At 42.7% G+C, this 144,179-nt stretch overlaps 2 protein-coding genes across 4 annotated transcripts; one reads left to right on the plus strand and one right to left on the minus strand.

Moving 5' to 3' along the window:
• Positions 1–10,444: 10,444 nt before the first annotated feature.
• On the minus strand, positions 10,445–110,655 carry yjefn3 (YjeF N-terminal domain containing 3). Its single transcript, XM_069927914.1, has 6 exons — positions 110,591–110,655; positions 39,294–39,402; positions 21,323–21,433; positions 16,622–16,735; positions 14,026–14,173; positions 10,445–10,843 (listed from the first exon to the last, which is right to left on the minus strand). The coding sequence occupies exons 1-6, from the start codon at positions 110,653–110,655 to the stop codon at positions 10,644–10,646; spliced, it is 747 nt and encodes a 248-aa protein (XP_069784015.1). The 3' UTR covers positions 10,445–10,643.
• Positions 110,656–123,848: 13,193 nt separating this feature from the next.
• LOC138758646 (zinc finger protein 414-like) lies at positions 123,849–139,756 on the plus strand. Of its 3 annotated transcripts, XM_069927911.1 has the most exons (5): positions 123,849–124,026; positions 127,464–127,624; positions 134,410–134,515; positions 137,552–138,093; positions 138,553–139,756. In XM_069927911.1, the coding sequence occupies exons 2-5, from the start codon at positions 127,567–127,569 to the stop codon at positions 138,774–138,776; spliced, it is 930 nt and encodes a 309-aa protein (XP_069784012.1). In that variant the 5' UTR covers positions 123,849–124,026; positions 127,464–127,566; the 3' UTR covers positions 138,777–139,756. The 3 variants fall into 3 exon arrangements, with proteins under 3 accessions (XP_069784012.1, XP_069784014.1, XP_069784013.1); XM_069927913.1 differs by lacking the exon at positions 127,464–127,624; XM_069927912.1 differs by lacking the exons at positions 123,849–124,026; positions 127,464–127,624 and adding an exon at positions 133,869–134,256.
• The last annotated feature ends 4,423 nt before the right edge of the window (positions 139,757–144,179 follow it).

A 144,179-nucleotide genomic window follows, 5' to 3' on the forward strand; every position in this document is an offset into this window, starting at 1 on the left:
ACAGCTACATTCAACCCAGACCCAACCACCACCACTTCCAACCCATATCCAAACAGAGTGGAGAGATTAATGAAGGAGAGGTCTGGAGGAGCACATTTCCACAAATGAAGATGTATCCCTGTAGTGTAGAATTAAAATTGCTATCCTGCATCAAGTTGGAGCAGCTAATATGATTTGTCCAATCAATACAATAATTAAAATTGTCCAATGAATAAAGAAATTGCTCTTTATTTGATAATAAAGCCCTCATTATTTGATAATCCTACAGTAGATGTATCTTTAAGACCTGGTACACTGCAGGTCTGCACCTGCTCCATTTCTTACATTCAGTGGTTTTGGAGGGTTTCTCATCTCAAACCAGGGGAAAAAAACATTTTCTTTGAATTGTAAAACGTGGAATTTATCCCGTGACCTGTCACCTCTGTGTAGCTCCCTCATGGAGGAAATATCACATTTCTCTTCATTGATTTAGAACATTGTGCATCCTGCGATAGTTTAATAATGAACAAAGATGAAACTGAAATCTTAAGTCGTGCATTTAAAAAAAGTGTTGGAATTATTTCTTTAATGCATTCTACATTTTTCCAATTTAAATGCCACCAAAATTTGATTTTTTTTTGCAAAAGGGCAGAAAGATGCAGATAGTTACAGTATTGTGGGACAACTTGTGAACATTTTCTTTGAAGAGAGGCCAGACTTGATTGAAAGATTTCGAGCTCCATAATAAGGTTAACCGAAGTAGCACATATTTACTGCAGTGTAACCTTAGTGAGAAGCAATTAATTTCTTTCCACAGTTTACAATACAAATGGAGAGTATAACAATTCAGGCTAAAACAAGTGTGTTATGCCCAAAAATGGGAAACTATAAGGGGATGAGGGAAGACTTGGCTAGGGTAGACTGGGAACACAGGCTATATAGAGGGACAGTTGAGGAACAGTGGAGGACTTTCAAAGAGATTTTTTATGGTGCTCAACCAAAGTATATTCCAGTTAAAAGCAAGTACAGTAAGGATGTGGGCAGCCAGCTTTGGATAACTAAGGAACTCAAGGAAAGCATCAAACTAAAAGCTCGTGCATTCAAAGTTGCCAAGAGCAACGGGAAACCAGAAGATTGGGAAGCCTTTAAGAAGCAACAAAGAACCACGGAGCAAGCAATAAAGGAAGGGAAGGTAGACTTTGAGAAAAGAAGGACATAGAATATAAAAACGGACAATAAAAGTTTTTATAATTATATAAAGCACAAAAGAGTGGCTGAAGAGAAGGTTAGACCCTTGAAAGGGAGAATTGATATTGGATAATGAGGAAATGGCCAGGGCTTTGAATGACTATTTATGGTGAAGAACATGTCGAACATGCCAAAGACAGATGTTATGAATGGGATAGGAGATGAAGACCTGGATGTATTAGCTATCACTAAAGAGGTCATATTCATAAAACTTGAGGGACTAAAGATTAATAAGTCCCCTGGTCCTGTTAGAAGGCATCCCAGGATACTGAAAGAAATGGCAGAAGTTATAGTTAAGGTTTTGGTGATAATTTTCCAAAATTCTCTTGGTAGGTTCCAGTGGACTGGAAGGTGACGAAAGTTTTACCACTCTTCAAAAGAGAATGTAGGTTGAGAAAATGGTTGAAGCCATCAGTAGAGAAGAAATAGCAAGGCATCTGGAGTGAAGTGGACCCATCAGGCAGAGGCAGCATGGATTCAGCAAAAGCAGGTCCTGTGTGACAAATTTATTGGAGTTCTTTGAGACTGTAATGAGTGGGGTAGATAGAGGGAGCAGATGGGCATTGTTTACCTGGTGCTGCATAAAAGACTTGTATAGAAGATAAAGATGCATGGAATTGGTAATGCATGAATATGGATGGAGTATTGGTTAACTAATATAAAGCAGAGAGTTAGGGTGCAGGGGTATTTTTCTGGTTGGCAATTGGTTCTGCAGGGGTCAGTGTTAGCCCCACAACTGTTCACAGTACAAATAAATGATTTGGAAGAGGGGACAGAGTGTAGTGTGTCTAAATTTGCTGATGACACTAAATTGAGTGGGAAATCAAATTGTGCAGAGGATACAGAGAGTCTACAGAGAGATTTAGATAGATTAAGTGAGCGGGCAAGGGTCTGGCAGATGGAGTTCAATGTCGGAAAATGTGAGGTTAGTCACTTTGGAAGGAAGAATGGAAGATCAGAATATTACTTAAATGGAAAGCAAATGCAACATACTGCTGTGCAGAAGGCTTTGGAGTACTTGTACATGAGTCGCAAAAGATTGTTTTGCAGGTGTGGCAGGCTATCAAGAAGGCAAATGGAATGTTGACCTTCATTGCTAGAGGGATTAAATATGAGAGCAGGGGGGGTTATGCTGAATCTGTATGAAGTATGGGTGAGACCGCATCTGGAGTCCTGCGTACCTTTCTCGTTTCCTTACTTGAGAAAGGATGTACTGGCTTTGGAGGAAGTGCAGAGGAGGCTCACAAGCTTGATTCCAGGGATGAACCCTATCAAAATTAGGATTTATTGTCATGAACAAGTCATGAAATTTGGTGTTTTGCAGCAGCGGCATAGAGCAAACATCCATATTATAACCATCTTACAACATTACTATAAAAAAGTGAAAATAATAGAGCACGAAAAGTATGACAGTGTCTGGTTTATTGATTATTCATGAATCTGATGGCTGTCCTTGTGCCGCTGAGTGCTCGTCTTTAGGCTCCTGTACCTTTTTCCCAATGGCAACAGAGTGAGGAGGGAATAGCCTGGGTGGTGGGGGTCTTTGAGGATAGAGGGTGCTTTATTAAGATACTGCCTCATGTAGATGTCCTCGATTGACTGAAGTCTGGTGATGTCACAGGCCAAGTAAACAACCCTCTGGAGTTTTATCTTGTCCTGAGACTTGGTGCCTCCATACCAGACAGTGATGCAACCAGACAGAATAATCTCCGCGGTATACCTATAGACATTTACAAGAGTTTTCGGTGACATACCGAATCTCCTCAAACACTTCACGAAGTATAGCTACGAGCGAGCCTTCTTTGTGATTGCATCAACTTGGAGGCTCCAGGACAGATCTCCAGAGATGTTGTCACCCAGGAATTTAACGTTCTTGACCCTCCACTACTGAGGGTTGTGTTTCCCTGACTTCCTCCTGAAGTCCACAATTATCTCCTTGGTTTTGCTAACATTGAGTACAAGGTTGTTGGTGTGACACTACTCAAAGAGCTGATCTACCTCCCTCCTGTACCCTTCCTCATTGCTGTTTGTGATTCTGCCGACAACTGTGGGGTCATTGGCAAACTTGTAGGTAGCACTGGAATTGTGCCTGGGCACACAGTTATGGGTCTATAATGTGTAGGCAAAGCATCCTTGGGGTGCACCTGTGCTCATAATCAGTGAATGGGAGATATTGTTTCCAATTTGTATTGACTGTGGTCTTCTGATGAGAAAGCCAAGGATCCAGTTGCAGAGGGGGGTACAGAGGACCAGAGTTTGTAGCTTCTTGACCAGCACTGAGGGAATCATGGTACTGAAGGCCGAGCTGTAGTCGATGAAGAGCAGCCGTAAGTATGAATTGCTGTTTTTTGAGGTGATCCAGAGTTGAGTGGAGAGCCAGCGATATTGCATCTGCTGTGGAGCAAATGTGATAGGCGAATTGCAGTGGGTCCAGTCCTTTGCTTAGGTATGTGTTAATTCTGGCCATGACCGGGCTCTCAAAGTATTTCATCACAGTAGAAGTTAGTGCTACTGGCCGATAGTCGTTGAGGCAGCCCATGCTACTCTTCATGGGCACCAGGATGATGATACCCTTTTGAAGTAGGTGGGAACATCTGACTGCAGCAATGAGAGATTGAAAATGTCATGAACATTTAGGCTACTTGGTTGGCACAATTACCCTGCCAGGTACGCCGTCAGGGCCTGACGCCTTGCGAGGGTTCACCCTCTTGAATGATATTCTGATGTCATCCTCAGAGACAGATATCACAGGGTCCTTTGGCAGGGATTCTAGTAGACACTGGTTCTTCTTCACAAAGTCATAGGCGTTGTTCAGCTCATTGGGTAATGAGGATTTATGAGGAGAGATTGAGTCGTCTGGGACTGTTCTCACTAGAATTTAGGTATGAGAGGGGATCTTATAGAAACATAAAATTATGAAAGGCATAGATAAGATTGAGGTAGGTAAGTTTTTTGCATTGGTAGAGGAGACCAGAACTAAGGGACATATCTTCAAGATTCAGGGTAGTAAATTTAGGACAGAGATGAGGAGGAACTGCTTTTCCCAGAGGGTGATGAATCTATGGAGTTCGCTGACTATTGAAGCAATCGAGGGATCCTCAGTAAATATATTTAAGACAAGATTGGATAGATTTCTACATAGTAAGGGAATTAAGGGATATGAGGAAAAGGCAGGTAGGTGGAGATGAGCCTATCATCAGATCAGCCATGATCAGATGGCCTGCTCCTATTTCTTGTGTCCTTATGGCTCTTCTTATCTTTCTTACAGAATTATAGGCCATTCAGTATTTTGCCTATGCTAGACCTAAAATAATCCAATCAATCCCTTTCCCCTATTTATATTGCTCTAATCTGCTATCTGTGGGATGTTCAACCTGATTCTCCCTCTAAACCATGGATTAGAGGGAGGACTTCCTGGGCCCTTGAGTAGATAAGACTTCACTATGAGTGACCACCTCTTCCATCAGGGTGTATTTTTCCAGGCCACAATCCTGGCAGTGGCTAGATGTCATGGTCACCTCCTCCTCTCAAGAGCGCTGACACCTTTCACATGGGATTAATTTCAGCTGGTGGACACACAGGAATAAGACCACAATTACTCCTTTTAATGCTTAAATCTTTTCTCAAGCTATGTGCTGTTAAATCCCATGAGAAGAACTAGAAATTTAACTGAATACCATTAATCATCATCTCCTGTTTTCAAAATGTGAGCGAAAGCAGGAAATCCCGAAAAGGTGAGTAGAACGTGGTACAGTTTGGATTCCGATTACACACCATGTAGTGGTGTGTGGTTTAAACTGCCAAATGTCTTGATCCATCCCCTTTTGGTTGGAAGATTCTCATGTCAAATATCATGCCAAATCCTAAGAGCACTGCAAGGCTACTACAGATCTGTCTGTACCACATTTTTTTAATTGCAACACTATCAGCCAACCATACATATTTATTATTTATTTTCTCTATCTTTTTTCCTCTTTGTGGAAACTTAATTATTCTTAATTCATTAATGTGTGTGTTTTTTATAACTGTGAAGACTTTCATTGCATCTGTACATAGTATTACAACAAACTTTCACTCACGCATTCGTTGAATATCAAGAGGGCCGAAAGTTTACCTGATAGTTGAGTCCAACTGACTGGCTGCTTTTATAGAAAATCATCATCAATAGTTAACCAATAGAAAAGGAGTAAGTTAACCATGATAGGGAAATCCTGGAGGGGGAAATGGGGAGGATTGGATGTAATGAGTCAACTGAGGTTTTCAAGAGTGGAATTCAAGGATACTTGAAGTTATAAAGCACGTATTGGAAATTTGGAATCAGAACAGAAAAAGAATTGAAATAGACACATCAGATTACATATTGAGAAGGACAGAGTTAAGGTTACAGCACCGTTATGAATAAGGCTGATTGAATCGTTAAGCCATCAGTCAGCCGTCATCCGATGGGTTGATGAAACAGGTTTAAAGGGATGAATAGCCTTTTGTATCATCCCACTGAGAACACAACATTACCAAACTGGGTAGGGTGACTCCGGAATGAGCAGCAACAATCTAATCATCCAACCTTTTGACCCCAGTGACCAATCAACAAACAAGGGGAACATACACTGAAGGACATTTGATTCGCCAAACATCCTCCAGATTGTGATAACCAATGAGAAGTTTCCGAAATGCAGTCATTGCCAATATCTAACATGAATACTCTTCCCCTGAACCACTCGTCAGTAACTGAGAAGAAACGTGGCAAAATAACCAGAGACTCAATGAGAAAAAAGTACATTTACTTGATGAATGTTTAGGGAATGCACTGCCAGGAAGAGGGGCTGGAAACAGAAACAAAGATCTTCTCCACTGGACCATTCTGTGATTTTGAAAGAAATGCAGACTTCTTTCCTTTTTCAGCACCTTGTTGGTCGTTGTTTATTTAATTTTTTTAGACATTAATGGGCCCTATCAGCCCATGAGCCCAAGCCACCCAATTGACCTACATCCCCAGTATGTTTTGAACAGTGAAAGGAAGCCAGAGCATCTGGAGGAAATCAATGCAGACATGGAGAGAACTCCTTACAGACAATGCCGGATTCAAACCCAGTTCATTGCCAGTGTTACATCATTGTGCTAACCATGTCACTCTCAGCACTAATTGTCCTGCCGTTTAAGTCCATTTCTTCTGGCCTTTGGATTGGTTTATATTTTGAGGCCAATTGGCAAACCCTAGGGATATGGTCGAGAGGGGATACTGGATGTGCCTAAGTTCATTGATGTTAGAAACAAAGTCACCATGGCAGAGGCTTGATGTAGTGGAGGAGAGAGAAGGCAAAACCATTCCTACATCTGTTACCAAGGAGATGACTAAAACCATGAACTTGACTTCCATTTATTACAACTTTCAAACTGAATTAACAGCAATCCAAGATCTGGCAAAGTAACAACATTAAAATTTACTTTCCTTTTCCACAATAGTTCATCTGGTCAAAGCTGGGCAGATTTTACAGGAAGTCCTTACAGTTTAAGAGAAAGGCAGATCATGAACGATAGTGAGAGTGGCGAGGCCAATAACAGCAGAGAGACACCAAGCTACAGTATAGCACTGAATCAATGTATTTGTTGCCTTTAACTGTGACAGGTTGAATTTTTAAATTTATATTTAATTTAATATAAAAAATTAATTTAAACATACAGCACAGTAACAGGTCCTTCCATGAGCTGGTGTCGCCCATTTACACCCAATTGACCTACAACCCCTGTAGGTTTTTAACGGTGGGAGGACACCAGAGCCCCCAGGGAAAGTCCACACAGACATGGGGAGAACGTACAAACTCCTTACATACAGCACGGGATTCAACCCAAGTCCTGAATGCTGGTGTTGTAACAGTATTGGGCTACCCTAACTGTGCATTAAATGTTTCTCACTGATAACAGTAATTAGTGAATATTTATGCCTCAGCAGATTGATAGAAATATGAAGGTCAGTTATATTGGGAACATTTTATATACTTAACAATTCAATGGTAGAGCTTATCCATGTTTTCAGTAATGTAACAGTAAATGCTGACAAATTGCACCTGGTAAAGGATTCCTGAAAACAGCTCTTTTGACGCTGTTTCTTCCATCATTCCCAAGGCAGCCACAGCAAAGGTTAGGTACAAAATAAATCTGCTTTCGATGCTGTTCCTTCAAGCATCACCAGAGTTGGGACAGCCCAGGCTAGATATGGAACAAACCTTGATCTCCATCGTCACACTCTCCCATTCGGATATCAAGAAAAGCTGTCTCTACGCTCTCATGTCAAGCATTTCTTTTATTTTAAATTTTTTTATTTTTCACACTATGAACCATATTGACCAAAATACACACAAACATTTCCCTCTTGAATATACACCGATGTCAAGTATTTCTTTATGCAAAGTACTTTGGGCTGTGTGCTATAAGTTGAGATCCTGCTGAGTACAGACCTGCTCTGATGCAAATTGCAAAGGCAAACCGTGTCTCACCTACTCTAACTGTAAACACAGAGAGGTTGAATTTTGCGCCCATGATTGCGAATGCTGCACAAACTCAACCCCAGCTTCAAACACACCGCCAGTAGTGCCAACACAGCAAATATTCATAGTCATTATATGTCAATCTATCTATATATATTTATATATTTGCAATATATTTAAAATCTTACAGCACATCCTATCTTCTGCAGTGTGAAATCCAGAGCCCACATTTATAAGAGAGAAATCCTGTATTAGCTTGTCAGATTGTAATCACAGCACTAACACCGGCAGAATGGGTAATTACAGTGTGACATCTTTTACCTACACAGTTGCTTTTTAAGACATGAAACTCAGAATTTTATAATGGAAAAATCTAAAATTGAAGTCAGAATAAATGTGTTTAACTGAGGGGGATATAATTACACTGGTCTGTTCCCAATCTAACTATTCCTTCCTCTATGACCACTTCACCTGATGTCTTAATTCTTTGTAAACAAAGTTATGGAATCTCTACTGATGATCTATTAAACTTCCACATGCACACATTTTTAGCATAATTAATTTGCAAAATAGACAGCAGATGCCTTAAGCAAAGAAGATCTGAAATAGGTACAGAAAATGCTGGAGATACGTTTCAATCAGACAGGGTCAAAAGGAAAATTTAGAAGTTGATAATGCAGGGGCCAAACTTTTCTGGAATAATAGACTACACTGGACAACAAATATTTTTCAATAGGTTTGATTCCTAAAAAAAATTGGGGATTATGATAGACAATTTCATTCTAAACACAAAGATAATTTCAGATTTGCTGTATCACATAGGAAGTTGGAGAAACATTAAATTAACTTTTATTGATGATGATGTTGACACATTGTGTTAGTTCAACTGACCTAAGAATGTTTCGCCACTGATTTTTGTTTGTACTCAGCATCTGATGCCTCTCGTGACAATGTCCAACAGTAGTTGACCAGCACTGATGGATTCCAGTTGCCCCGATGCCACTTTTCCATGGTCATAATGTCCTGGTGAAACCTTTCACCATGTTTGAAACTGACTGCGCCAAGATTAACAGGGAAGAAGTCCAAATGCAAATGCAGAAAACAAATTTTCATGGTTTTTCAAGCTTGAAGTAGACTTAAAATATGACAGGAAATCACAAAAAAGGGGTATAGCTAAAAAATGGTACATGATAGGAAAATTCTCGTGATGTGATTTTCGCGATCAGCAGTCCAAAATCCATAAAATACACCCAAAAGTGTTCAGGAAGCAAAATCTTTGCTGTCCAGTGCATCTATGTTTTGTTTAGATTCTGGCAGGTCCCTGACTGAAGATCTCAGAATGAACAGAGGCAGAAATAAAAGCAAAGGTTGACCTTAAGACAGCTCTGCCATCCTTTTACCCATTGGTCATTTAGCCTATCCAAGACATGAATTATTATTACCTTCATCCCTATAACAAGACAGGAATGAAGCTGATCTTTTATAAACACATTTTTAGTAGTTTATTCCAAACTAGAGGAAGGAAGCAGAAAATAACATGAAGCTCAGACTTTACATGAAATGTATTAGCTTGACAGCTGTCCCATGTTCTGAGCTAACTGTGCAAGCTGTTGCCATCAGTACTTTACTCCCCCAGTGGTAATGTGATGTTTCCTTGAGACTTAAGACAAAAATAACATTTTCCAAACCTATTCCCTCCAGCTCCAGAGGACCACACTCCATCTAATGGTTTCTCCAACTAATATTGCCCAAGCCTTGAGTGATATTGACGACAGAATTTGAGTACTGAAGGTGTTCGGGAAGCAGGGTTGCCTTCATTTATCCAGCTTTTCTTATTTTCCTGTTCCTGCTGACGTTGCTGTCGAATTATCGTTGACCTCAACTATTCCCCTTAATTCTGTTTCCATCAGACCAGGCATTCACCAAAATCCTTGATGAAAAATGATTCTGGTATGTAAGATCACTTTAAAACAGACATTGGGTGATTTCGATCACACTGCAATCAAAATTCTTTTCTTTCATTACCTGAACCTTTTTGTCACCTCTCTCAAGTCACAATTTATGTGAGAAGTTCGTAAACCCAAGTGATCCTTTCTCTTTTAGATCTTTCCTGTGAGTCAACAGAAACTGGGTTTTTGATCAACTGTGGAGGGGAAGTTCGTAAACCCAAGTGATCCTTTCTCTTTTAGATCTTTCCTGTGAGTCAACAGAAACTGGGTTTTTGATCAACTGTGGAGGGAGGTTTTGTTAAGACTAATGCTATACCGTATGGGGTTGGATTGTGATGGCTGAAATGGAGTGGGTTGTTGAGATAGGTGGGAGTTTACAGATTTGTTAGAGCTCAGGAACGTGACTCCACCCCCCACTATTGTTACACTGAGTAATTTGCTTAATGTTACCAGGGTCTGTGGTTAACATAGCACTGACACTAAAATAGAAACATTCCTGATATCCAAAGTGTCATTCCCACTTCTATCTCCAGAACTGAACACCAGGGAATTGGCCAGGATTATATAAAGGTCACAGATATGTCCTGGTCCCCTCCAATATAATTATTGGTAATGACTGTGTGCACATTTAAAAAGATCACAAAGGGAATCACTGATCTCCAGTCTGGCCAAAGGATGAAATTACATAAAGATCATTCTCTGCAACAAAAGAGCTTTGATAAAAGCTGAAAACAAATCAGTACAATTCGCAACACACAAACTAAACAAATTTGAACTGTGACAATCATCTATAACAATGCCCAAATCACTCCCCAAGGAGATGCATTTTCTGGGGATCTTTCTAAGGAACTGGGTAAGCTGGTTGTATGATTTCTGGAGAGTGCATCTCTCATTGAAGGAGTGGACATCACGCTTACCCAGGGAGCTTCTAGTTATGCTCAGTCCTCTCCTGGTTTGATTCCATAATTTTAGTATAAGCTTTTTAAAGTTGTACTATGCAGTCAGTTCCTGGGTAGTCTGGGAGGTTGAGGTCATATTTCTTCTGTAGGTCATAGGGCAGGTAGCGGCCAGCTAGAAAATGGTACTTTCCAGAAAAATGGGTGGCACATTTCTTCGGTGCAGCTAGGGAAATTAAGACCTCAGGATTGATGCCATCACCTTTCCCCTTTTCTGCGTCCCAGCCTGTGCAAACACAAGAAACATCATGCTGAAAGCATGTAACAAGACTAGTTAGGACACAGCGGAGTGCTGTGCACAGTTCTGGTTACTGCACTACTGGAATAATGTCAGGGCAAGGACAGGGTGCAGAGGAGAATTTTAAGGTTGTTGCCAGGCCTGTAGAATTTTATTTATGAGGAGAAATTTGGCCGGGCTAGAGTTGTTTTCTTTGGAATGGAGAAGACCAAAGGGATAAAACAATGAGAAACCTAGACATAATGAGTCATTCAACCCTTCGTGCTTCCAACGCCAGATAAGGATCCCACGAGAGAGAACCACAGCTGGTCTCTCATATCAGGTCACACTTCTTCTCTTTCTCTATTGTATTTCCTCCAATGTCCTATGCTAGATTCCTTCAACACTACCCATCCATTGGCTACACACACAGCTGTTCTGGGCAGCTGTGTGTGGTATTCGTCATACCAGGACAAGCTGTCCATCACCATCAAAGATTTTGCATTTATCCTTCACTGCCCCTCCACTGGAGATTTTTCTTCGCCTGAAAAATTCTGAAGATTTTCCACAGGTGTTTGTTTTGGAAGCACTCCAGTTGATGCTATGTATTTTGCTGTGAAGCATGAAGCCACACAGATGATTTTGCTGTTGAGGATATTTGTCTTTGTTGTATCTGAAATCCAGGTGTTCTCCAGCATTGTAAAGGGCAGCTTTCATTACCAGGTTCTTGAGTTGACTTCTTTCTCGATGCTTTTTTATTTCCCAGTGTGAACTCCCTTCTCCTGAACACCTGGTTGTCCCTGGTGACAAGTTGGGGTTAACTATGATATACCTGAAGAGTCTATCCCCTCCCAGCAGAGAGGACAATGACTACGGAGCAAGATAAGTCTTGAAAAGATAAAAAGGAAATGAAAAAAAAACTTTCAGAGGATGGGGGAGAATTGTTCTGAAAATGTGATAGAGGCACAAACCCCCAACACGCTTAAATTGTTCCTGGATGAGAATCTAATATGCCATAACCTACACGGTGATTAATCGAGTGCTGGAAAGTGGAATCAGTCTCATTAGTTCAGATTTGGCTGGAAGACCTCTTCCAATGCCTCAAATTTCTATCACGCTATGATTTTTTTAAGCCAGGCCAGATCTGATTAAAAATATGAGTCCTCTGGTACCAGTTCTGATCAACAAAATCAGAGGGCTTAATTGCAGAGGTTCATTGCTCCTATCAGTTTAATCACTAGTTCTAAATCCTGGGACTCTGAACAGAACATGTCGTAAGAGCACTTTCACCAGAAGCGCTGCTGTGGTCCAAGGAGGCATCTTACCACAACTTTCTCAAAGCTGGGTAATAAATGTCAGTCATGTCCAAATTCTTGGAGAACCATTGTGAATAGCCACACCACTGAGTTAGCCAATGCATGAGTGGTAGCTAAGGGCTTAATCTAGAGTTCAATATATTAACAAGAAGCATTTTTTTTATTTAGACATACAGCACAATAACAGGCCCTTTCATCCCACAAGTCCGTGCTGCCCAGTTTACACCCAATTGACCTACCACCCCTGGTAAGTTTCAAATGGTGGGAGGAAACCGGAGCACTTGGGGGGTAGGACCCTCACAGACACAGGGAGAACGTATAAATTCCTTACAGACAGCATGGGATTCGAACCCTGATCCCAATTGTTGGCGCTGTAAAGGTGTTGTCCTAACTGCTAAGCCAAACATGCCACCCACAATAAGCACAATAAAATTTACACAATAAAAGCATCCAATAGGAATAATTTTTAAAAATGACAGCACTGCCGGGGCTGCTGTAGTGGTGCAGACCCTGGAGAGTAGGGAGCAGTCACAGTGCTCCCCCATGGGGTCCAAATGCCCAGTCCGACTGCCTTCAGCTCCATGCAGGCTTTACATGGCCCGTTAAAGGAACCAACAGTGATTTATTTTAAAATCCCACGACTGCTGGGTCTGGGCCCAAGATGGTGGTGCCTATGATTGGCAGTGGCCACGAGGGGTCGCAGACTCCGTTCGGGGAAGTGGAGGACTGACACAGTTCACCAGAAATCGGGGAGACCACCCCCTCCCCCCCACTCCCTGTTTGACAAGGAGAAACAGAGGAGATGACCCACAGGCCGCTGGAGACTGGCTGAAGGGGTACCAGGTATCAGAACCAAGATGCAAAAACTGAGAATGAATCTTTATCTGCCTTACGGAAGACTAAAGGAAATTTTGTGTAATAACACATTTTCTGTTTTAATACATGATAATAAAATAACCTTGAATTTTAGGATGTCAGATACTGGGCCACAAAAGTGGTGGCTGTATGTTTGGTCATTAAAAATAGGTTTTAAGCACCAATTTAAAAGCAGAAAGAGGTGAAGATGTTAAAGGGGGAATACCATATCTTAGGGACTCAGTAATCACCAACAGCTGGAATAGTCAAGAGGCCAGAATTAGATAGCTTTAAGACAGGAGAAGATTTCAGTGAAAGGGAGTGGTAGGGCCATGGAGGAATTTTAAAACAAGGACAAATTTTATAATGTGTTACTTAATTGGAACAAGCTAAAACAAGAAGGGATGTTACCGATCAGAATTTCAGCACATTCTCCCAATAATGGCGACAGCATGCCTCCAGCGATAATGAATGGACGATAATTATGATGGGGGGGTAGTGTCCATGAAGTCAGCCCCATTTCCTACTTCTTTGGGGAGGGGGGGCCGCTACAGAGATGATTTATGTTAGTGGTCCTGCCGAGGAGGGACTCCAGTCACGTGCAGTAGATTTTTAATAACTGGGTTGTTTACCCTTGTAGCACGGAGGGTTATGAGGAGATTTTTTTTACTGAGGGTTTCAAATTAAGAAACAATTAATAGAGAAAATAAGTAGAAGTTGCTCTTTATGGGAGGTTGTATAGTGAAAGAGAAAACACAGATTTAATATGATTGGGGGGAAAAAACTGGATTGGAAAATGGAAAGAGGGTGACTGAAAAGAAAGCGGGTTCAGTGGTCATTCCCAAAAGAGAACTGGACAATTCACAGGGGGAAATTGCCCAGAAATTGGGGAGAAGATCAGAAGATGGTTGGGAGATTCCACCTGCAATTCCCCTCACAAAAGTTGACAGAGGTAGGATGATTTAGGTTGGTCAAGTCCACAATACTACTTTGGAAAGCAGTTGTCTGGTTTTTTTTTACCTGAAGGGACATCAATGCTGATAACAGGTATTTTCACATGTTTCATTGTAGTCAGGATGTTGCAATACAGCTCCTTCAGGCCCACTTCATCTGAGAGCCCAAGCACAGCATCTATAATCAGATTATAGGCATCATTTATCAATTGCACCTGTGGAGGAAGGAAGACAGGAATGAGCACACTTGACAAAGAGTGAAACAAACCAGATTCAGCCCACATCAACTCACCACATACTACATTTCTTATATCCTAACCATCTGCATCTCAGAATAGTATAGAGAGTTTTGCCCTGTGTCTCACCTCCTTTATCCCTGTTGTGGAATTGTTTGATGGTTTCAGTGTTAGGGAGATTTATTCTCTATCTACCCTGTGCATTCTGTGCCCTGGAGGCATTTGATGGGACAATATCAAGGGAACTTTCATGAAGAATGAAGTGAATTTTCTCTACTGCCTGTAACGATCTTCATAAAATGTCAAAAACTTTGATTAACTCACTCCATTTCCTTTACATTCAAAGGATCAGAGACTCAGTTGAGAAATTTCTTCTTGTGATTGATTTTTTGTCATCCAGGTATCATCAGAATTTATTGTCATGCACAAGTCACGTAATTCGGTGTTTTGTGTAATTTGTCATTCGGTGTTATTGTCATGCACAAGTCACGTAATTCGGTGTTTTGCGTAATTCGTAATTCAGTGTTATTGTCATGCACAAGTCACGTAATTCGGTGTTTTGCGTAATTCATCATTCGGTATTATTGTCATGCACAAGTCACGTAATTCGGTGTTTTGCGTAATTTGTCATTCGGTGTTATTGTCATGCACAAGTCACGTAATTCGGTGTTATTGTGTAATTCGTAATTCGGAGTTATTGTCATGCACAAGTCACGTAATTTGGTGTTTTGCGTAATTCATCATTCGGTATTATTGTCATGCACAAGTCACGTAATTCGGTGTTTTGCGTAATTTGTCATTCGGTGTTATTGTCATGCACAAGTCACGTAATTCGGTGTTTTGCGTAATTCGTAATTCAGTGTTATTGTCATGCACAAGTCACGTAATTCGGTGTTTTGCGTAATTCGTAATTCGGTGTTATTGTCATGCACAAGTCACGTAATTTGGTGTTTTGCGTAATTCATCATTCGGTATTATTGTCATGCACAAGTCACGTAATTCGGTGTTTTGCGTAATTTGTCATTCGGTGTTATTGTCATGCACAAGTCACGTAATTCGGTGTTATTGTGTAATTCGTAATTCGGAGTTATTGTCATGCACAAGTCACGTAATTTGGTGTTTTGCGTAATTCATCATTCGGTATTATTGTCATGCACAAGTCACGTAATTCGGTGTTTTGCGTAATTCGTCATTCGGTGTTATTGTCATGCACAAGTCACGTAATTCGGTGTTTTGCGTAATTTGTAATTCCGTGTTATCGTCATGCACAAGTCACGTAATTCTGTGTTTTGTGTAATTCGTAATTCAGTGTTATTGTCATGCACAAGACACGTAATTCGGTGTTTTGTGGCAAGTCAAAGTACAAGCATTCATAATAAAACATCAATATAAAAAAAAGTGAACACAAAAAGTAAGGCAGTATATTTTATTAATTGATTATTCAGGAATCTGATGGCAGCGGGTAAGAAGCTGTCCTTGTACCGCTGAGTGGACATTTTTAGGTTCCTGTACTTTTTTTCCTGATTGTAGCAGTGAAGAAGGTATGACCTGGGGAGTGGGTCCTTGTGGATAGAGGCTCCTTTTATAAGCACTTCATGTGGATGTCCTCGATGGAGTGGAGTCTGGTGCCTATGATGTTGCAGGCCAAGTTAACAACCCTCTGGAGTCTATTCTTGTCCTGAAATTTGGCACCTCCATACCAGGCAGTGATGCAACCAGCCAAATGCTCCACAGTCCACCTGTAACTTACCAAATCTCCTCAAGCACCTCATGAATAAGGCCTGCCTTCTTCGTGGTTGCATCAACATGGAGACTTCAGGACAGATCCTTGGAGATATTGACACCCAGGAATTTGAAGTTCTTGATCCTCTCAACTACTTAGCCCTCGATGAGGACTGGATCATATTTCCCTGACTCCCTTCTGAAGTCCACAATCATCTCCCTGGTTTTGTTAATGTTGAGCGCAAGATTGTTGTTGTGACACCATATTCTGATGAATCTACGCTATTCTCTCTCCAGGCTCAGGCATTTATTACCCAGATCTGGTACAATTTGGGCTGCGATGTTAAAAATGGTGTGGAACATTATTGAGCATTATTGAGTTCACCACTCAGATTGTGTTGTCCCTTTGATTATTTTCTGTACCTCTAAGATATACCACTTAATATCGACTAAGCATAGTCGGAGGATAAATGGATATGTGCCCATTTATGGGTATATAATGAAAACAAAACAGATGCAAATTTTAGGCCAAAATGGTGAACAAAACCATAAGAACAGAAGAAAACAATAGCAGGAGTGGGTCACTCCACCCTCAGGCCAGTCCCACCACACAATGGACAAACTGCCCATCTCATCCATCTAGCTGAGCTGCCCAGCCATGCTGTAAAAGCTACTTGAGGAAGCTATAGCCTCCAAATTTATCACCTCAGTCGGAATGTAGGAGAGAAATGGAATATCCAGCTTCTCGCACTGAACCGTGAAGTCCAAGAAGAGGGATCTGCAGGAACGCTTGGGATAATAGATGGTCGGTTCATATCCCTGTCAGGAAAACAAAGCGTGAATCATCAATGTTTCATTTTTATGTCATCAAATATCCACCAGTCTCTATATTTAAAAATTGTCCAACCTACTGCACCCTCTCCTATCCATAGAGCCTTGACCATTTCTCCCCACACCTCCCTGCTAACTCTGTAACCCTCCCCATCCCTTCAAATACCTAATTCTCAGCTCTGCTTAAGATCAGTTCTACATGTCCCAAATTTTAATCACTCCACCACACTCGTGCCCTCAGCTACCTAGACTTGCCCTCTGGAGTTTCAACTTTATCTTCCTGTAAGATCCTCTTAAAACCTTCCTGATCCTGCTTCAGCTTACCTGCCTGAGGAAGTAGTTCCATGTCAAATTTTGTCCAAAGCTTCTGCATGCATGGCACATTCTCATTTGTCGTATTCCTTTTGACACAGCCCATTCAGCCTGTTGAATGGGTATGTTGCCTCTCAGAACAATATCATCAATCCCATTTCTCCACTTAACTCCTTGAAATATTTTCTTTCACCTGCCATGATTTCCTGCAATCCACCTTGAGATGTGGCAGGAAAATGGGGCATCAATGTTAAATTGGACCTTTGATTGTTTGAAAGCAATGACAAATACACCTGGATAAACAAGCTTTTAATCACTTTGCAAAGCGTGAGAACTCATTTACAACAAGAGGCATTGCCACAAGCTGCTTGTCTTTCTATTAAGAGAGCCTGCCTCATGGCTAACAACTCAGTTTTTGCCTTCTGATGCCTAGGTCTCTGGAACATTTGACAGATCACTCCATACAAATACATATTCCTTAGATTTCTCAAGGGATTCTTTAATCGGGGTCATGTCCCTTAACCAATGGTTAATAGTCTTTTACTAGCTTCCAAATAAGCTGATAACAAAAGAATGGAACGCCGACATCTTCTGCCTTCCGATTAGTATTTTAAAATTTACATTCTCACCTGTAAGAAAGCCATCTGGTCATATAGAGAACATTGACATTTCACTTTGGTAGTGCTCAAGGTTGGGGTTGAGCAGTGAGGCAGCAGAACTAACTGCGATAGCAGTTGGGATGTTAAAGTTCCCCAAGATCTCTCTTATGGCCACTTGTCTCTGCCATCGACATAACGAGGTGGATAGCCTCCTCTACCATTAACTTCAAGTCTTGCATTACTGTGGTTTGTATGTGAAGGGGAACTGGATAGAAATCTTTGGAGGGTAGTCCACTAGGTGCCGTGGAGGTTCATGCCCTGCAGTTTATCCGGTTCTGGGATACAAATCAGACCATGCCATAGGTATGTGCCTTTGTAGGCAACACTTGTTCTTCATGATCATCTGGACCTGCCTCAATAACCTAAAGATATTGACTCTGTTGATCCTGGAGTTTTTGTCTCTTTCATAGAATTAAGTGGCTGGGTGTAGACAAAGTGTTTAAGTCACCATGATAATTTGTTGTTAAAACACACACAAATGCTGGAGGGACTCAGTCAGTCTCGCAGCATCAATAGGAGGTAAAGATATATTACTGACGTTTAGGGCCCAAGGCCTTCTAGGTTGTTTTTGTGAGCTTGTGGGACCAGTGATTATTTTTTTGTATGATTGAATCTTAATATTGCCACATTCCTAATATTAAAATTGTCTCACAGATGAGGCTACAGGACAACTACCAGTCTGCTGGGACAGTGGGTGAGTACCCCATCGATGCACTGATTTGGTGAGGGGTGGGTTGGGGTGGGGGAAGAGGACGACAACTTCCCTTTGAGGTATCCTTCGTGTGCAGAGAACAAGTTAATATGGATTTGTATCCATGCCAACCGCTGGGAGATTGTTTCCATCCCTGCTGGTGCAATCAGCAACATCAGGAACTGTGGCCTCTTTTCAGAAATAAGATGAAGGTGGAATTATCCAGTTTATTAGTTGTGTTTCTTCATGAGGAATGTTAAACAGTCTCAGGTGGGTTTCATAATCCGGAGTCTGTCCAGGGTCAACATCTGCTGTTCTGTATTAAGTATAGCTAGTGTCTCTGAACCCTTCTCAACACAGAGCTGATAGACATACAATAATTTATTTATAACTTCACCACAAGAAGTCTCCATATGAGAGCCATTGGTACAGAATTGTCACTGAATAATGTCAGATTTTTTTTAAAAAACAGGTGAGCAAACATTGAGAAAGATTTCAGATGTCTTTCAAAAGTCCTTCCTATCATGTAGACTGACAAATGTTAATCTTTAATTTTGGTGTGACAGGATACTGCGATGATGTTAAAAATACAAACTGCTTGGCATTTCTTTGGAATCATAGACACACAGGGCAAAATGAGCCCTACCATGTCCATGCTGAACTTTTCACTCAATCACACTCATCTCATTTAGCCTGGTTGTAATGGGAAGGTATTTTCTATTGAGGGATTAAGAACCCATTGGCTTGCTCAGGCAGAATAACTGGCTGTCTATAGGGGATATTGTCAGTTTAATATGCGTTAGGTGTGGTAACATGAGGCAATTAAGAAGCCCAGCATCAGTCTGGGGCCATTGAAATGGTGTGTATCCTGGTCGCCCAATGCTCAAGCTCTCTCTGTGCTTGCTATCACCAACCATGCCCCAAAGCTGCAACAGAAGCACATGCTTTTAATTCAAACCATCCGTTTAGTATCTACATTTCTATTTCCTGCCACTTGACCTAGAATCATTATCATCATCTCTGTTCTGTAGCTTTCTTAGTTTCTGCTTGCTTGAGCATTGTGGGTAGAAAGAGAGCAGGCTGGTTTGCTTGGCCCTGGGCTCAGTGGCCAGGCACCCCACTTTCCCATGGAAGGGACAGCATGCTCTCTGTCCTCAGGGGTCCCAGTGCTGCACTTTAGATGAGGGGTTCATCTACTTTCACATCCGCCTAGGGGAAACCAGTGTTCAAACCCACCTGAAACGTTCACAGGCAGTGAACTGTGATGCCTTTCAGGGCACTTATATTTGTAGCCAAAGCGACAAATTCCAAGGAGCAGCCCATGACGTAACCTTCCTCTGAACTCGAGTGGAGGCGGTGCATCAGGAATGCTTCCATAACTTTGGGTTCAGTCTGCGTCAGCTGTAGCTCAGTGAGATTCGAAGTTTGCGGTCTCAAGATCTGCGTAGTGTGGACTGACACTCCCGCACTGAGTGCTCCACCACCTGCATGCTGATCCTTGTGTGAGAAGTTAAAATGAGGTGCCTTGGGAGATGTAAACAATCCCATGACATTGATCGAAGAGGAGCAGGAGAAGTTTCTGCAATGACTCTACTGATGCCGATCCCACAACATCAGTAAAGAACAGATGATCAACTGTATATACTCATGTTATTATCAAAACCATGTAGTAGCTGGACCCCCTTTTTTTGGCCCAAAAATCAGGTGTTTTTGTATGACCTGTGTAAAAGTCAATCCACTATTTTTGGCCACGACCGCCTGCCCATCCGAGCTCCTGACACCACGACAGAGGGCCCTCGCCCCTCCCACATGGTCACAGGAACTCCCGTCACCCCTGGTCATCTGCCCATCCGACCTCCCAACTGCAGATCTTCACCCCGCCTACCCACCTACTGGAGCTCCCAATGCCCCAGCAGTGGATCCTCACCCCAGCTGCCTGCCCGTTCCAAACTCCCAAAGCCTCAGCCACCTGCCCAACCGAGCTCCTAATGCCACGACTGTGGACCTACCACTCTGACCGATTAATTGAGTATATTACAGGAGATATTATTGCATGGCTAATTGTGGGAACTTGCTATGTTCAAATAAGAGGTATCTAAATCTTGAGGGGCACGGATGAGCTGAATAGTCACAGTCCTTTTCTCAGGAGAAGAGAGTCTAAAACTAGAGGACATAGGTTTAAGGTGAGAGGGGAAAGATTTTAAAGGCACATGAGGGGCAATGTTTCCACACAGAGGATGGCGGGGTTGAGTACAATTAAATGTTTAAAAGACAGTTGGACAGGCACATGGATAGGAAGGGGATGGCTAGATATAGGCAATGGGCAGGCAAATAGCACAAGCTCAGATGAGCAACTTGGTTCGCGTACAAGTTGGGCTTGTATAGTTCTGTGACCAGAAAGCCACATTTTCTTCCATACGTTGGTATTGGTAGTTTATCGAGTGAAATGTTCTGAGAAAAAGATTTTGAACCTGAAGTGTCTTCTCAGGAAGAGTTCAAATTATTTCAAAATGTGTTCTATTTTCATATTGATCTCAACCCCTCAGAAATTTAGAGGGGTGGGAAGTGATGACCAAACCAGCTCAACACAACAATGGTGGAGAATATACCCTTCTTTATCCTTTGCACCCTCCTTTCTCTCCATCATCCATCCTGCTCCTATTCCATCAGATCTCTGACCCCACTCCAAGCTCCATCGCCTACTCTGCCCCACTCCTATCATCCTACTTCTTATTTCCCTCCTTCTCCCATCCTGTTCATCATTTCTCCAGTGCAGTTCTACTCCTCCACCCATCCTGGTTCCCACCTCCCCAGTGCCCAATCTGCTTCCTTACCATTTCCACTTTCCCTCCATCCCCATTTAGTTCCCTCTTAACTTGTTCCCCATTCCCCTACTCCCAGCCTGGTACTTACAAACGTGCGGAGGTGCCTGGCACATACCAGGCCGATGGCCCCATTCTGCTCCTGGCCACAGATCACAAGCATTGTCGGCTGCTTCCTATGGAGCGACCCCAGTGGATATGCCTGAGTGGGGAAAGAGATGGAATATCAGTGGATTCTAAATCATAACATCAGCAATAATGTCCTCATTGGAATCTCTACTGGAGGTCTCAACACCTGAAGAGGCTTGAATTGCTATGATACCTTTCTCAATCTCAGGAATTTCTCCACCCACCATCCCCCAGAAAAAAAACCTCACAGCCAATGAAGACCTCTAAACTGTAGCCAGTCACTAATGTAGTTTAGGAACTGTGGCAGCCATTTTATGCACATAATCGGTTTTGGTGGTGAAGGTTGAGCACTCAGCATTGGCTCCCTCTGAGCCCTGGTCTGTCTGGTCATTAGAAGAGGTCCACGGTGCCATATTGAAGAGCCTGCCTGTGGTAGAATTTCTCCAGTACACTCAGTGACCTTAGCTTTGCAATGCAGTCACATGAAAACACTTGGTTGAGTTCCAGGAGGACTGGACACCATCAGAATGAGAGCAAGAACAAACGGAGGTAAGGTAACTCTGGGCAGGAATATTTCCTAAAGTAGGGAGAAGAATGTCTTCCAAATCATACCTGAAACTGTCAACTTACAAAGAAATCTCGCAGTTTAAAGCAAGTGGTAATATTTTTTTACCTTTTTAAATATGTAAAACTTTAAGACAGTTCATGAAGAAGTATTTACCATTTATAGTTGAGTGACTGGAGGGAAATACAGAACAGGTGCACAGGAATAGGATCTATCTATCAAGCTTCAGAGTGGAGGGCTGACAGATTCTCTCCTCTCCAAGCAACCAGAGTCCCAGCTGTTCTGATGTCCAAGTTGTCAAACTTCACTGACAATGACAGAATATTTGGCTCTTAACAACTCTAAACCTACCTACTTCTGCCATAGAAGATACAAGAACAAATCTAGGTTGAAGACAGGATTCTTGGATCTTAGTGGAAATACAGGAAAGAACAGCTGAGCAATGAAATCATGAATGCTGACTGAATGGACAAAAATGTTCAAAGCATGAAGATAGGGAAAGGATTGCCTGGTAGTTGAGCTGTTGAGATTAGAAGCAGAGGCCATCCAACATGATCATCTCCACTTTCCCACCAGATGCCCATTTCCCTTCATGCCCAATATCTGAGTTTGCAGTGGAGATTTCCAGAAATTCACATTCTGAGTGAAGATTCTACTGTTTAAGGGCTGTCTTCAGATTAAAACCCCATGATTTGCAATATACACCCCAAATAAGGGGATTTTAACATTTATCCACATTGACCACCGCCAGTGGGCTGATATCGCCTCCAACCGTGCATCTTGGCACCTCACAGTTCGGCGGGCAGCAACCTCCTTTGAAGAAGACCACAGAGCCCACCTCACTGACAAAAGACAAAGGAGGAAAAACCCAACACCCAACCCCAACCAACCAATTTTCCCTTGCAACCGCTGCAACCGTGCCTGCCTGTCCCGCATCAGATTTGTCAGTCACCAACGAGCCTGCAGCAGACGTGGACAAACCCCTCCATAAATCTTCGTCCGCGAAGCCAAACCAAAGAAGAAGAAAGAAGAACTGATATGTATGTATGCATTTATTTATTTTTAAATTTATATGTACAGTATGGTAACAGGCCCTTTCAGTCTACAAGCCCGTGTTGCCCAATTACACCCAATTGACCTACAACCCCCAGTACCTAGTTGAGGGGTGGAAGGAAACCAAAGCACCCGGAGGAAACCCACACAGACACGGGGAGAACGCACAAATTCCTTACAGAGAGCGCCAGATTCAAACCCCGATCCTGGTCACTGGTGCTGCCACAGCATTGTGCTAACCGTGCCGCCTGTAATATCTCATCACATTTTTCTTAATTCCAACTGGGAGTGTTTGCCTTGCCTGTTCATTCTTTCCTGATGCAATTGCATTGTCTCTATGACAGTCATATTCCTGTTCAGGTAGCAACTCTTTCCCAAATTTTTCCCTGTGTTAGGGGGGGGGGGGGGGGTGGATGGCTGATGTCTGAGTGCAGACCCTCTGGCGTTGGTGCTGTAGTCATCATTCTCCATCGCCAATATTTCCACAGCTTATCAACGGACATGGACTTAAAACACCTTTTTATTCAGGAGCCTACCTGCTCTTTGCTCATATCTTGAAAAAGTCAGGTTACCCTTGACTTTCTACAGATGCTGCGTGACCTGCAGTTCTTTCCATGTACAATAGTTGGCTGAGGAATGTCATGCCTTCCTGCCACTACACATTCTGAGTTGAAGTCATGAGGTATCCCGTAGTCAGAGTTGATTTTTCTCTACCCCAGGCTTAACTTCCTCACTAAAATATGGACTTGCGACTAAGGTCTAAATTGGGATGGCAGAGCCACTAAATATTAAAGCTTTAAAGAAAAGGTTCATACTAGTGGGAGGTCTAAGTTTAATGCCCATAAAGTCTGGTGAATGAATTCCAAGGGCAGACTTCAGAGAACTAAAAGCTCATTATTCTCGCTGTATGCTTCCTAAATTTATATCATGAAGGTCACTGTAAGGCAACAACAAAACAATTAAGAGGAAAAAATATAATTTAGAGCCACAGTTGTTAAATATATTCCCAGACAAATAAAATCTCCAGAAATTGATCAAAACTCTTGTTTCATCTGGATCTAGTTCCTCCTGCTTCGTCTTACCGTTGAACTGTTGGAAATGTTTATCTGAGGACCATTTCCATTTTGCAGGCATTAACTGACACACAGGTTTACTATTATTTTGGGTTGCAATGGGATAAGGACTCCTTTCTGGGCAGGTCTTTACTTATGACAGTCACTGTGCTGTGCAATCTTAATAGGGTTGAGTGAGCAGTTGGGGTGTTCAAGAACCAAAAATCCCCTTTTAGAGAAGGAAAGGCATTAGCCTAATTAGAGGGAGCGATATGCACAATCTATTACCAATTGGACCAAGGGGAAGCAAAGAACTCAGATAAAACCACTGTTCTGTCCCATACTGTTTCTGAGGGAACATTGAATGCAGTTTTGTGTGTGTGTGTATGTGTGTACACACTGCATGTGGGTGGGCGGTGTTTGTTGGTACAGTTAGCATGTGTGCACCGTGAATTTTGGGGAATATGGATTCCTCTATCGGCATCACCTACGGCTCCTAGAACGGTTCCATCAGCGCTGTCTCTGCTCCATCCTCAACATTCATTGGAATGACTTCATCACCAACATCGAAGTACTCGAGCTGGCAGAGTCTGCAAGCATCGAATCCACGCTGCTAAAGACCCAACTGCGCTGGGTGGGTCACGTCTCCAGAATGGAGGACCATCGCCTTCCCAAGATCGTGTTCTATGGCGAGCTCTCCACTGGCCACCGAGACAGAGGTGCACCAAAGAAGAGGTACAAGGACTGCTTAAAGAAATCTCTTGGTGCCTGCCACATTGACCACCACTAGTGGGCTGATATCGCCTCCAACCGTACATCTTGGCGCCTCACAGTCCGGCGGGCTGCAATCTCCTTTGAAGAAGACCGCAGAGCCCACCTCACTGACAAAAGGCAAAGGAGGAAAAACCCAACACCCCACCCCAACCCACCAATTTTCCCTTGCAACCGTGCCTGCCTGTCCCGCATCGGACTTGTCAGTCACCAACAAGCCTGCAGCAGACGTGGACATACCCCTCCATAAATCTTTGTCTGCGAAGCCAAGCCAAAGAGAAGAAGAGAGGGATTGTGGGATATACTCAAAGTAGTGGGTGCACAGTGGGTTGAAAGTATATAGAATCCAGTTGGGTACAGATACAGTAGATGTGCAGAGTGTGGGTCTGTGCATAGAATGAGGAGGGATGGTCAGAGGGTGTAGGAGGGTCAATTTCTGGTTGAAATTTCACAATATCTCAGTAAAATCTCAACAAGAACTCCTTTCTGCTCTTCATCTCCCTGTAATAAAGAGCAATGGGATGCCTAAAATCCGAGCCTCCCCTACATCTTTACTTAAAACATACAAACTTAAGGAATAAGAACAGGAGTCAGCCATTTGGCTGCGATTCAATAGGATCATGGCTAGTCTGGCCATGGACTCTGCTCCACCGACCTGCCTTTTCTACAGACCCTTTTATTTTAACTGCACCTATATCTGAAATATATTTAATGAGGTATCCTCTGCTGCTTCCTTGGGCAAAGATTTCCAGATTCACCACCTCCTCACATCCGGCCTAAATCTATTCTTCCGAATCTTGAGGCTATGTCCCCTATTTTTGGTCTTTCTGAAGGCCGTGCAGCATTGGGTCACTGGATTATTTCTGTGGATGAGGAATTGTTCAAAGAGAGAGAGAGAGAGAGAGAGAGAGAGAGAGAGACTGAATCGAAATGGCCGTGATGCACTGTGGTGTTGGAGAATGAGACTGATATCCCTTTTTCATTATTTTCGAATAAGAAATTTGTGGGTTTTTGTAATGCTTATGTGCAAGGGGGAGGCGGCGGCCCCGGCCTCGGTCGAGTGAGGCAGGCGGAGGCCCCGATCCGGGCAGAGAGTGGGAGGCGGCGGCCCCAGTCCGGGCACAGGGAGAGCAGCGGCGGCCCCGGCCCCGGTCCGGGCTGAGGGTAGGCGGCGGCGGCCCCAATCCGGGCAGGAGCAAGGGGGAGGCGGCGGCCCCGGCATCGGTTGAGTGAGGCAGGCGGAGGCCCCGATCCGGGCAGAGAGTTGGAGGCGGCGGCCCCAGTCAAGGCACAGGGAGAGCAGCGGCGGCCTCGGCCACGGTCCGGGCAGTATGGACCGACCTAAGAGGGGAGGCAGGCCCCTCCAGCCCGGGTAAGAAACCTGCATAGGAGAAGGCCACTCCAATATAAAACCTACGACCCAAGGACCTCGCTGCCACGTCCCAGCTTGCTTGGCCATGGCACACGAACCATGGGTGTAAAGGGTGGGGCCAGTACTGCGCGCACTGCACTCCACCTAAAAGCTCCTTTGCGCAGACCCGAGGACAGGTCCACGTCCTCCCCCTCCACGTCCTCCCCCTCAAAAGATGCTCACAAACTCAAGCTAGCATGCTGGAACATCAGAACCATGCTAGACAAGGCTGACAGCCACCGACCTGAACGTCGGTCTGCCCTCATTGCACATGAACTCCTCAGACTTGACATCGACATAGCCACTCTCAGTGAAGTCTGCCTGGCAGATGTAGGCAGCCTCCAAGAACGCGGCGCGGGCTACACACTCTACTGGTCTGGCAAGCCTTCGGATAAACGACGCCTATCTGGTGTAGGCTTCATGGTCAAGAACTCCATTGCCTCCAAACTCGAAAACCTCCCGACAGGCCAATCGGACCGAATCATGTCCATGCGACTCCCCCTTCAAAACAAGCGTTGCATCACCCTCATCAGTGTCTATGCTCCAACCCTCCAGGAGGAACCAGCAGAAAAGGACAAGTTCTACACTGACCTGCGCAACCTCATCCAACGCACCCCTACAGCCGACAAGGTTGTCATCCTTGGCGACTTCAACGCTCGCGTCGGCAAAGACTCAGAAACCTGGCCAGGAATCCTGGGCAACCATGGCGTCGGCAAGTGCAACGACAATGGGTGCCTCCTGTTGGAGCTCTGCGCAGAACAGCGGCTTGTCATTACAAACACCCTTTTTCAGCAGAGGGACAGCCTTAAGACTACCTGGATGCATCCCCGATCCAAACACTGGCACCTCCTGGACTACATCCTGGTGCGAGAAAGTGACAAACGAGATGTGCTCCACACCAGGGTCATGCCCAGCGCGGAATGCCACACTGACCACCGGCTGGTTCGCTGCAAGCTCAACCTTCACTTCAAGCCAAAGCCCAGGAACAGTAAAGCCCCCAGAAAGAGGTTCAATGTTGGAAACCTGCAGTTAGACGAAGTGAGAGGAAACTTCCAGGCAAACCTCAAAGCAAAGCTCGACGATGCAATCCGCCTCACGGGCCCGTCCCCCGAAACCCTCTGGGATCAGTTGAAGACTACCATACTGCAATCCACTGAAGAGGTAAAACAAGGACTGGTTCGACGAAAACAGCCAGGAAATCCAGGAGTTGCTGGCAAAGAAGCGAGCTGCCCACCAGGCTCACCTTACAAAGCCGTCCTGTCCAGAGAAGAAACAAGCCTTCTGTCGCGCATGCAGCCATCTTCAGCGCAAACTCCGGGAGATCCAAAATGAGTGGTGGACTAGCCTCGCCAAGCGAATCCAGCTCAGCGCGGACATTGGCGACTTCAGGGGTTTCTACGAGGCTCTAAAGGCTGTGTACGGCCCCTCACCCCAAGTCCAAAGCCCGCTGCGCAGCTCAGACGGCAAAGTCCTCCTCAGCGACAAGATCTCCATCCTCAACCGATGGTCAGAACACTTCCAATCTCTTTTCAGTGCCAACCGCTCATTCCAAGATTCCGCCCTGCTCCAGCTCCCTCAACAGCCCCTAAGGCTAGAGCTGGATGAGGTCCTCACCCAGGATGAGACATATAAGGCAATTGAACAACTGAAAAGTGGCAAAGCAGCAGGTATGGATGGAATCCCCCCAGAGGTCTGGAAGGCTGGCGGCAAAACTCTGCATGTCAAACTGCATCAGTTTTTCAAGCTTTGTTGGGACCAAGGAAAACTGCCTCAGGACCTTCGTGATCCCACCATCATCACCCTGTACAAAAACAAAGGCGAGAAATCAGACTGCTCAAACTACAGGGGAATCACGCTGCTCTCCATTGCAGGCAAAATCTTCGCTAGGATTCTCCTAAATAGAATAATACCTCGTGTCGCCGAGAATATTCTCCCAGAATCACAGTGCGGCTTTCGTGCAAACAGAGGAACTACTGACATGGTCTTTGCCCTCAGACAGCTCCAAGAAAAGTGCAGAGAACAAAACAAAGGACTCTACATCACCTTTGTTGACCTCACAAAAGCCTTTGACACCGTGAGCAGGAAAGGGCTTTGGCAAATACTAGAGCGCATCGGATGCCCCCCAAAGTTCCTCAACATGATTATCCAACTGCACGAAAACCAACAAGGTCGGGTCAGATACAGCAATGAGCTCTCTGAACCCTTCTCCATTAACAATGGCGTGAAGCAAGGCTGTGTTCTCGCACCAACCCTCTTTTCAATCTTCTTCAGCATGATGCTGAACCAAGCCATGAAAGACCTCAACAATGAAGACGCTGTTTACATCCGGTACCGCACGGATGGCAGTCTCTTCAATCTGAGGCGCCTGCAAGCTCACACCAAGACACAAGAGAAACTTGTCCGTGAACTACTCTTTGCAGACGATGCCGCTTTAGTTGCCCATTCAGAGCCAGCTCTTCAGCGCTTGACGTCCTGTTTTGCAGAAAATGCCAAAATGTTTGGCCTGGAAGTCAGCCTGAAGAAAACTGAGGTCCTCCATCAGCCAGCTCCCCACCATGAGACCAGCCCCTCCACATCTCCATCGGGCACACAAAACTCAAAACGGTCAACCAGTTTACCTATCTCGGCTGCACCATTTCATCATATGCAAGGATTGACAACGAGATAGACAACAGACTCGCTAAGGCAAATAGCGCCTTTGGAAGACTACACAAAAGAGTCTGGAAAAACAACCAACTGAAAAACCTCACAAAGATAAGCGTATACAGAGCCGTTGTCATACCCACACTCCTGTTCAGCTCCGAATCATGGGTCCTCTACCGGCATCACCTACGGCTCCTAGAACGCTTCCACCAGCGTTGTCTCCGCTCCATCCTCAACATTCATTGGAGCGCTTTCACCCCTAACGTCGAAGTACTCGAGATAGCAGAGGTCGACAGCATCGAGTCCACGCTGCTGAAGATCCAGCTGCGCTGGGTGGGTCACGTCTCCAGAATGGAGGACCATCGCCTTCCCAAGATCGTGTTATATGGCGAGCTCTCCACTGGCCACCGTGACAGAGGTGCACCAAAGAAAAGGTACAAGGACTGCCTAAAGAAATCTCTTGGTGCCTGCCACATTGACCACCGCCAGTGGGCTGATATCGCCTCAAACCGTGCATCTTGGTGCCTCACAGTTTGGCGGGCAGCAACCTCCTTTGAAGAAGACCGCAGAGCCCACCTCACTGACAAAAGGCAAAGGAGGAAAAACCCAACACCCAACCCCAACCAACCAATTTTCCCCTGCAACCGCTGCAACCGTGTCTGCCTGTCCCGCATCGGACTTGTCAGCCACCAACGAGCCTGCAGCTGACGTGGACATTTACCCCCTCCATAAATCTTCGTCCGCGAAGCCAAGCCAAAGAATGTGAAATTAAGTAAAATTTTTAAAAAAGAGACTGATCTCCCAAGGACACACAGAATTCAGGGAGTTATCCTTGTGCTGGATGTAGAGTGGCCATTCCAAAGGAGGACATAGTCATAGGTTACCATATGGCAAAAACAACATGCAAACACATTATATAGATATGGTAGCCTTGTCCTTTGGAATAGCCATGCTAGAGATGCCAAGATGTTCTTTCCACAGGTTAGAGAGTAAAACCAAAGACACAAGAATTTCTCCTCTTTGATTGTTGTGAATCTTTGGAATCTCCACTCCAGGGGGTTATGGCTCATCGGTGGCTTGAACATACTTAAGGCTAAGGCGGATAGAATGTTGGACACTCAGAGGAAATGGGATTAAATGGGAACATTTTCAAGACAAAGAGGAGCCCAATTCATACCCCACCCTTTCTGTGAATTCTGTCTGTGGATCCTGTACACTAAAATCAAGGCCCAAAGCAAGCCTCTTCAATATTTATTTCATTTGTATAGTGTTCTTGCTGGCTCTGCTTCAGTCGGCCAGACTACACATTACCTAGGCTTCACATTGTGAGAAGTGAGTAAAACTGATATAAAAATATGAAGATGAGGAAACTAGTATAGATATATGTGTAATGAATAAAGCCAGTATGAATAGGATAAGGATAGATAATAGAATGTAGGAAGTAGAGTTAGTCTGAATAAGATAAGGGGTCTTCTAGCCTTAGTCAGAATTAGCAAGTTCTGCATATAAGAAGGTTGTAGCCCTGAGAGTCAGGAAGGTGTGAATTAGAACAAAGGCAGGTTTGTGAATAAGGACAATAACATGATGGGACACCGACAGGATACCTCATGGTCTTTCAAGTTTACAGAAACTGCATGTAGGCAGACAGAATTACCAAATGCCAAACCAATCCAGGAGGCAGAAGAATGTTAAGGGGGGGAAGGTACCTCTACACGGAAATGAACTGTATAAAAGTTGGGTGAGCCCCAGTATATGTGTGTATTCCCAGGGTAAGGGGAAGCACCAAACTTTGCATTGTTGTATAATAAATGTTCTTTGTTCTCAATTTTTGTCTCGAGCAAATTCTGTGAAGGTACTTCTGTTTCTCACAACATCATTAACGACATATTGCACAAAGGAGATTAACCTCCCATTGAATAGCCGCATTATTTCACCCTATTCCAGATATTCCTTTTATTCCACCCATTTGCCCACATTCTCAACTACCAGAAACAACCAGTTTTCTCTCTTTCTCAAACTGATGAAATATCTGTTAACCGCAGAAAAAATGCTGCTTGGCCTGCCTTGTGCTTCCAAAATTTTCTGTTTTTATTTCAGGTTATTAGCATCTGCAGTTATTTTTTAAAATTTCCACAGAACAGCTGAGGTCACATTGAATAGCAGAACAGAATTCAGGGGCCAATTCTGCAATTGATCCAATTTCTTACGAAACTCACTATTCCCACTGAATGATGTACAAATTCCATTTGGCTAACCTATTGTGTGACCGGTGGACCCAATGTACATCTGGCCTGCAGACAGGTATGAGAGAGCACATTGAACTGCCAATTCCTGTCCTCTGGGTATCTGGGTGCAAAAGGCTCCTCATAAAACTCAAAAGCATCACTGATGTAATTTACTTTATAGCCAAATTAATAAAATTGCACCTAATTTTATAGGAGGCAAATTAGAAATTTCTGCAAAAACAAGGAACTGCTCTCATTGGTTTTCTCTAAAAATATCAGATTTTACAAGGTAGAGGATTCATTTTTACAGGATTCATGAGAAAGAAGTTGAGTACATTGAGCTCTCCATAACTCTGGAAGTTTCCTAGTGGGTATCAGTCTTTGTGACCTTTTCAGCTTTAACTGTAGGAGGCGCTCTCTTACTTCTACTCCAGTGGTTTTCAAATATTTTCTTTCCACTCACATACCTATGCCATAGATGCTCAGTTATGTATCCTTGCCTTAGCTACACAAAGGACACTTTTTGACCTGCTGAACTTCTCCAGTGTTGTTTCCAATTTTGGTACCACTTCCTTGGTCTTTTATTCTATGTCTTGTCTAATATGGAAGGCCTCTCATTATCCCACTTTATCCAACTTTTTGGTATTTCATGCAGTAATCAGAGACAAACATTCTCTTGTTTTCCTCTGCTTCTCCCTACCACTCAATGTTCTGTCATTTATAGTATATTTCTCGATTAATCTAGAGAAGTCCGAGGTGCATTGCCATGCACTTTTCTAGATTGAATTTGATTTGTCATTTTCCCACCACACTGATTGCCTCTTCCTGCACTCTAAAGCTTTTCTCCTTGCTGTTGATCAAATAGCCAATTTTGATGCCAACTTTTTTGCAATTCACACAGCTCCAATGACCTAGGTTCAACACTGACACAGGTTATGTCTGTGTGGAGTTTGCATATCCTTCTGTTCCTGCGTGAGTTTCCACCTTGTAGGTGTGTGGGTTGGTAGGTTAATTGTTAATTCTTCCCAGTGTATAGGAAAGTGATAGCATCCAGGGGAGTTGATGGGAATGTTGTGAGAATAGGTCACAAAAAATTAGCAGGAAACTGGATTGTTGACTGAGCCAGTATTGGCGCTAGGGGACACATGGTCTTCCATGTCACAAGGAATTCAAGTAAGAAACTACAGTTGAGTTCATTCCCTTGAAAGAGAGAGTTATTTGAGGGGGTTCAGTATTTTGAGGTGTTTTGACAGATGATCTGTTTCCATGAGGGTCAGTCCCCAGAGACAACAATTTTGAATGGCCTCTTGTACTAAGAAAATCTAATGATTAACAGTGTATTTGCATAATATTGATATGTTGAGACATCCCTTGGTTTGTCTAAAATATTGAACAATCTCAGTGTGAAAGCAAGTGCAGCTGCTATATTAAGAAATTTCAACTTGCATGCCTATCAACAATAAATGGCCGACATCAATCAATGTGTTGAGAATGTAAATAATGACCTTTGAATAACACAGGATTTTAAAATATGCAGTTTTTTACTTAAATCGTTTCCACATTAGTGGTGTTTATTTAATTTGGAAGCCATCCTTGGTGAAAATGGAACATTGTGCATGGAGGAGGATATCATAGAATGCTAACACAGCAAAGATACCATTCATCCCTTCACATCTATGCCAGCTGGGTTTCTTACCATGGGAACAGAACTTCTGTCACTGGCTCTGCAGTTCTCTGTGTGTGAGAGAGAGAGAGAGAAAGAGAGCGGCACCCAGTCAGCTGCCTGATCATTTCTATATTTGTCCATGATATTTAATAATTTAAATATCACCCATCACTGCTGTAATGTAGAATGTGGAGGATCATGTCTGAAACCTGATATAATATTGATTGTGGAGGATCATGTGTCCTTTCCCTCTGGAACCTGGTCGGAATGTGGATTGTGGAGGGTCACATGACCTCTCTGGAAAGAAACTAGTTGGAAGTCACCTCAACTGCCAACAACAAGCCCCACCCACAGTCAGTGCACACCTGGTCATGGGCCCCTTTAATTACCTAATTAATACCTGAGCCTGAATCTCCAGCCAATATAAAGCCCACCACATTTGGACCATCTGTCCCTTTCTCTTCTGGGATGAACACTAACTCCATTCCAGGTTGAGAAACTTTGGTGACGCTGGAGAGTCATTGGTGCAGTGTGCACAGACAAAGGGTTGGGAGCTGTAGTGTGTCTAGAAATCACTGTCCCTAGTTTACGTAGTTAAGAGCCGTGCCTGCATTATATCAAGGTGTGGCTGTAACTTGATTATAAAAGCTTTCTACCTCCAATTGGTGGCGAGTGTGTTGTACAATCTGGGGTGTGTGTGTTATCCCTGTTGTGACTCTCTTATGCTTGTAAATAAAAACCGCTGTTCAGCCAGCTTGAGTTCGGAGTCATTGCTCTTTGGATGTTGAACTTTTTTCTTCACACACAGCTGCTTCAAAAAGTAAGATCCTAGAAATGGAGAAATGACCAGGACAGTGGGACAACTCCCTTGGTCCTGTTCACACCATCTTTGACATCCACCTCATTTCAGCTCCTCCATTTACCAATTCCACCAGACATGGGAGCACTTATTGTTCATCTGCCCTTTATCCCTTGCTCAGCCACTTCAGAAGAAGAATCAGTCTGGATATGTTCAGCAGATTTCTTCCTTGAATGTTATTTTCAAACAGCAATTTGCTAATTTCATGCTCAGAATTATTGAGACTCAGTTTTAATTTAATTGAATTTCTTAGCTGCTATGATGCGATTTGAACTTGCATCTCGGGAGCATTAGGCCAAGACTTGGATTGTTGGTCCAATTGCATAAGCACATTCTAGAATACTCGTCAACTGCCCCAGGCTGAGATTTTCGGCACAATTGTGGTGTCCACGAGTAAAGCCGACCTCTACCTACCTACCTCAGTGCTTGGATAGTTCGAGGTGGGTGAGTACAGACAGAGTTGGCAGCTCAGGAGCTTAGGTAGTAAAATGAGACAAGAAGTAATAAAATGGTCACTCAAGTAATTGGAATATTCAGATGCCAATAGGATCAGATGGAATGCATCCAATAACAATCAAAGAAACAAAGGCAGTAATAGAGGCATTGTTGAAATATTTTGCAGCTCATTAAACATAAAGCAATAACCAGATGAATGATTCGGGTTAAATTCTTTATTCTTGAAGTTGAGACAGCCAATTGTCTTGACTGGTATAATGGAAAAAAACATTGAAAGAAATAACTCCAGTCAATTTACAAGAGCAAAGGTGAAGTTTCCATGCCAACAAGGACTTAAGAGCAAAAGTTGCTCCAGAATAAATCCTAAAGTTGTGGATGTAAATATTTTGGACAATATGTGATAAGATGAGGGATGAGATGCTTGTAACCAATTGGAGGGATCTGATTAAGTGAAAGCACGGAGACAACAGACAGATAGGCGCCTGTGCTGTGCCATTCCATGATTCTACGAAATTGGGTGCAACCAGGATTAGTTAATGTTTTCCAATCCTTTTAAACAACACATGGTGGTCAATGCACGTCACTCTGACTGATAACTGGGGCCATTGATGATGAAGCACAGAAGTAATTTCCCAAAATAAAGATACTTTATTTGGGGAATGTTTAGTAGAAATACCATTATTCAGAGAGCTTGAAATTCTCCATGCCAAGACAGTGTGGATGCTCAATCACTGAGTATATTCAAGTTTGGGAAGTGCACTGAAGAACTTAGTAGATGTAAGGAAAGAGGAATTAAGATCACAAACTTCCCAGTGACAGACTAGTCTCAAGAAGCCACATGGAGGCAACTTTTCCTATGTTTCTGCACCTATTTTAGAATGGGAGAGTAGTACTCTTGACAATGCACCATGATCTAATTAAAAATATTGCATATTTAACACATTTTCTAATTTTCAGTTTTATTTCCATTGAAATGTTGCCCCAACTCCAGCGCTTGGTTTGTTTGTTTCTTTTAATAACCATATCAACCTTGGTTGGCACTCTAAAGGTTTGGTGGCTGAACGTGATTATGTCAACGTTCTTTCATATTGCATTGTGGATTTCAGACAATTCACTATTGGTGAATTAATAAGGATAATTACTGAAGCTTATTTGGTTCTACTGGAGACAGTAATTTACTGGTACCTCTCAGTTAACAACCCCTGAAGGCCACCTCATCCACCACCTGCACCTTCTCTCTCTTTGCTGCTGGTACATGGTGTCATTGATGTTTATCACCATTCCTTCATCGTCACTGAAATTCCTTCCATAGCAGCAACTGAAGGAGAAGGACTGTGGGGATTCAATAAGGCAGCTCACTATCACAATTTCAAGGGCACGTATGTTCAAATTTACCAAGGTGCAGTGATAAATTTTGTTGGACAATCAATGCTGACCTTCCAGTGATGGCCACAAACAATGAAAATTAAATACCTGAATATAAGGTGTAATAAAGCCATATTTATCAGTGGGTGGACTCAATACTATTTCCAAACAGTCCTTCCAAATGAAGCTACATTTTACTTCAGGGGTCATTTCAGGGGTCATCTACTGAATCTGGTGCTCCTGTTGTGGTCTCCTCTACATCAGAGAGACTGGGCACAGACAGTGAGATCGCTTTGTTGAGCTCCTTGGCTTTGTCTGTCACAATAGCATGGATCCCCCAGTGGCCACCCACTTCAATTTCTCGCCCCATTCCCTTGCTGACTTGTCTGTCCAAGGTCTCATGCATTTCCCAACTGAGACCACCCACAAATTGGAGGAACAACACCTCATCTTGCGTTTGAGCACCCTCCAACCGGATGACATTAATATTGACTTCTCCGGTTGTTGTTAAACCCCTCCCCAGACTCACTTCTTCTTCCCCCAGTCGCCTTTCCCTCTGTACTTTCTCTCTCTCTTCCCTTTTCCCACTGTCTTTTTTCATAGAGCCAAAATCCATTCCCACCTTTCCTCTTATATTCAATTCCCTGTCCCATCATCAGTCCTTTTATTCTGACGCTTTCCTGTTTTCTGCTTATTAGCTTGAAGAAGGGCTCAGGCCCTGAACATCGGTAATATATCTTTACCTCCTATTGGACACTGCGAGACCAGTTGAGTTCCTCCAGCATTTCTATGTTTTACTATGATCACAGGGTCTGCAAACTTTCGTGTTTCACTCCTCTTAATACTACTCACTGTTAATACGTATCTGTACAACACTGGCACAATGAACATAGTGTTGTTTCAGTAATGCTTCTACTACCACATGGCTATCACTATCCAGCTGTGTTGCTCACCAATATTGTAATAAAATCACTTCAGCTAATGTTATCCATTTTGAAATCAATGGACCTATTTTCTACTTAGTTAAAAATAATTGTGCTGAAAATATAATTACTCTATGGCTACTTGCAATCAAATGCCTGGCCTATCTTGTGAGATGTGAGAATTCTGGGCAACTTGCCATCTCCCTGATAGCTACCTCTGCACAAAGTGCATCAAGATGCAGCTCCTTACAGACCGTGTTCAGGAATTGGAGCTGCAGCTCAATAATCTTCAGCTCATGCAGGAGAATGAGGAGTTCATGGATTGGAACTACAGCGAGGCAGCCACACTGAAGCTGCAGGAGGCAGAAAGCTGGCTCAACTGTCAGGAGAGCGAAATTAAAAGCAAGAAACCACATAGTTCAGGGTACCTCTGTGGTCATTCCCCTCAATAGTACGTGTACTGCTTTGGATACTACTGTGGTGTCGACCTACCAGGGCAAAGCCACAGTGACTGGGTCTCTGATACTGGGCCCTATGGCTCAGGAGGGAAGGAGGGAGAAAAAGAGTCCGGTAGTGATAGAGGGACAGGCAGGAGATTCTCTGGACATGAAAGATATTCCTGGATGGTTTGTTGCCTTCCCGGAGCTAGGGTCAGGGACATTTTGGATTGGGTCCATGGCATCCTGAAAAGGGAGGTGAGCAGCCAGAATTGTGGTACTTATTTGGAATCAACGACACAGGTAGGAAAAGGATGAGGTCCTGAAAAGACAATATAGGGAGCTAGGTAGGAAGCTGAAAGATTTCAGGATTGCTACCTATCCCACGCATCAGTGAGGTAAAATCAAGATGATGTGGCAGATGAATGTGTGGCTGTATAATTGTGCAGGGGCCAGGGTTTCAGGTTTCTGGATCATTGGGATCTCTTCTAGGGATGGTATGATCAGTACAAAAAGGACAGATTACACCTGAACTGGAAGGGGGCCAATATTCTGGCCGAGAGGTTTCCTAGAACTGTTGGGGAGGGTTTAAATTAGTTTGGCGGGGGCTGGGAACAGAGAACTGAGCAGGCAAGTGGAGGGAGTTGGAAGGATTGAAATGTGTTTATTTCAATGAAAGAAGCATTCGGAACAAGTGTGATGAACAGAGCATGGATCAGTACGTGGAATTACGATATGGCTGTTAGAGACTTGGCTGATGCAAGGACAGGATTGACTGATTCAGGTACCGTGGTGGAGATGTTTCAAAAGGAATAGGAAGGGAGATAAAAGACATGGGGGGAGTACCATTACTAATCAGGGAAAATATCATAGCTACAGAAAGGGAGGACGTTGTGGAGGAATTGTCTAATGAGTCAATGTGGAACGTCAAAAACAAGAGAGTATTGGGAGTAGTCTATAGGTCTCACCCCAAATAGCCCTTGGGACACTGAGGAGCAGATAAGTAGGCAGATTTTGGAAAGATCAACTTCCCAAATATTGACTGGCACCTTCTTACTACAAAAGGTATAGATGGGAAATTTGTGAGGTATGTCTATAAAACTCTGGTGAGACCACACTCGAAATATTGTTTTCTGCTTTGGTCACCTCATCATAGGAAGGATGTGGAAGCTTAGGGTTCAGAGAAGATTTATCAGGAAGTTGCCTGGATTAGACAACATGCCTTATGAAGCAAGGTTAACAGAGCTGGGGCTTTTTCTTTTGGAGCAAAGAAGGATAAAAGGTGACTTAATAGAGGTCGCCAAGATTATGAGAGGCATAGATAGAGGTGGACTGCCAGCACCTTTTTCTCCAAGGTGTCAGTAGCAAATGCCAGAGGACAACTGTTTAAGGTGAGAGGGGAAAGTTCAGCAGAGATATCAGGGGTAAGTTTTTGATGCCCAGAGTAATGGGTGCCTGAAATTCATCGCCAAGGGTGGTAGTTGGAGTGATACAATAGGAACATTTAAAAGACTCTTAGACAGGCACATGATGCAAGAGTGTGCTGTAATATTCTATGTTCTATTGGTTCAGAGAAAAAAAAAATGCTTGAACCCCATATAAGAAGCATAATGTAAATATTGTTGAATGAATAAATCTGGGCTAAAAGGCAGTATTAGAGAACAAGTAGTAAAACACGAAAATCTGTAGACCCCGTGGTTGAAGAAAAAACACACCAAGGCAAAGATAAAGATGCATAACCAATATTTTGGGTGAGCCTTCATCAAGGTATGGAAAAATGTCGGCAGGCGTCTGAACAAAAACAGTAAGGGCGGGAGGGGTAGGGGGAGGAGCATGGTTCCAAAGGCAGGTGGTAATCAGTGGAGAAGGGAGGGAGGGCACAGCAGCAAGCGGGGGGCTGGAGGGATGGCTGGGTGAGATGAGAGGGAAGGGGTAGAGAGCTGAGGGAAAGAAGACAAGGGAAGGGAGGGAGAAGGAAAATAGGTTAGCAGAAATCGGAGAAGTCAATGTTAATACCATCCAGCTGGAAAGTGCCCAGATGGAAAATCAGGTGTGTACCTCCAATTCATGAGTATTAGAGTATTGGAGAATCAATCAGTTAAAATGCTTTAAATGTCTATCTGTAATATTAAATGTTTAATTGCTTGTTAAATTCACAGTTGCAGATAATAAGCTGCATGTTCATAACATTTCATCCCTTGAAATGAAAAGAAAAATTAAATTGCCATTTTTTCCTTTAAGTCACAGTGGAAAGGAAACCTCATAAGGCATCTGGCTGTTTGAAGCTGTGCCTGAGCAACATCTGTAAGCAGCTGTGATGATGCTGCAGATTATCTGTGGATGTTACCATGCCAACGCTCAGCCTCTTTCCCCGAGCTGTGAGCCAGCGGCAGGCTGATTGGAGTTGGCAATGGCCTCCCTCCAAGCATCTGGTCCCGTGTGCAGACTGGGGCAGAGACTGCTCCTTCTAGAGAACGGGTCGAGTGGAAGAGGGTTTCAGGGCCTACCTTTGTGATTGCCATGGCACAGCTGTAGCCCGCCATCTCAATCAGCTGCTGTTGTCCAAATCGATATTCCTCATAGAGCTCCTTCTCCATTTCCTTCGCTTCTTCTTTGCTGCAGGGTACACAAGCAGTGGGAAGCAGTCAGAACACAAACCCAGTCTCTCAAAATGACTCAGTGGGCAGCATCGTCCCCTCTGAATCAGTCACAGATTCAAGACCTGTTCCAGAGGTGTGAGCACGATAACCAAGCTGACCCTTCTGAGGGACTGCTGCAGAATCGGACGCACTGTCTAGTTGGGGGGGGGGGGGGGTGCAGCTACAATTTGATCTGGGGAGAGTTATCAGAATTAGAGGGTTACAGATATCTGAAGATTATAGGGCTGGGACAAGGTTCCAGATACAAGGAGGAGTGAAGCTCTGAAGGAATTTGAACTTGTGGGAATTATGAAATCATAAGCTGAACGTGGACTGAGGAGTTTCAGTGCGGAAACAGTAAATGAAATGAAGACCTGGATTAGTCAGCACAGGAGCGGCATGGTTAGCGCAGTGCCATAGATCAGGACCTGAATTTGAATCCAGCGCGGCCTGTAAGGAGTTTGTACTTTCTCCCCATGTCTGTGTGGGTTTTCCCATTTCTGGTTTTCTCCCACCGTTCGAAACATTCCGGGGGCGTAGATCAATTGGGTGTAATTGTGGGTCAAAATGGCCTGTTCCTGTCCTGTATGTATGTCTAAATGTCTAAAGTGGTGCAGCTTCTGAGCCTCGCGTTGCCAGAGACATGAGTTTGATCCTGACCACCGGGTGCTTTCTGTGAGGAGTATGCCCATTCTCCCCATACTCGTATGGGGTTTCCTCCAGGTGCTCCACTTTCCAAAGTCGAGCTTTGCTTGCAGGTCATTTGACTGCTGTGACCTGTCCCTAAATCCTTTGTGAGGGGCAGAATCTTGGGGAAGAAGGTGTTCGTAAGAATGTGGGCAGAACAAAATGGATTAGGTAGGGTTCGCATAAACATGGGTGTTGATGATCTACTCACCTTCTATATCTCCGACTCCATGACTAATTCTAAAGAGTCTAAACTTTCAGAGGGAAGGTTTGATCAATCTGTTCACTTCAAGTTGATTTCTCAATTAAGACTGAGCACAGAAGTGACTGCACAAGGCAGTGCCTTCAAACAAGGGAGACAAGAGAACAAATGAAAGACTGAGAAAGCTCTAGAGGGTGAGTAACAATTTACAATTCCTTATGTGACTGAATAAGTTCCCAAGGGGATAGGTTTGGAATTTATTTTCTGGAGAATCAGAGAATCAAAATTTATTGGCATGAACATGTGTCATGAAATTTATTGTTTTGTAGCAGAATCACAGGTGTAAAGATTGCTATAAATTACATTTTAAAAAATAAATAAATTAGTGCAGAAGAAGAGAGAAAGTGAGATCGTGTCTGTGGTTCATTGTCCATTTAGAAATCTGATGGTGGAGGGGAAGAAGGTGTGTTTGTACTGTTGGGTGTTCATCTTCAGGCTCCTGTACCTCCTTCCTGATGATAGCAGTGAAAACAGGGCATGGTCTTGGATAGAGGCTGCTTTCTTTAGACATTGTCTCATGTAGATGTCCTTAATAGGGTGAAGATTAATGCCCATAATGGCAGTAATCAGTCTTGATCAATGAGTTCATTAGAGCCCCAGGAATGAGGCAGGGAGATTCGGTCAAGAGAACGTCGGAAAGCAGAGGATCAAACTCCCCCTATTCCTCGGTAATTGTACTTTAAACATGTCTGGCTCATGGTCAACACCAATTACCCTGATAGTTGAAACAGAAAATTGTAGTAGCTGGCCGATTTAAGTCTTTGTCTGTATCTGAAACATGCCAGCCCCAGTATTGTGAGCAAGCAGGGCTTTTTGTACAGGCTCTGAGTCCCATGCATTGTGTGGGGGTGTTTTATGATGGTATTACATGCTGTGAACAGGCATGTGAGGAGATCAGCAAGCCCCATACAACCACAGCCTCTGACCCACAGGGGTCCTCTCTTTTTATTTCCAAGCCAAGCAAAGTTCCTTTCCCTTGACACTGCTGCACCCCCTGTAGTGTGCTTAGCATGGGGAGAAATTGGTGTTTCTGTAGTGATTTTTCAATCTCTGGCCACTTAATTTACCACCAAATGAAAAGTACTTCCTGTTGCAATGTAGGAAATGGAAAAGCCAATTTACCCACTGGAAGGGGGTTAATTAATGAAATATCAATGATATTTCAATGAAATATCATCAATCTCAAATATTTATTCTACTTCTCTCACCACAGATGTTTTCCGCCTTCTGATTTTCCATAATTGGGGGGAGGGGGGTGTTGAAAAGGGTGGCCACTGGGAGATACACGCTGTTGTGCTGGACAGACCTGAGGTGATCAACAAAGCGATCTCCCAGTCTGGGCCCTGTCTTTCAAATGTAGAGGAGACCACAACCAGAGCACAGGATGCAGTAGATGACCCCTGCAGATTCACAAGTGAAATGTTGACAGGCTAAATATTGACTAGGCTTCAGGGAGTATTTATCTGCTCTTCCTTAAAATTTGAGAGGGGTGGGGGAGGAAATTTGTGCCTCTTTCCTGAGAGTAGATAAGGCCCCAATCTCTGACATTGCAGCAAACCAATCCACTGGCACTGATGTCAGCCCATGTTTTTTTTGTGCTCAGGTTTGAACAGACAACCTTCCTGCACCAGGGTCAAGATACTTCTCACTAAGCCCTGATAGTGTTGCAAGGTGCTTTGTAATATCTGGGATTGTTTAAGAGTCACCCTTTAGAGCATGTGCAGAAAGCAACCTAATGGTTAAAGGCAGTGCATCAACACACACCAAAAGTCTTTAGCAGCTTGGAGTGGGTGATAAATTTGGCTGAGACTTGGGATCTGATGTCTAGACGAATGATCTTATCATCCATATGAAGGAAGAAAGCTCCTTTGGCACCAACATACTTTTCAGCAAATAGGAACATAAACACGTCGTTACCTCATACACGAAACATGAATATTGTGTCATGGAACTTCAGGAGAAATCATTCTTTGCATTGATTCCTGTTTTGATGACTGTTATTGGCTGAACACACATACTGGTCCAGAGAACCACCTCACTTATTCACAAATTGACAATTAAAATATTACAGGGTTGAAAGAGTTAAGTTAAAGAAAGAAAATAGTTACTTAAACACTTGAGGGTTAATTGACCAAGAAGATTGAAGGAATTCAGTCAGTAGGCAGGGAGAGATTGGCCCAGATTGCACTGAGCCCTATTCAAACCTTGGGCATCTCTCTCATGCGGTGCCCACAATCACAACAGTCACTTGAGGCCCAACGCTTGCCAATGATGGCCTGAGCTGGTCTGTGAGGTACGGCAGTCTGTGAGCACCAATTGGTCCACAGGCCCCACCCCTTACAAACCTGACGATTTCTGGCACATCATGCGGTGTCCCATTGTTAGATATCTCTGGTGATTCATTTACACCACATATGTCAAAAAGCCATCAAGGCTTGCCAGGTGGGCCGAAAGATCCCCGAGCCTTTCCTCATGGCCCACTACTCTTGCCTGTCAGTACAAAAGATCAGCTAGGTCAACTCTTTGTACCCAGATCATATCAGTGCAACCAGACAACATCATGGCTGCCAATTAGGACTGAACACCAGGTCCAGGACAAGGCCTCCACACTGGTATTTGTGAAACTGAGTGAACATTTTCATTTCATTCTTCTTTTATCAAGGGAATGAAACTATTTCTGTTAGATATAATTGTTAATGTTTTTTGTCTTCCCTTTCTCTCTGTTACCATCTTATTCTGTTTTCTTTTTCCCTTCTTCTTGATCTCCTTCTCCCACTTTCTCTCTAACTTTTCTTTCCTTTTTTCAATTCCCCTCTTCCTATTCTTCCTTGATTTCTTTTCCACCTGGTTTCTGCTTTTTATTTTCTTCATTTTCAGTACCTCTACCAGGTGACATTCGCACCGACACCCACCACACCTAGCCCCTGCCACTTATTTGTTAGCTCTCATCACTCAGCAACATGGACAGTGTGATGATGTAATGGGGGATGTATTATACTGACTGCTTCTCATGAATGGAGTTGCTTGCTATTGGCTATGGCTGTAGAGATGGACCACTCTACTGGTATAACAGATGGAGATGCTTTCCCACTGGCCAGTATAGTGGTGGCTAAGAGTCCGTTAATATAAGCTCTCTATTAGTATAACACTTGCCTAGTCCATGTCTATGGCATATCAGACAGAACAAGGGAAAGTTCTCACAGTCTCCAAGGTGAGTGATTCAATGCTCTTGTCAGTTACTGCAATTACAGCAAGAGGCTAGAGAGATTTGCAGGAGACTCTTTTCAATGTATTCTGATCTTAAACAACAAATGAGGTTTGGACAACTGGTGATCAAAAGCTGTAGTCTAGTGCAGAGAGGTCTTCAGTTTATATTTTATAAAGAGCAACACAACACTTGTTCACTGTTTGCATTAGCGTAAAATCTGTTGCCCAGGAAATAATTGCAGGTGTGAACAAAGTTGGAAAGTACAACAACGTGCATGTGGAATGTTGACAATATTGATACTGAACCATATCAGAACCCTGTTCTTGGGGATGTGATAACACTGCATTTAGTTATGGGCTAGTGATCCAGAGGCCTGGATGAACAATCCAGCCACCTGAATTCAGCTGCCATTTATCTAGGAGGTAAGCATGGCTGCGCTGGATGGGTCACGTCTCCAGAATGGAGGACCATCGCCTTCCCAAGATCGTGTTATATGGCGAGCTCTCCACTGGCCACCGTGACAGAGGTGCACCAAAGAAAAGGTACAAGGACTGCCTAAAGAAATCTCTTGGTGCCTGCCACATTGACCACCGCCAGTGGGCTGATATCGCCTCAAACCGTGCATCTTGGCGCCTCACAGTTTGGCGGGCAGCAACCTCCTTTGAAGAAGACCGCAGAGCCTACCTCACTGACAAAAGGCAGAGGAGGAAAAACCCAACACCCAACCCCAACCCACCAATTTTCCCCTGCAACCGCTGCAATCGTGTCTGCCTGTCCCGCATCGGACTTGTCAGCCACAAACGAGCCTGCAGCTGACGTGGACTTTTTACCCCCTCCATAAATCTTCGTCCGCGAAGCCAAGCCAAAGAAGAAAAGAAGCATTTGGACATCCATTACCAAACATCTGAGTATCTGGTCTTCACTCCGGGAGACTGGTTATTGGTACATTGCTGTACTCATTTATCTTGAGTCATGGGAAGGCCAAAGAGCCAGAGAGTATTGATTCTATCACCACATCCCACTGGTCATGTTTGCGCTCAGCTGTACGACAACCCGAAGTTGCATTAATGCTGTTCAGGCAGTTTCTGGTTGAAAATGGTAGAAATTGGGAGTATGGTTAGTGTAGTAGTTAATGCAGTGCTGTTATGGTACCAGCACTCACGACCTGTGTTCGAATCCTGAGACATCTGTAAGGATTTTGTACATTCACCCCGTGTCTCCATGGGTTTTCCCCGGGGGTTTTGGTTTCCTCTCACTGTTCAAAAAGTACCTGGGGTTGTTGGTCAAGTGGGTGTAATTGTGTGGCACGGGCTCGTGGGCCAAAAGGGCCTGTTACCGTGCTGCATGTCTAAATTTACCATTTAACTTTGAATTTAAAAATTTAAATTTAAACTGGTATAAAAAGTTTGCTGAATTTAATCCTGGTAGGGGAGGTTAGGAATGTTGAGAAGATTGGGTCTGTATACATGAGGGATGATCTGATTGAAAGATACAAGATTCCGTTGGGGCTTGACAGGCTATTAGATGTTGAGAGCATGTTTCCCCTTGTATTGAACTTAGAGCCTAAGTTCTAAAATGAAGTATAGTTTCAGAGTAATTAGGTCACCATTATAAACAGTATTGGTGGAATTTATTCTCTCAAAAGGTTATGAATCTCAGAGTGCTGTGATGGCAAAAACCAGCGACTATATTCAAAGTCGTGACTGACAAATTTTTGATCTTTACAGGAGTCGATGATTATTGGGAACCATTAAGAAAGTGAGCCCATGATTAAAACACCAGTGAACTTGTAGAATCACAGGATAAGTTTGAGGGTTGAATGGCTTTATCTTGCTATTGTTTCTAATGTTCTTATGGTCTGTCCAGGTGACATGCTGAAAGCAGGTACATCAACGTTGAGCCTCAGATCTGTGTGCACAGGTCAACGGGATAGGGAGAGGAGTGTCAGCGTCAAGTCCCTGCTCCTGATTGCCAGGAGATGGCAGAATTCATGTTTGTCCACGGCCTCATGCACTGCCAAACCACCCATAAATTGGAGGAACAACACCTAATACTCCATCAACTTCTCCAGTTTCTGCTATACCACTCTTCATTTCCCCCTCTCTTCCCGATCCCTCTGTCTTCTTTCCTTCAGCTCTCTATCACCTTCCTTCTTCATTCACAGAGCCATCTCCCCTCCCCCTTATTGGCTGGTGTGCCCTCCCTCCCTTATCCAAGTATTACCTTCTGCCTGTGGGACTGTGCACCTCCCCCCTGAACCTCTCTCCACCCCTCCCCCCCCCCCCCCCCCCCATTTTGCTTGGGTGCCTACCTACATTTTGCTTATACCTTGATGAAGGGCTCAAGCTTGAAATGTTGGTTATGTAACTTTATCTTAAAGTACGCTGTTTGGCCTGCTGAGTTTCTCCAACATTATGTTTTTACTTCAACCACAGTGTCTGCAGACTTTTGCATTTCACTCCTGGTTGCTGAATGAAACCAGGATGGTAAGTGCCTCTTCTGTATCCAAATGCCCCTCTGGTAGTCATGTAACCTCAACTCACAAGACAGCAATTAGTCACTACTGCTTTCCAGATTAATAGTGAGTCTAATTACCTACAGAAAGATATAGATTAGGAGCTCTTTTCTTCTGAGAAAGAGATGTCCATTTCATGTGGATTGAATAAATAAGGGTTGCCAATCGTCAATGAAAGAAAATGTGTTTTTGCAAACTTAATGAGGCTTTCTGGTAGTGCTAAATGGTTAGACAGATAATTAGTCTCTCATTATCCTCTTCAATTAATGGTTATTTTAAGAAACTGAATCTGTGGCAGCTTCTAATGAATTGTCTACATCCATCAATTTAAGCACACAACCTGTGCAACTCCCACAGCCACTACTGTGCTCGTATCAGTAAATAGAATAATTGGAAATGACCTGGGAACAAACTGTATTTGAATAATATCTTTTGACACAGCAGTGTATTTGAAGATACATCCCAGTGTATCATCTGACATAAGTCTCTGAGTCACAAAAAGTGGAGTGAGATGTGGTCAAAAAGAACCGTCTGAGAGGAGAGATATGGGGAAGCTAGGTTGCCTGTGGTGGGCGATTGGACAGAAAATGACACATGAGCAAGGAAGGTGAGATTAGGTCAAAGAACAAATTCAAGCAAGAGAATGTATTATGAGGAGCTCTCATCAATAATGTCCAGGTGCTAACATCTATCTCTCACTTACCATTTCCAAAACGAATGATTATCACATTGAGGTTTGTGGGGACTTACTCTGCGCTCATTCAGCCCCACATTTCCTGCACTATTTGTACTCACCATATCACTGGTGCTCTCTAAACCTGTAAATCCTGCGCATCCATCTGCTCATTCTCATATCAAAATAGCAAAACATTGCGAAGTATATCCTGGGGTTGGTATCAGACACAATCTGACAATCACATGATTAAAGCTGATGTTAGGGCAAAAGATGAAGCTTTTAAAGTTGCGAGGAGGGTTAGTTTCCAGAACGCAGGACTTATGTTGTTTAAAGCCAAATTACTAGTGGCATGATCAAAATTCAAGATTATCTGGAGGTTAGAGCAAGGAAAGTCTTGGAGGACTGGGGTTGCTGGAGGAGGAATGAAGATGTACAGAGCCCTCCATAATGTTTGAGACAAAGACACTTTTTTCCTTTATTTGCTCCTGTGCTCCAGTTTTAAATTTGTATACATTTTGGTTTGGCCATAGAAAAATTACAGCACTTTTTATACATAGTCCCCTCATTTCAGAGCACCATAATGTTTGGGACATTTAGCTGCAGAGCTGTTTGTGATACTCAGGGATGTTTAATTGCTTCATTGGTGCAGGTATAAGAGAGCTTCTGAGCTTTTGAGTCTGTAGTTGCCATTTTTCAACCTGAGGATCAGAGTTGTGCCCAATGAAAGTCAAAGAAGCTGTTATGAGGCTGAAAAACAGGAATAAAACTGTAAGAGACATCACATAAACATCAGAATTACCCAAATCAACAGTTTGGAACTGTTTGGAACATTTTGCTCATACCTTGATGAAGGGCTCAAGCTTGAAATGTTGGTTATGTAACTTTATCTTAAAGTACGCTGTTTGGCCTGCTGAGTTTCTCCAACATTATGTTTTTACTTCAACCACAGTGTCTGCAGACTTTTGCATTTCACTGGTGAGCTCAGTAATCGCGAAGGGACTGGTCTTCCAAGGAAGATCTCCACTGCTGATGACGGAAGAATTCTCATCATCGTGAAGAAAAATCCCCAAACGCCTGTACAACAGATCAGAAACACTCTTCAGGTGGCAGGTGTTGATAGGTCAATGATGACGAGTTAGCCGTAGCAACAGGATGGCCAGATTACAGTTTGCCAAAAAGCATTTAAAAGAGCCTGGAGAATTCTGGAAAAAGGTCTTGTGGACAAATGAGACTAAGATTAACCTGTATCAGAGTGATGGCAAGAGCAAAGTGTGGAGGTGTAAAGGAACTGCCAAAAAAAACCAAAGCATCTGTGATACATGTTTCGGTGTCGGTGCTGTGCAATTGCTCAGCAAAAGGAAGTGTAAGGCGCTCCTTCCGTCCAATAGCCTGCAGGTCACCCTCGGGCAAGGTGGAGGACCAGTTTAGCCTCCCAATCAGGGTCACGTGAATTGCCCATGGTTTTTTACAAGCAGATTCTACACATTGGAATTTATAGTTGTAAAAATGCTGGGCAGATGAATCTGCTGATCAGTGGTTAGGGATACCCATCCATTATGGACACTGCAACTGAAGAAGGCAACGAGAAACCTCTCCACTATTTTTCCCTTGTGTAATCATGAACTCAACGTCGACTGTGGTCTCAGCTCAAAGATGGAGACTGGGGGGAGGCAACAACTACAATTTGGAGGGTCAGAGATCGTGACGGATGGAGAAGCATGATCACCCACACCAAATGGCAAAACACCTGAATTATGTGATACATGGTGGTGGGGGTGTTGTGGCCTGGACATGTATGGTTGCCAGAAGTACTGGCGTGCTTATCTCCATTGATGGTGTAACTGCTGGCGGCAGTTGCAAAATGAATTCTGAGGTGTAAGGAAACATCTTATCTGCTCAAGTTCAAGCAAATGCCTCCAAACTCATTGGATGGCACTTCATCCTACAGCAACAATGTTCCCAAACATACAGGTAAAGCAATAAAGGAATCTCTCAAACCTAATAAATGGAAAATTCTTGAATGGCCAAGTAAGTCACCCGATCTAAATTCAATTGAACACGTGTTCCAAAAGCTGAAGAGAAAACTTAAGGAAATAAGTCTCGAAACAAGCAGGAGCTGAAGATGGCTGCAGTAGATGTCTGGTAAAGCATCAGCAAAGAAGAGACTCAGCACCTGGTAATGTCAATGAATCAGACTTCAAGCAGTGACTACTTTAATATACATACCATTGCTGTGTTTTAGAGTGCCCTAAAATGAGGGGATCATATATAAAAAGTGCTATAATTTCTACTTGATCAAACCAAAATATATATAAATATCCTTGAATAAAGGCTGGAATGTCCACTTTAATCACATATGAATTGTTTGATGACAGATTTAAATGGCTTAAGATCAGAGCAGAGAAGATGGGACTCACACAAGTACATTCACGCACACACGCACAAGCCCACACAAACCGACACGCACATCCACATTATTGTGCACACATAAACACTCTTCTCGTGCAGGTCAGCAGCTATGCTGCTTGGGAGCTTCTCTGTTCTCAAATGAAGAAAAGTGGAGTGAGTACAAATTGTAAGAGCCGTATTTGCAAGACTAAGAATGCCAATTTATTAATAATATAAATCAACCTAAGTGTTCACAGTAATATTTTCTTTCAGGCTAATCCCCTCCTTCTCCAGCACTCAATCAATTCAAGTGTTTTCAAGGTCTGATACCAACTGTCTCTTCAAAGTATAATTTCCTTGTATACTCAGTCATTCTCGCCAAGGTTATTTTGCAGTAATAGTCACCCTTGAAGATTTTAACAGCTCTCTCTGTTCTAATAATATCATTAAAAATATCATGAAATGCATTGATAGTGTGAACAGTCAAAATCTCTTCTCTGGGGGAAAAACATCACATACTGGAGGACATGCATTTAAGGTGAGAGAGAGGAGGTGCAGGACATTTTTTTACATAGAAGCTGGTGGGTACCTCGAATGGGTTTCCAAAAGTAATGATGGAAACACACAATAATAGCATGTAAGAAGCGCCTTGATCACTGGTTCTCATCCTTTTTATTCCCACTCACATACCACCTCAAGCAATCTCTTACTAAGCACAGAGCACCTATGGAATAGGATGGGGGGAAGAAAATGGCCATTAACTGTACAAAACAATATTTATTTATTTAGTTGCATAGATGAAATACTTGTCCTGCATATGTATTGTTCATCTGTATGTTTGTTATGTCTGGTTGTGTGTCTGCATGTTTTGCACCAAAGACCAGAGACGCTGGATTGAGGGGTTGTACTTGTACAATCAGTTGACAATGAGCTTGACTTGATTTTACTTGGTTCATAATCCTGTTAGGATTGTTTACGATATTGAAAACGTTGTGACTGTGCATATTCTTCCAAATGTCTACTGATTTTACCAGTCAGGTTCACAACTTATTGTTGATCATTTATTTTTTTGTAAGGTCAGTTTCTAGTTTCTTACTAAAATGTCAGTTTGTAGTTTATGACTGTGATGCCTAATGGTGGTTATTTCTTATCTAATCCAAGTTGGACCAACCTAGGTAGATCACTCCCCTCTAATCATCACTCCAGGGGGCTGGGTCACTATCCCATGGCAGAACTATGCCCATATCATGGTTATGTTTGTGGGATCTTGCTGTGCCAAATAGTCTGCTACATCTCTTGCACTACTTCAGTGGCTATGCTTCCAAAGGGATGCCATTGTCTGTAAAGTCTCCTGGCGCCACCTGAGACCAGGAAAGGTTCTAATGACGTTCCAAAGCATCTGTGAGGAAAACTGACAAGTCCCAATATTCACAGTGCTAATTTCAGGTGGAATTTCACCTGTAACACTGTGAGACACCCTGGTCAATTAAAGTCGGCAGCTGGGGCTATGTGCTTCTGTGATATGTTGCTATCAACAATTTTCTGACACTTGTGCAGCAAGGTTAAGTTTGCAACACTGCTGATATTGTTCTGCCATTACAAACCAAATTACAATGTCGCTACAATAACAGCAGTAGGGAGGTAATAACAACAAATCCTGGTTTTGTCCCACTTAGAGAATTGTGTCCAATTCTGATCCCCACACAGTATGAAGTATCCCCACTCAGTTAGATTTGTGGATTGGAGTTTCTACCAGAGTGGCTGAGGTCAGCTGATCAACCCTCCCCATAATTCACTGCTCTTGTTCTGAGCAGCTGCTTGGCTACAATCCCTCATCTTGGCCCAACCTAGCAGCTGCAGATCGAACCGAAGCAGATGTGCCATACTTTCTTGGGGATAGAATGTAAATCCAATACCACCTAGCTAAACCCATCTTTTTCAAACAATTAAACAAAATGATTAGTAATGGATGCTGTCTACAAGTGTGGGTAGAGAAGTCAGATTCAAGCTGGTTGGCAGTTTTGTGGATCTCTAGCATTAAACTGATGGTGAAAATTAATTTTATAAAATATAGTTTGTAAGGAACAGTTAGTTTTTGTCTAAAATATCTTAGCTGCAAAGAACGTTGAATCCAATGAAATCTAGTGATAAAATAACCTACTCTCCCCCCCTGACCCCGCACTGCCTGATACTGAGTCCCAGAAAGAATACCCTCCCTCCCGTCCCCTGCTGTATCACATCTCCCATCATCCCTCATATCCATTGGCATGCCCAGATTGCTAATAGGTTCACAGAAGCTCAATGAAGAACTGATGTCCAGGGCACAGCTCCACCCAGCCACCATTCCTCCATACACATTTAACTGATTTTATTGGTCTCTTCTCTTTAAGGATCCTTGGATGTCCTCACAACTCAGAAAGAGGACATTTAGACCATTGCATTGAGAAAGTCAGCAGGTCATGCAAGTCTATAGGAAAACCTAAAAACACAATGTTGGGGAAATTCAGCAGGTCAAGGTATGAAAAAATGTAGGTAAGCACCCAAACAAATTGGGGAGGAGGGGGAAGGGAGAGGAGCACAGTCCCACAGGCAAGAGGTAATAGGTGGATAAAAGAGGGAGGGTACACCAGCAAACAGGAGGAGGAGGTGAGTGATGTTGAGTTTCTCCATCACTTTTGTGCATTGGATTACAATCACAGCTGTTTAACCACATTTGGCCCATTGGACTTGTGCTGACTCCCAGCAGATCAATCCAATTAAGGCCATTCCTCATTCTCCTGTTCCCCTTGTAATCCATTCTCTCATGTGTTCACTTTGATTTTGTTTTACCACTTACCTACACCTGAGAGTAATTTGCAACAACTAATTAACCTGCCAGAACATCTTTCAGATGTCAGAGCACCCAGTGGAAATTTAAGCAGTCTGAGGGAGAATGCAAAAACACTCCAGAGACTGCACCAGAGGTCAAGATCAAACCTAAGATGTAAACCAACAGCAGGAACTGTTGATCACTGAGCATATTATACCAAGGGGATTCTCTGTTCCTCTTTTCGACTTAATATCCTCCTATTTTTTCTGCATTATTATGTCTAACCAAAACCTCACATTTCTCTCATTACACTTCATCAAACCCTGGTCCCAGCACTGACTCTAAATCCTGCAATTCTCTATCTATGCAATAGACCAGACCACCAGAGGGCATCATGGGATGGCTGTTGAACAGATAACACTGGACAACAAAGATTTTGTTTAATAAACAATTCTAGATTTTGGTCATGAAAATCACCTTAAAATTTCCTATCATATACTTTTATTTTTAGATTTTTATGATTTCCTGTTATATTTTGTTTACTTCAAATACACAAAACCGTGAAGTGCAACATGTCATTGGAAGTTCATTTTCTCCATTCACACTTGGACGTCTTCCCTGCTGATCTTGGTGCAGTCAGTGATGAACATGGTGAAAGGTTTCACCAGGACATTGCGACCATGGAAAAGCAGAATCAGGGAAACTGGAATCCATCAATGCTGGCTGGCTATTGTGGACATTGTCATGAGAGGCATCAGATGCTGAGTACAAATGAAATTTGTAGCAAAACATTTTTAGGTCAGTTAAACTAATGCAATGTGACTGCAACATTATGCTGAATTAAATTAAAGTTAATTTAATGTTTCTCCAACATCCTATGTGATACAGCAAATCTGAAATTATATATGTATTCAGCTTGAAAATGTCCATCATAATCCTACACTTTCTTTTCAGGAAGCAAACCTTTTGAAAAAATTTGTTGTCCAGTGTAATCATTGTTAGTGATGTTGAGGGGCAGATATCAGCATGAAAGAGGCTTGCAATTGTTCTGCGGGATGTTATACAAAGGGCCAACAGTTAGAATCTTAAGGTGGAGAGGGTAAGCAAATTTACATTCTCGGGAGTCACTATCTCAGAAGATGTTTCCTGGACCAACCTTAATGACATCGTGAAGAAAGCATGTCAGCACCTCCATTGCCCCTGAGCATAAGGATCTGCAAATTGTAATGGACACAGCCCAGGACATCACACCAATGAGAAAATCAACAGGGAACATTGCCGTTGGAGAGCAGCAGCATTCATCAAGGATTCACCCCACCCAGCACACACTATGTTCTTGCTGCTGCCATCAGGAAAGAGGTATCGGTGCCACAAGACTCCCACCACCAGGTTCAGGAAGAGCTGCTCCCCCTCCCCCCATCAGACTCCTCAATGACAAACTCAATCAGGGACTCATTTAAGGACTCCTACTTGTGCACTTTATTGATTTTTTTTCTTTCTGTCTTGCACAGTCAGTTTGTTTACATTTCTTTATTTGTTTGTACCCAAACGGTAAGTGGTAATTCCACCTCATTGGCAGGAAAAAGAATCGTGTGGTGTCATGTATGTGTGTACGCTGACAGGAAATCAGAAATAAATCTGAAATCTGAAGTCACTCACCTTAAGTAATCCCTGACAGAGAACCTTACGGCATATAAAAGAAAGCTTGAGAACCACTGATCTAGCCCATTGTGCTTGTGGAGCTCGGTGTGTTAAACTTCCTACTATCGATCCCTGCATTGCATCAGTAATTACATCTCAAGAAATGTTGATTGGTGTCAGCCACATTGACATATCCTGGCATGATACATATTGACACCCTGTTCTTGTGACTTTGTAGTAAGTGAAGAATCATAGTTTTAAAGCATTCAGTCTTCAAACAATGGGAATACAATGGAATTCACACAGTCTCTGATTTTCATCAGACACTCTGTGGCCTGCCAGTGAATTATTCAGCCTGTTGTCAGCAGATCTTTGCAACCACCAAGATCAGTAAACTTGCAGGAAATATTTTAAGTGGACTTCCTTAAGGTGCAAGTAAATCTATTCCTGTGTGCTTTCGTCAAAAAAAGTTATTAAAAATCGCACAGGGTGAAAATTATGTAAAGCAGACTGAGATTTTTCCTAAAATGTAAAATATTGCTTTGATTTATTGGAATAATAAAAACAATTTTCTTAATATATCCTTTCACTATCTGCAGAACATCCTAAAGTCTTTACAGACTATAAAGTGTTTGAAATGTAAGAAATGCATCATCATGTCTGGATAGAAAATCCCACAAGCACCAAATTAGTCCAGATCCATAGAATACAGAAGAAGCCATTCAGCCCATCATGTCAATACTGGTCGAGAAAGAGCTTTCCAAACCAACCCCAGTTTCTAGTGCTTGGTCCCACACTCACACAGGCAACACTTACCAGGAGAAAGACCCACTGTTAATGCTGGATTCCCATCCATCCACCAAGGACTGAGCATCTGGAATGGCATGAAGCCACGATGAATTAATCTGATTTTGCTCTGATGTTAAAATGTTACAAACTCAGTTTGACCATTGCCATGATAAATCATGCACTTCTCTGTGGATGTTTAAATCCAAAATTACATTGAAACATGGCAACCTCTATGATGCTCGAATAGCATGCAAAACTGTTTTTTATTGTATCTTGGTCCATGTGATGGTCAACAATAAAATTTAATCTAATGTCCATGTTTGGGGGAATTCTATGGATGCTGTATATTTACCTACCAGCAGAGGGCATCATTGCCTGGGGTGATGCCTTAGATGTTCCATTGCACTGGTTCTCCACCCTTTATCATCTACAGTCCCCCGTAAGTTTCTTTTACTTACTGTGGGCCACCTATAACAAACCCACAGCCCACCAGTGGGTGGTGGGGTGGAAGCTGATAAGATCGAGCCTTTTCCTGCACCATCAATGGGATTTTTGTTTAGTTTTGGAGGGAAATTTTTTTTAATATGTTCATCTGGTGGACTGGATTTAGAGATGACGCCAGAGAGAATGGCTGCTCGCCTGCCTGCCTCTGACCGAAACCCTGACATTGTGGGCCACCTATAAAAAAACCAAAAGACCACCAGGGGTGTGCTGATCACAGGTTGAAAATCACTGGTAAGTTGCGATGGTGTAAAGTTTCCCAACATATTCTGTCTATCCATGTAAAACCGACCTATTTTCCAACTTGTTTTCTCTTCCACTTCCTTCTTTGAACCAGAGGAGACAGAGGGGAAAGTTCATTACAGAAAATATAGGACATACTTTTTTTTTCTTGGCAGTGGGATTAAAAACCATTGGAAATAGATTTAAAGGAATTGTTAGTTGAATTAGAGAGGGAATGGGAAAACAAGTCTTCACTCAGGGATTGGTGGGAGTCTGGTACTCACTATCAGAAATGGAAATAGAGACAGATCACCACATTTAAACAGTTCTTGGTGAGTTGGGAGGTGGAGAGTGTGGGAACAAGCATGAGAAAACTGGGATTGGTTTGGAAAGCTCTTCTTAACTTGTACAGACATGATGGGCTGAAAAACTTGTTCTGTATAAAAATGTCTCATGGTTCTATGAATCTAGACTGATGATTGTGGGATTTTTCTGTGCACAGAAAGGATGATGTGTTTCTTAAATTTCAAACACTTTATAAAGACATTAAAGACATTGAGATATGGTGGAAGGATATATTAAGAAAATTGTTTCTATTATTCCAATAAATCAAACTAACTCCGTTAAACATTTAAGATGAACAATCTATGCAAAAGCAGCCCACCTCAAATACCATTCCCTCCACTAGAAGCACGGTGTGTTTCATCTACAAACTTCGCTACAACTACTTCTTGGGTTAGTTTGATAACATCATCCAAACTGCAGCCTCTATCCCTACTAAGACAAAGGCAGAAGTTCCAAGAACCCAGCAGATTTCACTCATGTCATGCGCCATCCTAACCTGTACACATTATTTGTTGCTGCGTATAAATCCTGGAACTCCCAACTCAACCTTATAATGCCAAGGTTGTGAGTTTGTGCCTCAGGGCAGCACAGATAGCGTCGTGGTTAGTGCAACAGTGTCACAGCACCAGCCACCAGGTTTCAGATCCAGCGCTGTCTGTAAGGAGTTTGTACGTTCTCTCTATGTCTGCGTGGGATTCCATCAGGTGCTCCGTTTTCTTCCCATCGTTCGAAACATAAGGTGGACTGTTGGTCATTTGGGTGTAACTGGGTGGCTCGGGATCGTGGGCTAAAGGGCCTGTTACTGTGCTGTGTGTCTAAATTAAATTAAATTTTAAAATTTTAAAACCGCAATCCGAGAGTACCTTCACAGAAGGTTCAAAAAAGACAGTTCAGTGCCTTTCTCAAGGACAGTAAGGAATGGCCAATAAATGCTGGCTTTGCTAGCATGCATGCCCTTCTAACAAACTCTGGAATCCTCCAGTGAATCAATTTACACTAATCCACCACAACCGGCTCCAGGCCACAAGTTCAGACACTAGATAGTCATGGGGAGGTAGTCAGCTGGATTTGACAACACAAGAGAAGGCAGAGAGTGGTAGTGGAAGCCTGTGACTAGTGGTGTTGTGTGCCTCAGGAGTTGGTCCTGGGACCATTGTACCTCATCTCTATCAATGATCTGGATGATGATGTAATAAATTGGATCAGCAAGTCCACTAAGATTGGAGGCGATGTAGACAGTGAGGAAGGTTTTTGAAACTTACAGAGAGATCTGGACCAGCTGTAAAAATGGGCAGAAAAGTGGCAGATGGAATTTAATGCAGATAAGAGCAAGGTGTTGCATTTTGGAAGGACAAACCAAAATAAGACATACATGGTAAATGGTAGAGCACTGAGGAGTGCCATGGGACAGAGGGAATAATTCGCTGAAAGTGGCGTCACAGGTAGAAAAGAAAGCTTTTGGCATATTGGTCTTCATAAATCAAAGTACTGAGTAAAGGAGTAATGGTAAAAGTTGTATAAAACAATGGTGAGGCAAAATTTGGAGTATTGTGTACTGTTTTTGTCACCAAACTACGGGAAAGATATCAATAAGATAGAAAGAGTGCAGAGAAGATTTACTAGTATGTTGTCTGGACTTCAGGAACTGAGTTACAGGGAAAGGTTAAACAGGTTAGGATAATGATTCCAAAAGTGGGCACTCTTTCCCCCCCCCCCCCCCGAGGGCAGTGGAAAGATCCAAGGAGACGGTGAGGAAAAAGGGAATGTTCCAAACCTTCAGCCTTGTTATTTTGTTATTTTTCAGTCTGCTGCAAAGTTTAATAAAGGCAGTGCAGAAATTTTCTGGCCAGACTCCAGATGGCAGTAGTGGACACATTAAACAGCGACAAGGCATTTTGCGAGAGCTCATCTTGGTGGTCGCCATGTGGTATTGGCGTTACTACTCCCCAATCAGCGCTGCCACCAACACCTTCCCTGTTCAGCGCCACCACTAACTCCCCCTTGCTCAGCACCACCACAACCCCATATTCAGCACCGCCACTAGCCCCCTCCTAGTGCCACCACTAATCCCCTCAGTGCCGCCGCTAACCCATGCTCAGCAGTGCCACTAACTCCTCCACCCCACTCAGCACCACCATTAACGCCCCCACCCCACTCAGCTTCACACTAACCACCCCACCCCACTCAGCCCCACCACTAACCACCCCAACCCGCTCAGCCCCATGACTAACCCCAGCCCAACCAGCGCCGTTGTATGGTGGGGGTGGGCACTTGGGATGTGGCCTGGAGGCCAAGGGGGCGGCAGTCAGAAAACTTTTGGGAACCACTGGGTTAGTGCAACACTACAATGTCAGTGATCTCGGTTCGAATCTGACGCTATCGGCACAGAGTTTGTATGTTCTCTCCATATCTGTGTCAGTTTCCTCTGGCCACTCCAGTTTCCTCCCATCTTTCAAAATGTTCAGAGATTGTAGATTAATTGGGGTATTTGGGCTTGTGAACTGGAAGAGCCTGTTACTGTATTATATGTCTAAAAAAAATTAAAAATTAATATCTCCTCCTATTACATGCTCGCTAATACCTGCGACTTGACCAAACATTTGGTAACTTCTCCTGATGCAGCAAAATTTCACAGCTATTGGGACATTTTGCTATTTTGAAGGTGGGGAATTTCATTGTCCAAATATCGAGAGATTTTGTGGATTCTCCTCAAATCTCAAACTCCATGAGGCTCAACTCCACACTGTCCATCTGTGAGTTAAAAATATAGAATTCAGCTGACAAGTAATTCACACAGTGCATGTTCTTTGCATCTATTCCTATTTGTACACAAATTAATGGACTTTTCTATGTTTTCTAAAGAAATTTCACATTCTGAGAGCAAAAGTATTACTGAGAATTTAATTAACTGCAAATGAGGTTGCTTAAATTGAAGGATCCAGTGACACTAATCACAAGAGTAGCATCTGCTTTCCTCCTCCTCCCTGAGGGGCTTGACAGCTCGTCTTATCCCACCTACATGGTACATTTATTCACTCTCACAGGACAAATTGTCCGGTAGGCACTTGGATTGAAACTTTGATTAAACCCCTCTGTTCCTCTGTGAGCAAGACTTGTGTCAGGGTATATGTATTGGGTGTGTGTCAGCATATATGTATTGGGTGTGTGTGTGTGTGTGTGTGTGTGTGTGTGTGTGTGTGTGTGTGTGTGTGTGTGTGTGTGTGTGTGTGTGTGTGTGTGTGTGTGTGTGTGTGTGTGTGTGTTGCATATGCATATGTTTGTATGTATGTGTAAGTACATATATTTGTGCATTAAATATGCAAGGATCGACAAAGAGATAGACAACAGACTTGCCAAGGCAAATAGCGCCTTTGGAAGACTACACAAAAGAGTCTGGAAAAACAATCACCTGAAGAAACACACAAAGATCAGCGTGTCATACCCACGCTCCTGTTCGGCTCTGAATCATGGGTCCTCTACCGGCATCACCTACGGCTCCTAGAACGCTTCCATCAGTGCTGTCTCTGCTCCATCCTCAACATTCATTGGAATGACTTCATCACCAACATCGAAGTACTCGAGCTGGCAGAATCCGCAAGCATCAAATCCACGCTGCTGAAGACCCAACTGCGCTGGGTGGGTCACATCTCCAGAATGGAGGACCATCGCCTTCCCAAGATCGTGTTCTATGGCGAGCTCTCCACTGGCCACTGAGACAGAGGTGCACCAAAAAAGAGGTACAAGGACTGTTTAAAGAAATCTCTTGGTGCCTGCCACATTGACCACCGCCAGTGGGCTGATATCGCCTCCAACCGTGCATCTTGGCACCTCACAATTCGCCGGACTGCAACCTCATTTGAAGAAGACCGCAGAGCCCACCTCACTGACAAAAGACAAAGGAGGAAAAACCCAACACCCAACCCCAACCAACCAATTTTCCCTTGCAACCACTGGAACCATGCCTGCCTGTCCCACATCGGACTTGTCAGTCACCAACGAGCCTGCAGCGGACGTGGACATACCCCTCCATAAATCTTCGTCCGCGAAGCCAAGCCAAAGCCAAATGCACTCAAATATTGAGCATCCACAATAATCTAAATACATTTTTCCTGATCTCATTCAGAACTGGGAGAACCCTTAGAATGGGTCCACTTGGTTCCAGCCTCTACAGCATCTACCCTGTAAATCCCAATCACACCGGTTCCCCTTTCTCTAAATTCCAGACATCCTCAATTTCTTCTCTTCATTCCAGGATTCATTCTGAGGCCAGTCCTCAGTTGGATGTAATCCACCTCCTTTTCAATAACCACCAGCTAATTATTTCCCGTTATGATTATTTGTTAATTTTCCTGCCTGATAATTTACTGCTGGTTCTCATACAGTGGTATTCCTGTTTTGTCTCTAAAGTCATATTTATATGTTTACCACTATTTATTCTGTTTTTTTTATTTTGCTATCAATGTCTCCCAAGATTCCCATTCCTCTCATTGCCTCCAGTTGGGTGCATAAGCGTTTTTGGAGGAGATGGAATGGGTTTGTGTATTTGTACTCAGTAAGGCACTCCACCACCCCTTCACTTCCATGAATGAGCCTTTGATTGGTCTCTGAGCCTTGCATTCTTTATTGCAAACTCTGCTTCTGATGCATCAAGGTGAACTCATCCACTGTCCTCCCTTTGAAATGCATTACCATTCCTCCATTGTCACTAGGTCTAAATCTTGGAATACCCCAAAGAACAGCACCACGGGAGTACCTGCTACAGAGGAACCGCTGCAGTTTAAGGTAGCTCATCACCACCTTAGAGATGGGCAGTAAATGCCAGTGATGCCCAAGACTTGGGAAAATATTTTAGAAGTGCTTCAGGCAGGGTGCAAAGAAACACTCCCCTTAAGGGATTAGACAGACTAGATGGAGGTAGGTTGTTTCCAGTGCTGGGAAAAACCAGAACCAGGCGTCACAGTTTAAGGATAAGGGGAAAATTTTTTAGGACTGAGATGAGGAAAAAAATTCTTCTCTCAGAGGGTAGTAGATCTATGCAATTCTTTGAGGCCGGTTCCTTGCCAATATTTAATGGTAGGTTACATCTGGTCCTTGTGGCTAAGGGACTCGAGGGGTATGGAGAGAAGGCAGGAACCGGGTACTGATCAGCCATGATCATATTGAATGGGATTGTAGGCTTGAAGGGCCAAATGGCCTCCTCCTGCATCTATTTTTTCTATGTTCCACCCCCAGGTACATGAATAAGCCTGAGTTTGATAGGTGGTTGGATACTTGCTCCACCCTAAGTTCCATGCAGTCTCCATTCACCCTGTCCCGAATTTCTCTAACTACAGTCCACAGTCTTACAGAGCAAAATGTTTTATCCAACCTCTGAATGAATTCATACTTGCTGCTCCCATCAGCTCCTCTGCTGACTGACTCTAATCCTTCCACAGGTTAACAGTTAAACCTACTCTGATGTCAAATTTAGGAAGATTTTAAACAGAATGAGAGTTCTCCTGTGGGAAGAGCTTGAAACACAGAAGGCAAAATATTTGGAATAAAAAAGATCAGAGAAGATCCCCACTGGATAATTATTGTGAACTGGTCCAAATTGTCTTGGTGTCAGGGCTTGGAAAAGCAGTTTTAATTCATCACAACACAAATGAAGTCATTGCCAGAGGGAAATAAAGTGATACATTAATACCTCTGAGACATCTATCTCAGTTACCTCTGCCAGCCTTACAACTCCCTTTCCATTCAATTCAATACAGTACCTAATTACTGTCATGAATGACTTCTTGTTCAGCTGCAGAAACCTGGAGCTCTCTCCACCTCCCCATCTCATAGTGGCCTTACTGCCCTTCATGAATTGCCTCCTCCTTCAATGCCTGAACTCTCTTTTTAAATCTCAATGTCAGCTAACACTCCTCCCGCCCTTTCACCACAGCTCTTCCCCTCTATCTTTCTCCCTCAGGATCTCTTTCTTTTCTATGTCCATCTCCCCCCTCTCACCTTCCTCTGATACCCTTGATATCTGTTACTTTTACTCTCTCCCCCCTTTCCCTCTTTTCTCTCTCTCTCTCACACATACACACACACACACACACACACACACACACACACACACACACACACACACACACACACACACACACACACACACTCTCTCTCCTAGTTTAGTCTTTTTATCTCTCTTATTTTCTTTCGCCCTCCTTCGTACAATTTGTGTCCCTCGTCATTTTCAGCGAAGACACGAATGCCCTTTTAGATGTCTAATGATTCCAAGATACTGTGACAGGATGCAGAACAAGAAGAGTCCGTATCTCTGGGGCCAATATTTATCCATTCCTCTTTGTGGGACCCTGCTTCATGTAAACTGTCCACAATTTTCCTCGGTGATAAAGGTGACAATTATTTAGAAAGCTTTTTAATGGATACAAAGTGACCAGAGTAAAATGGAAATGCACTGTCTCTTTCCTTAAAATTTCCCAGGATTCTGATCCTTACATATGCCCAAGAGTTCTTACCAGGAAATGAATGTGTCAGGGTTAGGGCCCAAACAATATGTTCCACAGGTTATGTAATCTCCTAGTCATTGTTAATGAGACATTCTTGAAGCTTCTCAGAAGTCTCTTCATGATATAATGGGAGGGATACTTAGTGTGAATCTTCAACCCTACTTTTTTAAGATGTCTCTCACAATTACGGGGCATCCCAACACCACCGAAGTGAAGTCACTTCCGAGAAACATTGCAGTCCCTTTGCATACTGCAAGTTCACTGACCAACAATGTGATGGATTGGTAGATAATCTGTTTCTTAGTGATGTCAGCTGAGCAGTAATCATTGATTAAATTTTTTTTTAACATACTCCACAGTAACAGCATCGGCCCCCGAGCCCATGCTGCCCAATTACACCCAATTAATCTACAACCTATGGTACATTTTGAAAGGTGGGAGGAAACCGGAGCATCTGGAGGAAACCCATGCAGACGTGGGGAGAACGTACACTCATTACAAGGCAGTGCCGGATTCGAATTTCGCTTGCTGCCGCTATAACAGTGTTGCGCTAACTGTGCCACCCTGACCTGCCATTCTTCTTCCAACTGATGTAACAGGATCATTTATATCTCCCTGAGAGGGCAGACAGATTGATACTTCATCCCAAAGGCAATGCATCCAATATTCCCATAGTATGACACTGGAGATAAAAGATAAACCATTGACTAATTAATTCAAGACTTTAGCTTTAATTAGAATGCCTTTAACTTTCTCCTAATGCCATACAAAAATAAAATTAGCTCAGCCTTGAAGGCAATATTTCTGTCTGTGTCAAGAAAATTATCTCAGATCACAGCTGATTGTAATTTCTAAATCGGGTGGGAGTTTGGGATTTCCATGTTACCTCCCACCTGAAGTCATCCACTTCAGGGCTTCATTGGGTTCTTTTTTACCAAAGCTCAGTAATGTTCAGGATGGGCATCGAAGAATATGCTTTTAAGAACTAGCTGTGCCCTAGGGAATGGCCTGAGCATCTCAGATTTCAGATTCAGATTTATTGTCAGAGTACATACCTACAACCCTGAGATTCTTTTTCCTGTGGGTCAGGCAGAATTATCAGAAATTGGAACTAGATGCGGGAATGGTTTAGCTCATCGAGCAGACTCGATGGGCCAAACGGCCTACTACTTCTGCTCCTTTATCTTGTGATCCTGTTAAAATTGTGAAGCCTCGTGGAGCACGGTGACTGGACAGTCTTGACACCCATTTTTGGGCATAGATGCTGGAAGCAGGAATCCTGGGATTTTTTTTTTAAGGATAATAGCAATACAAGACCAACGGGAAAACCCGGTTGACAGTGATGTATGCCAACAAACTGCCCCGCGGTCTTCTCAGTCATCTTGGGATTACTGATAACTGCTGCATTCGAAGAAGGAAAAATTAAAGAAAAAACAACTACTGTTGTTACTGCTGCCATCTCCCCAGGGAGCCTGTTCCACCAAGTAACATTTTGCCCACTGACCCAGAACAAGAGAGATCAGCAGTTACTATGCCACCAGCAGATTATATCCTCATTATACCTGTTTCATAGCATTAAGCTATACCAAAGTTTTTACTGATGAAGAACACTTTGAAACATAGGAAACATGGCATCTTATTTGAACACAGCAAGCTCCTACAAACAAGGTTACTTTATAGTTTATTGTCGGTTCTAATAGATCTCTCTCTCTGTAATTATGTCATCTGCACTGTGCTTTTTTTTGCCGTACTATGTATGGATTGACTAACTGGATTGCATTCAAAACAAGACTCCTCAATGTACCTTGATACACATGACAACAAGCTTGAACGTGATGCTTAAAAGTTGCCTGATGCGCAGGTGTTTTAGGGTGGCGAGACATCCGGTTTTAAGCCAGCTTTTGTGCCCTCTGTCCTCCGTTCAGCACCACCTTGAGCCAGATGTAAATTTGTCCTCCATTTGGGGGTGTGGGCCCTACACCTGCAAACGGAGGACAAATTAAGTGGCAGAGAGGGCACTTACCTGTTCAGCGCAGCGTGTACGGCCATGTTTCTTCTCGACTCGTGCATGGACAATGAAGGGGGAAATGTGATGGCAGCGCACATAGGACCAGCTGGCGCGTGCGCCATGAGGAGGAAGTGTGATGGTGTGCCACCCCCCCCCCCCCCCCCGAGAGAGAGCTTCTGTTTCTCTCCTCCATTTTGCTAAGTTTGAAATGGCTACCCTATTTACCAGGGAAGGCAAGGACTTGTTACTGATCACTGACCTTCCTGCCTGTGGAAGACTTCCCATTACACACCCCACACAATGTCAGAAAACCTCCAATAAATCTTGCCTTAACCCAGGAAGGACCATAATTCCGGCTTCTCAACTTTCCCAGAAAAAGAGTTGATTCTTTTAAAATTTAATGCTGATATAAAAACAGAAAACACTGGAAAAATTCAGCAGGTCGGACAGCATCTGTGGAGAGAGATGCCTCCTGAGCCTTCATCAGAAATAGTCAATATTTCAGGGGCAGAAGACTAAAACAATGGATAAACTCAGTAGTCATGCAGCATCCAGAGTAAAGTAAAAGGCAGTCGACATTTCAGGTCCGAGCAGGTCTCGGGCTCTTCGTCAGAACTTGGAAAAAAAAGAGGAACAAGGCTAGATTTTGAGAGCAGAGAAGATGGGGGGAGGAATGAGTGGAATGAAGGGAATATCTTTGATAGGGTTTGACCTAAAGTGGCAGTTTCAGGGCAGTTAAAATCAGATTAAGCTTCTTTCTCTGTGTAATGTGTTGCTTTCCTTCTATGGCCTTTCTGACTAGGACATGTGCAGCAGAAAATAAAAAGAAATGACGGATATCAGGCAAAAATGGCAAGTTTTCATTCAAGCAGAAGTATAGAGTGAGTTACCTAATGTTGAAGCAGAGTCCTGCAGAGGTACATTGCATTAGTACATTCAGTCTCACCCTATCAAAGATATTCCCTTTGTTACATGCCTCTCCCAATCTGCCACAAAGCTAACCATTTTCTCTTTCCAATTCAGAATTAGAATTTATTATCATGAACATGTCACGGAATTCGTTGTTTTGCGGCAGCGTCACAGTGCAAACATTTATATAAAATAAATAAAAATAATGCAAGGAAAAGAAAAAAAGACAAAGTGAGTGGTTCATTGTTCAATCAGGAATCTGATGGCAGCAGGGAAGGAGCTGCCGTTGTGTCGCTGGGTGCTTGTTACACCCTCCCGATGGTACCAGAGTGAAATGGGCATGGCCTGGATGGGTCCTTGAGGATAGAGGGTGCTTTCTTGAGACTCTTCCTCTTGTGGATGTCCTCGATGGTGCCTATGATGTCGCAGGCCAAGTTAACAACCCTCGAGTTTTTTCTTGTCCTGAGAGTAGGCACCTCCGTACCAGAGAGTAATGCAACCAGCCAGAATGCTCTCCTCGGTACACCTGTAGACGTTTTCAAGTCTTTGGTGATCTATTGAATCTTCTCAAACTCATCACAAAGTATAGCCACAGGCGAGCCGCCTTGATGATTCTGATGACAGATCCTGGGCTTGATATGGTAACTGTTCCTCTCTCCACAGATGCCGCCTCACCTGTTGAGTGTTAACAGCATTGTCGGTGTTTTTTTCCCCAGATTTCCTGCATCTACATTTGTTAATTTCACCTCCCTCTTCTGTTTTTCAACAGAACAGTTGCTCAAGGAGGACCTGGGGCAACAAGAGCTTTTAATGAGCAAAACATATTTCAGAACAAAGCCTTTAACATAGAGCCGCTGCTTTTTGAGCACCAAGCATTATAATAAGACACAACACAAGCTTCGACAGCAGCTGGTGAAGGAGGTACTCAACAAGCTAAGTGTGAATTTGTCATATCTGTTTATGTCAGGTTGTTTTCTCTGATTAATCTGTAGAATGTTGGTGTTGGATATTGAAATGATTACATCTCTACTGTAGCCAGGGCTTCAATGCAGAGTAAAGTTTCCTCTCCACTGTCCCAGCCAACTCTTCCAGTTTGCAGGTCAGTATCTTATAGAGTTATAAAGGCATAGAATCATACAGCTCCAAAAACAACCCCTTCTGCCCTCTCTATATGCCAGCCTATCAAGACCAGTCACATTTAGCACACTTGGACCATTACCCACCATGTGTTGGTGATTTAATGACTCAGATTCAGTAAAAGTCCAAAAATCTGGACTGCTTGGGGATTGGGTCGGTCTGGATTTTCAGGCAGTACATCTGTGGCACTAACGCATTGCACGCACATATGCTTGCACAAACGGAGAGTTGTCGAGAAGTACAGATCCTTGAGTGGTCCAGATTTCAGGCGAGAGTTGTCAAGAAGTCCTGATTCTCGAGCGATCCAGATTTCTGAAACACCGGGATTTTCGGACTTTTACTGTAAATATGCCTGAAATGTTGTGAGAGTACTCACTTTCACCACTAACACAAGCAGTATGTTTCACATTCCAAATACCTTCTGAGGAAAAACATTCTTCCTCAGTTCCCCTCTAAACAGCCCAGATCGCTACAATCTGCCAGATACATTGGATTCATCATCTGTGACTGTTTTTTCACAAGATATTTCACAATCTGCAGCTTCTAACCATTCACCATCCTGCCTCTGGAATAAGCTCCCTCATACAAACATTTCAGTGTTCGACGCCTCTGTTAAATCTTCTCTTTGCCTTCTTCATCCAAGGAGAATGATCCCGAATTCTCCACTCTCTCCAAAATAGATGCTGATATCCTTCCTCTTTATTGTACAAGATATTTTTGCGTTCAGGTAGGACCTGAAGTAACAGGAGTTTTTAAAAAGCAAAGTGTATTTCTGTATAAAGTGTTTTGCATAAAACACTGCTTTCTGAGCATCAAGCGTGACAATGAGATACTACATGACTTTCAACAGGCAGCTGGTCAAGGAGGTACTCCACAACCTTAACAGTGATTTTATTTAACAGATTGAACCATTCATGTCAGATATTTTCCTGAATAATATGCAGGATGTTGGAGTTGGATATTAAAACAATTTTCCCCCGTCCCATCATACTCACACCAATAAAGTAGCGACTCTCGGTCTGCTTACTGTAGACAAAAGTTATGTATGTTACATTCTAAATGTAGTATTATATGGCAATAATGGAACTTTTACCATATATTATGTTTGTTGGATGATATCAATTGACCTCGACTAAGTTGAAGAAACCCTTTACTCTGCTTAATGGTGTCGATTTGAGAGAGCAGTGGGGTGCTCATTTTAACATTCATCTGAAGGAGGGCAGCTTCTCGAACAGCGCTCTGACTCTCTAATTCTCTACGTGTCACCTGATTTGCGCTTAAGTCTCTGAGCTACTGGCTATTGAGATGAGTTGAAGGTTCAAAGGATAATTTTATTGTCACGTAATAATATATAAAATTTTAATTTAAAAAAGATTTAGACATACAGCAAGGTAACAGGCCATTTCGGCCAATAAATATTTCGGCAGTAGTGTCTGTGCTGCTCAATTTACACCCAATTAACCTATATCCCCCGGTACGTTTCAAATGGTGGGAGGAAACCGGAGCCCCCAGGGAAAACCCACGCACACATGGGGAGAAAGTATAAACTCGTGCAGAGAGCGAGGGATTCGAACCCCGTCCTGATAGCTGGCACTGAAAAGGCATGCACTAACCGCAACACCATCCATGCCACCTCACTAATGTAAGGGTAAAAATGTCATATACATGATAAACCTGTAAGGCAAAGAGGTGCCATGAGCACTGCCCAAAGCCCCTAACAATAAGAAAAAGAGAAGCAAAATAGAGTCCCTTCAGAGACACTGTGTGTCTGTGGATTCGCCTCCAGTGCTCCCGCAGTATCTTCAGCCACACAAACAGCCCCTGTTCAAACCATCAGCAACCCAAACTCCAGATCCAAACCTCCAATCTGACCAGGAAGCCTTCAGCTCCCGAGGCCCTTCAGTAAACCTTCTTCCCTCAGCACCTTCTCGAATCCCTGGTTCCGATACCAATGAGCCAGTCTCCAGCAGCCTGTAGCCTGTGTGATTCCTTCGATCATAAGTCGCCAGCAGCCCACAGTCAGATGGGTCCTTAAGCCGCTGAGCCCCTTACTCATCTGCTGCTGTGATCACCATCCTTTAGGATGTGGGGTGCTCCTCCCCTTTCTGGCGCCCCTAAACAGGTCCGCAGCTCCCCCGGAGTCTGCAACCCCTAGAGGTATGCTGCCCAACAACAAGTGCTGCTAACTTGGGCACAGACCCCCATGGTTGCAGGATTTTTTTTAAAAGTTGGTACCTTTAACAGGCCATTTAAAGCCTATACGGAGCCATTGGGGTCAGAATTGAGCAGTAGGACCCTGCGGGCCATCACTGAGTCTGCTCCCTGCTCTCCCAGGTCCACACCAGCAGTAGTGATGCCGTTACAGGGGCAATGGCAACACAGACTTTTTTTTTTGGGGGGACATGGAACAGCTGTTTGATCTGATCATGCAGCTTGCAGAATGCCGTGAAAACACACCCCAGTCAACGCATTACCCAGTGTGTAGTTTCTCTGTCAAATGTACATCCTTAACTGTGTAATACCCAATGTAAATGTAGTCCATTGTGTTATTCTGGGTCTTGCACACTCCATTTAATGGTTTCCAATGTTGAGGTTCCCTGTTGATTGATTATTATATATATATATATATATATATATATACATGAAGAGACTGCCATCCGTGCGGTACCGGATGTAAACAGCGTCTTCATTGTTGGGGTCTTTCATGGCTTGGTTCAGCATCATGCTGAAGAAGATTGAAAAGAGGGTTGGTGCCAGAACACAGCCTTGCTTCACGCCATTGTTAATCTGAGGCGCCTGCAAGCTCACACCAAGACACAAGAGAAACTTGTCCGTGAACTACTCTTTGCAGACGATGCCGCTTTAGTTGCCCATTCAGAGCCAGCTCTTCAGCGCTTGACGTCCTGCTTTGCGGAAACTGCCAAAATGTTTGGCCTGGAAGTCAGCCTGAAGAAAACTGAGGTCCTCCATCAGCCAGCTCCCCACCATGATTACCAGCCCCCCCACATCTCCATCGGGCACACAAAACTCAAAACGGTCAACCAGTTTACCTATCTCGGCTGCACCATTTCAACAGATGCAAGGATCGACAATGAGATAGACAACAGACTCGCCAAGGCAAATAGCGCCTTTGGAAGACTACACAAAAGAGTCTGGAAAAACAACCAACTGAAAAACCTCACAAAGATAAGCGTATACAGAGCCGTTGTCATACCCACACTCCTGTTCGGCTCCGAATCATGGGTCCTCTACCGGCACCACCTACGGCTCCTAGAACGCTTCCACCAGCGTTGTCTCCGCTCCATCCTCAACATCCATTGGAGCGCTTACATCCCTAACGTCGAAGTACTCGAGATGGCAGAGGTCGACAGCATCGAGTCCATGCTGCTGGAGATCCAGCTGCGCTGGATGGGTCACGTCTCCAGAATGGAGGACCATCGCCTTCCCAAGATCGTGTTATATGGCGAGCTCTCCACTGGCCACCGTGACAGAGGTGCACCAAAGAAAAGGTACAAGGACTGCCTAAAGAAATCTCTTGGTGCCTGCCACATTGACCACCGCCAGTGGGCTGATATCGCCTCAAACCGTGCATCTTGGCGCCTCACAGTTTGGCGGGCAGCAACCTCCTTTGAAGAAGACCGCAGTGCCTACCTCACTGACAAAAGGCAAAGGAGGAAAAACCCAACACCCAACCCCAACCCACCAATTTTCCCCTGCAACCGCTGCAATCGTGTCTGCCTGTCCCGCATCGGACTTGTCAGCCACAAACGAGCCTGCAGCTGACGTGGACTTTTTACCCCCTCCATAAATCTTCGTCCGCGAAGCCAAGCCAAAGATATATATACATATATATATTTATATATATATATATATTATACAATGATACTCTCTCTCTCTTGGCCTCCGTTGGTCGTGCTCGACCATGGGTACTGTGCATCTTGCAGTCACTTGTTTGTTTAGCAGCATCAATTGTGGCTATGGAGGGCGCTCCTAGAGCAGGCTCTGCCACAGTTGCTGCAAATATAGGGCTTCGTTGCATTGTTGCCCGCTGTGCTCTTTGCTTAGCTGTGTACCTGTGCACTGAAATTCTTACTTATTCCATATTGCTTAGTCTAGTCTCTGTGTTTTTCTGCAAGCATTGGAAAATAGAGGCTATAACTATTAGTAAAGCGTCTCTGTGACATCAACCTATGCACAGAAGGCATGCAGCCAGTGTAGCAAAAATAGCAACTGTTTGTGGAAAGATGGGAGCAGGTGATGGATCAACGCACTCAGCAGGTAAACAAGAGCAGGATGCTGGGCACCCAACCAGCCCAAATATTCTGAGCTCTTCTGTGCGCTGCTCCTGGGGATTTGCCATGCCTCAGCTTGCTCTGTTTGCACAATGGCTTCCCCAGAATTTGTTGGCTAACTGTGGAGCTTGCAAACAGGTGTCGGAGATAGTTTTGTCCAGAGCAGTGGAAAGTGTCTACAAAGCACGTTGCAGTTCACTCCAGCAGCATGTTTTAAGCCCTCAACCTCAGCCACCAGGAAAGAGGAAGGTAGCAGGCACAGGGGGGCCCTCCAAGACACACCATCCTGACTCGGAAGTAAACCAGGTTTAAAATCTGGTGGATTAAAATCTGGTAAAATCTGGTATTGAGGAACACAAGAAACTCAAGATCCTGGAATCTTTGGCAAAAGTCAGGGCAGCATCCACAGAGAGAAATAGATATTTAATGACTCAGTTTAAGAAACTGGTTAATTCTCGGATGATAATTTCATTCCAATCCCTGGACAATTTTCTCTCAATCAAACAGGCTAGGTCTGTTATATTCCCAACATTGTACTCATCAGTAAAGCACCGTGGTTGAACCACAATCATAAAGAAGGTTGATGCAATCACAAAGAAAATTCACCAGCGGATATACTTTGTGAGGTGTCTTAGAAGATTCGGTACATCACCAAAGACTCTTTTAAACTTCTATATGTATACCGTGGAGAGCATTCTGGCTGGTTACATCACTGTCAGGTATGGGGGCACCAAATGTCAGGACAAGAATAAACTCCAGATTGTTGTTAACTCGGCCTGCGACATCACGGGCACCAGACTTCACTCGATCGAGGACATCTACATGAGGGTGTGTCTTAAAAAAGCAACCTCTATCCTCAAAGACCACCCAGGCCATGCCGTCTTAACTCTGCTACCTTCGGGGAAAATATACAGGAGCCTAAAGATGAGAATTCAATGGCACAAGGACAGCTAATTCCCCACTGCCATCAGATTCCTGAATAATCATGAAAAGACATTTTACATGCACATTTTTAAATAGTCATGTCTCTTAAAATCCCTGTAATATTTCAGCCTCCACCACCATCTCTGGCAGGGAATTCCAGGCACCCACAACTCTCTGCATAAAAAACACCCCTGACATCTCTCCTAAACTTCCCACCCTTCACTTTGTACATATGTCCTCTGGTGTTTGCTATTCCTGCCTGGGAAAAGGGCACTGGCTGTCCACCCTATCTATGCTTCTATTAAGTCTCCTCTCATCCTTCTACACTCTAAAGAGAAAAGTCCCAGCTCTGCTAACCTTGCCTCATAAGACTTATTTTCCAATCCAGGAAACATCCTGGTATATCTCCTCTGCACCCTCTCCATAGCTTCCGTATTCTTCCTATAATGAGGTGAGCAGAACTGAACACAATATTCCAAGTGTGGTCTCACTTGAGATCACCTAACGTCTCTACTCTTGAACATAATTCCCCTATTAATAAAGCCCAGCATCCCACAGGCCTTCTTAACTATTCTATCAACCTGTGTAGCGACCTTGAAGGGTGCATTGATTTGGACCCTAAGGTCCCTCTGTTCATCCACACTCCTAAGTAACGAACTGTACTCTGCCTTCTAGTTTGTTCTTCCAAAATGCATCACCTCACACTTATCCAGATTGAACTCAATCTGCTATCTGCCACTTCTGTGCCCAACTCTGCATTCTCTCTATATCCTCTTGTAACCTTCGACAACGTTCAGATCCATCTACAACTCCTCCAACCTTCGTATCACCTGCAAACTTACTGACCCATCCTTCTGCCCCTTCATCCAGGCCATTTATAAAAATCACCAAGAGCAGATCCTTGTGGTACTCCACTAGTCACTGACCTCCAGGCAGAATACTTTTCTTTCACTACTACTCTCTGCTTTCTACCTGCAAGCCAATTTTTTATCCACACAGCCCAAGTTCCATGGATCCCTTGCCTCATGACTTTCTGAACGAGCCTCTCATAGGGGACCTTATCAAACTAGCAACATAGGAATGTCGAGATACTTGTGTTAGATCCAATGGTGATTCAGGATGTTCAGTGCCCCTGAAGACAGTTGGTACATATGGTGCAGAAGTAACAGGATAGGAATTAAAAATATTCAATTACTCAGTGCTATTTTTAACGAATTAAAAGATCTTCATCAGAACCCTGTCAATTTTCTCAGTGCAAAATTGAAATTGCTCTAACATGAGAACCTCCAGTAATAAAGGAATGCACCAGATTCCCATCATTAGGATTGATGAAAATGGCCAAAAACCAAGCTCTTTCCATCGCAGATCACAGAGAGCCAACCACCTCTCCAAACCCTATCATCTTCTACCTGTCAGCCTGAACCCTTGTTTCTCAGTGTGAATTGAGCATTTGGTTGTGCTGGTAAAGTGGCAGGAAAGGTCAAGAAGTGCTGACTTGTTATGGCTGTGCTGCTGTGGTTTATGGATCTGCTGGTAGAAGGTGTGTATGCTACTATGGTCAATCTGATTTCAATAAATCAAGAATGATGTAGAACATAGAACAGGACAGCACAGTACAGTCCCTTCAGCCCACAATGTTGTGCCGATGTATCAAGCAGCCTACCCCTTCCCTCCCTTGCAGCCCATCATCCCCCATTTTTCTTACATCCATGTGCCTTTCCAAGAGAATTTTAAATGTCCCTATTGTATCCTACTCTCCCCGGGAAGTTCATTCCAGGTACCAACCACTCTGTGTAAAATATGCTAAACAAAACGTTTCTCTGTACATATGGGGATAGACAATTCAACCCCAACCTCCATAGATCTGGAGGCAGGCAGGTTCTTCTGAGGAAAAAGGATCAAAGGCTCCAATCTGAAATTGTTGAATTGCACTTTGGCTCAGGATGGTGTCCCATTTACCCCCAACTCCCACTCCCTGTCCCACTCTTCCACTGTAGAATACTTGAACATGATCCATTTGGGCAGTGAGTTTTCTGATAGTGCAGATTCCATCCATTTTGAGCAAAAGAAATGGTGGCTCTGCAGGGCCTGCTGTAATGCCAGTACTGCTGCTGGCAAAGAGCCAGGAGAGCAGGGACTGGAGACATAGCACTTCTCCGCATGGTCCTACTGCCTGTGATGCCAACGGTTTTGTACAGGCTTCAAACAGTATGTTAGTGGAGACAGTGGTGTTTTTTAACATCCTGTAACTATGGTGTTCTGTGCCCAAGATGCCGGCACCTATGTTGGGCAGTGAAACTCAGGGTGGGTTGCAGATTCTGAGGGAGCAGCGGTCCAGAGCAGGGCATCAGAAATGAGAGAACAATCACTGTGACGAAGGAAAACTCTGGGAGTCAACCCTACAGGCAAGTGGACCAGCGAGAGGCTCGGCGGCTGAAGGACCCATAAGAGCTTCGGGCCGTCGGCAACTTGTGGTCAAAGGACCTCACACAGTCTGCGGCTGACAGTGACTTTCAGCCAAATGACTCACACCATTTTGCAGGGTGTTGGCAACTGGCTCGTGGGAACCAGGTATCGCAACTGGGATTTGAGAGATCGCTGGGGGCAAGTAGGGCTCCCAAAAAGTCTGGGGCACTGACAGCTTCCTGAGCCTATTGGGGGTTTGGATCTGGGGCTTGGGTTACCAATGAAACGAGCCCTCAAGGGACAGCTTCTTTCCCGGTGCCGTCAGATTCCTGAATGATCAATAAACATTGACTTTTTATGCACAATTTTTATTTATTTTTGTAAGGTGATTTATATAAATGTTGCTCTGTGATGCTGCCATAAAACAATGAATTTTCTGACTTGTTATGACAATAAATTTTGATTCTCTTTCCTAATTGTCTGTGAGGCTGCAGGAGCATTGGAGGCAGATCCACAGACATAGTGTTTTGGAAGGGATTGTCTTTTGCTTCTCTTTCTCCTACTGTTATAGGCAGCGCTAAAGATGACTCTTGGTTTGCCTTCCAGAGACAAAGGATGACGAATTTTGTGTACAGTGCACTATTTGATTTAATGCATGACACTAAACAGGAATCTTGAGTCATCTTTCAGCCACTCAATAATACTAGAAAACCCCAGACAGCAGCAGGAGGCTCCGTGATGCATCCATCCAACACTTTGTTCCTCTAGGCAGAAGGAGCCGCACTGTTGGACACCTCCTCTTCTGTCTCAAAGTTTCACACAACCACTGAAGCAACCAAGGCAATTTGGAACACAACAGCTGATTTTCACATAACAAGCTCCCACAGAGAGCGAGAAATATCCACCCAAGGAAGTTGCTCCCTGGGAAGCGGGGAGTGGGGGGGGGGGGGGGGGTAGTTATTTAAATCCTCTTGGAAAACAGACAAGGATTTTGGTGTAAAATGTCATCTGAGAAAAGATATACCTGTCCAAAAGAATTAAATATACCAACCTGCAAAGAGTTAAATAAGAAGGCTCTACGATTTCTATTGGTGCACCATTGAGCATCACAGACTGAGACCCGTTTCATTAGTCACAAAATCAATTGTAGGAGATTCATTTTTAATTTGAGTTCTGAAGCAGGCCGTCTTTCTACCCAGTGACCCTGCGTGACTTCCATCTGCTAATCAATTATTCAGGGCTCATTGAGCATCTCCCGCCAGATTTCCACCCACTTGCTGTGATGGCTATGGGGAAATGGGGTGCCAGTGTGAAACGGGACTGCAGGAGGGGGAGGGAAGGGTCAGAGAGGTGGCAGCAGTGAGGGTCCCTCACTTGACGTGAACCACACAACAATTCCTCATCACCAAGCTGCAGCCGGCATCACTCACCCCCACCCCACCTCCCCTTCACCTCACCGACAGGTAGTCTTGCATCTAGCTGCTCCTTTTCACAATCTCTCTGTCAGGCAATGAAGCCTCCACATTGTAGCACCCTAATCATCATCTGTAAAGTCAGGGATATAAAACTTTATCTTTTAAACACATTTGTTAGCCCATAAGCACGTGTTGGGTTGAAGTATCTACTGAGCCAGTAACTCAAAATAATTGAGATTCCACACTGGCATTTGATCCATGAAACCTGAGCTCCAGTTTGATCCAGCCTGTTGAAATCAGCCATCTCACCCTCTTGCCAATGCAGGCTTAACCTCCTCTAAAAGCTCAGCATAACAAATAAGGCCACGTGAAGCACAGGCAGTGTTTTTGTAATTGTGCAGAATGCATCAACTTGCATTAACTGTGATGGTAGTCAAAACACAAAAATACTGGAGGAGCCTAGCTGGTCTCAGAATATCTTGAGTAAGGCCTCGGGCCCAAAACGGCAGTCATATATCTCCACCTCTTATGGACTCTGCGAGATCGGCTGAGTTGCCGTGGCATTTCTGTGTTTTGACTAGCATTAACAGTGTTGAAAGAGAAGTAACCTCATTCCTTTTAGGCCATTTTTAATCTTTAGCTTGGATGGCACAATTGAATGAAAGTAAACCAAGTGGGATGAACCAAATGGCCTAAGCTTTGTTTAGGCTGATTGATGTGGAAAAGGTGGTGTGGCCCGCGTTGAGTCAGGTGGATGTGGAGGATAGAATGGCTTGTCTCAGCTAGTTTGGTCAGAAGTATGTTTATGCAGTAAAGATATCTGGGGTCAGGAAATTGCCATTTTGTATGTTGCCAACTCACCTTTCTCCCTCCACATCTCAAAATCTTTTTCAAGTTTATTGTCTCAATCTACCTCTTTGCCTGAATCCCATTTATCTTGAGAATCACAAATGTGTTGTCCCTCAGCCCCCTTCATACTTCCTGCTTCAATGTTGTTCCCTGGAATATAATTCATATCTCTCCTTGCCTTCTCTTTGTTCCTCCAATTTTTGGTCAATGTTCCCTGGAATAACAAGTCTTATGCAGTATTTATTGGGATAATACTTAAATCTGGAGTGCAAAGAGATTCATTCCTGCTTCAGTATCTCAAAGGATTTTTTTAATATCAAGAGCTGACTAATCAGTTCATTGTGGCGATATTTACTGACACTGGGTTGTCTTTATGCTGTTGGCAGGTGATGGTGCAAAGCAATTAGATTAACTTCATATTGTGTCATTAAAATGTTCCTTATTCCTGGAGTAGCTGTTACCCTCTTGCACAATGTTATTGCGGAGAACTTCAGCTGCCTGAGAACGGAGTTCAAAAACTATAAACCACCAGATAATGTTACATAGGAATTAAATTTAGGAATAAAAACAGGAAATGGTGGAAATGTTCAACATTTTACACAATATCAGAGGAGAGCAAAACAGATTTTAATGTTTCAAGTTCATAATCTTTCATCAGAACCAGGAAAAGCTAGAAAACAAGCACATTTGGAATGGCAGAGAGGTCATCGAGTGGAGAGAACTTGAACCATGCTTGTGTACTGGAGACACTCAGCAGGTCATTCAGCATCTGTGGAAAGAGCACTTTCAGGTCAAAGGCCCTTCATCAGAAATACTAATGAAAGTTTTTCAACCTGAATCATTAGCTCTGTTTCTCTTTCCACAGATGTGGCCTGGCCCACTGAGTGTATCCAGCATTTTCGGATTTTATATCAAATTTCCACAATGCTCCTGTCAGCACTTCCCTGCATTTTAATGAAGTGCCCATTGACCTGGAATGTTACCTCTGTTACTTTCTCCACAGATGCTGCTGAATCTGTTGATTATTTCCTGCATTTTTCATTTTATTTCAGATATCCAGCATCTGCAATATTTTGTTTTTCAATTATATTTGGGAAATGACAGACAAAGATTCTTGACCACTGTATGTAGCCACCATTCATGATTCCAAACTGCCCAATCTGACAACTGAATGGATTCGCCCAACCATTTCAGTGGATTCCCCAACCCCAGTTTCTCATCATATACTTCATTTTTTCAATAATCCCCATTCATCACCCTGAGCCCATACTTGTCCTATCAGTCCTGAAGGAGGCATTTCAAGCTGGACGATAACTTGCCTGGAGTTTATACTACCACAGTCAAAGACACTCCAATTCATTGAACACTCCACTACCCAGCCTGGTGGAATGAGCAACAGTAAGGAAAACCTATACTTCTTAAGTAGAACCACCACCCTTCTCAAATTCCCACATTTTTCACACCAAAGATGTACTTTTGAAGCGTCAACAAGTTTAGGAAATGTATAAATCCAACAAAGTCCATGTTAACCCTAGGGACTCATTCCATTGCTTAATAATAGTTGTTCAGACATCAGTGAATATTCATTCCTCTGCCTCAAATTATGTCTGAAAAGACAAAGAAAGCCAGAGTTTAACATCTTGTCCAAATGACAACCCTGCTATTACCTCAGGTTCACTGTTAGTGCACTGCTTCTCCGAGAGAACTACATACACACTGTGCTCACCTTTAGAATGCATATCCCAACATTGTTCTCTCAGTCTGGGCTTTGTTTTAACTTTATAACTCGGTAGAAACTGATTCTGGCCATTTAAACCCGTGCCGCCCAATTACGCCCAAATTAGCCACAGCCATAGCATCCAGGAAAAAACCACACAGACACAGGGAAACTCCTTACAGACAGCGCCAGCTTCAAACTCGGGTTGCTGGTGCTATAGTGGTCACGCTAACCGCTATGCCTACCATGGCGCCCCTCTTCCAACAGAATGGCATTTAATCAGTACTATTCCTTAGAAAATGCAATGTTCCCAAGATACCCCTTCTCTAACAATGCAGCACTCCTTTCCTGCCCTTGCTCTCCCTCTTATAGTGAGCCTCCTCTCTCAGGTTGATTCTCTGATGATCCATCACTCTGGCCCTTCAATAGTGTCGCACTCTCTTAGTACAATCCTTCCAACGGTATGCTATTCCCTTAGGATTGCCCCTCCAACAATGCACGGCTCCCTCAGTGCAGCACTGAGGAGGCGGGGAGCGCGTGTTAGACTGCAGATGCCAGAACCTGCAGCAACGAACCATCTGCTGGAGGTACCCGATGGGTCAAGTAGCATCAGTGGGGGAAAAAGAATGGTCAATGTTTTGGGCCGGAATCCTTCATCAAGATCCAAAGTGGGATTTAAATCCTTACATTAGATCAGCTTTCATTTATTTCCATTCGCAGAACATCTTCTATATTAAAGCTGGGAGCTCAATATCCTGCAATTCAGGCTATGGTAAGAGATGTTGGCCAGTGTTGTTAAGGGTTATATGATTTCCTCACATCCAGGTGTGAATTTTATTTGCAAACCCACAAGCACTGATATTCATCTATATTTAGCTATGTAAAAAAATCAAGGTTTCTATAGTAACAGTTGGCAAAGTACTTGAATTTACACACACGTTCCTCCCTACCAGGATCTTCTAAATGTTAAGCCCTCCCTCTCCCTCTTTTACTCTCTCTCACTCTCCCACCTCTCTCTCCCCATGCACATGAAGGAGCAATATCTTCTGCCAGTTCTATCAATGAGCAACTACTTCAGGTTGATTCGAAACTAAACCAAACTGAGCACATCAGTGTGTGGTAGGTCAGATGCTGTGTACCCTGAAGCGTTTAATTTAATTGAGACGTACTGCACGCTAACAGGCCCTTTCAGCTCACGACCCCGTGCCGTGCAATTACACCCAATTGGCCTACAACCCCCGGTACGTTTTGAAAGGTGGGAGGAATCCAGAGTATCCGGAGGAAACCCACGCAGGTACGTGGAAAATGTACAAACTCCTTACAGAAAACAGTGGATTCCAACCCCGGACATGACACTGTAATAGCGTTGCGCTAACCACTGTGCTAAATGTGCTGTGACTCATTTCTTCACCATAAGCAATGTGATGTTGCAGGGGATAGTCTCTCCTTGTCTAGATGAAAACAACCCAACAGTGTTCCAGAACCTTAATACCATCCAGGACAAAGCAGTCTACTTGATTGGTAACCCATCACCATCTAAATGTTCAACTCTCTACTGTTAGTGCACAGTGAATGCCATCAATAAAATACACTTGTATTTACTTGGACAGGCTATCTTAGCACCACCACCCAGTCGCAAACCCTGTCACAAGAGGGACAAGGGCAGCAGGAGAAAGGGAACATTTGGCTATCATGTCCACTAAACATCAGGTACTCATCCATACTAATCTCATTACCAGCACGTGGCCCACACCCTTGAATGTATTGCCGATTGAAGTATTCATGAGAATACAAGCCTTCATCACCCTTTCAGGACATGCATTCCAGATTCTATACATCCTCTGGGTGAAAAGATTCTTGCTCACTTCACCTCTTGCACCATCTAAATCCATGCCAATTCACTTCAGATGCATCTGCTGTGAGGAAAAGTTTTCAATTGTCTACTCTGTCTATGCCTGTCATAATTTTGTATACCTGCATTCCTTCTTAGGCTTCCTCAAGGAAAACATAACTCTTTATAACTCAAACACTCCATCCCAGACAACAGAGGAGATTCACCCCAGTAAATCTCCTCTGAACACCTCTTCAGAATAAGCACATCCTTCCTACAGTGTGGTGACCTGAATTAAACACAATACTGCACTTGGAGTGTTATTGGAGTTATATGGCGAGCTCTCCACTGGCCACCGTGACAGAGGTGCACCAAAGAAGAGGTACAAGGACTGCCTAAAGAAATCTCTTGGTGCCTGCCACATTGACCCCCGCCAGTGGACTGATCTCACCTCCAACCGTGCATCTTGGCGCCTCACAGTTCGGCGGGCAGCAACCTCCTTGGAAGAAGACCGCAGAGCCCACCTCACTGACAAAAGACAAAGGAGGTAAAACCCAACACCCAACCCCAACCCACCAATTTTCCCTTGCAACCGCTGCAACCGTGTCTGCCTGTCCCGCATCGGACTTGTCAGCCACCAACGAGCCTGCAGCTGACGTGGACATTTACCCCTCCATAAATCTTTGTCTGCGAAGCCAAGCCAAAGAGAGACTCCACTTGGAATATAACCAAGCTTTATAAACTGGGCTGATCCTGCCCCGGGAGGGTTGGATCACACAGCATTGAAAGAGTGTCGGTCTGATTTGAACCCTTGCCCTGAGAATGCTTGACGGGGCAATTTTGAGGGAAATGTACTCTGATGGTTGCTACTGCTGTCTACAAGTGTTTTTTTTAAATGGCCTTTCTCGAGATAAGGGAGGCGAGGGCAACTATGTGGGATTGGGAAGCAGTCAATACTAAACCAGTAAATTACAAAGGGGTGGTATCTGGCCTTTATGAATTACTTCTAAATTGTAGAGACAGTTCCCTGGACAGAATTATAAAATTATCGAAACAAGATTTTCAACAGTTATTTTCTGAAACTGTGGGGAACTCTATTTTGCAACGAATGCATTCATCCTTTCTTTGTGCCAGACACTCATTATTACAATTTAAGGTAGTACACCGGTCCACTATTCCAAAGTCCAATTGGCTAAATTCTATTCCAGCTTTTCTTCTAAATATGATAAAACTATAACCAAAGAAGGTATCATGTGCCCTGGTTGTGTCCTTCTCTTTCCAGTTTTTGGGAAGGGGTATTTTGTATCTTGTCTTTAGTTCTTAATATTACTTTGACTCCAAATCCTCTTCTTGCTCTCTTTGGAATAAGTGGGCCCACAGGTTTGATGCAAGTGCTTGATGGCAGTATTGAGATCCACAAATTGTGTCATGTGTCATGTGCAGAAACAGATCTTCTTTAGTTTAGGTAAAGATCATGCACCTTGCACAGGAAGGTCTGTTTCTTCCTGAGAGGTAAACCATTCCTCACTGTGGGAAACTGCAACGGAGCCATTTCACTCACATCCCCTCCACCCACCCCCCACGCCCCAAGAATCTCTGCATGGGCCAGTCTAACCTCCAAAATTTCTATGGAAATTTTTTTACAAGACCAAATCAAACTATAGCTCAGTCAAGCGATTCAGTGACTAATGAGTTACCCTGATGCCCTTCTCATAACAAGCTGCTTAATGGAAAAGGGATCAAGTTTCCCACAGCATAGTGATGTCTGAAAATGCATCACTTTTATGTTATTATAGTATTTTTAAAATTGAATTAACCCACAAGCATGCCTAGGCTTTCAAACAATTTGTAGCAATGAATGATCACTGGCAACACACTATTGCAGAGGGTCAGTTATTTAAAAAAAATAGCATCATTACTCTCCTGGGCTATGACACCAACACCTTGGAAACCTGGAAACTCTACCACTTTGAAGGATAAGGTCAGCAGATGCTTGAGGACATCAATCTTTCATTGTCACTAGGTCCAAATCCTGGAACTCCCTCTCAGGGCAAGCACTTTTCACCAGAAAGATTGCTGTGTTTCAGATGATTGATCATCACCATGTGTCCAAGATCAATTAGGGGTTGGCAATAAACGTGACTTTGCCTGCAACATTCATTAGTTGGAAATGGATAGTTTTTTAAAAACTATTCTGTGTTGTGGCATTGTTAGGGTTGACAGTCTGAATCTTTCCTCCAGGTACGAATGTCACATTCATGCATTTATGATGGGTGGGGGGGGGGTGCGGGGAAGGTAAGTTAAAAGGAGATGTGTGAGGCATTTGTTTTACACAGAGTGGTAAGTACCTGAAAATGTCAACCAGGAATATTGGTGGAAGCAAATGTGATGGTAGATTTTGAGAGAAACACAAGAATATGCATGGAACAGAGGAATGTGTGCCATGTGGAAACAGCAGAGTTTGAGTTTAGTTTGTCTTCACGAGCCAGGTCCTGTGCTGTGCGATTCTATGTACTGTGTTGCACCAATGGTGTGCTTTTCTCTTCCCCACTCCTTTGCTTATCTCTTTCAAGCATCAACTTTCACACAAGCATGAAACATAATAGAGAAAACCTACCTTGGACATCTACCACCTAAAATGACAGAAGGCGAAGAGAATGAAAAGAACTGACTCAGTGGAATTTCTTGTTTATTTTTATTGAGTGACAACGTTGTTTGATGAGTTTAATGTATCTTATATTCTGAACTTTAAATAAATGGGAGGGGAGGTAGGGAGGGAGGGAGGGGAGGAGGGAAGGGGGGAGAAAACGACACTGTATATATTTAAGAAGGAAAATGTATGTATCTTGATCAATATGGTTGAAAGTGTGAAAAATAAAAAATTTAAAAAATAAAAAAAAACTTTCACACAAGCTGAGCTAGTGAATGCCTTGAGCCTGTTTCACCATGGTGTGCATTTCATTTGAACCTTTTTTTCATGGACCAGCTATCACACCATCATCAGTGAAGAATGCTTGCTTGGTTTGGTCTTGATAGGGATCGTGTTGATGAATGAGATCAAGATAAGTTTTTGGAATGTATTTGCTGTGGTAGGTGGGGGTGGGTGGGTTGAGACAAATACGGATTTTGGGTATGCATATGTACATGAATGGCTTTGTTTATTGCATTTTGTAAGTGTGAAAACTAAAATAAAATATTCAAAAAAGAATGGTGTGCTGCTATTTAAAGAGGTAATAGATAAATGTTTGAAAGATTGGTGTGTTGAGGGCCATGGGGGATTGGCTCAAAAGAAGATTTGAGCCCTGGGACAGATCGGTCATATTGCATACTTAATGTATAGGGTTTGATGCTGAGGGGTGGGGAGGGGGGTCACAGGGTCACAATGAAGAGGGGAAGTTACCTTAACCCAAGGGTGTACAGAGCCACTATAATGTATGTGGTGATTAACCTGACTGATTCAGACTGCTTCCCCTCCCAATAATGGGCTGTCACATCGCCATTTGTATCATGGATCATTAAGCTCTAAGAGAAATGTTATCTTAATGTAATCTGAAGGAATCGATACATCCTGCTAGCAGCTTCTCCCGAGGGAGCCTGTTCAGTTGCCTGTCTACCCATGCAGTGAAGTACTGTTTCTGAAAGGCATTAATTTTATCTTCATCAAGGGAGATAGATAGGGCTAATGTAAGTCGGGAAGAATTCAGGCCAGCTCAGTGCAAAATCAATTGTGCAGCTTCCTTGCGGCTTCAATAAATCAGGTTAATTTCTGATCTCCAATGCTGTTTGTGTGGAGTTTGCAAGTTCTCACTTTAACTGAATGTTTCCCCCAGTATTCCCTGATATTCAAGGTGACCCCCACTTCCCAAAGCCAAGCTACTTGGTAAAGGGTAATTGACTGCAGCCAATTAGTGTAGGTGAGGGATTCGGAGAATGTTAATGCAAGAGGAGAGAGAATAAATTCCAGAGAAATATGTAAGGAAATCGGATTAATAGGTTTGTTTTGTGAGCTAGTTTAGATGTGATGAGTTGAATAACCTCCTTCTATTTCATAAGAAGCATTGATCATTAATAGAGAATGTGACTGAAAGAATAAGGAGGAATCCTGCCTGAGTATTAAACTGTATTTACTACTTCAATTACTTTATTTATCTCAAACATGTGATTTTGCAAATCCTTCGACAGAACTTTTCCAGTTCTGAAGAAACATTATGTTTCTCCTTCTGCAGATACTGCCTAATTCTTGAAGCAAATTCTGTTTTATTGCATATTTCCTCCATTTGAAGTTTTAAGAGAGTTGGTCGCTTGACTCTGAGCAAGAAGGTCATAGGTTCAAGTCTCTGCCCAGATGTTTGAGCTCAAAGACCGATCCAGTATTCCCAGTGCAGAACTGAGAAACTTTGCATTGCAGGAGATGCAAGCTTTCAGATGACATGTTAAGATGCCGGAGTGCCGGAGGATTGGCGCATTGCGCATGTGGTTCCGTTATTTAAAAAGGGTTCAAGGAGGAAGCCTGGCAACTATCGGCCTGTAAGTTTGTTGTCTACTTATCGATTGTACAGAAAACTGTACTCAAGAAAAGATATGTATGCAAAAGAGGAGAAATATAAACAAAGAAAGACTGCGCAATACAGAAAACAAAATATCTAGTAATAAATAATAAATAAGAGTCCCTGACTGAGGAGTCTGATGGTGGAGGGGGAGCAGCTGTTCCTGAACCTGGTGGTGCGAGTCTTGTGGCACCTGTACCTCTTTCGTGACGGTAACAGCAAGAACAGAGCGTGTGCTGTGTGGTGTGGATCCTTGATGATCACTGCTGCTCTCCAATGGCAGCGTTGCATGTAGATTTCCTCAGAGGTGGGGAGAATTTTGCCTGCGTTGTACTGGGTTGTGTTCACTACCTCTTGCAGGGCTGGGAAACCAGGCTGTGATGCAACCAGTCAGCACTCTTTCCACTACACACCTGTATAAGTCATTCATACTTATTTGAGCTAAATTCCATCTGCCATTCCATTCCTAGTTGATCTACATCCTGTCATAATTTTGAACAACCTTCCTCGTCCACCACACCACCAAATTTGGTGGTATTCACGTACATACTAATGTGCCACCTACATTCTCATTCAACTAATTAATATATATGACAAACGATGGGGAACGTTGCAGTGATCCCTCATCAGAAAGAAACACTACCACCAAGCTAATTTTGTATTCTAATGGCTGGCTCACACTGAAAGCCATGTGATATGTGCAGGACCTTATCAAAAGCCTTGCTAAAGTCCCTGTGGACAATGTCAACTGCCCTGGATTCATCACTCCTCTTTGTCACCTTTTCAGAAATCTCAATTTAATGAGTCATTGCATTTAACAACACACAAAACCTGCTTGCATTCTAACCTCTGCAGTTTCTTTGCTGGATCTAACCACTGGTGTGTTTGTCCTTTCTATTTCTCGGTTTCAGCTACAAAGGAGCCAGAATCCACCTGACACAGAGGGTGGGAGGTGTTGCCAATTGCTGAGACAAGCTGACTAATTGCAGACTATTTACACTCTGGGAGGAAACAAAACTCAATCTGTTAACATTTTAACCATTCATCGTTTCATTGTTTGTCTATTAAATATATTTACATGCTTAGACTTAGCTTTAAAGTGCAACATTGAACAGCAACTCTTTTTTCCCCAAATCCCTGCTTGGAAACAAAGAGGTTCTAAGATCCTGAAATCAAGATGCACAAGATTGCAGAATTCAGAACTACGCTCTTGGGGAATTTCAGGATTGTTGCAAGATTCAGGGCTGTATAGATTCACTGAAGCAATGGCCAAATAAAATCAACCTATAAGTCTTTGATCAGAGCACAGAAGAGTCTCACCAGATTAGCAGTCCTTAATTCCAAAATCCAACCTGCGCAAGAGATTCAAGGTTCCTTTTATGATCACACAAATGTAATGTACATGATACACTTCAACACTTGTCTGCTGCAAGGCAAGCATAGAGTCACCATGAGCATTGCCCGACATCTATAATAATAAGAGAAAGAGAAGCAAAAGAGAGTTTCTTCAGTGTCGCTGAGTGTCCGTGGATTAGCTTTCAGTACCCCCCCCGTAGCCTCTGCAGTCATACAAACGCCACTGTTTGATCCAGCGGCAACCCAAAGCTCTAGGTCCGAATCTCCAACAAGATCAGGAAGCCTTCACCACCTGAGGCCCTTCAAGCGCCCCTCACCCTTAGTACCCTCTCGAATCCCAGTTCAAATACCTGGTTCCCGTGACCCAGTCTCCAGCGGCCCACTACTTGTGTGAGTCCTTCGACCTCACATTGGTAACAACTCTAAGCCCGTATGGGTCCTCCCCATTTCTGGTGCCCTGCACGTATCCGCTGCTCCCGCGGAGTTGGCAAACCCTCACGGTATGCTGCCTAGCACATGTACCGCCATTTTGGGCACAGACCGCGGTTGCAGGATTTTAAAAAAATACACCATCAGCTCCTTTAACAGGCTGTTTAAGGCTGGTATGGAGCCGATGGCATCAGATCCAGGAGGCAGTAGGACCCTGTAGAGCAGCACCGTGTCTCTGCTATCTCCTCTTCTGGATCCACACCACTGGCAACACAGAAATTATTTCTCCCTTTACACTTCCTTCCTTGCTGCAACGTTATGGTAGTCAAAAGTAGTCAACCATTCCAGAACAGGAGAATGGACAATATCTTGAATTTAAATGAAAATTTTAATGTTGTCTCAGAGATGGATGGATAATGGCCTCTGAAGTTCTTTGAGGATGTTAAGAAATTATAAACAAGGAGAGATTCAGAATAATGTACAAAGAATTGCTGAAAATGAAATCACACAGAAATGCTGGAGGAACTCAGTTGGTCTCGCAGCGTCCATAAGATGTAAAGATATATTACTGATGTTTCTGGCCAGAGCCCTTCTTCAAGGAGAGCTTCAGTTTCGGGAGACCTCTGAGTGTCGGGAACCAGCTTTGCTCAGTGTGTTTAAAAAGGGAATAGAGAGACATTTAAGGGTTAAACAGAATGGTGATTGGTGGGAGTGAGAATGACTGATAAGAGGCAGTGACAATTAAAAAGAGGGGAAGTGGCAAGTTGGTCTTGGAGACTGAGCTTGTTTGCAGTAAGGGCAGGTAGGACCTTTGTATTTAAACTAGGAATAGAGAAAGGAGGCAGCAGCCAGACATATTGAATGCTCTGATTACAATGCGTGTGTGGTGATGCGACCACTAGCCGACTGCAGGGGGCGATCTCTGTACCTGCAGAAGGATCACCTGGGGGCTGACTCCACCTGGCCGGCTACCAATCAGCCGATCCGAATAAAAGCCTGAGCCGGCCCCTCCTGAGCCAGTCACTCGGGAGCCACCACAGCCAGAACTGGTGTGTACAGACTTTTAGCAGAATAAAGCCTGTAGTACAGTCTTTTGGTGTTTTGTGTCTGCTTGCTGCTACCATAGCGCGTCACAACTTGAGAAATCTTGGGCAGCACAATTATCCCTGATGGCTACACCTGCAAGAGTCAGGGAGCTGGAGCTGGATGAACTCAAGGAGGCAGATAGGAGCTTCAGGGAGACAGTTACCCTTAAAAGTCAGGAGGCAGATAGCTGGGTGAGTGTCAGGAGAGGGAAGGGGAATAGACAGCCAAGCAGAGTACCTCTGTGGCTGTTCCTCTCTACAATGTATACAGCTTTCAATACTGTTGGGGCTGATCTACCGGGGCAATTTGTAGCGTCTCTGGCACAGAGACTGGCCCCTTGGCTCAGAAGGAATGTTGCCTTCCCAGATGCCAGGGTCAGGGATGTCTCTGGTCAAATTCACAGCACTCTGGAGCGTGAGCAGCCAGATGTTGTGGTCCACATTGGGGACCAATAACATAGATAGGAGTAGAGATGAGATCCTGAAGAAGGAATATAGAGAGTTAGGAAAGAAAGTAGTTATAGTGGTCTCTCTGACACCTCCCTCTGCAATTGGATTTTTGACTTCCTGTCAGGGTGACTTCAGGCTGTCCGGATCGGTAGTAGCATCTCCAAGATTATCACACTGAGCACAGGGGCCCTCTGGGCTGTGTGCTGAATCCACTGCTGTTCACTCTGCTGACCCACAACTGTGCAGCTAAACACAGCTCAAACCACATCATCCAGTTTGCTGACGACGATGTGATAGTGTACTTAACAGAACCAGAACTATCAATAAAAGAACTATATAAGAAATTGAAGGAATATGGAGAAGTGTCGGGATACAAGATAAACGTAAATAAAAGTGAAGCAATGCCTATGAATAACGCGGATTTCTCAAAATTTAAGGAGGAATCCCCATTCAGATGGCAAACGCAGGCAATAAGATACCTAGGTGTGCAAATAAACAAAAATCTAGGCCAATTATATAAACTCAATTACAATCCACTAATGAAAAAATTACAGGACGATTTAGAGCATTGGAAAGAGCTACCACTAACACTGATAGGAAGGATAAACTGTATTAAAATGAACATTTTTCCAAGGATACTATACTTATTTCAGGCATTGCCAATACAACTGACAGAAAAATTCTTCAAAGAGTTAAAGAAAATAATAAGGAGATTTTTATGGAGAGGGGGGAAACCGAGGATAGCACTAGACAAATTAACAGAATGGTATAAACAAGGAGGCTTACAATTGCCAAACTTCAAAAATTATTATAGAGCCGCACAATTAAGGTACCTATCAGATTTTTATCAAACAAGGGAAAAACCAGACTGGACGAGACTAGAATTAGATAAAATAGGGGAAAAGATACCTGAACACATATTATATAAATGGGACGAAAAATTGGTACAACATAGAACTTCTCCAGTATTACACCATCTCCTCAATATATGGAAGAAGATACATGTAGAAAGAAATAAAATAAATTACCAAATACCAAAACTAATATTGACGCAAAATAAGCTACTCCCTTTTACAATAGACAACCTTGCCTTTAGAAAATGGGAAAAAAAAGGGATTAAAAGAATAGAAAATTGTTTTTCAGGAAGTAGATTCTTATCCTTTGAACAAATGAGAGATAAGTACAATATAACGGGAGATACAGCGCTGGCATATTACCAACTGAGATCCTACTTGAAAGATAAATTAGGAAGCAACTTGAGTTTACCAGAGGGAAGTAACCTTGAATATGTGATTACAGATACAATGTTAATCAAAAGATTTATAAAAAATATGTATATTAAACTGCAAGAAAAGGAAAATGAGGAAACAAATGGTAAAACTAAACAAAAATGGGAACAAGATTTAAATATAAAGATAAAAAAGGAAACATGGGAGAAGTTATGCTCTGGAACGATGAGAAATACAATAAATACGAGGCTGCGTATGATACAATATAATTGGTTACACAGACTATACATTACACCGCAAAAGTTAAATAAATGGGACCCAACAGTATCTGATAGATGTTTTCGATGTAAAAAAGAAAGGGGAACAACAATTCATGCAATCTGGACATGTGAGAGAGTAGAAAAATTTTGGGATGATCTCAATCAGATATTAAATAAAATAACAGAAAACAATATACCAAAGAATCCAGAGATCTTTCTCCTAAGTAACATAAAAAATAAAGAATTTGGAATTGACTTGGAGGATGCACAAAAAAGATTTGTTAAGATAGCCCTAGCTGTAGCAAAAAAATGTATTATGTCAACCTGGAAATTGGAAGATAATTTGAAAATACAACAATGGTATATAGAAATGAATAAATGTATTCCATTAGAAAAAATAACATATAGTTTAAGAAATAATATTGAAATATTCGAACAAGTATGGGAGCCTTACATTAAATACAATAGCGAAAACCTACCGGGAACAAACATTACCTAAGTTGATGGAAGGAGAAGAGAAGAAAAAAATGGACTCAGTAGAATTTCTGGTGTATTTTTGTTGAATGACAACATTGTCTAACTGAATTAATGCAACCTAGATTGTATAACTAAAATGGATGAGAGGGGGGAGGGATGGGGGGGTGGCTTGGGAGGAGGGAGGGGGGAGGGAGAAAAATTCACTGTAAATGTGTGGAAAAGAAAAAGTGTATATCATGGCTATTGTGATTTATGGTGTGAAAAATAAAAAATTTAAAAAAAAAAAAAAAAAGTTTGCTGACGACATAACTGTGGTGGGCCTGATCAGTAAGAATGACGAGTCGGGATACAGAGATGAGGGGCAGTCGCTAATGGACTGGTGCACACCCAACAACCTGTATCTGAACGTCAAAAAAAATAAAAGAGATGGTCAATGACTTCAAGAGGGACCAGGGAGACCTCACTCTGCTGACCATTGACGGCTGTACCATTGAGGTCATTAAGAGTATCAGTTCCTTGGAGTGCATTTGGCAGAGAACTTTGCATGGTCCCTTAACACAAGCTCCATAGCCAAGAAAGCCCAGCAGCGCCTCTACTTCCTGCGAAGGCTGAGGGAAGTTCATCTCCCACCCTCCATCCTCACTACTTTCTACAGAGGATAGATCAAGAGCATCCCGTGCAACTGCATCACCGCCTGGTTTGGAAACTGTACCTCCTTGGAACGCAAGACCCTGCAGAGGATAGTGAAATCAGTGGAAAAGATCATTGGGGGCTCTCTTTCTACCCTGAGGAACAACTACAACACTCGACTCAGGTGAAAGGCAACAAACATTGTGAAGGACTCCACAGACCCCCTCAAGTAAACTGTTCTCCCTTCTGCCAGCTGGTAGGAGGTACCCCAGCACTCAGGCCCTTACATCCAGATTAGACAACAGCTTTTGCCCCAAGACATCAGGCTCCTGAACTTCCAGAACATTTGGGGATTGGGTACCTTGGACTGTTAATGTATAAGTCTTAATATTTTAAATGTGATGAACTTCTATTCTAACCTATAGTTATGTAAACCTGTTCTGTGGTCCTAGAGAAATGTTATCTAGTCTCTACTGCACGAGCATGGTATGAACAACAAATAAAGGTGATGACTTGAGGTAAAAAGCAGGGCCTCGAGGGTGGTAATCTCAGGATTTCTGTTTGTGCCATGTGCTAGAGAGGGTGGTAATAGGAAATTGTGGCCGATCAATGCATGGCTGAAGAGTTGGTGCAGGAGCAGGGGTTCAGATTTGTGGATTACTGGGAGCTCTCCTGTACAAAAAAGGATGGGCTGCACCTGGACTGGAGAGGGACCAATATCCTGGTGGGTATGTTTGCCAGGGAGGGTTTAAGCTAGTTTGGCTGGGGTGTGAGAACCAGAATGGGAGTACAGAGGTCAGGGCAGAGGGTTAAAAGCAAAACACTATGTGCTCTGAGTTTGTGAGGAAGGACTGGCAGGGGACAAAACATGAAAGTGGTCAGAGGGTTTGAAATGTGTCTATTTCAACACTAGGATTATGAGGAATAAAAGGGATGAACTTAGAGCATGAATCGATATATGGAACTACGACGTTGTGGCCACTAGAGAGACTTGGCTGGAGGATGGGCAGGATTAGTGTATGCAAGGTTTATGTTTTTGAAAAGGAATAGGATGGAAGGTAAGGGGGGGAGGAGGAAGAGAGAACCTTTACTGGTCAGGGATAGTATCACATCCATCGAGAGGGAGGACACTGCTGAAGGAATAAGTTAGAAATAAAATTGGAGCAGTCACTTTACTTAGAGTAGTCAATGGGGCCCCAAATAGCCCTCAGGATACCGAGGAGCAGATAAGCAGGCAGATTTTGGAATGGCGCGGAGGGTTGTTGTTATGGGAGACTTCAACTTCCCTAATATTGGTTGGCACCTCCTGACTGCAAGAGGGATAGTTGGGGCTGAATTTGTCAAATGTGTTCAAGGAGGATTCCTGACACAGTATGTGGACCAGCCAACGAGAGGAGAAGCCACACTGGATATAATTCTGGGTAATGAACCTGGTCAGGTGGTGGACCTCTTGGTGGGTGAGCACTTTGGTGAGAGTGACCACAACTCCCTGAGATTTAGCATAGCTATGGATAAGGATAAAAGCAGACAAAACCATATAACCATATAACCACTTACGCACAGAACAGGCCAGTTCGGCCCTACTAGTCCATGCCGTAACAAATCCCCACCCTCCTATTCCCACTGACCAGCGCCCAGTCCATACCCCTCCAGTCCACTCCTATCCATGTAACTATCCAGTCTTTCCTTAAATCTAACCAATGATCCCGCCTCAACTACGTCTGCCGGAAGCTCATTCCACATCCCTACCACCCTTTGCGTAAAGAAATTTCCCCTCACGTTCCCCTTATAATTTTCCCCCTTCAATCTTAAACCATGCCCTCTAGTTTGAATCTCCCCCACTCTTAATTGAAAAAGCCTATCCACATTTACTCTGAATGGGAAAGTGTTTAATGGGGAAGGTTAATTATGATGGTATGAGGCACGAACTACCAAGAGTAAATTGGAAACAGATGTTCAAAGGTGAAAGTACAGAACTAATGTGGAGGAAGTTTAGTGACCACGTGCTGGATTCAGGATAGGTTTGTCCCACTGTGACAGGGAAATGATGTAAGAAAAGGGAACAGTGATTGATGAATCAGGTGAGGCAGCTGGACAAAAGGTAGAAGGAAACATACATATAGGTAGCAGGAAACAAGAAGGGCTATGAGCAGTATATGTTAGGACGGGAAGGAGCTTAAAAAAGGACTTGGGAGAGTTCGGAGGGGGCATGTAGGATTAAAGAGAACCCCCAAGGCATTCTATGCGTATGTGCAAAACTGAAGAATGATAAGATTGAAGGTAGGGCCACTAAAGGATAAAGGAGGGAACATGTGCCTGGAGGCAGAGGAGGTTGGGGAGGTCCTAAATGAATACTTTGCGTCAGTATTCACAAAAGAAAAGGACCTTGATCAGGGTGAGGTCAGAATAGAACAGGCTTATGTGCTGGACAATGATGAGATTAAGGAAGAAGAAGTGTTGGATCTTCATAAAAACATTATGATCGATAGGTCCCCAGGGCCAAATGCGATATACCCCAGGTAGCTGTAGGAAGTGAGGGAAAAGATAGCTGGAGTAGTGACTATGATCTTTGAGTCCTCTTTGGCCACAGGGGAGATATCGGAGGATTAGAGAATGGCAAAGGGAGAATCCTGGGAATTATAGACTGGTAAGTCTTGCATCAGTGGTGTGCAAACTATTGGAGAGGATTCTTAAGAATAGAATCTATGAGGATTTTGAAAAGTACAGTCTACTCAAGGATAGTCAGCGTGGCTTTGTGAAGGGAAGGTCGTGCTTAATGTTTTGAGGAGGTAACAATGGAAATTGATGAGGGTAGGGCTGTAGATGTGGGCTATATGCATTTTTAGTAAAGCACTCGACAAAGTCCCCCAAGAGAGACTTGTTCAGAAAGTCATGAGGCATGGGACCCATGGAACCTTGGCTGTGTGGATAAAAAAAATTGGCTTGCATGTAGAAAGCAAAGTGTAGTATTGGAATGAAAGTATTCGGCCTGGAGGTCGGTGACTATTGGAGATCCACGGGCATCTGTTCTGGGACCCCTGTTCTTTGTGATCTTTATAAATGACCTGGATGAAGAAGTAGAAGGATGGGTCAGTAAGTTTGCGGATGATCCGAAGGTTGGAGGAGTTGTGGATGGAGCTGAAGGTTGTTGTAGATTACAAAAGGATGCAGAGTTGGGCAAAGAAGTGGCAGATCGAGTTCAATCCGGATAAGTGTGAGGTGATGCATTTTGGAAGGACAAACCAGAAGGCTGAGTACAGGTCGGTTACTTAGGAGTGTGTGTTTTTTTTTTTTTTTTTTTTTAAATTTTTATTTTTCACACCATAAATCACAATAGCCATGATATACACTTTTTCTTTTCCACACATTTACAATGACTTTTTCTCCCCCCCCCCTCCCTCCTCCCAAGCCACCCCCCCACCCCCCCCACCCCTCTCATCCATTTTAGGTATACAATCTAGGTTGCATTAATTCAGTCAGACAATGTTGTCATTCAACAAAAATACACCAGAAATTCTACTGAGTCCATTCTTTTCTTTTCTTCTCCTTCCATCAACTTAGGTAATGTTTGTTCCCGGTAGGTTTTCGCTATTGTATTTAATGTAAGGCTCCCATACTTGTTCGAATATTTCAATATTATTTCTTAAACTATATGTTATTTTTTCTAATGGAATACATTTATTCATTTCTATATACCATTGTTGTATTTTCAAATTATCTTCCAATTTCCAGGTTGACATAATACATTTTTTTGCTACGGCTAGGGCTATCTTGACAAATCTTTTTTGTGCATCTTCCAAGTCAATTCCAAATTCTTTATTTTTTATGTTACTTAGGAGAAAGATCTCTGGATTCTTTGGTATATTGTTTTCTGTTATTTTATTTAATATCTGATTGAGATCATCCCAAAATTTTTCTACTCTCTCACATGTCCAGATTGCATGAATTGTTGTTCCCCTTTCTTTTTTACATCGAAAACATCTATCAGATACTGTTGGGTCCCATTTATTTAACTTTTGCGGTGTAATGTATAGTCTGTGTAACCAATTATATTGTATCATACGCAGCCTCGTATTTATTGTATTTCTCATCGTTCCAGAACATAATTTCTCCCATGTTTCCTTTTTTATCTTTATATTTAAATCTTGTTCCCATTTTTGTTTAGTTTTACCATTTGTTTCCTCATTCTCCTTTTCTTGCAGTTTGATATACATATTTGTTATAAATCTTTTGATTAACATTGTATCTGTAATCACATATTCAAGGTTACTTCCCTCTGGTAAACTCAAATTGCTTCCTAATTTATCTTTCAAGTAGGATCTCAGTTGGTAATATGCCAGTGCTGTATCTCCAGTTATATTGTACTTATCTCTCATTTGTTCAAAGGATAAGAATCTACTTCCTGAAAAACAATTTTCTATTCTTTTAATCCCTTTTTTTTCCCATTTTCTAAAGGAAAGGTTGTCTATTGTAAAAGGGAGTAGCTTATTTTGTGTCAATATTAGTTTAGGTATTTGATAATTTATTTTATTTCTTTCTACATGAATCTTCTTCCATATATTGAGGAGATGGTGTAATACTGGAGAAGGTCTATGTTGTACCAATTTTTCGTCCCATTTATATAATATGTGTTCAGGTATCTTTTCCCCTATTTTATCTAATTCTAGTCTCGTCCAGTCTGGTTTTTCCCTTGTTTGATAAAAATCTGATAGGTACCTTAATTGTGCGGCTCTATAATAATTTTTGAAGTTTGGCAATTGTAAGCCTCCTTGTTTATACCATTCTGTTAATTTACCTAGTGCTATCCTCGGTTTCCCCCCTCTCCATAAAAATTTCCTTATTATTTTCTTTAACTCTTTGTAGAATTTTTCTGTCAGTTGTATTGGCAATGCCTGAAATAAGTATAGTATCCTTGGAGAAATGTTCATTTTAATACAGTTTATCCTTCCTATCAGTGTTAGTGGTAGCTCTTTCCAATGCTCTAAATCGTCCTGTAATTTTTTCATTAGTGGATTGTAATTGAGTTTATATAATTGGCCTAGATTTTTGTTTATTTGCACACCTAGGTATCTTATTGCCTGCGTTTGCCATCTGAATGGGGATTCCTCCTTAAATTTTGAGAAATCCGCGTTATTCATAGGCATTGCTTCACTTTTATTTACGTTTATCTTGTATCCCGACACTTCTCCATATTCCTTCAATTTCTTATATAGTTCTTTTATTGATAGTTCTGGTTCTGTTAAGTACACTATCACATCATCCGCAAATAGACTGATTTTATATTCCCTGTCTTTTATTTTTATTCCTTTTATATTATTATCTATTCTTATCGATTCTGCTAGTGGTTCTATAGCTAGCGCAAACAATAATGGTGATAGTGGGCATCCCTGCCGCGTTGACCTGCTTAAGTTAAATTGCTTTGATACATGTCCATTTACTGTCACTTTTGCTAACGGTCCCTCATATAATGCTTTAATCCAATTAATATACTTCTCCGGTAAACTGAATTTTTGCAATACTTTGAACAAGTAATTCCATTCTACTCTGTCGAAGGCCTTCTCTGCGTCTAAAGCAACTGCTACTGCAGGTGCTTTATTTCCTTCTACTGCATGAATTAAGTTAATAAATTTACAAATATTGTCTGTTGTGCGTCTTTTTTTGATAAATCCAGTTTGGTCTAAATTTACCATTTTCGGTACCTGTTCTGCTAATCTGTTTGCTAATAGTTTAGCTATTATCTTATAATCTGTGTTTAGCAGAGATATTGGTCTATATGACGCTGGTGAGAGTGGATCTTTCCCTTGTTTTAGTATCACTGTAATTATTGCTGTTTTACATGAATCTGGTAAGTTTTGTGTCTCATCGATCTGGTTGATTACATCCAGGAGGGGCGGTATTATTAGATCTTTAAATGTTTTGTAGAATTCTATTGGGAGTCCATCCTCTCCTGGTGTCTTATTATTTGGTAAATTTTTTATTATCTCTTGTATTTCTACTGTTCCAAATGGTTCTGTTAATTTATTTTGTTCCTCTATTTGTAGTTTTGGTAGTTCAATTTTAGTCAAAAATTCATCTATTTTCCCTTCTTTCCCTTCGTTTTCAGTTCGGTATAATTGTTCATAGAATTCTCTGAAGTTTTCCTTAATTTCTTTTGGATTATATGTAATTTGTTTGTCTTTTTTCCTTGTTGCCAATACCATTTTCTTAGTTTGCTCTGTCTTAAGCTGCCATGCTAAGATTTTGTGTGTTTTTTCACCTAGTTCATAATATTTCTGTTTTGTCTTCATTATATTCTTCTCCACCTTATATGTTTGTAATGTTTCATATTTTATTTTTTTATCCGCCAATTCTCTTCTTTTGGTTGTATCTTCCTTTATTGCTAATTTTTTTTCTATGTTTATTATTTCCCTTTCCAACTGCTCTGTTTCCTGATTATAGTCCTTCTTCATCTTGGTTGCATAACTTATTATTTGTCCTCTAATGAATGCTTTCATTGCGTCCCATAGTATAAACTTATCTTCCACTGATTCCGTATTTACTTCAAAGTACATTTTTAATTGTTTTTCAATAAATTCTCTAAAATCCTGTCTTTTAAGTAGCATGGGGTTTAATCTCCATCTATACATTCTTGGAGGGATGTCCTCTAGCTCTATTGCCAATAACAGGGGTGAGTGGTCCGATAATAGTCTAGCTTTATATTCCGTTTTCCTAACTCTCCCTTGAATGTGGGCTGATAACAGGAATAGGTCTATCCTTGAGTATGTTTTATGTCTAGTCGAGTAGTATGAGTATTCCTTTTCTTTTGGGTTTTGTTTCCTCCATATGTCCACAAGTTTCATTTCTTGCATTGATTTAATTATAAATTTGGTTACTTTGTTCTTCCTGTTAATTTTTTTCCCCGTTTTATCCATATTTGGATCCAAATTCAGATTGAAATCCCCTCCTATTAGTATGTTCCCTTGCGTATTAGCTACCTTCAAAAAGATATCTTGCATAAACTTTTGATCTTCTTCGTTAGGTGAATATATATTAAGTAGATTCCAAAGCTCCGAATATATCTGACATTTTATCATAACATATCTCCCTGCTGGATCTATTATTTCCTCTTCTATTTTAAATGGCACATTTTTGCTAATTAATATAGCCACTCCTCTTGCTTTTGAATTATACGATGCTGCTGTTACATGTCCTACCCAATCTCTCTTTAATTTCTTGTGCTCCAATTCAGTTAAGTGTGTTTCTTGGACAAATGCTATATCTATTTTTTCCTTTTTCAGTAAATTTAGTAGTTTCTTCCTTTTAATTTGGTTACGTATTCCATTAATATTTAGAGTCATATAGTTCAGCGTAGCCATTTTATATTTTGTTTATCTTCTCTTTCCGTTTTTCCATCATTACCTTTCCTCCTTTTCCATTTCTGTTTTCTTATTTTCAACTCTTTACCAGACAACATTCCTACAACATCCAACATTTTCCTTATTCTCCTATTTCTATCTTCTTTATCCCCAATCTCCCCTTCCCCTCCTGAGTTGTCCTTTATCCCTTGTCGGACAACCACATCTCCCCTCTCCATTTGGATTTGCGAATCCACTCGCAAGCGTCAACTGATTTTGCAGTGACCGCTCTTTTCCCCCACCCAGCCCCCCCCAGAAAAGATTTCACTTTTTATATGTCACAAAGGTCACTCTTTTAATTCCCTCCTTATTCTCTCTATTCCATTACCTTCCCTTATTAATTCTTGTCTATACTATCTATGTTTTCCTCTAATTACAGATACTTTCACGTATGCCCATTGTCTCTATTCACTCTTATACCTCTTTACCCGCATACATATCAATCGTGGTCATTTTTACCCTCATTACCCATCTTCATCCCTCAGTCTATTTTTGTCTTTACCCACATACATATCAATTGTGATCATTTTTGCTCTCATTACCCGTCTTCATCCCTCAGTCTATTTTTGTAATTGTTCTGCAAATTTTCGTGCTTCTTCTGGATCCGAGAACAGTCTGTTTTGTTGTCCTGGAATAAATATTTTCAATACCGCAGGATGCTTCAGTGTAAATTTATATCCTTTCTTCCATAAAATCACTTTTGCTGTATTGAACTCTTTTCTCTTCTTTAGGAGTTCAAAGCTTATATCTGGATAAATGAAGATTATTTGCCCTTTATACTCCAGTGGTTTGTTGCCCTCTCTTACTTTTTCCATTGTCTTCTCCAGTACCTTTTCTCTTGTAGTATATCTTAGGAATTTTACTACAATAGATCTTGGTTTTTGTTGTGGTTGTGGTTTAGGGGCCAATGCTCTATGTGCCCTTTCTATTTCCATTTCTTGCTGTAGTTCTGGACATCCTAGGGCCTTAGGGATCCATTCTTTTATAAACTCCCTCATATTCTTGCCTTCTTCATCTTCCTTAAGGCCCACTATCTTTATGTTATTTCTAATGTTTTAATTTTCCATTATATCTATTTTTTGGGCTAGTAATTCTTGTGTCTCTTTAGTTTTTTTATTAGATTCCTCCAATTTCTTTTTTAAGTCTTCTACCTCCATTTCTGCTGCTATTGCCCGTTCTTCCATCTTGTCCATTTTTTTCCCCATTTCTGTTAAGGTCATATCCATTTTATTTATTTTCTTTTCTGTGTTGTTTATTCTTCTTCTTAAATCATTGAATTCCTGTGTTTGCCATTCTTTAAATGACTCCATGTATCCTCTAACAAGAGCAAGTATATCCTTTACCTTGCCTTTCCCTTTATCTATTTCACTGTATTCTTCCTCTTCTTCTTCCTCTGGGTTGGCCATCTGTTGTTTCTTTGATGCCCTTTCCTCCTCTTCTTTCTTGTTTCCATTGTCTTCTGTGGTCTCTTCTTGCTGCAGGTGTTCTGCAGCTGTCGTTGCCGGCTGTGGAGATCGACTCCCCAGCTGGTCCCCCCTCCCGTCGGTGTGTTTTTTTTCATGCGCGGTTGCGCACTTTTACTCGGCTCTGTGAGCCATTGTTGTAGTTCTTTTTCTACCGACCTGAGGTAGTGGGGTCCTCTCTCCACAGCGGGCCTCTTCGGACAGGTAAAGCCTTCACCTTTTTCCTCCGTTGTCTTCTCTTCCTCTCTTCTTTCCGTTGATTTTGATTTTTCTCCTTTTGTCTCCATCTTCTTTCCACCTTTATACTCACTTTTCTTTAACTTGTATTTCTGTGCCTTTGTATTTTCTCTTGTTTTTCCCGACTTTTCTGGAGAGGGCTGGAGTTCACCGTCCGGCCACTACTCCATCACGTGACTCCCGCCGGTTACTTAGGAGTGTTGAAGAACAGAGGGACTTTGGGGTCCAAATCCTTGCATCCCTCAAAGTTGCCTCATGGTTGATAGGATAGTTCAGAAGGCCTATGGGATGTTGGCATTCATTAATAGAGGGATTGACTTCAGGAGGCGAGAGGTCATGCTACTTAACCATATAACATATAACCATTTACGGAGCGGAAACAGGCCATGTTGGCCTTTCGAATCCGCACTGGTTCACTGATTTTGTGCGCCCTCTTCAGGCATTGGTGATTTTAAGTGGAGTGTATCTTTGAGAATTTTAACATCTATCCATAGGTTCTCTGTACTTTGGATGTGAAATCTCCTATTAAAAAATTCAAAAACATTGGCTGTGTGGGAGAAGCCAGTGAGTGGCTGTGGACAATAGCTTCTCAGACTTCTTTACAAATCTCTTGTAAGACCACACTTGGAGTATTGTGTTCAGTTCTGGTTACTTCACTATAGGAAGGATGTGGAAGCTATGGAGAGGGTGCAACGGAGATTTACCAGAATGTTGCCTGGATTGGAAAATGAGTCTTAAGTGGCAAGGTTAGCAGAGCTATGACTTTTCTTTTTCGAGTGTAGAAGGATGAGAGGAGACTTGATAGATGTCTACAAGATTATGAGAGGCATAGAGAGGGTGGACAGCAGCACCTGTTTCACAGGGTGGGAACAGCAAACACCAGAGGACGTCTACAAAGTGAAGGGAAGCAAGTTTAGGGGAGACATCTGGGGAAAGGTTTTAGCAGAGAATTGTAGGTACTTGGAATGCCTTGCCAGGGATGCTGGTGAAGGCTGAAACATTAGGGGCATTTGAAAGATTCTTAGGCACATGGATGGAAGAAAAATAGAGGGTTACAGGGAAGGAAGAGTTTAGAATCTTTTAATATATGGGTCAGCACAACCTCAAGGGTCTGTACTGTGCTGTAGTTTTCTATGTGTCAGCAAAGAATTACTGGAGGCACTCAATAGGTTGGACAACATTCACGGGTAGAAACATTAACTGATTATTTCTACCGTTGAACGCTGTCTGATCTGCTGAGTTCCTCCAGCTCAAGATTCCAGCATCTGCAGCTTTTGTTTTTCATGAGAACAATTGCAATTGGAATGAATCTGCGGCATTTAGAAGCAGGCTGAACTGTGGGAAAGGGGACAATGAATGGTCCACTGCGAGTAGCAGCAATGAATTGGGAATTTAGCTCCTTTTACTGAGATTCAGGATCCCAAAGGCTTAATTATTTTGGAAGTGGCCATCTGGTTGTGGTGAGATAAAAAAGCAATGAGTTCACTTAAAGACAATGCCAATGACATCCAAAGTCTCAATAGCAAGCAGGAGAGCTGGCTGTTACTATGGTAATAAAGGATACTGGAAGCCTCAATTAACACTGCAAAAATTCCATTGTATGAGACTTGGTCACAGGAAGCAAGGTCCTTCTATACCTAACAGGCAAAAGGGCAATAAAAACTGTGTTCCACCACTGGTGCAGTAGAGAATGAAGGTTGTGTTACAAACAACCGCCCATCAGCAAAGAAATAAAAATGGGTTTGACTATTCATGTGGTACAGTGTCACTTGAGGTCAGAAAATGCAATAGGAGGGACGTGGATCTTACAAACAGGAATGAACTCTCTCCTGAATCCTAGAACAGCATGAGAACCTGGAATGCAGAAAGATACTAGAACTCCAAAGAGATACTGAGCAAACTATTGGAGAGAATTCTTAGAGAGAGGACTTATGAGCATTTAGAGAAGTACAATCTTCTCAGGGATTGACAGTAAGGCTTTGCAAGGCATAGGTTGTTCCTCACAAGCCTAAATTAGTTTTTTCGCGGCAGTGACAAAGGAAATTCGTGAAAGTAGGGTGGTAGATGTGATGCATATAGATTTTAGTAAGTCCCCCCCATAGTAGACTCCTCATTCAGAAAGTCATGAGGCATGGGATCCGTGGAACTTTGACTGTGTGGCTTCAGAATTAGCTTGCCTGCAGAAAGCAGAGGGTAGTAGTAGGTGGAACATATTCTGCCTGCTCTTTGAGATTTTTATAAATGACCTGGATGAAGAAGTAGAGGGAGGGATCAGTAAGTTTGCAGATGACACAAAGGTTTGAGGTGTTATGGATAGTTTAGAAGGTTGCCGTAGGTTACGACAAGATGCAAATTTGGGCAGAAAAGTGACAGATAGAGTTCAATCCAGGTAAGTCTATAGTGTTGCATTTTGGAAGGTCAAACTTGAAGGCAAAGTACATAGTTAATGGCAGGATTCTTAACAGTATGGAAGAACATAGGGACCTTGGGGTCCAAGTCCATAGATCTCTCAAGGTCGCTGTACAGGTTCATAGGATAGTTAATAAAGCTGGGGGATTGAGTTCAAGAGTTATGATGCAATGTTGAAGCTCTGTATTTAGTTCTGGTTGCCTCATTACTGGAAGGATGTGGAAGCTATGGAGAGGGTGCAGAGTAGATTTACCAGGATGTTGTCTGGATTGGAGAACTTGTCTTATGAGGCAAGATTAACAGAGCTAGGGTTTTTCCTCTTTGGATGAGTCGTGACTTTGGATGAGATTGTGAGAGAAATAGATAAGGTGGACAGCCAGCACCTTTTTCTCAGACGACATCTGTTCAAAGTGAGGGGAGGAAAGTTTAGGGGAGACATCTGGGGTACGATATTTTGCACAGAGAGTAGTGGGTGCCTGGAATGCATTGCCAGAGGTGGTGGTGGAGGCTGGTGCAACAGCGACATTTGAAAAAGACAGGCACAATGATGCAAGAAAAATAGCGGGTTATGGATGTGAGGTAGGGAAGGTTTAGTTTGTTGAGTAGGTTTATATTGGTCAACACAACATTGTGGGGTGAATGGCCTCTACCATGCTGTAATGTTCTATGTTCTTACCAATATTATAAGGGATCCTGAGTCTATGGCTCAGAAATCAAAGGGTCACCACCTTTGACAGACACTGATAACTGCCTGTCTTGACAGGTCATATACCACACAAGGTGTGAGTGCCATATGTTTTTAGCATTTGAATGAAGCTAAGTACAACATCCAGTGATAATTATCAATGGAATGTGTCTAAAATGTGTGAATTCAGCCCAACAATGTCCAGGTCTTCATTCTATCTTGAAATTCCATTGACCGTTCCCAATTCCTGGTCAAAATATAAAGTGAAAAATCTTTCTTTCTCTCCATCTGTTCCTTCCTCTTTTACCATTTTCTTTTTGTTATTCTCTCTGTACTTTTTTCTCTCTCTCACTTTATTTAATTTATCTTCTTAAAGAGGAAATTGGAATAGAAGAAATGATCATTGATTGGGGCACAAAACGTTTTGCCTGCACTAATTAATGAGAGCCTACTTTCCTTTGGTTCAAAATCCTCTCTGCCTCCCTGAAGGGTTACCAATATTTCAACAATAACCTTTTTTTGGAACCTGCTGGTAATGATTCAAATGACATTAAAAATACCACAGAAGCTGCAGGGTAGCAACGATGAAGTGTGCAACATCAGACATCATGATCACATCACTTTATTGCAGAACAACACAGTTGACATTTTAACTGGTTAAACAATCAGTGAAACATTTTAAGATCCCCCATTGGATGGCTGTCAGCCTGCATTTCATTAGACTAATTAGGTCTGATTTTCTGGTCTCTTCATTCATCCATTCATTTATTCGTTCACAGGATATGGCAAGGTTGGTGTTCATTGTCCACCTCTTATAGCCCTTCAAGTCATTTCAGACAAAAGCACGTTTGAAGTCACATCCAGGCCAATATACAATTAAAAAATCCCTGGTATCCAGCACCTACGGCGATCGGTACATGCCAGATAAGTGAATTTCCTGGTTACTTGAGACTGCATGAACGGCGTGGGGGATGAGAAGCACCACTTTTAAACTTCTATGTTTTTTACCCATTTATTTTCCACAATTTTGTTTTGCCAGTTGCTTTAATTCCAGATAACAGGTCTTTTACTGTGATAGATTTCCATCCTTGAAGGCATTTGTCAACCAGAGGGGAATCGATTGTTTCATGGTCACTCTAGGCATTTCATTATTTTAATTTCCACAGACCTCCAACCCCTTCTATTTGATATTAGAACTGTTAGTAATTATTATATTGTTACACTGCTCTGTAGTTGAGAAGAGTGAGTGTAATGCTGACCTTGATTGGAATTAGTTACTCCAAAATTGCCTGTTTAATTCCGATTGGGCTGTCCATGATTGTATTTTCCCTCACTAAATGTTAACCTCCACACATTTCAGCAGAAGACGATCCTTCCTACCTCTGGTCAGGTTCTATGCTCTACTTGCTGCCTTCCTGACCATCCTTCCCCCAACATGCCTTTATTGCCCATCCCTAATTGCCCCTTAAGAGGTTGTTGGTGAGCTGCTGCAATCTTTCTGGGGAAGGTGTACCCACACTGCTATTTGTAAGGAGATTGGGGATTTGAACGCAGCGACACTGTTAAAACAGGCCACTTCCTTGTCAGGTCGGTGTACCACTTGGAGGGGAACCTGCAGGATATAGTGTTTCCAGACTCAGTGTCCTTGGTGGCAGAGATCATGGGTTTGAGGGTTGTGGTTGAGTTATCCTGAGTTTCTCTCCTTGATGTTCTTGATATCACCCCTCCTCCTACTTCAGTCTCAGTAACGAGTCCTGACCTGAAATATCAACTGGCTATTTCTATCCATGGATGCTGCCTGACCTAGATAATTGGGGGCCAGATCTCTGCCCTGAGGACCTCCTGCAATGTTGCCTGGCAACCAAAACAGCCTTCCTCTGTGTGAGGTTTAACTCCACCCACAGGAGAATTTCCTTTCTACAGCTTGTTCACCTCAGTTTTACCAAGATTTACTGACCGATGTGAAACATGGAAGTCTGTAGTAAAAACACACAGAAATTCTGGAGAAACTCAGCTAGTCTTGCATCATCCATAGGAGGTCAAGATATTTTACTGACGTTATGGGCCTGAGCCCTTCTTCAAGGAATAAGCAAGGAAGGCATCAGAAGATTGAAGAATGGGACCAACAAAAGGTGTTGATTGGATATGATAAGAGGAGAACTGATTTTGTTTCTGTGAAAGGAAGCGGAGGGGAAAGGGAAGAAAGAGAGAGACAAAGCTGGGGAAAAGGCTACAGCGGAAGAGGGGGGATGGTATAATGGAAAGCGGAGAAGTCGATGGTAATGCCATCCGGTTGGAGGGTGCCCAGATGGGAGATGAGGTGTTGTTCCTCCAATTTGCAGGTGGTCTCAGTCTGAAAGTGCACAAGACCATGGACAGACATGTTAGCAAGGGAATGGGACAGAGAATGAAATGGATGGCCACAGGGAGATCCACGCTGTACTCTACAAAGTGATCTCTCAGTCTGTGTCAAGTGTCTCCGATATAGAGGAGACCACAACGGGAGCACCAGATGCAGTAGCTGGCCTCTGCGGATTCACAAGTGAAATGTTGCTTCACTTGCAAGGACTGTTTGAGGCACCGAATGGTGGCAGGGTAGGAGGTGTGGGCGCGTGGAGCATCTCCTGTGGTCGAAGGGGTTGGTACCAAGGGGTCAATTGGTGGGGAGGGATGAGTGGACAAGGAAGCCATGGAGGGAACGGTCCCTGCAGAAGGCGAGAGGGCAGGAAAGAGGAAACATCAGCAAAGTGTTGCCTTGGTGCGAAGGACAGTCACTTTCACCTCCCTTCTGGAACTTGCCTCAATAGCCCCATCCCTTATCAAGATCCCCTCATCCTTTCTTATCAGATTCCATGATGTGTAGCCCTTTATCACCTTGCAGCCTCCATCACTGTCTCCTCCTGGGACCTTGTCCACCTGAGACCATAATTCCCTCTACACCTGGGTCTACCTATTGCTTGCCAGTTACTTTATTCTGTCTATCTCGCCTTTACACTTTCAGTCCTGATGAAGTGTCTTGAGTTCAAACACACCATCACAGATGCTGCCCGACCCGCCGAGTTCCTCCAGCAGTTTGTTTTTTTTGCTCCGCATTCAAGCACCTGCAGTCCCTTTTAATTTTTTTTAGACATACAGCACAGTAACAGGCCCTTTCGGCCCCGTGCCACCCAATTACACCCAATTGACCTACAACCCCTCCTCAGTAGGTTTCGAACGGTGGGCGGAAACTGGAGCACCCGGATGAAACCCACGCAGACATTGGAAGAATGTACAACTTCTTACAGACGGGATTTGAAACCCGGTCCCGATAGCTGGCGCTGCAACAGTATTGTGCTAACCCAATACGCTCTCAACTGTTTCCTGGTATCGGGTGGAGCAAATCAGTTTTGCCGAAGACTAGTATTTTGGGGCGATGGCAATCTCAGGAGGGCACTGAGATGATCACTCAGTGTGCTCTCCAGTCTTGATATTTTCCTTGTGTTTCAATGTACCAAGAGCCTGATTGGTTTGGAATAAAGGTACAAAGATTCCAGAACACGGATCCATTAATACAAGCTGCATCAATTGTCAAGGTACTAAAAGAACTGTCTGGGATCATCTCAGCTCTGTCTATGAACTTAGGCAAAATATTCAAATGTAGGAATGCATCACAGCTGCCACCACCTCTGCCCTCACAAAGCCAGTGGGACTCCTTCCATAATTAGGGCCAATCATCAGCCCAATGGGATTGAGAAACTTCAAGGAGACCTTAGTCCTGGAGCCTGGGATCTTACTGATCCACAAAGTGCTCTGTGCCAGAGAGCTCTACTGATCTTGTTAACATTTGATTTTACTTCCTGAGTTTGGAGTGGCCAATGTGAATTAGTCAACTCACAAGAATATCAGAAACTGTGGAAGGGATTCCAGTCTCAGTCCCCTTGCGGCAATAGGGCTCAATTCTTCCTACAATGGGCTGACATAGATGAAGGTCATTCTACCCACTGATTATGTCCAGATCCATTAGAATGACTGATTGAGAGTTCATTACTGCAATGAAAGTCTTACCCCCTATTTAAAGACTAACCCATTTCTACTCTGCACCCCTTCACTGTGGCCCTGCAACCCATTCTTGCCCATGTTCCGTTTTAAATCAGTTTTATCGACCCAGGCAGCATTCCCCAGATACCAATTATTTTCGACTGATCTTCGTCTTGTGCTTGTGGTCTTGTCTTTCCTCTTTACACATGAAAAATGTCCCTCTCTCAGTCAATGATAGTCCACTAGAGCAAGGCAGGATACTGGATGTTTGGAGAGGACAGGCATCACAGCAAGTCCAGCAGAATCTGAGATCAGATGAAGGATCCTTTATATTTTCCTCTTTATTCCCTCAGACCCAGGAATGGGGCTGAAGCTTCCACCTTCTATCTACACAGAGGAGCCTTGGACCTACCAGATCACTTGAGGGCTGATAGTGCCATAAAGACAAGCACATGGATTAAAAAAAAAGAGGGTTGAGGTAGGAAGATTTTGTTTTTGAGTATATTTATATAGGGAGACAAAACATCATGGGCTGAAGGGGCTGTACTGTGTTGTAATATTTTATGTTCTGAAGCCTTCTGAGTTCCTGAACACTTGAATCACCAAACCAGGCTGTGAAGCACACGAACTGCAGATGATAGAATCTTGAGGAAATAATTGCTGGAAGAACTGAGCAGGTAGAAATGGTCAATCAACTTCATGTCAATGAAAAATGGCAGCACTGCAGGAGCTCATCTCCTATCTGGGCACCCTCCAACCTTTACTGAAACAGGCCCTAGGGCCATAGGCCTGTGTTGGCCATCAAGCCCCATTTACACTGATGCGCCACCAATTGCCCACTTGCATCCGCTCACCCTAGATTCTACCACTCACCTATTACCACGTTTACATTGGCCTGTTAACCTGTCGATCCGGAATATGGGAGGTAAAATGGATCATCCAAAGGAAAATCACAGGGAATACATGCACGAACAACCCCAGAGGACTAAGTTGGACTTGGTCGCTGAAGCCACTGTGTCACTGGACTCCGCACAGTTGAACGATGCCCTCATCCCGATTTCTGGGGCATAGCCCCTCGTTGCATGGACTCAACATGATTCCACCACTCCAAAACCCTTGAGTAGCCATATGACAGTTTACAGTACAGAAACAGGCCATATCGCCCCTTCGAGTCCGTGCTGGTTCACATAAACCACTCCACTAGTTTCCCCCTCCCACACTCTGCCCATATCCCTCCAACCCCCTCATTTCCATGTACACATCCAACCTTCTCTTAAATGACAGAAAGGTCCCTGCCGCAACTATCCCTACATGATTCCCGAGCAGGAGTTCGGGATTTCAGCCAGGAGAAAATAACTGCTTGATGTCATTACTGCTAAATTGTCTCCAATTCCACCTCATGTTCCTAGTTTCACCTCCCACAACCCATCCCAACCCTGCGGTGAAACACCAAAGTCTGCAGATGCTGTGACTGCAGCAAAGGCACAGAAATACAGGAGGAATTCAGCAGCCTCCATAAATTTATTGCCGATATTTCGGGCCTGAGGCCTGCTTTGAGTAAAAAAAAAGACAGGTATCTGAATTAAAAGCTTGCGATGAAGGGCAGGGTGAGGGGTACACACCAACAGACAGAGGGTGTTAATTGGATACGAATGGGACACAGGAAAGGTAAGAATTGACTGGGAGAGGACGGTTGTTTTTGGCTCTGTGGAACCAGAGCTGGGGGAAAGGAGACAGATGGGAAAAAGGGAAGAGAGAGAGAGAGAGAGAGAGAGACAGACAGACAGAGCTAGAGGCAAGATAACATAGGAAAAGATGGGGAGATGGGTGGGAGGAGGGAGGGTCTAACGGAAACCGGAGAAGTTGATATTAATGCCATCTGGTTGGAGGGTGCCCAGACGGAATACAAGGTGTTGCTCCTCCAATTTGCAGGTGGTCTTAGTCTGGCAGTGCATAAGACCACGGACAGACATGTTAGCAAGGGAATGGGGTGGGGGATTACATTTCAGATATCTCAATCCAATAACCAGTCAACTTTAAGGGAACACAGTCTGTACAACCAATTCTTGGAAGCCAGTGTCACCCTGAGCAATCTGTGAGACCTTTACATGCTGTCTGAGGCAGAGGGCCAAGGAATGAGAGAGGCCAGAGCAGCCTTGCTCATTTGGCATTTGCTCAGGAGCCAATCAGAGATGTTTTCTTTTAAAACAAAATCATCAAAATGGGCAGCCAGAAAGCCATTTGGCCCATCCTCTCCATAAATGAACTTTAGGTTACTCCAGTTCTCAGTTTCTGCAGGTACTGACTGGATGGAGGGTAACGTCTGGATCTCTAGTTCCAGATGCCCATATTCATTCAGTTCTCTTTCAGTCCTCCTCTTAATTCAAATTCAGTCACTCAATAAATCTGGAGTTTAAAATAAATAGTCCACAAACTACCAGATTGTCACACATTTTGATGCACATGCTCATTGTAATAAGTAAATGAAAATACATTCATTGTATTACCTTGTGCAATTGCTCAGCAAAAGGAGGTGTGAGGTGCTCCTTCCATCCAATAGCCTACAGGTCATCCTTGGGCAAGTCGTAGTACCTGTTTATCCTCACAGTCAGGGCAGATGGTGGATGGTTTTTACAAGCAGATTCTACAAATTTGAATTTATGGTGGTAAAACTAAAAATTCTGGGCAGATGAAAGCCAGGGTTACCCATCCAGTGTGGACACTGCAACTGAAGAAGGCAACGGGAAACCAATTCAATATTTTTCCCTCTTGTATAATCATGAACTCAATATTGACTGCGGTCTCAGCTCAAAGGTGGAGTCTTCACCGAAGGAGAACACAGGGGAGGCTACAATTCGGAGGGTCACAGAGCGTGATGAATGGAGAGACACGATCGTCCACCCCAAACAGCAAGGCACCTGAATGACGTATTACCTTATCTTGATCACTTGTACCTTTATCTGGTCTGGCTTCTGTGTGACTCCAAAATCAATGAGGTTGGGTCTGCGTGACCCACACAGTACATAGGGCACTGCCAGCAACTCCCACATCTCATAAACAATCCTTTTTTTTCAAAAGAGTCATCTTAAATCGGACCTTTGCATAACAGATTCTCCTCATTCACCCTATCGAGGTCATGATTTATGTTCTTCGATTTGATGTCCTTTCTCAAGAAAGTGGAAAATCTCTCCTTGCAACAATAATTCTCCACACCTGACAACATCCATTGTTGCTCCCAAACCTTCTCAAGAAATGATGGGGGAAAATCCTCAGGCTCCCACCCAAATAGTTTTATCAGAGAGTAGGTTGGAGTTTTTAGGTAGAACGCAGCATCTCCCTGATTTCCCATCCTGCATTTATTTTTAGTGGTTCAGTTCTTGTCGAGAGAACAGATGAGAGTACCTGAAGGTAATGTCACCTGACTCCATTCCAAGCCTGGAGCACCCCCCCCCCCCCCCATTAGGAAGTATGGTCATTGCTTCGGTACATATGTCCACTGTACTATGTATATGACCTAAACTTTAAATCTCCATCACTTTGATCAGCACTGCCGTTCTTACTGAGATTTTCACTGAGACTCCTCAACTTTCGATATCAACCCAGACCTACAATAAAAAAGTGCATCCCCTTGAAACTTCTGTGAGATGATCAGATCTTTAACTTAACCTTTGAATTTTTGTGCGTGAATGTTCATGACCTCTTGTTCGACATCTAATTGTTCCATCACTTGATCTCTGTCTTCAGACCCTGTCCTGACTAGCTCTGACCACTCACAATGTGACTCTAGAACGACAACCTAACTGGGAGGCAGCGTAAATTCATCACATGGATTTGTCTATACTGATCCGGTTTAAACCCTATATTCTGACACTGGAATGGGTCTGGGTGAAGGAGAGGCAACATGGGAGGCTACCGACCTAATGTGCTTCTGCCCGTTCTTCTGCCATTGACAATAATGAGATCAAGGTGCAGATTCTACCTGAGCCCGAAACGTCAGAAATATATCTTTACCTCCTAGAAACAATGCAAGACCAGCTGAGTTCCTCCAACATTTCTGTGGGTTTTTTTTTAGTATAATCACAATGTCTGCAGACTTCTGTGCTTCACGCAGATTTCACTTGAATCTGGAGACGCCTAGTGTCGAATCTTGAACCAGGTGAGTTCTCATTTAACACGCACCTACTTCACTGAAGACCACAATGTACAAGTTTAACAATCACACCCTGGCTCAGTGGCCAGCCATTCCCAACAAGACATTTGTTGAGAGCTCTGCCACAGTCACCATCTCCCTTCAGACTGAATCAGGTTTGAACGCAGAGCATGTGGGACTCACCCATCATAGACAGTGCATGCACAGGAGCTCTAAACCCTTTATAATGATGCAACCTAAACTGCACAGACCTTACAGCCTTTGAGGAATCAATGTAACACTTGTAGTGACACACTCAGCATTGGCTCCGGCTTACCTGATGAATTTAACAGGTTCATTCCCTCCAGTGTCTGGCTGAACGCCATGAATGGTGCTGGCCATGTCCTTGTACAATGCTCGGAGAAAGGAGAGGTGATGCCAGCTGCTGGTGCAGAAGATGTGAACTGCTGTCAGACCCTCTGCCTTCACAGATACACTGCATCCTCATTTGTGATTCAGTAACCTTGCCCATTGGCTGACGCAGCAGCCAATCAGGGAGAGCATCAGCTTTAACAGAAAAGAATGGGATTCGCCTGCAGTATGTGCACCAAGATTGGTCAGAGTGCTGGTGTTCAATTTGATTGTGCAGATTGTGTATTCATTTGGATGAGAATGTCAGAGTAACTCATGCATATTGCTTGTAATGTATGTACAAATCTGCAAGTGCTTGTACCTGTGTGTAAGTTTGCATGTTTTATTGATTTTTATATATATATAAATTCAGGTGCATTTGTGTGCATACGTTTCATTGTGTTTGAATTTATCCCTACATACGTAATGTATCTGTTTGTGCCCTTGCATGTAATATATCTGTGTTTGAGAATCTGTGAACTTGATTGTGAGTTTGTGTGTGTGCATGTTTGGTTCTGTTTGTTAGGCTTCCCTAAAACATGATATCCCCGCAAAGAAAGCATCACTCCAGAATAGGAGGAGTTTATGTTTATGCAGGCACAACAACCATCGACAGGAAACAAGGTGAGTAAATGAGACAGCAACTCCTGATGTTCAGTTTGGATTATCCAAGATGGGGAGGCAAGGTCTTTGTGGAGGCAGAGGTTGAAGCAAGAGGCATACTCTGTCACACTGGGGGTTTGACAACTCGACTGGAATTCCCTGGATTCCTTGGCACCTCAGGAAACCCAGACGAAATGTCAGGTAAGCAACAGAAAAATATGCCAAATGTCTTTTTGTTTATCTGTTAGAATATTTTAGATCCATGTAAACTTGATTAAGAGGCCAAATTGGAGGAGGGTGGGGAGTTTGCTGTAGGGTGAAGGGGGTTAAATAGAGTCACAAGGACGAGGTTTGATGTGCTGCAACTAGAGTGCGTCTGTGGCCACAGAGTGAGGGCTGAAGGCAGGATATAGTCAGCTATCAGAACTGGAAGACTCCTGCTCTGCTCAGTTGCAACCGGGTGGTAACATCTTCACCTCTGAGACCGAAGAGCCAAAGACTGAGCCCCATGTAAAGAGTGTTCAAGGTAGCTAACCCATGCTATCCCTGGCCTGAAGTGTTTGATTGGACGGTTCAGAGGGAGCTTCCCTTCATTTCTGTTCTATGACCTGGTGTTTGATGGGATGGTGTCTAGAGAGTTTTAATCCATTTAATCTGTGCTGGCCCTGCCTGCATGTGTTTGATGGGACTGTGGTGAGGAAGCTTTACCCTGTGTGTAACCACTTTTCTTTACTTAGTCCTGTGAATGTATTGGGATCCTTGATCTCTGTAAAGCCATATTTTATCCGGGCGCTGTTTAATGGGACAGCATAGTGAAGGTTTTACTCTGTTCTGAGCAGGGGTGCAGCACTAATTTTTTAGGCGCCGAAGCTCATCAAAAATGGCGACAAGGAGGTCTCGTCAAACCTGGCCTTGGTGACTGCCATGTTCCATTTGATGTGGTTTAACTGAGAGCGAACGGTAGGACAAGGAACGAGGACAAGTGTACTGGTCATGGAAGAAACAGGTTCCTTGTATGTCCAGGATAGTGTTCAGCCGGGGTGGGGGCCAGAGCACAGCGGCCCCATGAGATGCCGGTGAGCTGCAGCATCTCTGCACCCCTGGTACTGAGCCACTCTGCCTCTGTCCTAAAGCTATGATTGACATTTGGTCTTAAATTAGTTGAGATAAAGTGAAGAGAAAAAAATGCAACATCGTGCCTTTAAGAGCAGGATTGTTTCCTGACCAATATTATTCTCATCCAACATCAGTAAAAGGCAGCTGATCTGATCGCTGTTTCATTGCAGTTTGTGGGGACCTGCTGTTCATTCACTGGCTTTAAGATTTCTTGCATGATGGCAGCGACTAGAATTCACAGCCAAGTACTTTGGGCCAAACTGAGCTTTGGAAAACAAGAAAAAGAAATTATTTTCTTCCTTCTTTTCCCTACTGCTCTTCCATCAGGAGATTAATCTGCCTCTGTTATATCTGATCCACATAATTAGACATTTAGAGAATGGATGTGCACCAGGTTTCCTTTAACTGAACATGGAACAGAGAGTGAGCAGTAAATTGGGCTCAACGTGAGCCCAAGCAGACACTGACCTCTGGTGTTAAAGAAAGGAATAACCAATACACAGGCCAAAGACTGGAAAGAACTCGATGGGTCGAGCAGCATTTGAGGAGATAAGTGTAAAAGGTGGACATTTTGAGTAGAGAATCCGCATCACTGCTCGGGGTAGGGTAAAGATTGCCAATATATAAAGCGTTGGAGATGGGTGGAGAATTAAAGTGACTGGAAAGTCAGGATCACCCTTACAGATTGAGCAGAGGTGTTTTGCAAATCTGTGTTCAGTTCCTCCAAAATGGAGAACACATTGGGGACATCAGATGCCCATCGCCAAGATGGGGAAGAAACAACACACTGTAAGATGTGCCCGGCAATTTCTGCTAATGGTGAATCTGACTACATCAAATTTTGTTTAATATTACACCTGACAATGAAGGAATCTTGAGTCCACTCAATACCCTTTGCACAATGTTGATTATTTCATTTATTCCACTGCCTCTACTCATTCTAACCTACTCATCGTATCAGAATTTATTGTCATGAACACGTCACGAAATCTGTGGTTTTGCGGCAGAATCAGAGTGCAAACATTTATATAAACCACCTTTTAAAATGACAAAGTAAGGCAGTGTCTATGGTTCATTGATCATTCAGGAATCTGACGTCACTGGGGAAGAAGCTGTCCTTGTGCCACTGACTGCACGCCTTTAGGCTCCTGTACCTTTTCCCTGATGGTAGCAGAGTGAAGAGGGCATGGCCTTTTTTTTTTAATTTTTAATTTTTCACACCATAAACCACATTAACCATGATACATACTTTTTCCTTTTCAAATATATACAGTGCCATTTTCTCCCCCCCCTCCCTCCTCCCATCCCACCCTCCCTACCTCCCCCCCACCCCGTCCATTTAAAGTACAAAATCTAGGATACATTAAACCAGTCAAACAATGTTGTCATTCAATAAAAATAAACAAGAAATTCCACTGAGTCAATTCTTTTCATTTCCTTCTCCTTTCGTTAATTTAGGTAGTGAATGTCCCCGGTAGGTTTTCTCTATTGTGTTTCATGTAAGGCTACCATATTTGTTCAAATATTTCAATATTATTTCTTAAACTATATGTTATTTTTTCTAATGGAATACATTTATTCATTTCTATATACCATTGTTGCATTTTCAAATTATCTTCCAATTTCCAGGTTGACATAATGCATTTTTTTGCTACGGCTAGAGCTATTTTAACAAATCTTTTTTGTGCACCATCCAAATCAATTCCAAATTCTTTGTTTTTTATGTTACTTAGGAGGAAGATCTCTGGATTCTTTGGTATATTGTTTTCTGTAATTTTATTTAATATTTGGTTTAGATCTTCCCAAAATTTTTCTACTTCCTCACATGTCCAGATTGCATGAATTGTTGTTCCCATTTCTTTTTTACATCGAAAACATCTATCAGATACTGTTGGGTCCCATTTATTTAACTTTTGAGGTGTAATGTATAGCCTGTGTATCCAGTTATATTGTATCATACGTAACCTCGTATTTATTGTATTTCTCATCGTTCCAGAACATAACTTCTCCCATGTTTCATTCTTTATCTTTATATTTAAATCTTGTTCCCATTTTTGTTTAGTTTTACCATTTGTTTCCTCATTCTCCTTTTCTTGCAGTTTAATATACATATTTGTTATAAATATTTTGATTATCATTGTATCTGTAATCACAAATTCAAAGTTACTTCCCTCTGGTAAACTCAGACTGCTTCCTAAGTTGTCCTTCAAGTAGGATCTCAATTGGTAATATGCCAGCACTTATCTTGAGTTATATTGTATTTATCTTTCATTTGTTCAAAGGATAATAATCTACTTCGTGAAAAACAATTTTCTATTCTTTTGATCCCTTTTTTCTCCCATTCTCTAAAGGAAAGGTTATCTATTGTAAAAGGGAGTAACTTATTTTGCGTCAATATTAGTTTTGGTAATTGATAATTTGTTTTATTCCTTTCTACATGAATCTTTTTCCAAATATTGAGTAGATGATGTAATACTGGAGAACTTCTATGTTGTACCAATTTTTCATCCCATTTATATAATATGTGTTCAGGTATCTTTTCCCCTATTTTATCTAATTCTAATCTAGTCCAATCTGGCTTTTCCCTTGTTTGATAAAAATCTGATAGGTATCTTAATTGTGCGGCTCTATAATAATTTTTAAAGTTTGGCAGTTGTAAGCCTCCTTGTTTATACCATTCTGTTAATTTATCTAGTGCTATCCTTGGTTTCCCCCCTCTCCATAAAAATTTCCTTATTATTTTCTTTAACTCCTTGAAGACTTTCTCTGTCAAGTGTATTGGCAATGCCTGAAATAGGTATAATATCCTTGGGAAAATGTTCATTTTAATACAGTTTACCCTTCCTATTAGTGTTAATGGTAAATCTTTCCAATGCTCTAAATTGTCCTGTAATTTTTTCATTAGTGGATAATAATTGAGTTTATATAGTTGGCCGAGATTTTTATTTATTTGTATACCTAGGTATCTTATTGCTTGCATTGCCATCTGAATGGTGATTCCTTCTTAAATTTTGAGAAATCCGCATTATTCATTGGCATTGTTTCACTTTTATTTACGTTAATCTTGTAACCCGACACTTCTCCATATTCCTTCAATTTCTTATATAATTCTTTTATTGATAGTTCTGGTTCTGTTAAGTATACTATAACATCATCCGCAAATAAACTGATTTTATATTCCTTGTCATTTATTTTTATCCCTTTTATATTATTTTCTGTTCTTATCAATTCTGCTAGTGGTTCTATAGCTAACGCGAACAATAAGGGTGATAGTGGGCATCCCTGCCGTGTTGACCTGCTTAAGTTAAATTGCTTTGATATATATCCATTTACTCTCCATTGCAGGCAAAATCTTCGCTAGGATTCTACTAAATAGAATAATACCTAGTGTCGCCGAGAATATTCTCCCAGAATCACAGTGCGGCTTTCGCGCAAACAGAGGAACCACTGACATGGTCTTTGCCCTCAGACAGCTCCAAGAAAAGTGCAGAGAACAAAACAAAGGACTCTACATCACCTTTGTTGACCTCACCAAAGCCTTCGACACCGTGAGCAGGAAAGGGCTTTGGCAAATACTAGAGCGCATCGGATGTCCCCCAAAGTTCCTCAACATGATTATCCAACTGCACGAAAGCCAACAAGGTCGGGTCAGATACAGAAATGAGCTCTCTGAACTCTTCTCCATTAACAATGGCGTGAAGCAAGGCTGTGTTCTCGCACCAACCCTCTTTTCAATCTTCTTCAGCATGATGCTGAACCAAGCCATGAAAGACCCCAACAATGAAGACGCTGTTTACATCCGGTACCGCACGGATGGCAGTCTCTTCAATCTGAGGCGCCTGCAAGCTCACACCAAGACACAAGAGAAACTTGTCCGTGAACTACTCTTTGCAGATGATGCCGCTTTAGTTGCCCATTCAGAGCCAGCTCTTCAGCGCTTGACGTCCTGCTTTGCGGAAACTGCCAAAATGTTTGGCCTGGAAGTCAGCCTGAAGAAAACTGAGGTCCTCCATCAGCCAGCTCCCCACCATGACTACCAGCCCCCCCACATCTCCATCGGGCACACAAAACTCAAAACGGTCAACCAGTTTACCTATCTCGGCTGCACCATTTCATCAGATGCAAGGATCGACAATGAGATAGACAACAGACTCGCCAAGGCAAATAGCGCCTTTGGAAGACTACACAAAAGAGTCTGGAAAAACAACCAACTGAAAAACCTCACAAAGATAAGCGTATACAGAGCCGTTGTCATACCCACACTCCTGTTCGGCTCCGAATCATGGGTCCTCTACCGGCACCACCTACGGCTCCTAGAACACTTCCACCAGCGTTGTCTCCGCTCCATCCTCAACATCCATTGGAGCGCTTACACCCCTAACGTCGAAGTACTCGAGATGGCAGAGGTCAACAGCATCGAGTCCACGCTGCTGAAGATCCAGCTGCGCTGGATGGGTCACGTCTCCAGAATGGAGGACCATCGCCTTCCCAAGATCGTGTTATATGGCGAGCTCTCCACTGGCCACCGTGACAGAGGTGCACCAAAGAAAAGGTACAAGGACTGCCTAAAGAAATCTCTTGGTGCCTGCCACATTGACCACCGCCAGTGGGCTGATAACGCCTCAAACCGTGCATCTTGCCGCCTCACAGTTTGGCGGGCAGCAACCTCCTTTGAAGAAGACCGCAGAGCCCACCTCACTGACAAAAGGCAAAGGAGGAAAAACCCAACACCCAACCCCAACCAACCAATTTTCCCTTGCAACCGCTGCAATCGTGTCTGCCTGTCCCGCATCGGACTTGTCAGCCACAAACGAGCCTGCAGCTGACGTGGACTTTTTACCCCCTCCATAAATCTTCGTCCGCGAAGCCAAGCCAAAGAGAGATATCCATTTACTGTCACTTTCGCCAATGGCCCCTTATATAATGCTTTAATCCAATTAATATACTTCTCTGGTAAACTGAATTTTTGCAATACTTTGAATAAATAATTCCATTCTACTCTGTCAAAGGCCTTCTCTGCGTCTAAAGCAACTGCTACTGTTGGCGCTTTACTCCCTTCTACTGCATGAATTAAGTTAAGAAATTTACAAATATTGTCTGTTGTGCGTCTTTTTTTAATAAATCTAGTTTGGTCTAGATTTACCATTTTCGGTACATACTCTGCTAATCTGTTTGCTAATAGTTTAGCTATTATCTTATAATCTGTGTTAAGTAATGATATTGGTCTTTATGACGCTGGTGCGAGTGGATCTTTCCCTTGCTTTAGTATTACTGTAATTATTGCTGTTTTACATGAATCTGGTAAGCTTTGTGTTTTATCAATCTGGTTGATTACTTCCAGGAGGGGAGGAATTAATAAATCTTTAAATGTTTTATAGAATTCTATTGGGAATCCATCCTCTCCTGGTGTTTTATTATTTGGTAATTTTTTTATTATCTCTTGTATTTCTACTATTTCAAATGGTTCTGTTAATTTATTTTGTTCCTCTATTTGTAATTTCGGTAGTTCAATTTTAGTTAGAAATTCATCTATTTTCCCTTCTTTCCCTTCGTTTTCAGTTTGGTATAATTGTTCATAGAATTCTCTAAAGTTTTCCTTGATCTCCTTTGGATTATATGTGATTTGTTTGTCTTTTTTCCTTGATGCCAATACCATTTTCTTAGCTTAAGCTGTCTTAAGCTGCCATGCTAGAATTTTGTGCGTTTTTTCCCCTAGTTCATAATATTTCTGTTTTGTCTTCATTATATTCATTATATTGTAGTGTTTCATATTTTATTTTTTTATCTGCCAATTCTCTTCTTTTAGTTGTATCTTCCTTCATTGCTAATTCTTTTTCTATATTTACTATTTCCCTTTCCAACTGCTCTGTTTCCTGATTATAGTCCTTCTTCATCTTGGTTACATAACTTATTATTTGCCCTCTAATGAACGCTTTCATTGCATCCCATAGTATAAACTTATCTTTCACTGATTCCGTATTTATTTCAAAATACATTTTAATTTGTCTTTCAATTAATTCTCTAAAATCCTGCCTTTTGAGTAGCATGGAGTTTAATCTCCATCTATACATTCTTGGAGGGATGTCCTCTAACTTTATTGTCAATATTAAGGGTAAATGGTCCGATAATATTCTAGCTTTATATTCTGTTTTTCTTACTCTATCTTGCATACGAGTTGATAACAAAAATAGGTCTATTCTTGAGTATGTTTTATGTCTAGCCGAGTAATATGAATATTCCTTTTCATTTGGGTGTTGTTTCCTCCATATATCCAAAAGTTGCATTTCTTCCATCGATTTAATTATAAATTTGGTTACTTTGTTCTTTCTGTTAATTTTTTTCCCAGTTTTGTCCATATTTGAATCCAAATTCAGGTTGAAATCCCCTCCTATTAATATGTTCCCTTGCGTATCTGCTATCTTCAAAAAAATATCTTGCATAAACTTTTGATCTTCTCCGTTAGGTGAATATACATTGAGTAGATTCCAAAACTCTGAATATATCTGACATTTTATCATTACATATCTCCCTGCTGGATCTATTATTTCCTCTTCTATTTTAATTGGCACATTTTTACTAATTAATATAGCTACTCCTCTTGCTTTTGAATTATATGACGCTGCTGTTACGTGTCCTACCCAATCTCTCTTTAATTTCTTGTGCTCCAATTCAGTTAAATGTGTTTCTTGCACAAATGCTATATCAATTTTTTCTTTTTTCAGTAAATTTAGCAGTTTATTCCTTTTAATTTGGTTATGTATTCCGTTAATATTTAAAGTCATATAGTTCAGCGTAGCCATTTTATACTTTGTTTATCTTCCCTTTCCGTTTCTTCATCATCACCTTTCCTTCTTATCCATTTCTGCTTTCTTGTTTTGAACACTTTATAAGACAACATTTCTAAAACATCAAACATTTTCCTTATTTTCCTATTTAAAACTTCTTTAACCCCATTCTCCCCTCCCCCTCCTGAGTTGCCCTTTATCCCTTGTCGGACAACCATATCTCCCCTCCCCATTTGGATTTGCGAATTCACTCGCAAACGTCAGCTGATTTTGCAGTGACCGTAACTCCTCCCCACCCAGCCCCCCCCAGAAAAGATTTCAATTTTCATATGTAACAAAGGTCACTCTTTTAATTCCCTCCTTATTCCCTCTATTCCATTTCCCTCCCTTATTAATTCTTGTCTATACTCTATATATTTTCCTCTAAATACGGATACATTCATGTATGCACACTATATATATACACACATATATCCCTTTACACACATACATATAGATCGTGATCATTTTTACTCTTATTACATGTCTTCATCTCTCTGCTTGTTTTGTAGTTGTTCTGCAAATTTCCTTGCTTCCTCTGGATCCGAGAATAGTCTGTTTTGTTGCCCTGGAATAACTATTTTAAGTACCGCTGGGTACAAGAGGGTATGTCCTTGAGGGCATGCTGGGGGTCCTTGAGGATAGAGACTGCTTTCATAAGACTCCACCTCTTGTAGATGTCCTCAAATGATTGAAGTTTGGTGGTCACAGACCACGTTAACAACCCTCTGTAGGTTTTTCTTGGCACCTTCATACCAGACAGTGATGCAACTTAACAGAATGCTCTCCACAGTACACCTATATAAGTTTTCGAGAGTCTTCAGAGACATACCAAATCTCCTCAAACTCCTTACAAAGTATAGCCGTTGGCGAGCCTTCGTGATTGCATCGACAAACAGCCATTGTGTCCACACAGACCATGAACCACTCACTAATACCATTTTATTCTCTTCACAAACCTAACCCTCTCCCTCCCCACCCCCTGATTTGACCACTCACCCATACACTTGGGGCATTTTATAGCACCCAAGTAATCTACAAATCTGCTTGTCTTTGGGATGTGGCCAGAAACTGGAGCATTTGGTGACAGGGAGAATGTGCAAACTCCACACAAATGGCATTGAAGCCAGGAGCAGTGAGGCAGCAGCTCTACCAGCTGTGCCACAATACCATCCTTCTAAACGCACTTCACTGTGCTCACTAAGACCAACCTTGGCACTGTCGTCAAACCTGCTTACGGGGTTGCACTGCTGCAGTTTAACAACACCTTGCATCAATTCTCAGGCACCTCCTCATTCCTTCTGCTGGACCTTCCATTACTGCCCATTCTTCCCACAGGCAGTGAGAATGCTGATCAACCAAAGGAACTGTTCACACTGGCCATCTGAGACTCTCATTTGCACAAAACTATATTTATTTGTATAGATAAAATGCTTTTTCCTGAATGTATTATTTTTCTGTGCGCGTGTTGTGTCTGGTTGTGTGTCTGTATGTTTTGCACCGAGGATCAGAGAAAGCTGTTTCATCGGGTTATATTCAGATGACAATAAACTTGACTTGAACTTCTCAGGTTAATGGCCTTCCATCAGAACAGGAAACAAGTGTTTCTTTCTGCGCTGGTCTGGATCACCCAGCAATGTAGTACACGTATGCACCACTTAACATCTGTTCAGGCAAAGTCTGTGGTCCCATCATTAGTTAGTTACCACAAGCAAATCCACACCAATTTAGAAAGATTCCTAGCTATTGTATACCCAAACTGATCCTATTGCCCTACTCTCTCCCCACAGCCCCATGTCAGTCCCCACACTGATCCATACTTACAAATAAAAAGTTTACAGGTACTCTATAGTATCCCATATACTGTAGCTTTGCGAAGTATATAATATGGTGTTTGCACAACATCCACATCGCATAACAATTTGACAGAATGTATTGTGGATGTACAAGACAAATAGACGAGACAGGCAAGGTGGAAGGGCTCAGGCCCAAAACATCAGTGATATATATACTTACCATCTAAGGATGCTGCAAGACTTGCTAAGTTCCTCCACTACAATCAACAGCGTCTGCAGACTTTCATGTTTCACCCCCATTGTTCAGCCTATACCTTCTCTCTTTTTTTAACAGAAGCACAATTGAATGTCCTATCCAGCTGCATCATTGTCTGGTGTGGTAGCTGCAAAGCATTGGACTGGAAGTCAATACAGAGGATTATCAAAACAGACAAGGAGCTCAAGTAATAATTAGTGAAGACCATTTCCATCAAGCACACAGTATCTTCGACCCATTACGATCAGGAAGGAGGTACAGGAGCATCAAAATCAGGACTGCCAGGCAGGGAAATAGTTTATTCCCACAGGCTGTGAGATCGAGTAAATAATTCCAAAATATTTATGTATATTTATTTAAAATTATATATTTATCTATGTAAATCTGTACTGTGTGTACGTGTGTGCACCATGGTCTGGAGAAACACTGTTTCATTGGTTTGTATGTGTACAGTCAGATGATAAACTGGGGGTGGGGGTGGGTACCTGCAACTGGTTGTCAGGGGTAGGCGAAAGCATATACTATAGTAGTCTTTAAGAAGCTTCCAGAGACACAATTTAATATACTTTTAGTTTAATTTGGGCATCATGTTTGGCATACACATGTGGGCTGAAGGGCCTTTTCCTGTGCTGAACTGTTCATTGTGGTTCTATGCATTCTTCCTCTCTTTATGCACTGAGAACATTTTATCTATTTAATAATAGCACACCAAGGATGCAGATTGTATGCAATTGCATGAATGCAAATGTGCTGGCACATTGTTAGGATTGCATGTATTTGCATGGGTGCACTGTATACATTTGCAGGCCTGCAGATTACATGCATTACATTGTGTGCCGTGCGATATGTATTTGCATTGCAGCCACTGGATTGTGCGCATGTTGCAATGGAGAATGGGATGTGTGCATTGTGTCAGTCAGTTGCAGTGGCTGTGCATTAATTAACAGTCATGTACACCAGGGGTTGCAAGTTTGTTCCTCATTTCTGTGAAGGGTGACAAAGTTAAAGAATTTAATATCTTTTACATTCTAATTGTAGTATTACATGACCGTGGAAACTTTATCTTATATACTTGGCAAAGCTATATGGGATACTGTACCTGCATTGACCTTTTATATTTTCTAAAGAAAATTAAGCAGAGAGATAACGCTATAACACTCAAATACATGCGATAAATGAGATAGGATGTTGCTACGAGTCGAAACAAACACTGTTATTCAGTAAACCTTTTATTTGTAAGTAGGGAATGTTCATGTTAAAAGTACAATAGAAAAAATGGTACAGTGCATACATAAGCATAACGTAGGTGTTTATTATGACTATTGTTACAGAATAAGTTAATACAATTATGGAATGAAATATATCTTAATGGGTAAAGTTAGATTGTGGGAGTTTAGGTCTCACTTTGCAAACAAACATCTCATTTGGAATGCAAAAACATGTGCAGGTGGACCCTTCCAGTCTACAGTGTTTTACAGAGACAATGGAACTGCTTTGGAGAAGGTTTTCACAAATACAGGGCTTGAGCTCAAAAACTGAAAATCTCTTGCTATTAAGACTGATGCCAGGTTTAAATTGCTGGTTGAAGTTTGCTATTCAAAGAAAGATCATGTGGTTTTGCAAACAGAGAGAAAGAGAGAGAGAGAGAGAGAGAGAAGGTTCGTTTTAATGCAGCAATTGGCGTTGAAGACAGCAAGTTTCCGGACCTGCTGCAGGATCCCATTTCAAGACGGGTTTTGAGTTCCAAGTTCAGCCTATTCTAAACCCTTGTAGTCAATTACAAGTTGGTTATTGTTCTTCTCCTGGAAAAGGGGAAAAAGAAGAACTTTTTGGGGTCACCTGGAAGAAGAGGTCATCTTTTGGAAAAACCCACAAGGGGGCAAGTTTCTTCCGCAAGACAATGCAGTGGCTGATTGAAGTGTCCAACGAACCACGAATATCTCTCTGAAACCAACAAGAACCTTCCTCAACAGAGAGAGTTAAGTTAAAGCACCGGAGCCTCGTGAAGATTCATAAATGTTCAATTCTGTGCACAGTATGAAAAATTGCCTGTTACCAGTGAACTTGGAGAGGTGAAAACTGAATGATTGGGCAGTGAAACAAATAACTTTCCTGAACTTAGAATTAGAAGGGTGTTGAGTAAATAAGTTAAATATTGATCTTAGTATTATGTGTGAAGAAAATGAAAAACATTTTTGTTTAAGTAACCAGTGTCTTGGTGAATTTCTGTTCCTGCTGGTTTTTGGAGACCTCTGGGCTCCTAACCCTATCAAGATATTAAAGGTTTTCTAATAGATCCTGTACCCTTATCGAGCTGGCGGCGCAATCGCTTTGTCACCACATGGGACCATGCCACGGACGTCCATCGGGTCGGACGTTGCCCGAACGGACACGCTGCGGCGTCCTTGCATGGATGCACGGTCTACGTTGGCATGACATTGTGTGCGGTGCATTAAGTCTTGGCATTGAGGCCACCGGGTGGCGCGAATGCTGCAGTGGGGAACGGGATGCGCGCGCAGGCTCGGCAGGGTGCAGCGGCGGCAGACTCGTGGCATTGGACGAGAAAGTCCTTCCGACGGCGTGGTGGCCGCGCCTCGAGCGCGCGGCCTCGCGAGACTTGGGCAACCTTGCAAAATGGCGGCATTGTCTCGGGGTGGTGTGCCGAACGTCATCCCGTGACGGTCTCGCTCGTCCCTGGGTGGCGGACGGAGCTGCTGCTGCGGCTGCCCCCACCCCTTTCCCCTTCCCGACCCGACCGAGACCGATGGTGAGTGGTCCGCGGCCGCCGCAGCAGTTCCTCCCTTGGCCCAGGGCGGCTGGGATCCCGTCCCCACCGCCCCCGCCCCCGCCGTGTGCGTGCCCCGGTGGATCGGGAGAAGCCGCCCGCTCGCTCCGTTTTGTTTACGTTTCTGGTGAAGCTGATGAGTGCTCGCCCACCTGCAACGCGTTTCCGGGTTGCCCTGACTCGCCTCTAAATGCATTTAAAAATGGAGGGAATCCCTCGAGTACGTGCCTTGCAGTTGGGGTCCGACCTTTGGCCGTGATGGAACGACTGGGGTTGTCCCGGTTCAGTTGGTGTCTGAACTTAAGGGGAGGGGGAGGGGAAATACCTTGAACAATTATGGGCACATTTAAGATCTAAAGTTCCGAATTTGCAGTGATTCAATAAAGGGAGGGGGGGTCGTTCCGTGATCCTTTAACATCGCTCTTGCTGAGTTGATCCTGGAGGAGCGATCGAAACTGGGCCCTGGTACCATTTCCGCCACGTCGTGTTGGGACACACACAGTTGGAGGGATAGGCCTGGCTCAACAAATAGCAAAACACTGCGCCATCCTGGACATTAACAATTGCTGAACGGGTTCCGGGGAGGCGTGTGTGTGGTGGTGGGGGTGTCCCCGCTTCCATTGGGCAGCCTTGATTTTTTTTTTTGAGAATGTTTTTCTTCCAGGTCCGTCTGCAAACTTTCTAACTTTTTTTTTTTAAAAAAACGACTTCTGAAAGCAGTTTCTGTAACTTGCTGTGATGTTGGTACTTTCTAATGGGGTAGTTGCACAATGGATGTTGGAGCGCTCACACCCCTAACGTCGAGGTACTCGAGATGGCAGAGGTCGACAGCATCGAGTCCACGCTGCTGAAGATCCAGCTGCGCTGGATGGGTCACGTCTCCAGAATGGAGGACCATCGCCTTCCCAAGATCGTATTATATGGCGAGCTCTCCACTGGCCACCGTGACAGAGGTGCACCAAAGAAAAGGTACAAGGACTGCCTAAAGAAATCTCTTGGTGCCTGCCACATTGACCACCGCCAGTGGGCTGATAACGCCTCAAACCGTGCATCTTGGCGCCTCACAGTTTGGCGGGCAGCAGCCTCCTTTGAAGAAGACCGCAGAGCCCACCTCTCTGACAAAAGGCAAAGGAGGAAAAACCCAACCCCAACCAACCAATTTTCCCTTGCAACCGCTGCAATCGTGTCTGCCTGTCCCGCATCGGACTGGTCAGCCACAAACGAGCCTGCAGCTGACGTGGACTTTTTACCCCCTCCATAAATCTTCGTCCGCGAAGCCAAGCCAAAGAAGAAGAAAGTTGCACAATATACTTGTATTGATCAAGACTTCTGCAGTTTAATGAGGAAATGGGATTTGATTGGCTTGACTTGACGATACCACTGTAGAAATAGTGAAAGTTTAGGATTTTAAAATTATTTATTAGAATAATGCAATTTATTAGAATTTTTTAAAAAATTAGACATAGCACAGTTACTGGCCCTTTCAGCCCATGAGTCTGTGCTGCTCAATTGACCTACAACCGCTGGAATGTTTTTGAATGGTGGGAGGAAACCCATGCAGACACAGGGAGAATGTGAAAACTCCTTACAGACAGCGCAGGATTCAAACCCCCCCCCACCGATCACTGGCACTGTAACCGTGTTGCGCCAACCGTGCCAATATCAAGGCATGGCTTGATATTGTTTTGGTTCAAGATAATGCAGAACTAACATTCATCCCGAGATCATGTTAAAAATGGAACAATTGGTTCCATGTACTGTTTTGTTTGATCAGCCGTTTGATAGTACATGCCGCACTGTTCTATGGTCAGAATTTGCAAAGAAAATTGTCTGGGTCATTTCAGAAAAGGTTCAACTAAATATTGATCCCTATACTGAGTCAGATCTGAGCCTTAGACTCTGATGTTCAGATCCTATTTATTCACTTTTGATGAATCTCATCCTTTTTTAAGTAAATACATGTTGTGATGTGGCAGTTGAAGGAGACCCTTAACCCCTCAAGCGTGTTTCTATTTCATTAGGCCCGAGGCTAATCGGTATTTTGAGTTGTAAGTAAATATCTAGCTATCTTGCTTATGGCATGAGTTTGCTTTCAGACAAGAGAATAGGTTTGAGGCCGCACAAAAACAAAATCCATCATGAAACTGGATGTGAATTTTTGGGATGAAAGAATGTATAATTTTTTTAATGGGTAGTGAATTATATCTGTGTACTCACACCATGCCATCTACTTCAGTTTTAAGGTCATAAGGAAATACAGTATGTTCCCAATTAACCGATCGACTGAAATTGCAAATATCCAAAAGTTTTTTTCAGGTGAGACATGATGTCACAATTTGGAGGAAAAAAAAGTTGGGAAAAAAATTTACCCACCGTGCTCAAGTGGGGCGATAGGGAATCAGATTTACAAAGGAGACATTTGTCCACAGGTTACACATTGAAGAAAGGATAGCAATGATTATTTATTAATGTCATTTTTTTTTACTATGAGTTACTGCAACTTTGTGCTTAAATTGCATTGTGGCATTCTCAGAATTGGAATTGAATACCGCGCTCTCTCCCTGTTTGCCCGCCCGAGCCGCTTCCTCTGTCAAATACCCTTTCAGTGGGGTCCCTGAAATTCTGCTTGAGGACAATCCCTGTGTAATCTCCTACCACTTACAGGTGAGGTGAGACCTTGGGTTCCCAGCCAGGATGGATGATGGCAGTGGGGAGGTGTCGGGGATTAGTGACAGCCGATACAAGTATTCTCCTGATGCTACTGGGCTGCTTTAGAGAAAATTCCTAAATATCCGAAAATTCCATGTAACCAAGATCAGACCAATCCAAAGCATTTTGGATAATCAGAAATGTACTGTATTTGAATGAACAGCACATATTCATTTGTTTAATTAAGTTTGCTTAGTTTTAAACTGTAAGTTCAAGTTGTTGAGAATATTAATGATGCATATGTTTCAAAATGAATCTTCCTCAATCTGCAAATCTGTGCCATGTAGAGTTCAAAAAAAATGTATCAGGGGTTGTAGGTTAATTGGGTGACACTGACTCTTGGGCCAAAAGGGCCTGTTACCATGCTGTATGTTTATTTTTTTAAAAATAAAGCAATGCTTGATTTTATTCATGGAAGCTCCAATTGATTGTGTATTGCACGGGACCAACATCCCAGACTCTCATATTAATAAAATGTATTCAAACTGTCAGAGTTGGGTTCAGTAACCCGTAGCTCGGATTCTATTTAAAAAAAACTGTCACTAATGCACAAACTCCTGAGAAGATTAACATGGAGTTTGGAGTGACCCTGTGAAGGGGATTGTTTCGTGACTCACTTCTCGGAAACTGCTGAATATTTTGTTTTCCAGCCTTTGGGGCAAATTTTCTTTTGAAGTCCATAGTAATTCAAACTTTCGTTCTCCTTCCAGACAGAGCCATCAGGTTAAGTTGTTTTCTTGGGAGCCTGGTGTTGGATCCACATCATTTGAGTTGCCGTTGTGCGATGAGCCTCGTCCCAGCCGTGGCAGAATCATGTCTTGCAATACGGAGCCAGAAAAGGGAGTGGTAGCCACTTCCCAGTCAATGGAGGGTATGAAGCACCAAACAGGATTACAATCCTTTCAAGCAGATTAGTTGCTCGCGAGTGTTTGAATGCTTTCAATCTTGAATATTATTTTATTCATGATTTAATTAAGAAGCCAACTGTGCATGTGTAATACTGCTGGACTATTCTTTCTAAGTGTTGCAGAGATTTAAGGGGTCAGAAAATGATGCAAATATCCGGTGTCTTATTGTCCTTTTTTTTGGTTTGGATCTGGCCACTTCTGGCAGGTATGTCTGTGAAGACTTGCCTGCGATGGTGCTACTGATCCACTCTTGGTGAAGGGTTTTGATCTCCTCCAACCAGATTGCATTCTGGGTCCTTGCTACTTTCATTGTCACATTGAGGTCTCCCAATGCTACTCCTTCCAGCCTGTATAGCACCCAATCTCTCCCTCAGGTGGATTGGTCCTGCAAGTGGGAAGGATTGTGAGGTCTGTAAGGTATTCTGTGAGTGTGGCTATTGAGCTGTTGCTTCATCCATGTTCCCCAAGATCTTGTTGGGCTGAATTCCTTAGTTGCTTGGTGGTATTTAAACCCTAGTCTCTGGATTGTCAGTCCAAGCCTATGGATTACTATTCCAACCACTACGCCACTCCCAGAACACTCTTGATATGACCGTTCTCATTAAGTCTCTAGCAATTATTGACCATCCATTCTTTTACCCTTCTCAACTGGGGCACTACGCTTCTCCCCCAGGGCCACAGCACACTTAAGGAAGAGCCTTTTTTTTTCCCACCTCATGCAACATTTTGGTTTTTTTTTAAATGTAGTCTGTAGGAGAGAATTATGGAAGAAACCAAAACTTGACTCCTTCACAGGGAAAGAGGCCCACCAGAATTCGTAATGAAGATGTCACGAAATTCGTTGTTTTGCAGCAGTAAATATTGCTACAAGTTTCAAAAAAATTTTTTTTTAAAGTTCAAGAAAATAGAAGAAAGTGAAGTAGTGACTGTAGTTCATTGTCCATTCAGGAATCTGATGGCAGAGTGATGGCCTGGGTGGTGGGGGGTCCTCAAGGATCGAGCTCCTTTCTTAAGGCACCTCACCTTGTAAATGTCCTTGATGGAGTGAAAACGTGCCCATGATGTCACAGGCCGAGTTAACAACTCTCTGGATTTTTTCCGTGTCCTGTGCATTGGTACCTTTGTACCAGACGTGATGCAACCAGTCAGAATGCTCTCCACAGTACACCTGTAGAAATTTGCAAGAGTCTTTGGTGACATACTGAATTTCCTCAAACTCCGGACCACGTGTAGTCGCTGGTGAGCCTTCATCCTGATTGCATCGATGTGGAGGCCACAGCACAGATCCTCGGAGATGTTGACACCCAGAGATTTGGAGTTCTTGACACCCCGGTGAGGATTGGTTCGCGTTCTTATGACTTCCTCCTGGTCCACAATCAGCTCCTTGGTTTTGCTAATGTTAAGTGCAAGGTTGTTGTTGTGACACCATTCAACAAGCTGATCACCTCTTTCCTATGCGCTTTCTCATTGCCGTCTGTGATTCTGCCGACGACCTTGGTGTCATCAACAAATTTGTAGATGGCATTTGAATTGTGCTTGGCCACACAGTCATGGGTGTAAAGTGAGCAGAGCAGTGGGCTAATCACTGATCCTTGAACTGTGCTTGTCTTGATCGTCAGTGAGGAGACATTGTTTCCAATTCATACTGGCTTATCTTCCGATGAAGAAGTCAAGGATCCAGTTGTAGAAGGGGGTGCAGTGGCAAGTTCGAGCAGAGTTCTTTGAGCAGTATTCTAGGGCATGGATCTCAACCTTTTTTCCACTTGCATACCACCTTAAGTAATCCCTCACTAACCTCAGCACCCATGGTGAGTGGGGGGAAAAAAAGGTTGAGAACATGCTATAGGGTGTCCGTCGCTGAAAAAGGGTTGAGAATGGCTGCCTGCCCTAATGTACGCTTGAAAGTAAGTAGCCTCCCTGATGAGTTCTCCCTGGCTTGACAACCGAGATGTTTTCTTTTTCTGACTTTTACATCTGGTCAAGTAGTGAGGGATAACTGAATCACTTCAAAAATAACATGTCTGGAATAGCTGGTCTAGAAACTGTGGTCAGTGTGTGGCCAATGAAGTGTTTCTTTTAAATTTGCACTTTTAAAATTGGTCAATTTTTAGAAACAGTACCTTCACTTTTCCATGATTTCAGAAGAAAGTGGGTTTTTTTTAAATTTTGCTCTTGGATTATTGGTATGGTCCGTCTGGTAATACGAGAACTAAGGTTCATTCAGAAATGGGCAGGAAGTTGCCAATTCATTTTGAACTGCCAGTCCTTGCCGCACAAATGTGAGTTGTTCTAAAATTGGCTTCGGTGCAGCAAAGTTCAGCATGTGAGTTGTTTAAATATTTCCTTCAATCTCATTTGGTTCCCAAGTACCTTGAATGATTGGTAGCAAATGTGGAAAAAAAACTCGCCTCTCGAGCCTGGTGCAGACCATGGGCTTGACCCAATCTGGAATGGATCATTTCTGGATTCCTTGCTGACTCTTTGATGAATGAATGAGATGGAGCTGCGAGGCAGACTTTCCCTTTTAAATCCCTTGGCTGAAAGGTTGTGTGGCTCAATCTTCTGATGGGTATCGAGCTACCTCTATCCAGGTCTATGCTGCAGAGTGCTGTCTAGGACCTCTGATCATCCACTCTGATGTTCACCATAGAATATCAGGGAGATTTGTTATTATGGATCTATCAGGATAGGGATATTATTACTGGTCAAAATAATGGAATTTCCAAAGTTTACTGTATTTTTCTAATTGTAAATATAATTTGCATACCTCTTTTAATTTGGAATAAATTTAACCCTGATTTTTCAACTCAACAGCCAAATTTCATGATTTAGCCAATACGTAGACCTGCAGTTGGAATGAAAATTGAAAAAAGAGAAAAGTAAAGTGGTCTTGTCCATCAGCCTAAGATGAATGTGTTGCCAATCTGATCCTTTGAAATGCATAACAATGTCAATGCAGTAGAAGTCCAAAAATCCGGACTGCTCGGGGATTCTCGGGCAGTACTTTTAAAATTCAAATTTAAGGAGGAATAAAGAGATGAACAGGTAAATTGTGATAGTTTATTCAGTAGCAGTTTTTAAAGAGAAATAAAGTCAATGCTTGACAAAAAAGCGTGTTTGTTGCCGTGCATCTGTGGCGCTTTGTATGCACACAAAAGCCCGCTAAATTTAAGAAGTTTGAGAGTTTTCGAAAAGTCCAGATTCTGGTCTGGATTTTTGGACTTCTACTGTACCTTTGTTCGGTCTCTGAATAGGCAACTTTATAACTGCAAACAATGCACCTTCACTCGTCAGGATTAATCCCAGAGCATGTTTCCCTTTGGGATATTGTTTCTTTGACTTGATCAGTTTGTAAATATATAATTGCACTGAGTATTCCTATTTGATTTCATATCATCTTGTGATCAACAATCGAACAGCAGGAAAACGCATCTCTCCTGTTGGTTAATGGTATAAAATGGGATTGTTGGGGAAAATTAAGAAATTTGCTAATTTAAGAAAGAACAAAACTTAAAATAGAAGTTGAACCTTTTCTCTTTTATCAACGGTGAATGTTGAATAATGATATTTGCCTTCTGTTTTGTAGAAGAAATGTTGGATGTTTTGCTGTGTTTTATCTGTGTTTACAGCAGGGGGCCTACACGAACAAGAAATAGAAATCCAGCCAGGCTTTTTCAATCATGGCCCATCTGCCTGAATGTTCTTTGTACTGGACATTGTTAGTGGAAATGGAATCAGCCCCATGCATGGCCATATTTTACCTTGTTTATTTTTAACCATTTTATGATTGGTTGAAAAACTGAAATAGGAATACTTGATATAATTGCATTTTTACCAATTGATCAAGTCAAACTAACAATATCCCATGAGGGAAGTTTCCTGTGAGATTAATCCAGACTCTTGAAGGTGCATTGTCCACAGTTATAAAGTTGCTAATTCAGAGATTGAACAAAGGTTCTGGTGGATGCCAAATAAGTGAATTTTCTGGTTGCCCGAGATGTAATGTTGCACGATTGGCGAGCTAACTCCAATTTTAAACGTGTATTTTTTGTATATTTATTTTCCGTGATATTTTGCCGGTTGCTTGAGGCTGCCGGTTGCTTGCATTCTGGATAACCGGGATTGACTACTGTTATTATTGTGTGTTTCAATGGATCTGACTGGGAACAAATTTAATCTTGGGCGGATCTGCAAGACCGCTTATCCACTGCTACACCACCATGAAGAACGGCAACCGAGCCATCCCATGCTCTCACTTTGGCAAATCTGATCACCTGGCTGTACTTCTACTCCCGGCGTACAAGCATATGCCATAAGTGCTTTGTGATGACTAGCAAGGGATTGCTTAAGGTGGTATGTGGGTGGGAAGAAAAAGTTTGAAACCCGCTGTTTTAATTTTATGTAATTGACTCGTAAGTGCACGGATTCAGAAATGGGCCAATGACAATTTTTTTTCCCCAAGCAAAATATTTTAGTAACAATTGGGTCTAGAGCAGGGATTCTCAATCATTTTTACCCCTCTCCATACCACTTTAATCACAGAGCACCTATGGCATAAGAACTACTTAAGGTCGTATATGAGTGGAAAGAGAAAGTTTGAAAGCAACTGGGGTAGGCAATCTGAATCCCTGGAATAAAAGCATTACATGCTAAAGGACATGCGTTTAAGGTGAGGGAGTCGGGCGTTTAAGGGAAATGATGTGCAGGGCAATTATTTTACGCAGTGCTGGCTGCGAGGAGTAGCTGTGAAAACAGCCCCTGAATATGAAGGGGATGGAGGAATATCTATCAAGAGGAAATGGCAGAGTTTCAGTTTGATTTGGACATGATATTCGGCACAGATCTGTGGGTTTCTGTGCTATTCTCTCCTATGATGGTGGCAATCATAAATTAACACAAGCTAACTTATTCAGTCAGCAGATGTTAGAAATCTGAGGTTAAAGATTAAGAGAATGCTTCTTTGAAGAGGATGTTAGGGCCAGTGGCATGGGTGAAGTGGAATGAACTATTTTAAGAGACATATCTCTTTAAACCACGTCGATCAAGTTCTTGGCTCCAGCTCTGAAAGCCAACGCAAATGTCATATGCAGACTAGCTCCCTCGTATTGTGTAAGATCAGTGGCTTGTTGTTGAGAACTCTGTTCTGGCCAGTCATTGATTAATGATTTGTGTGGTCCTTGTCCTTTGACAAAGTGCACATTGGTTAGCCAACAACTGGCTGAAACTCCTTGTCGGTGTTGAAAGGGCTCCAACGTAACATGACTGGCACTAACAGCCTGCTAGAGGAACTTGCCTGGTCGAGCAGTATCAGCGGGAGGGAAAAAAAATAGTTGACCCTTTGAGTTTCAGCTTGAAATGGTTTTTTTAAAATTTTTTAATTTTTCACACTGAACCATATCAATCAAAATTTTGTGGTCACTATTATTAATTAGTATATCATGTTTAAAAACCTAGTTTAAAGGAAGACCTCAGTTTGAGCAAGGTAAAAAGAAACTTGCTGCTATTACACAAAAGAGTTTCCTTGTGTAGTATTTCCTCTTGCAAGTTCTCACCATGTTGAGCCTGAAGGGTTGCAACCAGCTCTTGAACACCCAACAAGCAATTCTTCCATCCATGATTAGTACTGTCACTGAATGAATATGTGGGGTAAGGGCTTTTCCTGCAGTCAATGGTGAAGACCATACACTGTGGGAGACTTGTTCTTTGTGTGATAATGGCACGGAGCCTCTCCATGGCTGCATTTGGGCCCTCTTGGTGAGGGAAGGTTTCTGTTGGAACCTGTGCAGTTTCAGGCTGCCTACCCTTTGGGGAAGCCTGTATTGAGGGCAAATGCTGGTGGCTGATCCCATCCCCTTGGACTACAAGACCATAACACATAGGATCAGAAAGATTCAGCCCATTGAGTCTGCTCTGCTATTCAGTCATGAGCGGATCCATTTTCCTACTCAGCCCCATAACCTTTGATGCCCTGGCTAATCAATCTCTGCCTTAAATACACCCATTGACCTGGTCTCCACCTGAGGTCAACAAATTCCACAGATTTACTGCCCTCTGGCTTTAAAAAAAATCCTATTCATCTCTGTTCTAAACAGACACTCTTTGGACTCCAGTAATTTTTAACTTTTTATAATGTATACTCTGGTTAAAAATCAATGTGAACCAGCTGGTGGTTGGGTGTAAAACCAGCCCCTGAAAATGGGGCCACAGAGTATATGTGCTCGTTGGGTAGTCCCTGAAAACCGGGGCACAAAGTCCAAAGGGTTAATCCTGAGGTGGAAAGGATGGTGTCTGCTCGTGTACGAGCCTGAGCGACCTGCCAGGTGCAGCAGTTGTGAGGAAAGTGGAGAACAGTGGTGTCTATGACGATGCCGCGGGCAGGCAGCTGAGGGTTACCGACACGCCTGGGCTGCATTGCCTCAGGGGTGTTGAAGGTTGCTGGAATTCACAGGCCTATGAGAGGTTAAAAAAAAATGTGGTTTGACATGGGTGTTATTCAACGAGTTTCAGCTAAACAGTGATGACCAATTGTTCTCTGAGTAAATGATTTAAAAATCTCATGACAGGCAAAACGTGCTTGCTACACGTGGCTGAGGTGGTAAGGAGTAATTTTGTATTTCTTGGGAGAACCAGCTGGAAAATAAGGAGCTCCTTTTGACAAGTGTTTGATCTACACATTCTAAAATGAATGCTGTTGTAATTTTAAAGCAGTTGGTGTGTGTGCTACTATCTCTCTTTGTTTTTGTTTCAGGGAAAGTGTATAAATGCTGTGCAAATAACTGCAGTGAATCTTTCTCAACCATGCAGCACCTGATGAATCATATGAAAGTACATCACAAGCCTAACCGATATTTCAAGTAAGTTGATCAATGGGACAATCTATATTTATACCAGCTAAAAGAAATGACAGCAGAAATCAGTCTTCTGTGGGCACCGCTATAGACATGCACCTCGAATGACTTCAGAAATTTGGTCAAAAGCAGTAAAATTTCCAAAGAAGTGGTATATTGAAATGGTGCTTCCGAACCTTCAGATCACAGTCCACATTGGGGAATTTCCCCCCCCCCCCCCCCCCCCCATCTTTTACAACATGATGTAAGTTAAAATTCCACCCCCTTTTGTATTTTGGATCACAGAGAACATTCAGGAGATCAGTTGGGACTGTTCCTGTGCAGACTAATTCCTAAGTAAAATGGTAGGTGTGTTGGATGGCCGAGCATTTGGGACCTGGCCTCAGTTAGCTGCCAGAAGAGCTCCATGCAGCTCAATCAAGTCACTCTGGTCAGGTCCAGGGCAATTCTTGGACATCCAGAGCCTTTTCTTCCCCAACTTTGTCCAAACAAGTCACCACACAATGTGTACATGCTTCTACCGAAAAATTGAACTGTTTACAATTTGACCTCGACCTGAACACATACCCTTCAAGCTGCCTTGGAAAAGAATCCTTCCTTTATGTACATTCAGTGACCTCATCAAGCTGCAAAGTGCTTGGGATATTGTGAGGTCATCACTATGTTTAAAAGTCCTGAATATTAGCTGCTACCAGATGGAATTTGTCAATTGGAAAAGAAGTGCCGCACAAGCCAGTTATTTTGCTTATTGCCTTCTAATCAATTTCAGTCTGCTTATTTCAACCAACTGGCTGAAGAAATTGATAAGTTCTTCAGCTTTGTTCACGTTAAGATGACCACTTGAGTGAAGAGGCCAAGTCTTCACCTTCCAATTGCTACCCCAATTGTAAACTAAGTGAATAACTGATGGAAGCTGCCTCAGGATTCCATCAGTTGTGGGGTTTCTAAGTTGTATGCTGCTACATTTCCACTTGTCAGTCTCTGAGGAGCAGGGAATAGAAGACTTTCAACTCCGATTCTGTGTGGGTTAACCAGCTAACTTAGCGGGTCTGTTCCCAGTAATAATGCGGTACGAAACTGGCAGGGTGAGTTAAATTCAACCTGACTCTGACACTTGGTGGGGGCATGTGTCAGAGCCCGGCCGAGTTAACTCACTAATCGCCTTCCGGCAGTGTGAAAGCACAGCCTGCTCTCGCATTGTCACTGCCGGGAGCGGGACCCCCCCCCCCACCGCCTTAAAATGCTGGGTTGCTAATTGACCAGGTAAATCATGCCACAGTGGGAAAGGTGAACGGGGCTTTTGGCTTGCTCTGGAAGTTGCTTCATTGCACTGTCTTTGTTAGCTCCAGTGCTCAGCTATGTATTTGAGTTAATTCCAGCCAAAGGGAAATGTGTTCCTTGAATACTTCAAGGAAAGGATTGGGGGTATTTTATTGTCACTCTAATGTAATAGTGTATACATGATGTGCTTCAACTTTTGTCTGCCACGAGAACGATAGAGGCTGATTTCTCCTTTTGAGGTGAATGGTTCTGAGGATCAAGGATCATCCAGCTTAGTATCAACATGTACCCCGATTAATTAAAATTTACGACTTTTTTTTTTAAATTCCGAAATCTTGATGGTGGGTAGGGTTTTTCCTGTGATGTCTTGGGCTGTATCCACTACCTTTTGCAGGGCTTTATGCCTGGGGTATTGGTGTCACCATACCAGACCATGGTACAGCTGGTCAGCACACTTTCCACCACACCTCTGCAGAAATTTGCCAGGGTTTCTGATGTCACTCCTATCCTCTGCAAACTTCTGAGGAAGTAGAGCCATTGATATGGTTTCTTCACGATGCCATTAGTGGGGTCCAGGAAAGATGCTCCAAGATGGTGACTCCCAAGAACTTAATTTAGTGTCATCAGCAAACTTCGATGCACTGCCTTCTGTCCCCTCTTCCAGAAAATTTATGTATACTGTGAACAGTTACGGGCCCAGCACCAATCCCAGCGGCACCCCGCTCACCACCGGTAGCCAACCAGAAAAATACCCCTACACCCCAACTCTCTGCTTGTTATTGGTTAACCAATCTATCCATGCTAATATAGATCATCCCCAATTCTATGCGTCCTTATGGATGTCTTTTATGTGGCACCTTATCATACGCCTTCTGAAAATCCAGGTAAACAATGTCTACCTGCTCGCCTCTATCTACCACGTTCGTTATATCCTCGAAGAACTCCAGTAAATTTGTCAAATAGGGCCTGCTTTTGCTGAATCCGTGCTGCATCTGCCTGATGGATCCATTTTGCTCTACGTGGCAATCTTCCTGGCAATTCTTAATGTTCTGGCAGAAGTCTGAAAGGAGATTGTCAGTCCCTTGGCTTGAGGTTAGATTAATGTTTTTATAAGCATTTTCTTAACCTAGAAATATCCAGAAGATCTAAAGCTCTTCAAAGCTAACAGGAACAGTGCCTATATTTGCTGGCTAGTAAGACAGCTAGTGTCTGTGCAGCACAGTCTCACCAATGGTCTCTCATTAAATGACTGAGGCTCCATGATGTTCTAGATTAGAAATATTTTGTGTACACCTTGATTTATCCCAATAAAAAGGAAGCATTTCAAACAGGATGGCACACCATTTCTGCTGCACTGAAATTGAATTTTAGTTTAGACCTACAGCACTGTAATCAAAAGGGTAACGGGCCCTTTTTGGCCCACGAGCCCATGCCACCCAATTGACCAACGACCCAGGTGTATTTTGAATGGTGGGAGGAAACCAGAGCACCCGAAGGAAACTCAGCAGACACTGGGAGAATGTACAAACTCCTTACAGACAGTGCTGGATTCAAACCCCGGCCACTGAGGCTGAAACAGCTTTGCGGTAACCGCTAATATTAGCTGTGCCACCCAAGCTGGTTTACTTCCACCCTTGGTAGGATTCTTAAATCTGCAGCCTTCTGATTCTGAGGGACCCCACAGAACCAGGAAACCTCAATTTGTTTTACTTTTTCTTGCTGATGATCAAAGATTTAACTTGGAAATTATTCGCTTTGCAGGTGTGCGACATGTAAAGTACGATTTCAGAAGCCTCAAACCTTTTTCAAACATCGGCAAGTGTGCAATGATGAAACGAATAGTCTGCTGCAGAACGTGAAGAAGCAGTGCCCCAGCCCCTTGCCTGCAAATGAATCGGATGTCCAAGTTAAACAATCAGCACTCACGGAGCCAGTGAAATTTCAAAGTGTTATCAGGCAGTTGGAAAAGACTGGAAACATGGACGTTAGCAGCGCCGCTGCTCCTAGTTCGAACCCAGTCTCCCTACTCCCGAGCACTTTACCAAGTCTGCACACTTCACTAAATTCGATGCCATTGGTATCTACAACCCCGCATCCATTTTCACTGCTGGATCCAACGCTGTTTGCCACACCCAGCCTAAGATTTTCTACTCCGGGGCACACTCCAGTTCCTGGCCCCTTCATTCCATACATACACTCAGCACCTTATAGCCTCTCTCAAAGTGCCACACAGTCACATCTTCGATCTTGTGTTCCCTCTGAAGGTTTACCATTGTCCAATGCCGTCTGGAGGAAGACTACAGGTAAGGTGTATTTTGATTTTAGGTTACATTTTCCCTGCCTTTTTCAAAGAAAAAAAAAGTTGGTTCTCAGTTTTTGACATTGAATTACTTGTATATTAAAAATCTGTGAACTTTTTTTAAATCTTTTTTCGTCTTTATCAAAGTTAGTTTGGTGGTATTGTGGGAAGGGATTGTTGTGAAGAAAAAAATATAGGAGGATAGAAATCTGAAAAGATTGGAAATACCCAGCAGGTCATTATGTGGAGAGAGAAATATTTAACATTTCAAACTTTTGTCCATTTCAGCCAAACTTCTGACTTGTTGAATAGTTCTAGAATTTTCTTTTATTATTGTTGAGATGAAAATTGCTTAATCCTTGGCTAAAGGTTTTAGATGTTTTATCGTCACTTTCCAATGTGCTGATAATGGTGTGTAATAGCAGTATTTTGACCAAATTGTGTTCAATTATTCTTTCTGCAGCTCAATCGGCCAATAGCAGGATTGTGTGGGAACACACCAGGGGTCAATATAACTGCTTGCAGTGTCCATACTTCACCGAGTCACGAGAAGAAATGACCTTGCACATACAAGAGCATAGCAAAGTCCTCAGCAGCCGATTACCAAATGAGATGGGCATGTTTATAAATCCTGGTGACAATTTAAGTCCATTGTCAATGCAGTTCAGTGAGTCTTTGTTAACCTAAGTTTCTCTGGACTATGGTCCGTAACAAGAAATGCAGACCCACGCTTCACAGTTGAAAGTTCAGCAATGTGTATTGTGATTGTAGATGAATTTAAGCCCAGTGTCTCACTCCTGTTGCAAATTGACACAAAAGTATAAAGGCAAGCTTGTTCAACAGAAACAACCATTTGTGTTTGCTGTTTAAAGTGTGTTGCTAAACGATCCTCTAGTTCCAAAGTCGATGGTGTATTTAAGCACGTAACACTTTTTTCTGAATTTGTTTTTCCCCTTCCCAAGATCTGGACTCCTGTATAATTTCATGACTCCCTCTGTGGCATTTCTCCAGACTTCTTGGAATGTGTTTGTCTATTTGACCACCAAGCTCCTCCTCCTTTTGTGCACAATTAATTCCAGCAAAGGACACTGGACCATGGCCAAGTTTCTCTTTTAACCCAGGGTAACTAGGTCAGCTGCAGCACCTCTATAAATCTAAAAATCAGACCTAAGTTTGGTTTCACCTGCTATGCCTCGACCAGTTGAGCTCTGGTTGGGATTTTGCAAATTCAGTGGATGTGCATTTCTTTGGGATTTAACAACCCCATTAGTTTCTGGCCAAAAGTTGATTTGTGTGGCTTTTGTTTTAATAATACCCCAGCATATTATTGCTCTTTTTTTCTGGGGTTAGGTTCATTTTCTTCAATTATCTTTTGAAAACTAAGCATTTTATTTGGCTTTCTATAATTATGCATCTCATCCATAAGCCCTTAAAAAGATAACTCAACTCTTTTCAGTGTTCATTCAAGAATATCTGTGTCCTTGTTTGTAATGTTTGCAAGACTGTCAGACCTTGCTGCTTGCACACTGTTTTGATGTAGACTATTGCATTAAAATACTACTTGCATTAAAACAAGTTCTGTCAGAGCTGTTCTAATTCTAATACTGAAAAATACTTGTACCACTAAAATGCTGTAATAAAAAAAATGCTGCAATAAGAACTATAAAGTGTGAAGCCTCTCTTGGGAAAGTTTCATATTTCTAATATGGAAATTCCATTGCTTTTGTGAGTGTATTTTATTGCTATTTTGGCTACTTTGCATTTAAGTTTGGTACGACGACTGTCAAATGTCTTTCTTTGGTGTTTTCTACTGATGCTTAAAACAGTTGACATGAGACGTCTCCCAACACCACTAGTCTTTCCCTCCATTGCTTGCTTTGTGTCTAGCAGTTTTCATATTAATGGTCCTCGACCTTTTTCTTTCCACTCACATCCCACTTTAACTACTCCCTATGCCATAGGTGCTCTGTGATTAGGAAGGGATTGCTTAAGGTGGTATGTGGGTGGAAAGAAAAAGTTTGAAAACCACTGGTTTAAACACTGGGATCTCAAGTGTGTGGGAAGCCTGTGTACAACTAGGTAGAGTTGGTCAATTCTCCCTCAAAACCCATGGGTGAAGGGGATCTGAATTTCACAAGTTGGTCAGTATCGAGACACTGATGGATGATACTGTTCAGGTGACGATGATTTGCTTGATACTCTGTGCCATATTATAAATTTTAAATCTTTTTAATTTATTTACAACATGGTGGAAGTCAATTCTGGCCGTTTAAACCCCATGCTGCCCAATTAACTGACAACTCCATCCATTCTGGAGAGTGGCAGGAAACTAGTGCTCCTTGGGGAAAACCCCACGCAGAAGCTGGAAGAACATACAAAATCCTTGCAGACAGTAGTAGCATTATGCTAAGCACGCCACTCAACTGGGAAAAAAAAATCTTTCAAATGACCCATTTTGAAGTTGTGCAATATTTTTTGGTGGGTTGCCTGCCTCCTTAATCATTTTTTTGGTCTTGTGTGTTGTTGACCACAGTGAAACATCACACAAGTTCAAAGTCACTAATTCTCCACGATGGGTCCATTATGTATTGGATATCTAAGGGCTCCACCAGTGGCAAAACTGCTACAAAATACTGTTGAGTCACATCACTAGATCTTCAAAGATGTTCCTTCTTAAGCTGAGTTTGGTTTGGATATTTTGAATAATCACTGAAGTAAGTTTATTTAGCAAATATGCAATTCCCTGAGGCACAATCTCTAATCTTGGAATTTTGCTGAAATGGTTGCTGTCCAGTGTCTCTAACCACACATATTCTTCTAGAGACCATGTGTTTGTAACCTATCTGAAATTTGGCAGGAAGTAGAACGAGGCAAGAATTTATTTTCCTGAGTTCAGAGAATGGAACTGAGGAGAAATTATTTTTGGTTGATAGCTAAAATTTAGTTGTATTTCTCTTGTCTCTGGCCATCTGTTTCTGATGATCCAGTGCTAACTCTCCTGACCAAGATAATGTTAGAAGGGTGGCACTGTTGGTGTAGCGGTTAGTGCAATGTCTTTACAGCGCCAGCGATCAGGATCGCGGTTCAAATCCCACACTGTCTGTAAGGAGTTTGTACGTTCTCCCTGTGTCCGTGTGGGTTTTGCCTGGGGGCTCTGGTTTCCTCCCACCATTTGAAACGTACCGGGGGTGCAGGTTAATTGGGTGTAAATTGGGCAACACGGACTTGTGGGCCAAAATGGCCTGTTACAGTGCCGTGTGTCTAAATTCTTACTCCAGAACTAGTTGTGTAGATTGAAACCTTTCAGATTCTTTGACAGGGCTCAGATCTGAAATGTTTCCCCTTTGCTTCGTTGCATGTACTACGTGACTTACTGTGTATCTCCAGTTCTACTTTTGTGTATTGCACTACAAGCCCAGTATCTGCTGATTTTCCTGTTTAACTCCATTCAAAGTTACTAAATTACTGAGATCCAGATCTTGCAAATTAAGTAATTTGTTCGAACTAGTTTCTTGATTTGACTTGGCTAGGTATGAGATATTCTTGTTTAAATCTAATACAATTTCAACTGTGAAGTATGTTGAAGAGGTAGATTTAGTGTTGCATCATACCCCTCCATGAGAGACGTTCATTATAATGAACAAACAATAAGAAATTAGAGGGCTGGTCAGGTAAGGCAATGCCCTTGGAGGGAAATAGTTAATTAATGTTTCAGGTTGGAACCCTTTTATTGAGATTGAAGTGAGAAAAGGATATGAAAAACATGAAAAGGAGGAGGGAAAAAATATTGGACACATCAAGGTTGGGGAGGAGGAGAGATGGGTAGGGAAGGAAATCACTGGGATGGGGGGGGGGCTAAATGGTTGTTTTGCTCTACAGATTGGTGTATATTTTAAAACAGGGCTACAAATTGACTAATGTTCTACAGAGCACAAGGGATTGTGTCTCTTTTTCCAGTTTAATGCTTTGGTATTTGGAATTTCAAACTAACAAATGCAATGTGGGTTAATACTAATTTTCGACCTAGACCCAAAGTTGAAAAATCTACAACACTGACCGCAGCATGAAAGTGTACGGGGAGGTAAAACGAACAGAACCAGATAGCTGCCTTGTCAAGGGTCTGGGGGAGATGCACATGTGGTGTGAATGCTGGATCAGCAGAATAAACTAACTCGCATGCAAAGCTGACGGGATGGCATCACTTGTCCACAGAAAAAATCTTTGTGTCCCTTCTCTAAAGCACCCCAATGGCTAATAGAAATTAATGTTTGTCTATTTAAAATTTTAAGGCTTTTTCAATTTAAACTTAATTTATTATCTATGTGCAGAATTTAAGAACAGACGAATTCTTTTGTTGAGTGTGGTTTAGCTTCTCCTTTTGGCTTGTTCCATCTAAGAGTTGCATACCATACAAGGTTTCCAAGATAGGTGAACGAATTCTTGATTTCAAAGCAATTCAGTTTTGTACTGAGAAACCTTGTAATGACAAAAAAGGCCATTTGGCCCATGAATTCCATGCCCACTCCAGGGAGCAATCCTGTCGTGCTCTATCCACCTCATTCCCTGTAACTCGCTCTCTTTCACACACGCCCATCAATTCCCCCATGATTGTTTCCCCCATTAGCCCACACTAATGGGTGTCTGGCAAGAGCCTATTGACCTTTGAACTTGGCCGGGGGTCGGGGGGGGGGTGGGGTAAGAGGAAACCAGAACACCTGGAGGAAATCCGTAATCCTAAACACTATTCTTGGCATTGGAGTAGCTCCAAATTTCAACTAGAATTCAATCCATTACCACTTTTGAAAGAGATGAGCCGTGATTTGTGACTTCAGTTCACTACGTTTCTGACATTCAGTTCCATTTGTACAGTTTTAAACTTCTGATATTTGCGTTGAAACGCTAATTTGTATTTTTCCTCATTAAGGTGTGCAATCTGACCATTTTCCATGGAATCTGTAATTTCTTTCCTTCATAACTAAGTTATTTCAGAAAATACCATGAGCCACAATATGTTGATGGTGCCATGATTTGGGGACTTTAGATGATTTCCTCCTGTATTTACACCATTTTTGCTGATGCAATCTTCATTTGTAAGCACTACTTTTATTTCCCAAAACATCCAAGCTCTGTTTTTCTGCTTTTGGGTAACAGATTTTTTTTTTAAACTTTACTGCTTAAAATGTAAAAGGACCAAATTTTAACCTGTACCCTTTTACCCCAGCCAGTTTTCCCTGTAGTCCGGCTTCAAACAAGTTTTCCGTTACAGGTATTGATGATTTTGTTTTCTCAGTTAGACAAAATGGTCCCTCTCCTCTCGTTAACAGTGAACAGGAAGTGGGAACTTCAGGTGTTTTTGTTCTCCAATCTTTATTGGGGTCACCTGCCAAAAGCTGGAAAAGGAATTTTCTTTTTTTTAAAAAAAAAGAACAGATCCAAATTGTGAACAGCAAAAATTGGTGCTGGTCAGGAAACTTCTGTCGAAAGCTACGTGTTTAGAAGTTACAGTGGAAATCCTTGATGTAGTTTTGGGCATCATGAATGCCAGTTAAAGGAGGGATTAGGCTATTTAGTACTGCAACACTTTTCACACTCTTCTGTCCCAAGGTTACTGATGTTGCTGTTTTTCCTCAGAATGGCCCTCAGGGGCGGGGGGGGGTGTTGCCGGTGGGGGGGAAAATATTGTGTTCACAGAACAGCAGCAGCAGTGTTGTTTTGCAGCCTTCATTTGTGTGAAATTTTGTCAGTTCAAATAAATGCATTATATCATCTTTTGTTTGCTGTAAACATGTGCAACGCAACTCGTTCAATATATTTTGCTTTTCAAATAATAATCCTGTGTGCGTCCCACTACTTTCCAGGAGGGTAACTAGAGGCATGTGCTACTGAGATTCCCAGCAATAGAATTGCTTCTAATTCCAGAATGAAAATAATCATGGGATCCACAATCTGCCTTTTATCTTCAGGCAGGTGCCTGTCTCTGGAACTTGTGCTGTGTATACTCAATGGGAAGACTCTGATCTCGTTGGGTATTAGTGTGATTTTTTAAAAACTTTTACTTGACTTCATCCACAAGCTAAAGTTTCCAACAAT

The sequence above is a fragment of the Narcine bancroftii genome, chromosome 3 (assembly GCF_036971445.1).
Source record: "Narcine bancroftii isolate sNarBan1 chromosome 3, sNarBan1.hap1, whole genome shotgun sequence".
NCBI classification, from domain to species: Eukaryota; Metazoa; Chordata; class Chondrichthyes; order Torpediniformes; family Narcinidae; genus Narcine; species Narcine bancroftii.

Excerpts from the sequence above, each read along its gene's own strand:
- yjefn3 (XM_069927914.1), bottom strand. The coding sequence starts at position 110,655 with ATGGCCAGCACCATTCATGGCGTTCAGCCAGACACTGGAGGGAATGAA. Across the intron at positions 39,403-110,590 it reads GAACCTGTTAAATTCATCAG|CAAAGAAGAAGCGAAGGAAA; the intron begins GTAAGCCGGAGC and ends TGTACCCTGCAG. Across the intron at positions 16,736-21,322 it reads CCAGGCACCTCCGCACGTTT|GGATATGAACCGACCATCTA; the intron begins GTAAGTACCAGG and ends TTTTCCTGACAG.
- LOC138758646 (XM_069927911.1), top strand. The coding sequence starts at position 127,567 with ATGTCTTGCAATACGGAGCCAGAAAAGGGAGTGGTAGCCACTTCCCAG. Across the intron at positions 134,516-137,551 it reads AAGCCTAACCGATATTTCAA|GTGTGCGACATGTAAAGTAC; the intron begins GTAAGTTGATCA and ends TTCGCTTTGCAG. Across the intron at positions 138,094-138,552 it reads CGTCTGGAGGAAGACTACAG|CTCAATCGGCCAATAGCAGG; the intron begins GTAAGGTGTATT and ends TTCTTTCTGCAG.